The 132,737-nt window shown below is 43.3% G+C and overlaps 15 protein-coding genes, 2 long non-coding RNA genes and 1 pseudogene across 24 annotated transcripts; 7 read left to right on the top strand and 11 right to left on the bottom strand.

The window, feature by feature from the left end:
* Positions 1-1,061: 1,061 nt before the first annotated feature.
* Positions 1,062-5,977, bottom strand: LOC112896290 (GTP-binding protein ERG). Its single transcript, XM_025964222.1, has 9 exons — positions 5,227-5,977; positions 4,204-4,293; positions 3,629-3,774; positions 3,383-3,541; positions 3,234-3,300; positions 2,344-2,451; positions 2,061-2,200; positions 1,808-1,914; positions 1,062-1,603 (listed from the first exon to the last, which is right to left on the bottom strand). The coding sequence occupies exons 1-8, from the start codon at positions 5,710-5,712 to the stop codon at positions 1,815-1,817; spliced, it is 1,296 nt and encodes a 431-aa protein (XP_025820007.1). The 5' UTR covers positions 5,713-5,977; the 3' UTR covers positions 1,062-1,603; positions 1,808-1,814.
* An 8,642-nt stretch (positions 5,978-14,619) lies between these two features.
* LOC112898049 lies at positions 14,620-16,980 on the top strand. The gene is made up of 2 exons (XM_025966464.1): positions 14,620-16,038; positions 16,156-16,980. The coding sequence occupies exons 1-2, from the start codon at positions 14,620-14,622 to the stop codon at positions 16,978-16,980; spliced, it is 2,244 nt and encodes a 747-aa protein (XP_025822249.1).
* A 2,720-nt stretch (positions 16,981-19,700) lies between these two features.
* Positions 19,701-27,682, bottom strand: LOC112897750 (annotated as a pseudogene).
* LOC112897751 lies at positions 23,047-27,515 on the bottom strand. The gene is made up of 3 exons (XR_003229736.1): positions 26,284-27,515; positions 25,290-26,174; positions 23,047-24,897 (listed from the first exon to the last, which is right to left on the bottom strand). It is a non-coding gene; the product is annotated as an uncharacterized LOC112897751 (long non-coding RNA).
* A 1,873-nt stretch (positions 27,683-29,555) lies between the features above and the next one.
* Positions 29,556-32,819, bottom strand: LOC112897177 (zinc transporter 4-like). Its single transcript, XM_025965419.1, has 3 exons — positions 31,841-32,819; positions 30,912-31,061; positions 29,556-30,338 (listed from the first exon to the last, which is right to left on the bottom strand). Exons 1-3 carry the CDS (start codon positions 32,747-32,749, stop codon positions 30,033-30,035), a joined length of 1,365 nt encoding a protein of 454 aa, XP_025821204.1. The 5' UTR covers positions 32,750-32,819; the 3' UTR covers positions 29,556-30,032.
* An 8,106-nt stretch (positions 32,820-40,925) lies between these two features.
* On the top strand, positions 40,926-43,255 carry LOC112897242 (probable pectinesterase 8). The gene is made up of 5 exons (XM_025965497.1): positions 40,926-41,899; positions 41,999-42,170; positions 42,261-42,467; positions 42,547-42,806; positions 42,894-43,255. Exons 1-5 carry the CDS (start codon positions 41,511-41,513, stop codon positions 43,063-43,065), a joined length of 1,200 nt encoding a protein of 399 aa, XP_025821282.1. The 5' UTR covers positions 40,926-41,510; the 3' UTR covers positions 43,066-43,255.
* LOC112897240 (UDP-N-acetylglucosamine diphosphorylase 1) lies at positions 43,170-47,291 on the bottom strand. Its single transcript, XM_025965496.1, has 15 exons — positions 46,818-47,291; positions 46,325-46,379; positions 46,092-46,243; positions 45,938-45,977; positions 45,585-45,674; positions 45,389-45,501; positions 45,200-45,274; positions 44,941-44,980; positions 44,768-44,850; positions 44,605-44,682; positions 44,367-44,510; positions 44,225-44,292; positions 43,953-44,067; positions 43,670-43,826; positions 43,170-43,565 (listed from the first exon to the last, which is right to left on the bottom strand). Exons 1-15 carry the CDS (start codon positions 46,989-46,991, stop codon positions 43,468-43,470), a joined length of 1,482 nt encoding a protein of 493 aa, XP_025821281.1. The 5' UTR covers positions 46,992-47,291; the 3' UTR covers positions 43,170-43,467.
* Positions 47,292-48,241: 950 nt separating this feature from the next.
* On the bottom strand, positions 48,242-54,653 carry LOC112896705 (methyl-CpG-binding domain-containing protein 13-like). Of its 3 annotated transcripts, none has more exons than XM_025964803.1 (10): positions 54,516-54,653; positions 52,813-53,173; positions 52,616-52,708; positions 52,410-52,520; positions 52,204-52,314; positions 51,993-52,103; positions 51,787-51,897; positions 51,601-51,693; positions 51,015-51,164; positions 48,242-50,526 (listed from the first exon to the last, which is right to left on the bottom strand). In XM_025964803.1, the coding sequence occupies exons 2-10, from the start codon at positions 53,134-53,136 to the stop codon at positions 48,730-48,732; spliced, it is 2,901 nt and encodes a 966-aa protein (XP_025820588.1). In that variant the 5' UTR covers positions 53,137-53,173; positions 54,516-54,653; the 3' UTR covers positions 48,242-48,729. The 3 variants fall into 3 exon arrangements, with proteins under 3 accessions (XP_025820588.1, XP_025820589.1, XP_025820591.1); XM_025964804.1 differs by having other exon boundaries at positions 52,204-52,263; XM_025964806.1 differs by lacking the exon at positions 52,204-52,314.
* An 11,993-nt stretch (positions 54,654-66,646) lies between these two features.
* Positions 66,647-67,034, bottom strand: LOC112898560 (defensin-like protein 21). The gene is made up of 2 exons (XM_025966899.1): positions 66,901-67,034; positions 66,647-66,822 (listed from the first exon to the last, which is right to left on the bottom strand). Exons 1-2 carry the CDS (start codon positions 66,962-66,964, stop codon positions 66,647-66,649), a joined length of 240 nt encoding a protein of 79 aa, XP_025822684.1. The 5' UTR covers positions 66,965-67,034.
* Positions 67,035-67,522: 488 nt separating this feature from the next.
* On the top strand, positions 67,523-68,032 carry LOC112896175 (defensin-like protein 2). The gene is made up of 2 exons (XM_025964094.1): positions 67,523-67,606; positions 67,770-68,032. The coding sequence occupies exons 1-2, from the start codon at positions 67,546-67,548 to the stop codon at positions 67,955-67,957; spliced, it is 249 nt and encodes an 82-aa protein (XP_025819879.1). The 5' UTR covers positions 67,523-67,545; the 3' UTR covers positions 67,958-68,032.
* Positions 68,033-69,079: 1,047 nt separating this feature from the next.
* On the bottom strand, positions 69,080-74,511 carry LOC112897838 (bifunctional purine biosynthesis protein PurH-like). Of its 2 annotated transcripts, none has more exons than XM_025966230.1 (12): positions 74,356-74,511; positions 74,127-74,241; positions 72,754-72,835; positions 72,275-72,371; positions 71,720-71,822; positions 71,475-71,605; positions 71,104-71,281; positions 70,856-71,013; positions 70,451-70,660; positions 70,009-70,356; positions 69,776-69,902; positions 69,080-69,692 (listed from the first exon to the last, which is right to left on the bottom strand). In XM_025966230.1, exons 1-12 carry the CDS (start codon positions 74,464-74,466, stop codon positions 69,541-69,543), a joined length of 1,812 nt encoding a protein of 603 aa, XP_025822015.1. In that variant the 5' UTR covers positions 74,467-74,511; the 3' UTR covers positions 69,080-69,540. The 2 variants fall into 2 exon arrangements, with proteins under 2 accessions (XP_025822015.1, XP_025822016.1); XM_025966231.1 differs by having other exon boundaries at positions 69,541-69,692; positions 74,127-74,238.
* A 3,321-nt stretch (positions 74,512-77,832) lies between these two features.
* Positions 77,833-78,801, top strand: LOC112898048 (nuclear transcription factor Y subunit C-2-like). Its single transcript, XM_025966463.1, has one exon. The coding sequence runs from the start codon at positions 77,833-77,835 to the stop codon at positions 78,799-78,801; it is 969 nt and encodes a 322-aa protein (XP_025822248.1).
* A 587-nt stretch (positions 78,802-79,388) lies between these two features.
* LOC112897184 (putative potassium transporter 12) lies at positions 79,389-84,524 on the bottom strand. 3 transcript variants are annotated; one of them, XM_025965427.1, is made up of 10 exons: positions 84,243-84,524; positions 83,598-83,931; positions 82,989-83,214; positions 82,392-82,637; positions 82,267-82,317; positions 81,864-82,124; positions 81,739-81,791; positions 81,550-81,664; positions 81,127-81,381; positions 79,618-80,654 (listed from the first exon to the last, which is right to left on the bottom strand). In XM_025965427.1, exons 2-10 carry the CDS (start codon positions 83,721-83,723, stop codon positions 79,618-79,620), a joined length of 2,370 nt encoding a protein of 789 aa, XP_025821212.1. In that variant the 5' UTR covers positions 83,724-83,931; positions 84,243-84,524. The 3 variants fall into 3 exon arrangements, with proteins under 3 accessions (XP_025821211.1, XP_025821212.1, XP_025821213.1); XM_025965426.1 differs by having other exon boundaries at positions 79,389-80,654; positions 83,598-84,523; XM_025965428.1 differs by lacking the exons at positions 83,598-83,931; positions 84,243-84,524 and having other exon boundaries at positions 82,392-82,508; positions 82,594-82,637; positions 82,989-83,083.
* A 9,076-nt stretch (positions 84,525-93,600) lies between these two features.
* LOC112897713 lies at positions 93,601-94,766 on the bottom strand. Its single transcript, XR_003229728.1, has 2 exons — positions 94,371-94,766; positions 93,601-94,238 (listed from the first exon to the last, which is right to left on the bottom strand). It is a non-coding gene; the product is annotated as an uncharacterized LOC112897713 (long non-coding RNA).
* A 3,530-nt stretch (positions 94,767-98,296) lies between these two features.
* Positions 98,297-102,653, top strand: LOC112898047 (methylsterol monooxygenase 1-1-like). The gene is made up of 4 exons (XM_025966462.1): positions 98,297-98,481; positions 98,583-98,802; positions 102,267-102,302; positions 102,549-102,653. The coding sequence occupies exons 1-4, from the start codon at positions 98,297-98,299 to the stop codon at positions 102,651-102,653; spliced, it is 546 nt and encodes a 181-aa protein (XP_025822247.1).
* Positions 102,654-103,651: 998 nt separating this feature from the next.
* On the top strand, positions 103,652-117,797 carry LOC112896638 (general transcription factor 3C polypeptide 3). 2 transcript variants are annotated; one of them, XR_003229524.1, is made up of 20 exons: positions 103,652-104,019; positions 104,512-104,784; positions 105,240-105,351; positions 105,705-105,812; positions 106,291-106,472; positions 107,089-107,284; positions 108,866-109,123; positions 109,362-109,508; positions 110,759-110,867; positions 111,356-111,469; positions 111,542-111,711; positions 112,291-112,409; positions 113,450-113,525; positions 113,611-113,682; positions 114,938-115,064; positions 115,277-115,391; positions 115,817-116,007; positions 116,106-116,218; positions 116,394-117,177; positions 117,259-117,797. XR_003229524.1 is itself a non-coding variant. In XM_025964681.1 (19 exons), exons 2-19 carry the CDS (start codon positions 104,558-104,560, stop codon positions 116,661-116,663), a joined length of 2,706 nt encoding a protein of 901 aa, XP_025820466.1. In that variant the 5' UTR covers positions 103,652-104,019; positions 104,512-104,557; the 3' UTR covers positions 116,664-117,797. The 2 variants fall into 2 exon arrangements, 1 of the variants encoding a protein (XP_025820466.1); XM_025964681.1 differs by having other exon boundaries at positions 116,394-117,797.
* An 881-nt stretch (positions 117,798-118,678) lies between these two features.
* On the top strand, positions 118,679-124,230 carry LOC112897762 (probable gamma-aminobutyrate transaminase 3, mitochondrial). Of its 2 annotated transcripts, XM_025966155.1 has the most exons (20): positions 118,694-118,835; positions 119,014-119,070; positions 119,353-119,474; positions 119,586-119,670; positions 119,816-119,888; positions 120,443-120,540; positions 120,787-120,879; positions 121,227-121,300; positions 121,675-121,713; positions 121,800-121,888; positions 121,969-122,045; positions 122,128-122,202; positions 122,638-122,685; positions 122,759-122,842; positions 122,929-123,016; positions 123,107-123,185; positions 123,271-123,361; positions 123,454-123,532; positions 123,739-123,854; positions 123,950-124,230. In XM_025966155.1, exons 2-20 carry the CDS (start codon positions 119,068-119,070, stop codon positions 124,019-124,021), a joined length of 1,485 nt encoding a protein of 494 aa, XP_025821940.1. In that variant the 5' UTR covers positions 118,694-118,835; positions 119,014-119,067; the 3' UTR covers positions 124,022-124,230. The 2 variants fall into 2 exon arrangements, with proteins under 2 accessions (XP_025821939.1, XP_025821940.1); XM_025966154.1 differs by lacking the exon at positions 119,014-119,070 and having other exon boundaries at positions 118,679-118,835.
* A 2,168-nt stretch (positions 124,231-126,398) lies between these two features.
* Positions 126,399-127,126, bottom strand: LOC112897264 (cysteine-rich and transmembrane domain-containing protein WIH2-like). The gene is made up of 2 exons (XM_025965531.1): positions 126,769-127,126; positions 126,399-126,674 (listed from the first exon to the last, which is right to left on the bottom strand). The coding sequence occupies exons 1-2, from the start codon at positions 126,963-126,965 to the stop codon at positions 126,629-126,631; spliced, it is 243 nt and encodes an 80-aa protein (XP_025821316.1). The 5' UTR covers positions 126,966-127,126; the 3' UTR covers positions 126,399-126,628.
* Between the last annotated feature and the right edge of the window lie 5,611 nt (positions 127,127-132,737).

Below are 132,737 nucleotides of genomic sequence, written 5' to 3'. Positions count from 1 at the left end.
TTTTGGGATGGAGGAAGTAGCGCAAATCTCGTGCCATTACCAATGATTCCATTGCCATGCTGTTTGCCCTGACATTGTTCCCCATCTGGCTTGCTTCTTCGAAGCTATTGCCATTTAGGGAAATATTCTCAGATTGGACATTGTTGCCCCATCTTATTCCATGTACACGTGCGCCCTGGGCTCTACCACCCTATGTGACGCCGTAAGTGCTCGTCAAGACGAGCAACTGCGCCTGATCCTCTTCCACCTGAGTTCTTCAGTAAGCAATTGGACAGGATGCTTAGCAGTTGTAATCATGCAATGAGCTAGCCGGTTGTATTTTGTGGATGCTTGGACTGCAATTACTGATTTTGTTTGAATGCAAGTGTGGATGGCCAAGGAACTAATCGAGAAATAAAGAGTCAGACCAGAATTGTTTTCCTTCATTTTTAACGAGCAATAACGGGACTCCCTCATGCCATGTCCCAGTTCCAGTGTTGAAACTACAATTCTTTCTTGGGGATCGTATGTCCCATAGTTAGGCCCATCACCTGTAACACGTCTAGTTCAGTTCTCTAGAGTCGGATCTGCCCAGGCTTCGCTCACGATAACAATCAAGAGTTCCAAAATATTTCAACCTTCCAGTGTCAAATAAAAGGCAGAATTTTGCGAGTGACACAGGAAAGATAACAACACATATATATATTCCATTCCCCGCGATCAGCAATTCCAAGAAAGCACTGGGAAAAAGAGCAGAAATGTGCAAAAGTCTAGCCTTCAAGGGAACAATGAGAGCAAAAAGGCGGCAAGATACTCTTCACCACAGGCAATTTAGACGTACATGGAGAGATTCTTTTTTTCATTAAGACCTCAGGCAAAAAGGCGGCAAGTTTTTTTTTCCTGATCCCGATCGGATCACTTCAGACAATGATACAGCCCCTTCAGTTGAAACAAAAAGAATGCAGTAGTAATTCATGATTTATGGAAAAATCTTGACAAATCATTCTGCGGGTAGGAAAATCATCAGACAGTGAAAAGGGTTTTAGATGGTTAGTTTTCCTTGCACGATGCTCGGCGGTAAAGATAGAGCAAAGCAGCATGATAAGCTGCTGATAACGCTGGTGTCAAGACACAGAAATCCCTTGACTGTTACAAAAATGATGGGCTGCGTATAACTAGCAGACTGTCTTTGATAATGTTCTGCAGACGACCAGCATGCTCATCAGATGATTACAATAGTGTGTCAATCAACTATCGAGATACAGAATTAGGGTGCAGCTCTTTGAACTTTGAAAGAAACTAAAATGACGTATCTATATCACAAACACAACATTTGCTGCGCGCACAGCAGCTCTGCCACTTTGCAGGCCATTTCCCTGTCTCCACCAGATCATCCAAAATGTTGCTGAGCTAGTTTATCCTCATCATAAATTCATAATCATGGCTCATAATCTGCATGTTAGGGCATAACTTGGTGCCCTCATTGGAGCAGAATTCTACCAGCATAGTCAACGGATCTGGTTTATCCAAGCTCCAGCTGACTAATCAAATTTCTGGCGAATGCACTCAAGCCAGCATTGCACTGTAGTTCTCAGATCGGCAGCAGTCTATACAGGCGCTAGAACTGCACAAAATCATACATTATTCCTTTAGACAAATTACTCAGTCAAAGTTCAGGAGATCAGAGCCAAAGGAGCTTGGAGAAATTCTAAAAAAAAGGAAATCATCATTTAGGAATTTTGAAGCATTTCCAGCAATGCTGTAGATAGATAGGGTGAAGAAACAGAGTACTGTAACGGGGCATCAATGCAATGTGAAATACACTCACATTCTGTTCAAGCACTCCTCCTTTTCGCAACTCTAACTTGGAGAATTAAATGGACATTTCTCTTGAATATGGACCTCAATTCTTCATTGGCTTCAATACCAATTCTCCTGAAATATCAGTAATACGCATGAATAATTCAAATAATACATCATATTGGACATGTTAATTGACAAAGCTCTTATCACCAAAATACACTATCAGCCATTCTAGCATAGGAGCTAGTTTTCCATATGAGAATGACTGAATGACTTACCCAATCTTTGAGCCATTTTTCCCAACAAGAATCTGACGTTGGCTTTGTTTCGGTGTAATGAAGTGCTGCTCCACCCTAAGAGAACCATCTTTTAGCTCCTTCCAGTCCATCAAACGATGCTCAATTACATAGGGAATTTCCTGCAATAGGTCATACACGAGCAAACAAATTTCTTTTCAATTCAAATTTTATGGTAGAACTCCTGCAGAAGGTCATTCATTGATAACAGGTTCCATCCAAATTAAAGAGTACCAAGATTCCAGTTGGAATGTAAAGGAATTACTTGGTGGATGTGATGCAGCATCTTCTCCCGCACAACCTCCAAAGATATGGTTTTCATTACTTCTTCAGTCATTACAGTTGGTTCTTCATCCCAAGGTCTTCTTACAGCCTAAAAAAAAATACATAAATAGAACACATAATTATGGATAGCAATGAATAATCAGTAAACAAACACGGAATTGTAAAACATTCAGGTCCACTTTCAAAGGCAATACGAGTAAATTACTCCTTCGAGTCAAAAATATTTTACAATGGATGCAGTAAACTTTTTAAACTTACAAGCAAAGGTCAATCCAAGTGAACAAGTAGATAAGAGGCTACATTAAAAGTGACCACTAATTACATCAACTAGAGAACAGTGATACGAGCCTAATTTTCAACTGGCAAACAGAGAGAGCATGAGAATTACTGATTTACAGCAGCTATAATTGTCCAGGACCAGACTTATGGACTGAAATATGCCTAATCATGTAGCTAGCTCATTGACATTTCGCAGAATAATCAATTAGACCGTGGTTGTCTAGTGCACATCAATACAGCAGCAAAATGATACTAAAGACTGACAAGATCACATCCTTATTGCAAACACTACTTAATACATAAAAAAAAAAAGAGAACCTCACAGCATGGAAGAATTCATAATTTGAGCTTGATATACAGGCCTGGCATGAAAATATTCGTATTTGAACACTTCATATGATAATAACATTGCAGTTCTCAAAATATATTGTAAGAGAATTAACAGTCAAAATTCGGATTTGGAAATCGCACTAAAGCAAACCTTGCCTTATAAAAACAAGAGCAGAAGATCGCAGCATTTACTCATGAAGTTCTACGTCTTCAGGATTTAGAAATGTAAGGCAAACAAAGAGTATGTATTGGTGAAAATACCTGTTCCATCAAATACTGCACAAGGTCTTTCAGTCCCTTTCCTTTTAGTCCAGACACCATGAAGTACCTAGCGTTTCCAGGAAATTACAGTAAGCCAGTGAAATGGTAAGAACACAAGGTAAGCCTATAGATAGAGAGGACTAATGAACCTTTCATATCCAGGAAGATCTTCAAATTCCTTTGCCACTTTAAGGAGGTCCTTTTTGTCTTCCACCAGGTCAACCTTATTCATGCATAATATACGCCTCTGGTTTGGGTTTACCTCTGTACCCAAACGTTTGATTAACTTTGTAACACGTGAATCAGGCCTGCAAAAGAAGAATACATAGTTTAGAGGTGCACTTACCATGAGATCTAACATGAAATATAAATAAAAAAATGCGATGAAGACTTACATATTAAGATGCCTATTGACATCAAACATGACAATTAGTAAATCATAGAGGTTAATTGAGCTCCAGGCACTCTCCACACGAACTGTAACATCCCTATAAGGAAATCCATGGTGCCCTAACATGAGCCCTGGGGTATCAAAAAAGCACTGCAGAGAATTTTATTAGCTGAATACAAGAAATTTTACATCCAGTACAAATAGATATAGTATTAGCAGCGAGTTATAATTTATGTAGGTAATGGTTCTATGACGGATAAATCAACAACACATTATTCAGACTAGAATTTTGTTAATTTACATAGAATTAAATAGAGCCAGATCAAGTCATGAAGACATGCTTGCACTATCAGATATGAAAGGCTTTTTTAACGCAATTAATATATTGCACAGGCACACAGCACAAATAAAAAACAAACTACATATATCATGAGAGACAATACATATCCAAATCCAGAACATAAAACACCGCAGTTATGTGAAGAAAGATTCATAGAAAATAATAGAAGAAACTTGAAGATGTGGTTGCATTTTTTTACTAGGCTGCAGCAAAAGAAGAAACTTGGTAAAATGACATACTATCTGTGTGTTCCCTTTTGTCAGCACCCCCAAAATTTCATGAGTCGTAGTATTTGTCTTGCGGGAGACTGCAGCCACTTTTGTCCCAACCTGATAGATAAAATGATGAACATAACATAAGACGTCATTTTGATCAGCTAATGACTCTACTCGACTGAATTGTATCTAATTATGTATCAGAAAAAGGCATTACATCAGAAGCATTACAAGCCTCAATTGAACCATCCATTATTACCAGGTGGTGAAACAATACAAGTCAAAATGAAGAAATTGATAGAACTCATATACATATATTTCTGCAGGAGTGAAGGGCTGAAGGCACAACGGATAGTGGGCGTCAAACTGTGCATACACATAACAGCAAAAATCGCACCAATGAAACTCTGGGGAATAACCAGCAGGGATTAAAGGCACTTTGGACCGGAAGTCTAGAGCTAATAACTATCAAAAAATAATTAGCTTGCATCCACACAAACAGAAGCATTGTAAAATCAATGAACCTCGATGCCTAGCTGAAATGAGGCAAAAGTTATGTAAGTACCTAATGTCATTTGCCAATGAAGCTAGAGTTAGAGGTGCTTTACTATCAACTGAAACATCCATTATTACTGGTCGGCGAAACAATGGAAGTCAAAAACTCAAAATGCAGAAATTGATAGAATCCATATATGTATATTTCTGAAGGAGTCAAGGCACAAAGGATAGTGGGTGTCCAACTGTGTAAAAACATATCAGCAGAAATGGCACTGGTGAGACTCTGGGGAGTTACCAGCAGGCATCCAAGGAACTTTGGGTTGGAAGTGAAGAACTAACACTATCAACTATCATTATCTTGCATCCACACCGACAGAAGCATTGCAAAATCAAATGACCCTACCACGAAACTACCTAATGCCATATGCCAATAAAGCTAGTTTAGATGTGATTTGCTGCAACTAAACATTTCCATGTCCTACCCAGTATCATAATTTCGCTTAAAGCTCTTGTGGAACAAAAAAGGTGTCTTCTGAAAGTCGTCCATACCATGGTGTTGGTGAGCGAGGACTTGCCGGCGTTAGGCGCGCCGACGATGCCGACGGAGAGCGACATCTGGTCCTCCTCCCTGACCTCCCCGGGGTCCTCGTCCTCCTCGTCGGGCGGCTCCATCGCCGCATCGAGCAGCGCGAGCGCCACGTCCCGCGACCGCTCCTCGTCCTCCTCCTCCACGGCCGCCCCGCCCCGCACCTCCCCGAAGAGCGCCTCGTCGGCGCGCGCACGGAGGGCGGGGTCGAACCGGAGCTTCCGCAGCGCGGAGACGGGGATGTTGATCTTCCGCGAGGGCGCGGGGCCCGGGGTCGGGAGGTCGTACTCGGCGCTGTCGAAGTCGGCGTCGGCCGCGGGGGCCGGGGCCGGGGGGGAGTCGGAGTCCGAGGACGCGGCCGCCGAGGAGCTGGAGGAGAGGAGGCGGAGCGGAGCGGGGGTGAGGGATAGGGTTTGGAGCGGGCGGAGGGCTTGGAGGAAGCGGCGCATGGCTGTGGCGGAGGAGACGACGGCCACGGCGGCAGCGGCAGGACGGCGGAGGCGGAGGCGGAGGGTTTAAGGGGGAAGGGGTATTTTGGGGAAAAAGCGGAGGTGGGAAGGAGGAGCAAGAAGTGGTATGGTATGCGGCGGGACAGGTGGGCCTTTGGGCCATTTTCTGAGAGGAGGCCTTTTTGTGCGTGTAGTTGGAGGGCCCATGTCCAAAAATTATTACACCCAGGACCAAGTCGATCTTGGATGCAAGGGCCAATTAGGAGATGCTGTAAAGCCCTCAAACCGAAGTTGTCAGCTTGTTAACTTGAGAATTTGTTAGCTTGTTTTCGTTGATCGAGCTGCAGTCTGGGTCTCTTTTGTTTTTTGTTTCTTTTAAGTAAAAATGTATAATCGGCATTCGATACCTAGTTCATGTATAATCCTTAATAAAATACCAGCCAGATCAACAGCCACCGCCTACCGCCACCACACTCGGCTTTTTACACCCCTACATAGTCCTAACCCACTGATTGTCTACCCGATCGTCAAGTGCCGGCAGCGCTCCGCCCACCACCACCAACGGGCTTCCCCACCCCCCCCCCCCCCCCCTCAAAATCCTATCCACCTTGTGGAAGATAGAAAGTTTATTTATCTTCCACTTTAAAATTCGTGTGTGCGGTCAAACTAAATGGTGGTACTTCTTTCCCCTCTCTTGCGGGGACGCTTGAGCGTCGCCAACGAACAGTGGACCCCATCTTCCCATATCTTCTTGCTCCACTGTTCTTCTTCCTTCTATTCTTCTTTCTCACTGTTCTTCTTCCTTCTATTCTTCTTTCTCCAGCTCGAGACTCCGACCTCCATAGATCCACAGCTATACCCCGCCCCACCGCCACCCCCATGGCCCACCTCCCACCGTGGCCGAAGGCACTGCCACTAGCGCCGCGGCCATCCACCGCACTCCCGCCGGCCACTCCCTCCGCCCGCGGCCGCCACCGACCTCACCCGCGGTCGAGCCGCCCGCCAACCATCCACGCCGCCTCCACCGCATCGTTTCGAAGTTCTCCAACGTCCTCCGCCCTCACCGCTGGCACCGGCCTCCGACCGGCGACGCGCCACCGAGTAACCCGCCACTACCGCCGGACCGCCACCCCACAACCTCTCTCTAAGGTTGCCGGCCACGGATACACCCATCAATCCCCAAACCCTAACCCCTAAAGTGATGGGCGACGGCCAGCCAACTTACCGCGATCTCCGGAGATGGGAATGAGTCGTTCCCTGCTACAAATAGCAGCGCGCGTGCCATCTAAGGATTTTGCCTCTCTCGTGTCGCACGCGAGGAGATGAGTAGGACAACACGTGAGGGCAGGTAGGGTTGGATATCGAGCCGCCGGCTCGGCTTGTTATTGTAACCAGCTAGAAGTCAGGCTCAGCTCGGCTCGTTTGTCAGCTCGAGCTGGCTCATTTAGCTCGTGAGCCAGCTCGAAAATATGACACTCTTGGTCTTCTTCCTCATCTAGATTGTCCTGCTGATGGTACTGCCTCTCTCCATGGCCGCAGCCCGCGGGGAGAGGAGCTCGGGAGCTTGGGGATAGGGCCTAGCGCCGCTGCCTCCTGCCTAGCTGGCCAGCCGGGACTGGCGAGAGCCGGAGGGGAGGGCGGGAGGCAGGCGGCCGCCGCTCTTCATGGCCTCAGCTCGCGAGTCCCGGGGCGGCGGAGCCCTTGGCCGTCGAACGGCCGGAGCCTAGCACGACCGCTCTTCCTCCATGGCTGCGCGGAGAGGGGGACCGGAGCTGCAGGCGCCGTCGCGCCGCGCAGGTCTTGGCGAGGGCCGCGACCACGGGGCGCTCAGGGGCGAGGGCCGCGGCGCGGCTGCGCGGGGCTGGCGGCGCGCAGGGGCGAGGCCGCAACTGCCGCGGCACGGCCTGCCTAGGCGGCTGGGGAGTGGAGGCGGGAGGCCGGAGGCGCGGAGGACCGGGGCGGCGGGGGCGCGGGGCTGCGGCGCTGACGCGCTGTGGCGGCAGGGGCGGGCGAGGCGACGGGTGATGGGGCGAGTCGGGGAATCGGTGTTGAATAATTGTTGTGCTTAGGACCTTCTGTTATTACTTAGGGATGGACCAAGTGCTAGATGGCTTGGTGATTAGCTAAAAACAATAATGGTACTTAGAACTAACCGAGAGTGAAACTGAGAGTGAAACTGAGAGAGGGAGAGAGAGATACGGCGTACCTTCGGCCGATGAGCCGGATTCGCCATTGTTGGCCATGGCGGATATGAAGCCGAGCCGGAGTTGAGGTCGAGGATGAGATTGCGGCGGTGCTTCCCGTCGCCTCAACGCCCCTTAGATCGGATTAGGCTAGGGTTTTTGGTGGGGCTACAGGCGACGCGGTGAACCTCGTACCGCGTGCCCCGGCCCCCACCTTTTGCTTTTATTTGGCGCTGCGTGACGGGGGCCCACATGCCATTGGCTTGGCTGTGCGCTCCCGATCAGGACGCGTAACGGACTCCGGATCGGTCGTTGGACCGATCCGAGATGAGATCAAACTAACATTCTCCCCTTTAATCTCAACTCACTTACTCACTTCTTACGTCCGATTTCATTCAGATCAATGCATCGAGCATGCCTCGTCTCAACAGTTATTACTGTTGGATTAACAGCCACAACACACTTTTCTGTTTGAAACAGAACCTTACTTTTGGGCCCTTACCGTCGAGGAATCATAGGCTTTCCCGTAAACCCATGCCGGCTAAGTGTTCTCTGAACACATTGGATGGTAAGCCTTTTGTGAGCGGATCCGCTAATATCTTCTTTGTGTTCAAATACTCAAGACTGATTGTATGATCCTGGATTTGCTCTTTAACAACATAAATCTCTATGTCAATTTGTTTAGCAGCTCCACTTGACTTGTTGTTGTGAGCGTAAAATACTGCAGGCTCATTGTCGCAGTACATCTTTAGTGGTTTTCTATGCTGTCAACCACTCTTAATCCGGGTATGAATTTCTTTAGCCATTTAACCTGCCTCGATGCCTCGTAACAAGCTATGAATTCTGCTCACATCGTAGATGATGCAGTGACTGTCTGTTTGGAGCTTTTCCACGTCCACCTGCGAGAGTGAACACATAGCCTGACGTGGATTTTCTGTCATCCTTATCTCCCGCAAAGGCTGAGTCTGAATAACCCTCTATCACTAGGGATTCAGATCTCCTGTATATTAGTATGAGGTCTTTCGTTCCTTGCACATAACGCAAGGCTTATTTAACCATTTTCCAGTGTTCTATCCCTGAATTACTCTAGAATCTGCCAAGTACCCCGGTGACAAATGCTAAATCAGGACGCGTACATACTTGAGCATACTGTAGACTTCCGACAGCTGAAGCATATGGTACCGCTTTCATCTGATCGATTTCATACTTCTGGGACACTGAAATTTTCCATAACTATCGCCCTTGACTATAGGAGCAGGTGCTGGCTTACTCGCATGCATACCGTACTTCTTTAGTACCTTTTCTAGGTATGCTTTCTGCGATAATCCTAAAACCCCCTTGCTTCTTTCTCGGTGAATCTCAATTCCTAAAATGAATGAGGCTTCACCTAAATCTTTCATATCGAACTTTGAGGACAAGAATTTCTTTGTCTCCAATAGCAGATCAATATCACTGCTAGCAAGCAGAATATTATCCACATACAAAATAAGGAAAACGAATTTTCCATTCTTAAACTTTGCGTAAATGCAGTTGTCCTCCTCATTTTCTTTGAAACCAAACTTTCTTACGGTTTCATCGAATTTCAAATACCACTGTCTGGAGGCTTGGTTTAATCCATAAATAGATTTCTTTAGACGACATCCCATCTTTTCTTTTCCTTCCACGACAAAACCTTTTGGCTGTGCCATGTAAACATTCTCATAAAGGTTCCCGTTGAGAAACGCCGTCTTTACATCCATCTGATGTAACTCTAAATTATAATGTGCCACTAACGCCATTATAATTCTGAAGGAATCCTTGCATGAAACAGGAGAAAATATTTCATTATAATCTATCCCTTCTCTTTGCGTGAAACCTTTCGCCATAAGTCGCGTTTTATATCTTTCTATATTCCCTTTGGAGTCACATTTTGTCTTGTAGACCCATTTACAGTCTACTGTTTTGGCTCCTTTAGCAATTTCTTCTAGATCCCAAACATCGTTGGTACTCATCGATTTCATTTCATCTTTCATGGCTTCCAACCATTCAGATGAATAAACGCTTCTCATGGCTTCTTCAAATGAAGTGGGGTCACCCTCCATCTGAATTTCCTCGCTATTATAGATTTCATAATCGTTCGAAATAGCGGGCTTTCTTGTTCTTTGAGACCTTCTCGGTGCCTCAGCTATCGGCACCTCTTCTACCTAGGGCTGCTGTTGCTCCCCCTCATGTGCGGCTATAGGTTCTGTCGGATCCTGAAGGACAGGTTCCTGATTCTGACTCGTCGCCACAGCTGGAGAGCTAACAACAGGTGCTGACACCGTAGGTGAAGCAGCAACAGGCAACACGAAAAATGGATCCTGGATCATCGGAGTAGGTACAAAAACCCGCTTCTCCTCAAGGTCAATCTTCCGAGCTACCGTGCTCCCCCTCATCATCTGATCCTCCAAAAAGACAGCGTGTCTCGTTTCTACGAACTTTGTATATCCATTAGGACAGTAGAAATGATAACCCTTCGACTTTTCTGGATAGCTAATAAAATGGCAACTTACTGTCTTAGGGTCTAACTTTCCAATACTTGGATTAAATACTTTCGCCTCAGCTGGACAGCCCCACACATGTAAATAATTTAGTGTGGGTTTTCTCCCTATCCATAACTCATACGATGTTTTAGGCACCGACTTACTCGGTACGCGATTAAAAATATGAATAGCGGTTTTTAACGCCTCCATCCATAAATTAATCAGTAACGTGGAGTAGCTTAGCATACTTCTCACCATATCCATTAAGGTACGGTTACGTCTTTCAGCGACTCCATTTTGCTGAGGCTCGCCCGGTGTAGAGTACTGAGCTACTATTCCATTTTCCTGTAGAAACCTTGCAAAGGGTCCAGGAATTTGGCCATACGGGGTGTGTCGACCGTAGTACTCACCTCCACGCTCAGATCTTACTACTTTTATCTTAAGATTTTGATGATTTTCTACTTCAGCCTTAAAAATCTTAAATTTATCTAACGCTTCTGATCTTTCTTTAATTGGATAAATATAGCCATAACGCGAATAATCATCTGTAAACGTTATAAATGAATCATAATCGTCTACAGACTTTATGGGAAATGGACCACAGATATCTGTGTGCACTATCTCCAAAACTCCTGAACTGCGTTTGGGTCCTTTCTTTATTTTCTTAATGTACTTTCCTTTAACGCAATCGATGCAATGTTCTTCATCTGAAAAAACTAACGGATGGAGAATATTTTCTTTAATTAATCTCTCAATTCCCCCCTCGAAATATGGCCTAAACGACAGTGCCATAATTTCGCTGAATTTTCGTTATCGCATCGTTTGCGCTTATTGCTTGCATCGTTAGTCGTACGTTCAATACTCGTAGTATTGCTAACAGAATTCACAGTCTCATGCATAGGCAACATATAAAGTTTGTCTTGTCGGATGGCAAGACCAACTGACTATTAAATTGAATCTCACATTGTTCTTTGCCAAAATGGCAATCATAACCATCATCTGCCAAACATGATACTGAAATTAAATTTCTAAACAAAGAGGGTACATAAAGAATATTATGCAACTGCAGTCTAAAGCTGTTCTCTAATTCTAACATGAGTTGACAAACTGCTTCAACATCGGCTCTAACTCCATTGGCGACTTTCAGCCATCTATCCCCTCTTTGTAGCATTGTCCTTGTACTTATACCCTGCAAGAAATTAGCAACATGAAAAGTTGCACCTGAGTCAATCCACTAAGTAGATTTAGAATAACTTACGTACAGGGTCTCATCTATAAATGTGATAACATCCTCACCTTTCTTAATTAAATGCTTTAAAAATTCTGGGCAGTCTTTCTTGTAGTGTCCTGTCTTGTGACACCACATTGATCTTTCTCAATGTGCGGTTGATCTTTCTTTGCACCCTTGCCTGGGTGAGTCGAAGAAGAAGAAGAAGTGGATCCTCGTTTGAACTGAGGTTTCCCTTGTGGCCTCGTGTATTTATCAGAAGAGTTGTTTCTGTTGTTGTGCCTAACATAGTTGAGCGTGTCACCATGCGAGGCCTTAAGTCTTTCCTCTTCTTGCACGCACATCGCGATGAGCTTCTCTAGGTCCCATGTCTCTAGGCTGATGTTGTAGTTAAAAACAAAGGTTTCAAACTATTTTGGCAGGGAAGCCAGAACCAAATGGACAACGAAAGCATGAGGAAGCTCCATGTCCATAGGTTTGAGCTTAGATGTCATGTTGCTCATCTTCAGTATGTACTCTCTCACACCACCGCCAGTGTACTTGTCATTTACTGACCTCTGAATCAGGGTTTGCGCATAAGCTTTTGAAGAGCCAACAAATTGACTCTCAACTTTCTTCAAGTACTCAACTGCGGTGGCGCAATCTAGGATTGCTCCCCTGATACTGTCTATAATGGAACTCTTGATGACCATCAAGCACTTTCTGTTGGAAGAGTTCCATTTTGCTCTCTCAAGATCATACGTCATTTGAACATTTGCATGTTCTCTCTGGCGAGCTTGCCAAGCGGCAGAGCTCTCATCCGGGTCCCTCACCAGTTCCCCGGGACTAACGGGACACGGTGAGGTGATAGCTAAGTCAATATCTGACAGTGCGAGAGCCACTTCTAGCTTCTGTGCCCATATCCCGTAGTTGGAACCATCCAACGGCGGTATAGCATTAATGAAAGTAATTGCATTAGATCCTGAAATTTAAATCAAGAAAAGTGAGAACTGCTTTATAAAACAATAATTGCATATCTCAATTCAACGTTGGTCAATATTAAGACATACAAATAACTGGCTGCATTAATTCTAAATCACCGTTGGGCAGAATTAGAACAAATGCATGGAAACTTACTGAAAAATTATAATACTGCTATTATCAACGTTGGTCAGAAAGTAACAATATTATAACTGAAGACAACGTAAAACTGACTCCTTTAATTATAATGTCCCATTGGTTCTAAAATAATTAAAGGATAGAACTTAATGAAATTTGCAGCGGAAAAATTAAACTATGCTTACTTTCAGAAACTTTCTGACTTACTATCTCTCTATAGAATTTATCACGTTGGTGCAAAATAAAATAGAGATGAAACCATACAAGAAATGGCTAAAAGGGTTTCTGAAAAAATTACTTAATTGAAAAAACTACTGTTCATCTGGTCCAGCCAACATGGTGGCCCATCACGACCCAGTGCGGCCCAGCCCAAAACGCGGTCAACCGCGCGCTGGGCGCTGACCTGCGCACCAGGCCGCAACCTGGGCCTGGGCCGGGAAAGCGGCGCCCCGCCTGGGCCAAAAGAAGCCCAGCTGCTCCGGACTCCCATCGACCGTTGCGGCCGGAACAAAAAACCCCGGTCCGCAGCCTCCCCTTCAAACCCTAGATTCATTTCGCCCGCTCCCCCTCGGCCTCTCCTTCTTCCTCCTCGTGACGGTGACCGAAGGCGATGGCGCCGCCGCGGGCCTCCTCGCCGGCGAGTGCGCTCGCCTGTATGTGAGCGCGCTGCCGTCGAGTGGGCCCGAGGTGGCTAGCTGGCCTGCGCGCGACGGCATGGTGGAGATCCGCAAGCCCAACGAGCTCGGGATGTCTCGGTCCTTCAACGACGGTGGTCCGTCGGGGCTTCTGAGCCTCGGCGTTGCTATCCCGTGGAGCAGGGAGCTCCCGGTGGCGAGGTAAGTCTCATTTCTTGCTCGGTTAGGGTTAGGGGTAGGGTTAGGGTTAGGGTTTAGCACGGGGTGCTTGGGTTCTTTCACCCCGAAAGGGGCTCAATCGTTCTGTTCTTGCCTTCTTTCGAGTTGATACGAAATCCTCTCCTTCTAATTGCTGTTCAATGTTCTTACCTGAGCCTAACTACACTTAGTTAGGCCTACTGATACCATTGTTATTACTTAGGGATCGACCAAGTGCTAGATGGCTCGGTGATTAGCTAAACAATGATGGTACTTAGGACTAACCGAGAGTGAAACAGAGAGAGGGAGAGAGAGAGATATGGCGTACCTCCGGTCGATGAGCCGGATTCGCCATTGTTGGCCATGGCGGATATGAAGCCGAGCCGGAGTCGAGGTCGAGGATGAGATTGCGGCGGTGCTTCCCGTCGCCTCAGCGCCCCTTAGATCGGATTGGGCTAGGGTTTTTAGTGGGGCTACAAGCGACGCGGTGAACCTCGTACCGCGTGCCCCGACCTCCACCTTTTGCTCTTATTTGGCGCTGCGCGACGGGGGCCCATATGCCATTGGCTTGGCTGTGCGCCCCCGATCAGGGTGCGGAACGGACTCCGGATCGGTCGTTGGACCGATCCGGGATGAGATCAAACTAACATTAGTTAGTTAGCAGCGCATGGCTGGTTGTTAGGCCATGCAGGCTGTGGAGCTCTGACTCACGCTGGGTTCGCGAGGGAGCGCGTCGTGCGCCATGTTCCAGGCGTTTGGGATGGCACTCGTCGATGAAGAGCGTGGCGTGCATGTCGGGGGAAATAGCCTCTGGTTAGTTGTAAACCTTTTTTATATAAGCAATAATCAAGGGTGAAAAACAGTGCGAAGTTTGCGACAAACGAGACCGTGTTCGTTGTGTTCCAGTTCACGTGAGTTTGTGCGCTTCCGTGAGCTCACCTGCGTTGTGATCGACAACGTCTCTCCGGCGAACTCCAACAAGTGGCATCAGACTGGTTGCGGGCCGGGGATCGATCGCGGCGAGGTTTCGTCGTTGGAATCATCACCGCGCGATCAAGTGGGCGATGACGGCCACTCCACCGTCGTCGCCGAAGGGAGGCGAGAAGAAGACCGAAAAGTTCGAGAGTGCAGGAACGAGCGGAGCCAAGGGTGGCGATGTCGTGATCCAGCGGGTCGTTCGAGAGGTGCGTGGCGGAACTAACTACCCCATCCTCACCAAGACGAACTACACCAACTGGGCGCGGCTGATGAAGGTGAAGCTCAGGGCACGCCACCTCTGGCGGGCGATCGATGTCGGCGACGCTGATTCGGACGACGACATCGAGGCGCTCGACGTGCTCTGCAGCGCCGTGCCACCGGAGTTGGTGACGGCAATCACCGACAAGGACACGGCGAAGGAGGCGTGGGACACCATCAAGACGTTGCGCGTCGGCGACGATCCTGTGAGGAAGAACACCGCGCAACAACTGCTGCATGAGTTCGAACTCACCACATTCAAGGACAGCGAGTCGGTGGAGGACTATGCGCTTCGTCTGACCGGCATGCAGGCTTCCCTCGCAACCCTCGGCGATGTGTTGTTGGAGAGCAAGATCATGGAGAAGATGCTGCGGAGTGTACCACCGCGGTTCAAGCAGATCGTGGTCGCGATCCGGACGCTCCTCGACACATCCACGCTCTCCGTGGCAGACCTGACCGGGCGACTCAAGGTGGCGGAGGAGTCGTTCGAGGGACCGCCATCTTCGCTGCTCCACGACGGCAAGCTGTACCTCATGGAGGAGGAGTGGATCGCGCGTGGGAAGCAGCGGGAGGCCGAGAACAACTCCAGCGGCGGTGCGGGCGGGAGCTCTGCACGCCGGGGAGGAAGGCGTGGACGCGGAAGAGGCCGCGGCGGCGATTCCGGGTCGTCCTCATCAACTGGGCCGGCCAAGATCGGGAAAGATCAGTGCCGGCGATACAGGAAGACCGGCCACTGGGCCCGAGATTGCCCATCTCGGCCCAAGAAGGAGCAGGCCCACGTCATCCAAGATGAGGAGGAGGCCTCGTTGCTTCTGGTGAGGTCAACACCGCTTCTCCCCGTCCCCGCTGCAGCTCCGTCTCCGCCGTCGCCGGCGGTCGGCGGCTCAACATCAGCGCTGACTGATCCCTTGGGCGGGAGGCCCGAGGAGGAACCCGAAGCGGCGACCACGGCGACTCTCCTGGTTGCGACATCGGCATCACCAGGAGGAGCTCGCCCAGATCCACTTCGGGCGGCGGCCGCGCCATCCGGTGCGGTGACGGCGAGGTTGGCCGCGGGATCCGGCTCTCAGGTGCGGCTCGTCGAGCACAAGGTGCTCGTGCACCTCAGTGAGGAGGAGAAGAACCGCGACACAACGTCGTGGGTGCTCGACACCGGGGCGACGAATCACATGTCGGGCGCTCGGATGGCGTTCGCGAAGTTGGACACGGTGGTGCGCGGGTCCGTGAGCTTTGGAGACGGCTCGATAGTGAACATCAAAGGCTGCAGGACAGTGCTGTTCAACTGCAAGAACGGGGAGCACCGCTAGTTCGCCGGCGTCTACTACATTCCCCGTCTCACATCGAACATCATCACCATCGGGCAGCTGGACGAGGCGGGGTACAAGATCAACATCGACAACGGTGTCCTGAGGATCCGTGAGCATAGCCGGAGGCTAGTGGCGCGGGTGCCGCGCAGGCCGGACCGGCTGTACGTGCTCGACCTCGACGTTGCACGACCGGTGTGCCTCGAGGCCCGTGGCAAGGAGGAGGCTTGGCGCTGGCACGCACGGATGGGCCACGTCAACATGAACGCGCTACGGAAGCTGGCGCGGGAGGAGATGGTGCACAGCCTGCCATCGATCGAGCAGGTGGACCAGCTGTGCGACGCTTGTCTCGCCGGCATGCAGCGGCGGAACTCGTTCCCGGTGGTGGCGCAGTACCGGGCCGAGCGCACACTAGAGATTGTGCACGGTGACTTATGCGGGCCCATCTCGCCGGCGACACCGAGCGGCGGCAGGTACTTCCTGCTGCTGGTGGACGACAAGAGCCGGTTCATGTGGCTGTCGGTGATGTCGACGAAGGATCAGGCGGCCGCGGCAATCAAGGCGTTCCAGGAACGTACAGAGGCGGAGTCAGGCCTGAAGCTGGGGGTGCTCTGGACCGATCGGGGTGGCAAATTCACCTCGGTTGAGTTCGCGGAGTACTGTGCAACTGAAGGGGTGCGATGGCAGCTCACTGCTCCCTACAGCCCGCAGCAAAATGGTGTCGTCGAGCGGCAAAATGGCACGGTGGTGGCGATGGCCCGGAGCATGCTCAAGGCGAAGGGGTTGCCGAGCTGGTTTTGGGGTGAGGCGGTGAACACCGCGGTCTACATTCTGAACCGGTGCCCGACCAAGAGCGTGACGGGCATGACGCCGTTCGAAGCTTGATATGGGAAAAAGCCTGCGGTCCATCACCTGGAGACGTTCGGCTGCATCGTCTATGTGCGGAACACGACTCCACACCTCAAGAAGCTGGAGGATCGTGGTCGCAAGATGATCTTCGTCGGCTACGAGCGGGGAACCAAGGCGTACAGGGCCTATGACCCTATCACGCGTCGCGTTCACATCACTAGGGACGCGATCTTTGACGAGGAGCTTGGTGGGAAGTTTGAGGTATTTGGTGAATACTCGACCTGATTTGGCCTTCTCAATCGAGTATGTGAGTAGATTTATGGAGGAGCCACATGAGGATCATCAAGCAGCAATTAAACATATTCTGAGATACATTGCTGGCACTAGAGATTGGGGGCTCAAATTTGCAAGGAAGAAGGGAGATCAACCTGTGCTCCTGGGTTATAGTGATAGTGATCTTGCAGGAGATGTTAAATGTAGAAAAAGCACCTCCGGAGTGATCTTTTTCCTTGGTGAAAGTCCCATTAGTTGGCAGTCAACAAAATAAAAGGTTGTAGCATTGTCAAGTTGTGAAGCTGAATATATTGCTGCTGCAACAGCTGCCTGTCAGGGAGTATGGTTAGCACAGTTGTTATCTGAAATCTTGGATTCACTGGTGAACAAGCCTGTGCTCAAGGTGGACAATAAGTTCACAATCTCTCTTGTGAAGAATCCTGTGCATCATGACCGGAGTAAGCATATAGACACAAGATTTCATCTGATCCGGAAATATGCACAGAATGGGCAGATTGAGGTGAGCTTCATCAGAACTGATGAGCAGTTGGGAGATATTCTAACAAAGCCCCTTTGCAAGAACAAGTTCCTGGAGCTCTGTACCAAGATCGGCCTTCAAGAGTGTAAGTAGTACTCTTGCACAAGACTTAGGAGGAGATTTGTTGAATAATTCTTGTGCTCAGGACGTTCTGTTAGTTATTTAGTAGCGCATGGCTGGTTGTTAGGCCATGCAGGCTGTGGAGCTCTGACTCGCGCTAGGTTCACGAGGGAACGCGTCGTGCGCCATGTTCCAGGCGTTTGGGATGGCACTCGCCGATGAAGAGCGTGGCGTGCATGTCAGGGGAAATGGCCTCTGGTTAGTTGTAAACCTTTTTTATATAAGCAATAATCAAGGGTGAAAAACAGTGCGAAGTTTGCGACAAACGAGACCGTGTTCGTGTGTTCGTCGTGTTCCAGTTCACTTGAGTTTGTGCGCTTCCGTGAGCTCGCCGGCGCTGTGATCGACAGCGTCTCTCCGGCGAACTCCAACAATCGGGGGAGTCAGGAGTCGCGCAGCCGCCCAGGGGAAGGGAGAGGGGGCTGGGAGTAAGGAAGCTGGGGTTTCAGGCTGGGCCGCTGGGCCGGCTTAGTATTTGGCTCTTGGCTCGTTTCGGCTCGCGAAGCTCGATAAAACACCTGGGCTCCGGGCTCTGCTCGTTAATATTTTTCAACCAGCCGAGCCGAGCGAGTCATGAGTTTTTTGTCCAGCCTCAAGGGCAGGCATGCTGGAAGGACAGGACAGCTAGCAGGTTGAGGTTGGCTGCTAACTTTGGAAAGTTAATTTTCTCTCTAATGCTGCATCCGATTTTAATTCCGTTTAAACCACAGTGTTTACTACAATTTTCTTAACAAAATGAGCTCTAATATGTCTATATTTTTAAAAAATTTAAATATCAACATTTTACATATTCAACTTCAACATTTTAGATACACTACTTCAACATTCTAGATACCCTATTTCAATATTTCCATATAAAATGTTGAATTAGTTTATCCAAAATGATAAATTTAATTTTTAAAAAAGTTAGACATACTAATTCAAAATGTTGAATATTGTAGCTGTTAGGCAAAAGTGGATATCAACATTGTTAAGACGTTACTGGTGCTAGAGAAAAATAATATTTTTTACCAGCCTGATCATAGTCATCTGGCAAGGTTCATCTCTTCCTATTGCTATCTAACAGTGTGGCCCAGTACTCTTGTTTGATTGTCTAAGCAAACGGCTGTCCAAACTGATATGGTTTATGGGTCGTTTCAAGCCTTATATTGCGCTGTTGTTGATTATAGATGTGTAGGGTACGAGTCTTCTGGAAGACAGATAGGTGCCCCCCTATGTCCGGCGGCGATGGATTCTCCTGTCCCAAACCGGCCGACGTCGTGAGGAGGAAGAAGAACAGGTACCTAGGTCCACTTGCAGCGACTAAACCGGCCCTTCTGCGATGCTTTGGCTCCCACACACGCGCGTGACTCTTAATATTTTCAGATTTTGTTAGCTTGTTGTTTTCATTGATCGAGCTGTAGTCTGGGTCTCTTTTGTTTTCTAAAAAAGAAAAAATATATAATCGTCATTCGACAGCTCTTCTGTGCGGTTCGAGTATAATCTTAATGAAATACCAGCCAGATCACCAGCATTGCGTGGATATGATACGCCTAGTTCACTGGATTTCTTTGTTGATCAGCATGGCTGAAACAAGTCTATTCGCATTTCAGTTCGTTGTTCAGCTGCTAATGCATTAGCAGGGACTTGTGCAGATCCTGCTTCGCCATCAAATTTATCAGGACTCAGTAGAAATCCATAGTACAAATTCTGACGATGAGGGTATTCACGTCATCAGACTTTTAGTAATAATAATACACATTCACTGGATTCCATGATCATCGAATCAGATCATCTTGCTTGCACATTGACGCACAATGAACTAACTGAGTACCTGTCCATTCTATTACTCAGATATGTCCTTGAGGGTGTTGCCGACGTCGATGACGAAGCGGTACCTGACGTCGGCCCTGGCGAGGCGCTCCATGGCCTCGTTCACGTAGTCCGCGCCGATCACCTCCACGTCGGCCGTCACGCCGTGCTCCGCCGCCAGCTCCATCATCTCCTCCGTCTCCCTCATCCCGCCGATGGAGCTCCCGGCCAGGATCTTGTTCTCTGCACAAATACATCTACACGCATGAGACAATTCCGATCCTGCGAATCTCTTCGATCTATAAACGATCGAATAGCTGCAAGCATCTTGCCGAGAATGAGATCGAAGGGAGGGATCTCCAGGGCTTCTCGGGCATGCCGACCAGCACCATCTTGCCGTTGGGCTTCAGCAAGCCCAGCAGCGGGGTCAACGGGATGTTCGCGGACACCGTGTTGATGATGCCGTCCATGGTGCCCGCCGCAGCCTTCATCTCGTCGGCGTCGCTGCTGAGGACGAAGGCGTCGGCGCCGAGCCGCTCCAGCGCCTCCCGCCTCTTCGCCGGCGACGAGCTGACCACCGTCACCCTCGCCCCGAGCGCTCTGGCGAACTTGACGGCGACGTGGCCCAGCCCCGCCACGCCGACGTACTTCCCCGGCGCGCCCAGCCCGTGGCGCCGCAGGGGGCTGTGCACGGTGACTCCCGCGCACAGCAGCGGCGCGCCGCGGTCCAGCGGCACGCCGGCCGGGAACCGCATCACGAAGCGCTCGTGCACGACCACCGCGCTCGAGTAGCCGCCGTGGGTGGCGGCGGCGGCGGCGCCGTCCCGCGGGTCGGCGAGGTTGTAGGTCCGCACGACGCCGCGGCAGAGGTTCCAGAAGCCGCCGGCGCAGCGGTCCCAGGACCGGTACGAGTTCACCATGCAGCCCACGCCGACGCGGTCGCCGGGCTTGAACCTCGCCACGCTCGCGCCCACCTCGGTGACCACTCCGGCGATCTCGTGCCTGCGTCCGGGGTAGGGGATCATCTTGTTCAGACAAATGCTGTATACATCAATCGGTGAGAAGCAATTGGCTACCCGGGGACGCTGGGGTAGATGGTGTCCTTCCACTCGTTCTTGATTGTGTGCAGGTCAGAATGGCAGATCCCACAATACAGGACCTTGATCGCCACATCATTGGTTCCGGTCCTCCTGCATGCATATAAAAAAATTATTTGATTTAGATTTGTTTGGATCCAAATGCTAATTGGTGAAAGTGCTAAACTATAGCACTGGTGTATCCAAATGGGAAGGGTAATAAGGTGGGCTAAACTTTAGTAATAAAAACTTTAACATATGTATGAATAATAATATATGCTAAAATTTAGCATTCAACTTTAGTTCTTTCGAACAGACCCTTAACCTACATATAAAGAATTCAAGTCCCTTTCTTGTTGTCCCCTAGGATGAACATGAACTTTCATTTTCAATGCTCACACCAGCCTTCCCGCCCAAAATCTCCCTGTCATATCTATGGCGGCGTGACTTCATCAATCTCAGATTTTCTATTCCAATCTATTGCATACATTCATAATAGTGGAAGGAATAAGGATACATATGCATGTATTCATAGTAACTAGCGAATATATCCGTACGTAGCAGAAGACTAATACATACATTATTATATTGTAATGTTAAATATGATTCAGCGAGAGCGTCGGTCGCCTATATGACACTACCAACTTTGTGCTCTTCCAATCCATGTATAGACTGTGCCGTGACCGCGCGAGGTATTGATTGTCCAGATTCCAATTAGGATTCTGGTTGACGGATCAGAAATTATTATTTATTTTAGAAATAGTAAAGATAAGTGTATGAATGCCGGTAAGTGCCTACGTCTATGCTTATTTACACGTCCACCACTTGGGAGTGTCCCTTAGTTTTTTTAACTAATACAAGTATTTGTTTTTTTGCTTCATACTTCTTTAGAAGATGGAATCGGTCCACATCATTACACGCAGTAGAAAGCTACATGTTCGTAATCAAGTAACTCAAAAGCCAATTCCTAAAGAAAAGATCATCTATATGTGAGGTGAAAATTTACATTGCTGCCATCTCCAGAGTTCGGCATATCTGGACCATCCATTCCTTATGGTCGTCCGGAGTGTTCCATGATACTGCGCCAAATAATCATCCTACTGTGTAGAGCTCTCTATATGACTAGAAACAGACATGCGTGCTTGCTTAGCGCGTACTCTCTTAGTCTAGAAAGAATGTAATAGGCAAAATAGGCATTTTAGTCCTTTAACTTTAACCCGTAGATCAAGTTTATCCGTAAACTATCGGCCAATTTAATTCCTCAACTTTTATTTCTAGATCAAACTTGTCCTTGTGCTGATATAGCTCTCTATATTGGCATGAAACTAATAAAAAAGTCTTTTTTACCCTTCATTCCTTCTTCCCCTCAGTTTCAATGAATGTACTCAAAGTGCTAGAATTTAAAATTAATCTATCTAATTTAAATACTAGAAAAAACCGGTGGCCTAAGTTATTCCATTGATAGAAGAATTATAGATCCAAGTAAATTATGCAATGATACGTGGGTGGAAGTGGAGGAGGGTAGCAAGAAGCCAAAGGGAAAAAAGGACATTTTGCATTATTCACATGCTAATATGGAGAGCCACATTAGGATAAGGATGAGTTTGACCTAAAACCAAAAGTTTGGGGATTAGATGATTGGTCTATTTAAAGTTGAAGGATGGATTTGACCCTCGAAGCAAAGTTGAAAGACGCAAACGACTACTTTTGCAATGTAATTCTAACTTTCTACCAACTCAATCTATCTCAACTTTGACCACATATATATAATTAATATTATCTATAATGTCATATAATTATAATTAGATTCGCCACTTCCCTAGCTCAAATAATTAGATTCACCGTGAACTGTATTATCATAGGAATATAGGGTATCTATTTGGAATCATAAATATCAACAATATTTTATATAAACTAGTTTTATACCCGTGCGTTGCTACGGGTGAAATCAATTTCATATATGAGCATTAATATTTGTCATATAAAATATTTGCAACAGCATGTAACAATAAAGTATACATATTACGTTAAATAATATTATCATATATGCAACCAATCCAAATATTTTAGAATTTTGCAATTATTTTTAATGAACAAACGTGACCCTTCATACATACTCCCTAGAATACGAACTACACCCTAACTTGTTTAATTTGTCTTATGATATATCCATCTCATTGTCCATTCTCCAACCTACGGGCAATATAATAGAAGCCTAAGTTTGCAACCCCAATATCAATTGGCACTGCATTCCTAATAAATTTCTAAACCTTAAAAACAAACTTTATATTTCAACGAACAAACTTTTTTGCAGAATAAGAGATTTATTAATGTTAAGAAAATATCATTACAGATAGGAGTTCTCACGCACTCTGGAAGATAGAAGAAAAAGATAAAATCTAACTCATGCTTTAGCTGTCGCCTTTCCTCAAGGGGCGCACTAAGGATATGTCCAGCAATGTCGCTTGGAGCTTGCTTGCTATTTTTGCACAATCTGTTTCAAGAACCACGGGGACATCATGCCAGCGTTAGTCCAAACAAATACCCTTCCATCATGCAGTAGCCTCAGGCTCCTTTGGTCCCTGCAGTGAAATAGAATCCTCTCCAAGCTATTAGTTTAAGTTTCCCCTCATGGTCCCTAATGATGATTCCCACAGCCGGCAACATTAATCCTGAAAGTATCCGTAGCTTGTGGAATCCATCTCTGAACATGGCTTTTCTGCTTTATCACAGTTGGCGCTTCAGTCCCAATCAGATTGCACTACTTTTCTGCTTAATCACAGTTGGTGGATTTGATATAGTGATTCCATACAGCATGTTAGAAAGACAACAAAACCATCTATCGAAATTTTTGCACCCGACGGTGCAAGATATTATTTTTAACAATCCAAATTCTCCATATAAGCATGAGGAAATTAGCAGTTAGCTCAGCCTGATACTGATCAGTAAGATGCATCAATCACTCAGGACCAATATGAACCATATCCTCCTACTTGGTAATAAGCAGTGTTCCTTGTAGCATAACAAAGGGTTGTGGTATGCAGACAGCTAATGCAGGCATGAAAACAATCATCTACTTGATAACCGCATAACCCGCACAAGCTGTGCTGCTAAATGTGATAGTAGCATTTGTTAGTATTTGTTGGTAAACTATTGTTCGACTTTCCAAGCAAAAATCTTGACTTGACCAATCATCCATTTGATTATCATCATGAAAAAAATAGGATCATGTAACTTGTAGGAAAAGTAATCTACTACATCTATCCTAAAGAATCATTTTATATAATCAATTTTGAAGTTAAAACATATTCAGATAAGTTCATGTAGGCTAGTGTTGCCATGTAGTTTATTCATACCATAGTCCCAGATTTATCTGAAAAGCTAGTGCTCCGAAAGTTGAAGAATCAGACTATAATCATTCAAATTTTGTTGACTTCTAGCAATTAGATCAAATTCGTTTCATGCACTTCTTTCTAACAAATAACTATATCATGTACATACAAGGGTAAAAAAGAATACATTGAAATGGAAGTGCTCTGAAGACGCATTGTACAACTTTCCAGATGGTAGGAATATGAGACCATAAAATAATGCTTTTAGTGAAATAATGGAGCATCGATCTGCATATAAGCTCATATAGGACCAAATTACCTATGTGCACTTCATGGTACATTCTCAGTTAATTATCTATTATGAAAGCATGACTCTGCAGCTGGAAAATAGAAATAGCTAATAACAGTTATGGAATTTAAAGGAAAATCCTCAGCACTACATGTTAGAGAATTATGAGTACCAAATGCAACAGACTTTTCTTTAGTTGCACGTGGCTGATCAATCTTGCAACCATTGATATAATTTAGGCACTGCTAAGTAATTGAGAAAGAAAGAATATATCAAAAATTAACCCTATATATTATGTTTCGCAATATGTTGCGCCTTAATTGCAGTATAAATTATAGAATTTCAATTATCATGATAATCTGATAGAAATTCACAATTGGTACCTATAATTATTAAATGATTCATCAGCAAAATGGTTAATCAGATTAAAAGAAGAGAAGAGAACTCCGAACCTGCTATCCTTTAGGCACAAGTCAGATGTGCTATTGGCACATGCTCCTTCCCCATCTGCTTCACCTTCATCTCCTTATCCACCTGCAGAAGAATACATTCTAGCATGAGCTGGCCAGAAGCCATTTGCTCTAGCAAATTACCAAAAAAATTGATGAGTAATGAGTACTTCAGTCAAGTGGTAAGGATACATGTTTTGCAGTTAAGAAAATATCAGCCCCAATTTGCCCTACTTAGCATCCAAACTAAATCCTTCTAAAAAAATGAAAACACATTCAAACATTTTATCGAACATAGAGGATGCACGGGCATAAGACAAAGAAATATTATCAATTTACAAATTCAAAAAGATGTCCACGGCTCAATTAAATTGAGCAAAATTTTTTTGAAAGTCACTAGTCTTGCATGAAATCTATATCACAAAGCAGTACAACTGTGAGCAGGAAGCCAGGAACAAACATCAGTTAGTGAAGAACCTTAATGCTGCGTCTATGTACAACACCATTGCAATAGCTCTGCTTATGCTTGCAGGTTGCAGCTTGCTGCTGGACAGCTGCTTGTGCTTGCTATTGGGCGATGGCTCAGAGCCGCTGTTGCGGCTCCCCAGTGCAGCCTTGATGACAGCCTGATCCACAGCGGTGACTGCTAAGCGCCGCCTTGATGATGACCCAGCTCCACCGCTGCTATGTGCTGCCATGAAGATGGTTTTGCGCCACTGAAGCTGCTTCATGCCACTTTGACATCCCCATCTGTGTCAACTGATTGTTATATATTGCCACTACTATATATGGGCAGTACCAACGGCCATGCCTGCATCTATATGTGATTGGGCGGAAGCGGGACATATCCTGCTTGCAATCTCGCCCACGGGAGCAAGCTCACAATTTGACCGAGCTCGAGGACCACGAAATCGAGTTCCGCTGTGCAGAGTTGAGCTCGACAACCACCAAATTGAGCTCCTCCACGCATAATCGAGCTCGGCGGTGGCCAAACTCGGCTCCTCCGATCCACTCACGAGGTCAGCGCTGCTCAAATCGAATTCCCCCACCTCGCCTGCAATCCTAGTGTGTGCAACCTAGCGAGGTGAGATGAGTGCGGCAAGGCTAGCTCAGCTGCTTAGCCAAGGCTGCAAGCTTTGGAGCACAACAACTGCAGCTCCGAGGAGGAGGAGGTGCAGCTCTTGAGGAGGAGGAGGAGGAGACAGAACCGCACTTGTGAAGGCGATGAGGTCGGACCTCTCCGCCTCGATGACCTGGCGCAGAAACTGCGTGGTGTTGAGGTCCGAGCAGTGCGCGCCGCCGCCGTCCGGCGCCACGTAGGCAGCATGTTGCGGCGCCGTTCCCGAAGAGCATGTCCGCCACCTAGCAGCAGCAGCAGTAGCAGCCAACAGCGAGTGAGATCGATCAACATCGACATCGAGACGAGGGAGCGGAGAGTAAGGGCCTGAGCTGAGCTGAGCGATCGACTCACCTGGAGGATCTTGAAGGTGCCGTCATGCCGGAAATGGAGGGGGAGCAGCGCGGCCGCGTCGGGGTCCGGGTCAAGCACGGTGCGGAGGAGCAGCAGGGCGAGCAGGCAGGGGAACAGGAGGGATTCACAGAATCGGGGCAGGGCGGCGGATTCACGGCGGGGCGGAGGGAGTCGGGATTCGCGCCGGGGGAGGCCGGAGGCGCCGCGCTGCCGCCTCCGCGCGCGGAGATCCTGCGGCCACAGCGTCACGCGTCGACGACGACGGGTGGGGGAGGCCGTGATTGGGAGAGGAAACGTCGGTCGGCGTGGGTCGGTGGGACAACGGTGTAGCGGTAGCGCGACAGGGCTGGGACAGCTGGACATCGCGGCGGCGGCGGCGCGGGGGGACGGGTGTGCTAAGGCGACGGCGCGGCTGCGCGCAGCGGCGGCGCGATGGGGAGGGCTGCGTCGCGATGTCGGTGTTCCGGGGGCGAGCGGCTCGAGCAAACGGGGAGTTCGGCGCGACGACGGTGAGCAGGAGGACCGCTGCTGCCACGCGCCCGCCTTGCTCTGCTCCCCACTTGGCCTGCGCAAGCCTAGAGGTTGGTGGCGGCGGTGGAGGGAGGCTTCGGATTGGGAGCTGAGGCGGTGGGGTGTTCTTCTGTGGGATTGCGGGCCGTCTCAGGAAGGCCGGCGGGAGGGGGAGGGCGGCGTGGCGGAGCAAGGGTGAGGTCATCGGGGTGGGGAGCGAGGAACCATCGGGAGTCGCGTGGGCGGGAAGCGCGGGGCGGGGCTGAGAGGCGGGCCGTGATTCTGCCGGCAGAAACACGGGAAGTGCTTTTTAGGCTGCGTTCGGATGAACGGGAAAGAGAAACAGAAAGTGCAAAATTTTTGCTCTTTTGCACTTTTTTTTGCACTTTTGGATCCAAACACCCCAAAGTGCAAAAGGGCAAATACTACCGTAATTTTGCTAATTATAGATTAATTAGGCTTAATAGATTCGTCTCGTCATTTAGTCCTCATCTATGTAATTAGTTTTTTAATTAAACTATATTTAATACTTCTAATTAGCGTCCAAACATCTGATGTGACAGGAGCAAAAATTTTACCATTTGACGTTTTGCTATTTGGGGGTGGATCCGAACGGGCCCTTAGTAGTAGAGATTTAAATAAATTTAAAATTTTTTATCCAGTCTAAATTTAGAATTGTATTGTTTTTAGGATGAAGGAAGGTACCTCAGCTAGAAACGAGACGTGCGTGTTTGCTCAGTGCATACCTCTGGTAGATGGCGAGCGGGGAGAGGTGGCCGGACGGGTCGAACGCCGCCAGCCCGACCACCTTCCTCGCCTGCTCCGACTCCTCCTCCTCCGCCGCACGTACCGTCGGAGCCATCTGCCGCCTGCCGGCGGGCGTCGTCGTCGGCCGTGCACCCAGGTGCGGAGACGGCGGAGAGGTTGGCGCTCTATTATAGCCGAGCGCACCGGGGCTCTGAAACTTTTTGCATTGGCTCGCGCACCCAGTTTTTTCTTGGTGCGGGCAGGGCCAGGCCTGGCAATAAGATGAGGATGAGACACTGTTCTTCCTTAACCTCGTACAATTAGACACGACCGTGTGGCAGCGACGGCAGTGACGCCGATGGCTCTCGCTGGCACAACTGTCCACTCCATGATAAAGCTTGGAAGAAAAAATCATCAGTGCAGGTCTCAACAAGGTAGCTACTAATGAGCGAGCATGACACTCGTCCTTTCACTTGTGAAGCTTGATCCTATCCTTTGTCTCCTGTAAGGCAGCCGACAGCAAATAACCGTCCTCTGTGTGTGAGGTTCATCTTTACCATAACCTTTTTTTTCAATGATAAAACTCATCTGTTATTATTTATGTATCTATCCTCTAAGGCATCTATAATTACCACATTTTTTAATAATAAAGCTCGTTTGTTATTATTCATCTATCTTAGTACTCAGCTCCCTCCGTTTCTTCTTCTGTTTATAAGGTGCGAGTGCATTTCAAGGTTCAAATAAACGTTTTTCATTTCTGTTTATAAGGTTGCATTTCAAGGTTCAAAAAAACCCTTCTAATGTTTGAATCTTGCACAATGATGTGCTTCCATGAGGTATATCTTGCACAAGTCTCAGAAAATACTTTATATCTTGTCTGTACTGTATTTAAAAAAAAGGTAAAAGGAACGAAAAGATAAACATGTTACTGATAGTGGGAGGACTAGAGTACAACAGTTCACATGATTTAGTATAGATGACAATAGAGAATCTACAACAATCCATACCAGCAAATTATCAGTGTGACTATGTTAGATTTTTTTTACACAGAGGAGGAAGGAGAAAAACAGAAGTAAAGCCCGACAGGCCCAGAAAGCGAACCTGGCTGGGGAAAGAAGCGGCCCAAACAATTAGGTCACTGGAGTGCCAAAACTAGCCGTTTAGAGGAGTTCCGTGTCACTCTGGAGCGTTGTCTAGGAATAAACTGCTCGACATTAGGTCACAGCAAGAATTCAGTGTTGGAAACACACGGCATTAAGTGGACGCCCACTGGAACATCAACATTTTGGGAAAGGCGTTACGTATGATTTTAAATCTTGCAAAAGTTCCCCAAAAAGAAAAAAAAATCTAGCAAAAGTTAAACCAAAAGTGAGGAAGCATCATGTTCTGTTCTCCTAATGTTAGCCATTGGCTGTGCAAGGAGGCAGGCAGCTCACGCCCGTTGCCTCTTCCTCCCATTCCCAAGGTTCCGGGTATCTCTGTCTCCTGATCTCAGCTTGCGCGGCCGAATTCCTTTGCACATATGATATTCTCCTTAGTCAAGTCTGCGGAGCATAAAGAACCATGCATCAACTCTACCTGACATGCATGTCAACAGCTAAAAGTCTACGTAATACAGCATTATGCTGTTTACGATGGAGAATCAAATCAAACCTTTCGGTGTAACAGTTTAAACTATCGGCCATGTGAGATGGCTTAAATCTATACACATGGGGATTCGAATTGTGGCTGCTAGCTCTACTCTACAATGAGCTAGCCAACCAGACTAGAGTCCGCTTGCAAGCCTTTTGTGAAGCTACATATAGGAGCATATGTCTCAAGCCTGTCAATTTCCTGGAGGCAACCAACATGACTACCAAAACGAACCATGATTGTTATGGAAAAGTTTTAAGAGAAGATTTGAAATATTCAGGTTTAAATCATATTGACGAAAATATGAATGTCTAAGAAAATCTCCAATTCACATTTCACTTTCCGAATCAACAATTACGCTTATCAGGGGAATAAGATCATGATTGTGTTTAAATACATTCTTCAGTTAATAAATTCCATGGAGTTTTAACCCAGCAAAAAGGAGGAATCTAGCTAACTATGTACATTGCCGTTGACTCCAAAAGGAAGTCGGCGTTTTTACAATTCTTTAGCTCCAAAGGTAATTCGAGAACAACTATTCGCCACCACCACTTCATTCTTCTATACACATCTATTTTGGTGCCATCCTCATGGAAGCACATCATTGTGCAAGATTCATATTTTGTGCTGAACTTTTTGACTTGTCTAGCAATGTCCTTCAACTCTAGAACTTGGTCACATTCAGGCCTTCTTTATACCTCACTGTGTACCAATTCTGGTTGACGGAGATTCTACTGAAATTAATGCTGTAACGCTACAACAAAATAAACCCCGCCGATCGTAAACTGCGTTCGGGGTCTTTAGGAACGACAATGCGCAGAATTACAGTCCTCAGCAGCTCTGAAGATGTATCTGCCTATCTATGCCCATTTGGCAAGCAAGGACATGAGTCCTGCACCGAGGAATAAGGCAAGGTAAGTTGCCAGCTGAAGCTTCATGTTTGTTTGCAGCCTCGGGTTGTTGAAATCTGCTGCTAGGAGATCAACCAGGGACATGTATATCAAAATCCCTGCTGCAGCTGCATTGAAAAACCCCTCGACAACGAGAGCGGTAGCACTGTGCTTGCTGTAGCTGGATGTGATCGCGATCCCCAGTGCGATGCCCATGGGAGCAGTGAGGGAGAAGAAGGCCACCATGATCACGGTTGCTCTCACCTTGAACTTTGCCTGCAGTAATAAGATCTATTTTAGCTAGTATTCGGATTTTGAATCTTTTTTCTTTTCATTTCTGTTCATCGAATGATGAAATAGTTCTGTCCAAGATGCTAGTTAAGCTACAGGTTGAATCTGAATTGTTCTTACTGGAAATTAAAGGTGACTGACAGACTGAGTAACTATTCTGAAACCCACCCAATAAAGCCAACTTCTAACTGTCAATTCCAGTTATCCTTGAACTTAGCAAGCAACTGTAACTGATACACCTAAATTGGCACAATAGCAGTAACTGTTCAGTTTAGGAGTTAGGAACCATGATTGTGTCATTAGTTGATGGCCCTACTTCTTGCTCCTAATTTTGTACAATGTGGTTAGTGATAAGTCATATCTCTTCTTCACTACAAATATCTCTGTCGGCTTTCACACACCTTTTGTAATGGGGCATCCCCTCCTGTGGCTGACATGATTCTTATGTGTCTTCTAGTATCTGATTATGTACAGTGCGTCTTCTAGATATTTTTTTACAGTGGTCGCTCTTCAGTGTAAACAGAGAAAACCACATCCATGTCTGCACCTCTACCATACCTGAACAATGCAGCCGCCGAGGCCAATGCCTTCGAAGAACTGGTGGAAGCTGAGAGCTCCAACAAGAGGCCTGATCGTCGACGGCCTCAGCGATGCCCCCAGAGACACGCCGATGATCACCGAGTGCACCAGGATCCCCAGCTCCAGAACCTGCGCGGCCACAGATTTGACTGATGGTTATTTGTTAATACCAAGTTGATCGAAGAATCTGCAAAGAGGGGCTCGGTTGTGCGGCTGACTGGCTGAGAAAGAAAGCATTGTTTTGTTCCTCTTGTCCGCAGCAGTATGCTCTGCCTTTAGCACGAACGGTAGGGGCAACGTCCCCTGTCTCGGATGGAGACAACAGAGAAGCCTCGGAGTACCATCAGAGCTATGTCCTGAATTGTCTTTATCAGGAGTACTGATTTGATTTGCAATCAAATAGCCCAAGAATGAGCCTTCTTTTTGGGGTAGAGAATGAGGATTGAGAGTACCTCTGATGGTTTCAGACTTTTGATAATAAACATAGAGAAGCAGCTTGTTTGGAGTTTAGACTGCTAACTGCTATTGTGATGTATCAGAGCCTTTTTTTAGACAAATTATACATATATTTTATTTTTTTCAGAAGTTCACTCCTAGTTCCATGTAGGTACCGATAGATTAAGTTTAGAGAAAATTTACTGGAATTGCTTTGATAAGGCAAATTCTTTTTTTTTACATATTTGTTATTGTTCAAGAAGTGGAGCATTCGAAAATCGAAATGATTGGTGCCAAATTAAAGCAGCTGGTCATGCCTTTTTGTTTATATATCCTGTCTCGATCAAAATTGGAATGTTTTGATCATTAGCATACCAGATTTGTTGGTTTTCCATGTTTTTCTTGTGTTTTCCTTTGGAACCAGAAAAATGGGAGTGATTTATCTGAACCGCTATTGAGGGAAGGAGGCTCACCTGAGAGATGACCCTGTGCCTGATCGACACGGCAACGGTGGAGGCATCGTCAGGCGAGGCACCGGCGGCCGGCCCGCCGTGGCCGTGTCCGTGCGCGTGCCCGTGTCCGCCGTGGTCGTGCACGTGCCCGTGCGCGTGGCCGTGCGTCGCGTGCGTGTGCACGTGCACGTGGCCCGCGTGCTCGGCGGCGCCCTCCTCGTCCCCGGCCGCGGCGCCGCGGCCGCCGCCCTGGTGCTGCCCCTCGGCAGCGTCGTCAACGGGGCGCGCCTTCCGGAAGTGTGAGCGCTGGTAGTACCCGGCTGCGACGGAGTCGACCATCATGGTGACCATGGCGGAGCACATGGCGAGGAGCCCGGCGAAGGGGAACGCGGCGCCCTTGCCGCCGCCGCAGGGGGACGCGAGCGCGTCGAACGCCGCGGGCAGGATGTGCACCATGCCGGTGGCGAGGATGACCCCGGCCGCGAACGCCTTGACGGCGAAGAAGACGTCCCCGTCGGGCCGGAGCGCGGGCGCCGAGCGGCCCAGGACGGGCACCAGCGCCCCCGTCGCGCCCGACGCCAGGATGGACGCCACCGCGATGAGCTTGAGCCGCAGCGCCCCGCGCGCGTCCTCCTCCCTGATCTCCGCCGCCTTCCCGCCGCACTCGCACCCCGCCGCCGGCGCCGCGGCGGCGCCCACCCCTGGCGGCGTCGCCACCAGGAGGAGGAGGACAAGGACGACGACCAGCGCCGCCGGCCGCGCCCACCGCACGGGGAGGCGGAGGCGGAGGTGAACTCGCCCGGCGTCCATCGCGTGGCGGGGCGAGGCGTGCCGCGGGCGTGGGCGTGCGCGTGGCGAGGGAGGGAGGGAGGCGGCGCCGCGCGCGCGCCGGGCTTTATACGCAGGCGCGCGCGGCGGGCGTGGTGACATGGTGAGCTCATGCTCACTCCTGCATCTCTGGCTCGCTGCTCTGGCCTCTGACGCGCCGCTTTGGAGTGGAGTGGTCGCCGAAAAATCCCAGCCGCCGGACTGAGCTGAGCTGGCGCGCGCGGCGGCCGTCGGATCGGCGGCGGGCAAGGCAGCCGTGAGCCCGTTGAGGTGAGACGTGAGATGCTCTCCGCAGACTGCAACAGCTAGCGTTGGTGTTGCCGTGGCCGTTTCTCATGTTTGTTCGGAAGCGGGTCACTGCTGCTTTCTGTCGCGCTTGGGGCCCACAGCAAAATTTGAGGGTTTTATGCTAGAAAAAAATGAGTTTCCTTTTTGCAAATAAAAGGAGGTTAGAGATTTTTCTCCTTTTTTAAGTTGCTACTAGTACAACATTCCTCGTGAAAGGTATTTTCTTTTGGGACACGTGCACACTTTTCACCCTTTGCGTTAAATTTTATTTAAGAAAATGCTTTTGATTATGGTCACGTTTAGATGGGCTAAAGTTAAATGCTAAACTTTAACATCTACTGGCACTCATATCCCATGCTAATATTTTTAAGTCTTGGCTAGAGTTTAGTACACCATATTAGCGCTGTTGTTTGGATAAGTTAGTGCTAAAATTTAATACTTTACGTATTAGCACTTGGATCCGAACGCCTCTTTCCTCGTCGCTACCGCGCCGTCCCACCCCACGTGTATCGTGTCATTTAAGAGTCAGTCGACGTACTCGCCTAGTACGTAAATACGGTAGCACGACCAGACACACGATTATGATAATGAGTAATAAATGGCAAGTAAAGACGGCAACCGTTGATGGCAGGATTGGAATGTCAGTATCATCTCGTGGCATAGTATCTTGCTTTCTCCCTGTAATCCCAGCGGCAGGCTGACCCGCACGCATGCACGTGTCTCGAGCCACAGAGGTTGGGAAACGTCGACGGCGCAGCCATGAACTGTGCCTCGTAGCAATTAGGAAAGCAGCGAGGCAAACCGCCACTCTAGCTGGTGTCCTCAAAGCTGAAGAAACCAAACGCGACGATCAAGGAAGAGCCGTGGTGTGGTGGGCCCGGGTTTTTTTTTCCCCTGCTTTTGTTTGGGGGGTGTCCGGTGTTGACACCATGTCGTCATCCCCCGGCGCGTTCTAGCGGCTAGGCTAGGCAGCTGTTGCCCACTTTCCCTTCGCCTTTCCGGTCTATCCTCTGGGGCACGTAGCTAGGGCAATTTCTTCTTCTTCTTCTTCTTCTTCTTCTTTTATTCATGTTGGGCTTCTGGCCCCTGTCGCTTAAATCGGCCGGTCCACCTGGCTCTTTTGACTGATACGGTGGCAGCTCTAGGTCATAGTAATCCAAAAGCAGCCTTCCTCAAGAACAATCGGTAAGTGTGTTTTTGCCCAGGCTCCGGTAATTTGCTGCCATTGCTTTAGTGGGTCATAAGCATCCGCGGATGTACTCTGTGTGTGTGTTTTTTAGTGGTGTTCACCTTGTGTTTTACACATACTGCTTGGTGATGACAGTTTCTTTTTCATTATCGACGATAGGTAGCTTAGCCTAATCAGTTTATAAAACCAAAGAAATATATTATTGAAAATTAATACATAAAATTTTCACTCATATATGGACCATGGATTGTGGAGCCAAATTGTTGGTATGCACTCCTTAATTAGCCTTGGAGTTGGAGACAAGGAATAATATCTATTCTTTTTCAAAACACTGGATGTGACACTAAAGTCGAAATTTCAACTTTAATGTAGTATGACAAGCTGATCGATTTTGTTTATATGCACTGCGGAACTTCTTTGATTTGAAAAATTATCTCAGGGTTAGTTGAATATCTTGTTTTAGCATCTATCACATTAATTGATTGCTTTGCACAATGCTACCGTCTCTCTTAGGCTAATCACAATAGGAGGTTTCGTATTCCTATTTCCAAAAACGCCACATCAGCTTGGGGGATGAATGAAACACTATAGCTCAATGGAGAGTTTCATTTCACTGTTTTCAAAGCTAACCAGTGTAATTAAATGCTAGTTGATCTATTGGCGCACGGGATACCCCATGAAACAACGACGGTCACAGTGGTCGTTTCACGCCATTTCCAACGTCTTGGAAACGAGTTAGCAGCCTCATTAAATCAGTGCCACATCATCAAAAATGCTGATGTGTCATGGTAATTAATGCCATGAAACTCGCCATGAAACCCCATTGTGATTAGCCTTAGGGTCCTCATGGCAAGTTTGATCCTTGATCCTTCCATATATGCGCTATATGACTGGTCACAAACGTATTTGTAGGGTTCTCTAGGCTTTTTAGAGCGAAAGATGGACATTTGCGAGACAAGGAACAAAGAAAGCATCATGACAACATCGAAGTAGTTTAACACCTTCTTATTCATGTTAATTAACTTCTCGCCCATCCATCTATTGCCCATGACAGATACACCCTTCTTAAATTTTGATTTCTTAAATAATAGTCCAACTAAAAACAGTCATATGTGCTCTAGTGAACTAGGTGAGCGTTACCTCTCTTTTAAAAAAGTTAAGTCCTCAAGGATTCAGCAGACAGACCAACTAAAAACAGTGATACGTGCTTCAAGGATTTCTTAAATAATAATCCAACTAAAAACAGTAATTATAAAGCAAGGAACGAATCCGTCATGTGTTCTGCCTTGGTCCATCGATTTTCGTCTGTCCTAACCAATCCCTGGTTACCGAGAGGCGAGAGTTCCGCGATTGCATCGAGCACGGGCTTCCATTGTGACTCGGCAAATCGTCCGTATTACCGTATAAGACCTGACCGTGGCCTCCCCGTGCAGAACAATGCAAACAGCAACGGCAACGGGAAAACATTCTCTCGATCTCGAGCACAAGAACGATGTCAGAGCCGAGCAGAAAGTAAGTGTACATCAAGTGACGATGACCAAGTCAATTTCTTAAAAGTCCAAGACACTTCTAGCTAGGACTACCATTAGATACAAGCAAGTACATGAGTCATTTGTTCTTCCTGTATGACTCCAATTCCTCCTGTACGTATAAGATGGACATCAAAGCAGGATTAGCTGATGGTGTCTTGTGAAACATTATCTGCAGGGGATTTTTTTTGTAACAAGGTGTACTGATGGACGCAACGTGAGATTAGTGTCTGAAAAAATATTATGAGGTTTCACATGTTTTCTCTTTATGTACAAGTGCTTCGCAATGAATCTGAAATCTATAAATCAACATGCCAGAGAGAACAACATGTATTATGATTTTTAGACCAAAACGGACCAAGGAATTTAGAAATAGTGGAGATTGGCACAAGTATTATATTTTTATAATTTTTCTAGCTGGATCCCGTTGCAATGCACGGACATATTCGCTAGTTCGTCTTTTACATTATAAGAAAGAAATATCGGAACGTGTAGAAGGCCCCTGCTGCGGTGCTGCCACAACTCCCACAAATTTCATCACAAATTTTCTAGGTTCATTTGATAAGGCCGAGCGCTCAATTAAGTCTAACTTCACCGACAAATGCTTTCTCCTTTTGTTTCCCCATACTGCTCAGCTTCTTACGGCTGGGAGCGTGGAGCTAGCACACTATTGCAAGTCTGCAATACCTCTGTACGTATACTTGGTTGTATTATTTGAGGGTTTGTTTGGTTTGAAATCGGACAGCACCATATTTTGCCATAATTTGACTGGGTTTCAGAAATGTTCTGGATATTTACCATAGTTTTGATTCTCTTAGCAAGATTAAATTATGATGTCCTGTACCCCCTCCCGCGACTCAGATGAATTCGACAAAGTTGTTTAACAAACCTGGGCATCTTAATTACATTGGGAAAGGGCCCGGATGGGATTAGTTTATCAAATCAACATAGCCTCTTTATAGGAAGACACGAATACCTCGCGGAGACAAGACACTTTCAATTACGAATCCAGTGACGTAATTGTTTGAAATGGAAACTTTGTTTGCATCGACGGTTGCTTAGGCAACAACTGGCTGGTCTGTGTTCTTGTTGTAAAAGGACTAAATTTTTTCAGTTTCAGTTCTTGTCTCTGAATGATTGAACATCTTGACAGATATGATTACGCATGTTGTTTATTGAGCTGGATATCCATGATTTCCTGAGTCCTAGCAAGTATCAACACGTCCTGGATCTTGCTTTTCTAGAACCGAGTCGTGCTAAGATGCGAAAGAGACACCTTAACCATCTGCTTGTGTGATGCCAAGATGGATCTGCTGGCCGTATCTACCATGTTTTACACATACCACAACTGGGGTACTCCTACTTTATTTCTTGAGTATGGCCCCTAGTAAGATAGACTTGTGGCTATGCAGTGGATGGCAACTTCGCAATGCAATGCGTATGTGGAAAAAGGATGTATCGATTTATTGTTGCGACGAATAATCAATATATACCATGTATCAATTCCAACTACAGTTTCTTGGAATACGCAGCTTGCAATCTTGACGAAATAATAAAGTTTAAATGTCATATCCTTTGTGCTGTTCCTATATATGGCGGGACTTTTTCTCCTACTAAACTAATAGAAGAAGTGTAGCTAGATTATCCGTGTTTTGCCAGCAATTATTTTAGTTAATCACTGTAAGTATTGTGGTTCAACCAGTTCTAGAGTTAGAAGCCTTGTTTGATTGGATGAGTACAGAAAACTATATAAATAATAACTAATCTTTCTTGAAAAGGTAAGAGTTTTACCTATTTCCAAAAATCTTGGAACTGTACATCAGTGTTGGAGCTCGACTTAGCGAGTCAAAACTCTTACTAAATACTCTATAACCCAATGATATCTCAAATTTTTTTATTGCTAAAGGCATTGATGGAACCAAACTCTTTAAGTGCTATATGAAAAAGATTGAGTAGATTCATAATCCAAATGTTCACTTGGTGTCTCATGCGTTTTGGTTTGGTGTTCAAAAAATTGTTCTAGGTTGGAATGCTTTTATATGTATGTAATAAGTTGCATATTAATCACTTGCATAATGCTACCTTTTTTCCCTATAGAATCTGTTGACTGGAGCCTGAACGTTTGATTCTTTGTGTAAGGTTCTCTCAGCTTTTGGGAACAAATGGCAACCATCCAACATATGATGCAAAAAAGCATTATGACGACATCCGCATAATCTCACACTTTTTCCACACATTCACTCTTTAGGCTATCTGTTGCGCACAACATACTTATTCTGCAGACTGGCCTAGAACTTTGTTCGTAAGACGGTAATAATCTAATTAAAAATAGCAGTAAAGTTTAACGGTGCTGTTTTGCTCTATCTTGTGAGGTATGCTTATGATGAGACTACATGATTAAGGTATATACTTCAAACAAAACAGACGTAGACTGCCTGCCATAACTCATAAGTCAGTTGTATGTCAAACTGAAAACTGAAAGTAAATGAGCCATCCAGAATCTGCTTTCCTCAAGAATATCTTACACTTTGATCGAAACATAACTCCCATTAGAGGCTAATTAGGTCCGATCCCACGGCAATGGAACCTCTATACGCTTTATGGTCCAGGGTTTCATATTGAAATAAAGAAGCTTCATGGAAATTTTGAGGGAATATAATTCTTAGATAACTTCATCATCATGTCCTACCGTTTGACACATAGTAAGAGTTTTAGCTTTTATGTACAGTTCTGTATGTAGAGAGTTATAGAAATAAAAATTCACTCATGAGTACACAAGAATCACAATAAAACTACTAGTTATTAACTATATTGCTTAGCTTCTAGTCGATGGTCCGAGCGCGCCAAGAAGCTCAAACATAGGCCCTAGTATTTTTTACGAGAATTGGAGTGGGTAATCTTTGCAAAAATCACTAACAAAAAGAACATTAAAACGCACATGGGTCATCACAACTGTCATTTGTAGCCAGTGAATAAGGATCCATGTTGTCCTCCCTACTATGCATGGGTTCTCAAACTAATTTTCATCTGGAAATGCACCACCCATCCAAATTTACATTAGAAATTGTTTTGTGGGTGCTTGGTAGTTTGCAGTTAAAGAGGGCTAAGTGTAGGATTTTGCACCAGACAATGGTCACTCTACCTTGAATATCCACTGACTTTATATATATGCTTCTTTATTGGAATATATAAATGTTTCTAGGGAAGAACAACCTTTTGGAGATGTGAACACTTGGGATCCTATATCTATGAAGAATCTCATCCATCCCCTGTGCCCAAGGACGTGGCCCATGCTGGTATGCTCTTCCGGTTTTGGCACGAGGAGATACATCGAGCAATAAGCTGCATTATTGGAGGCACAGGGTTTCATCAACATTTATGCATGCAACTATACAAATATTCCAAAAAGTGGTCCTTGTCCATGGCACATTGTAATGGTCCCTTTTGTTTCAAACTCGGAACAGACACTTGACAATGATATGGTACCTCACTTTTCCATGCATATCATCAACACTTTGTGGCAACATTCAGGTCACTCCATATTCTGCAAAAGGAGTGCGCGCGCTGGTACTTTACTCAAGTAGGTGTAATATTGTAAGAACAGAACTAGTCCACGCGTATCATCACACGCACGCGAATCATCACAGTGACCAAACTCAAAAAAATGAACGCATCTGATCGATGTTTTCTCCATTCAATCTCCTCTGACCAAACTAAGTTTAAAAGTATGAAACGAACTTTCAGCTAAAAATTAACCAAGTTTTGGCTTCAAGTCCGTTTGCTGTTGTTCACTAAGTGATAGACTCAAGGCGCTATCACCATATATGACACATGTGGCCCACATCCGCAGTGACCAAACTCAAAAGATGAACACATCTGATCGATGTTTCTCTATTTCACAATTTCGTACTTGGAAATTAAAATGTCTATATCATGAGTAATTGCAGATCATCGATTCATATGGATGCTGGCATCATCAAATGGCTACCTTACGTGTTAATGCTTAAGGGCAAGCTAATCTGCGATGTTTTTCTTCGAAAAATAAGTGCTAGCTCCATTGTAGATAGATTTTGCCACAACAAAAGTAGGTTAGTTTGGTAAGATCAAACGTTCAAGCCTAATTTCAGCACTAGTGCAAAAGGACTCACAGTTAGTTCATCTCCATCTATTTCTTTTCTTCAGCATTATTAGAATTTATCATGGTTGCATAAAGACACCATGTCGTCATCCTCCACAGTGTTTCTCTTATCCTTCTCCTGGGGCGTGCGAATTATTTCAGTTCCAGTCGGCATTCTCTTTTTTTTTTCTTCTTCTTTTTTCGCTCTCGCCTGTCCCTTCTGACCCCTGTGCTATTTTCTCCTTTCATATCATCATTTATCAACCACACATATGTTGAGAATGACACAGAGATTCTCTTGCTGTAGCTTTAGGATTTGCTACTATATCAATCTTGATGCGATACTGAATTCCAAATATCAGATCTTTTATTTGTGCAGTTCCTCCTACCACGGTATTATTTTTCCTTACTTTCCTCTCGAGAACTGAATACTGATGTCCATCATTTTTTAAATCATAAGGGTTGTTTGGAGCCTGAATTAACTAAAACCAGATCTAGATTGTTAAAAATCAGTTTCGATGCTGAAACCTTCTTCGATTGGGCTAGGCTAAGATAAACCTCCTTTGCAACTACATGCAAGCACATAATAATTGGTACTACTGCACCACAAACACAAGATGATGAGTCCATGTTAGTTGGCCCATGTAGTTACCCAGAGCACATAAGAAGAAATCTACATAAGTGAATTAGATTGGTACAACAAATAAAATACTAGGTCCAAATCTATGATTGCTAAACGTTCATTTTAATGTTCTTAATTGGGTTAATTTCATACCCTAAAAAGGAACTAGGTTCCTATCAAAATCAATGGAAAGTGGGATACTGCCTCGAGTCAGTCACAAATAAGTGTACTTTTGGACAGCCATATGGCCAGCAAATACTATTTTAGCCACAAACTACTAGTGTAAAATTTATGCAAAAAAAAAGTTATAACATTTGGAAATTAATTTGGGGACAAATCTAACCATATCCTTTTAAAAATTAAACTGGAACATTCAAAGAGAAACAGTAATCAAATTTTGAATGTGTTGTCTGCACACAAACCAAAATAACATTTATTTTTGACAGGAGTAATTCATTTACTCGCCTTTAGCATTGAGAAAAAAAGTTAAATGGCTCACATCAATAATGATCAAACTCATTTTGTCCCGATGTTTTCTTCCATTCACACTTTGAAGTTGGGATGTCTATTCCATCAATAATTGCATATCATATATTCAATATGCATTTTTGCACCATCAATAACTAACTTAGAAAAATTAATGCTTAGGGGCGAGGGTCCTCTAATGTAAGTCAGAAGGCGGTAGATTCATCGCACGTCAGAGGAGCTGGGACAGCACAGGGCTTGCTCGCTTGCCATCAGATGGCTACTGCCGTTTGGCTTTCTGCCTTATAGAAAAATATATATGACAAATATTACCAAACCAAAATTCTATTAGGTCAGTTGAGGTCAAATGTCCAAGCCTTGTCAGATCATGTCCAAACCAAAATTCTCCTTTGAAGCAACAGTTTGGTCAGATATGTGTAGATTCTGACAGTGACCTGAAAAGGATTTTTCAGCTATGAAATGCAGCTGTTGTGCAGGCTTATTTTACCGGCGTCTTAACCTTGAAGAAAGGAGATAGATTGTTTGCAAGGCATGCAATCCAAGCTTCTTCAGAGAGTGTACTGGATCCTGTTTAAAGCCCCCAAATCATCACATATTCGTCTACGGATGGTGCACCCGTTTCCTCTGCACAAATGATCGCCCAGATCAATGGTGCTGCTGCAGCTGTTGTTGCAGCATTTCTGGTCTTCTCCGCTCACCTCTACTTCCCAACCACTGCTCATCTCTACTGCCCAGCCACTCCATTGCTCGAAGGCCTCTCTGATCTCACAGAACCTTCCTTTCCATTCTGCCCGCTTACAGGCAGTTCCGCCTGTACCGATCATCAGTATGGCTGTAAGTACAACCCGCTATGCGACGACTTCCCACCGGACTTCCCTCCGCCCGACACACCAGCGGTGTCGGTATTCTGTGTCGACCCCAATGGCTGCTGTGACTTCACAACAGTGCAGGCGGCAGTCAATGCCGTTCCAAACCACAGCAGGAAGAAGAATGTTGTTTGGATCAACAAGGGCATCTACTTGTAAGCAGTTCTCCTTGTTCAGGCTTTCAGATCCTTTTCAGAATTCAGCATTGCGCTTTTACTGAGTGTAATGCTACTGAAGCCACAGCATTGTTGCAGTGAGAAGGTGACGGTCCCAGCATCCAAGCCCAACATCACATTTCAAGGGCAGGGGTTCGACATTACAGCGATTGCTTGGAACGACACCGCCAAATCAGCGAACGGCACGTTCTATAGCGCCTCAGTCTCTGTTTTCGCATCAGGATTCGTTGCGAAAAACATAAGCTTCATTGTAACTGTCTAGATGCTGCACAATGTATTCAGCTAAGTTCCAGGCTTTACCTTGGGTGATATTGACCGAGTCTTCTGATTATTTGCCCAGAATGTAGCACCAATCCCAAGGCCTGGTGCTGTCGACGCACAGGCAGTGGCAATCCGGATTAATGGTGACCAAGCAGCGTTCTGGGGCTGTGGCTTCTTCGGAGCACAAGACACACTCCATGATGATAGAGGCCGGCATTACTTCAAGGAATGTTTCATCCAGGGCTCCATTGACTTCATCTTTGGAGATGCTAGGTCACTCTATGAAGTGAGTGAAAGAAACACTTACAGGATTGCAAAATAATTACTATCAAGTTACCAACTGTTTATGCATCTCTGTTCTCCAGAATTGCAGATTGATATCGATTGCAGATCCAGTGCCTTCAGGACAAAGATCAATTACAGGTTCAGTCACTGCACATGCCCGGGTATCAGAAGATGATAACACTGGCTACTCATTTGTCAAATGTAGCATAGGTGGCACAGGTTGGATATGGCTTGGCCGAGCATGGAGACCATATTCTCGAGTCGTCTTTGCCTACACATCAATGTCAGACATCATAGCCTCTGAAGGATGGAATGACTGGAATGATCCCTCAAGAGATCAGTATGCATCCTTCAATGCTAGTGTTGATTCTTATCTGCATAAAAGAAAGTACATTGACATCAGTTTTTGTGAAAATTGAATTTTCAGGACTATATTTTATGGAGAGTATAAGTGTACAGGTGATGGTGCAAACCTGGCGGATAGAGTGCCTTATGCTCAGAAGCTTAGTGATGTGCAAGTTTTACCTTACTTGAACACATCTTTCATCGATGGAGATCAATGGCTGAAACCATACCGCGACTCACTAATATCTGCTTGAAGCAATTCTAGGTAGAGGACAACAGGGTCACAGACTTGAAACAGGGAAAAATAGGACATTCCACTGTTTGATTTTTCTCACATTATATCCCATAGAATCAAGAATTAGAATTGTGCAGAGATAATATGTATTTGACAAATATGCTGCTTTCGACAATATTACACAAAAGCATCTCATAATCTACATTTGAGCAGCACATGAGAATGCAATACACATTAATGCTAGGGGAGAAAGGAGGCAACTTCAAGCGCTGCATTACAATAATTGGTGCTTGCATAACATACAATAGTCAAGAGTTGACTAATATAAACATCCTATTTGCAATAGTTGTCATGTTGAAATCAAAATTGGGCAGATCTCATCTTCCTGTATTCTGATTGTTGCTTCCAACAACTACTATGCCTAGAATGAAATCTCACTTGGTGCATGGAATGTCCTTCCTCGGCATATGGCTTCTAGATTCTCTCCAGCATAAGAACAAAGTGGAGAAACTTCAACGCCTGAAATTACGAGCAATGTTTTAATGACAAACAATGAGTTCCAATCTAAAATGTTCTACATAGTTAGCAGATTTTGAAACACATATATAAGGGAAGCAATTTACCTGTCATATACAAGGGCACGGAATGTGTCAAGAAGCCACCTGCAGCAACCACCCATCGGCTATGAAGCCGAAGAAGCATTAATCTGGCACTATCAGGAGTGTCATAAGTTGCACCATTAGCATTCTTCACTGGCGCAAATTCCTCCTCACGCAAAACCTGGAAATTTAGGTGTCAGCAAGCTCCAATAAAAATTTTCCCACAGTGATCACTACTATGTGCTTTCAGAAATGAGATGAAGAACATGGTACTTTACTTTGAGCAGTAGTGAATAAGAAATCAAACCTCAAAAAGAGCTGTTGACGGAGAATAGTTGAACACATCGAATATAAATTGTTCAAGCTTTAAGCCTGATGTGTACCCGTGGACTGACGGAATTCTCTTCTCTGCCAGATGATAACTGTCCATAGATGGAGCAAATTTTAACTCAACACTCCACTAGTAATTGTTTTCCCAGAAAAGATATGCAGATATGCAGCAAGTACATATATTAAGAAAGATTAAATGCAACATGAATAGATAAAGTGCAAGAATTATTTTTTAAAAAAAATACTCACATGCTATCTTTTTCAAGACTGTTTGTTACTTGGTTCAGAAAATCCAAAGTGAACATATGCAGGCAGACCTACAAAAATAAAAGAAATACACTTTTGTTAGTTTACATGGAGTGGTCGAAGGAGGGGGTCCTAAGAATCATACATTGCTCCAACAATAACGAAGGCGCCCAGTAGTTTGATTGATTTCGGTAGTCATAGCTGCATCCATTTCACTGTATTCGACCACGGAGAGAGGTCCACCCCTTCCACGCTGAACAAATACTCCAACTTTCTCTTGTGGATATGCCTGAACATGTGAACAGCACAGCACATAATGTAAGCAATCATTGAGATACATACTCTCTTACAATCAAAATTAAGCATTAAATATATGGCCCTACCTTCCTTACAACCTTAGCAGCAGCAGATACGCCTCTGTCAATGAAGTATCCAAGGAATGTTGGATCTGCAACACGGACCTGTGTCAAATAAATTAATTATTTAATGACAATTCAAAAAAGGAGGATGATTCCATCAAATAACCTGTAGAAACAATATACTCACCAATACATTATCAACTCCATAACAATCTACATACTTCACACCTTTTGCAGCCATATCATCCAGCAACCGTTTAGATTTTAGAGCTTCATGCAGCAAAAGGAAAAAAATATAAGCACAAATCCAAGACTAACACTAGAAGCATACAAGTACTGCATCATGATTTAAGCAATTACCAGCATATACTCCGCCGTTGCCATCAGGAGCCTTTGCTACCTGGTTTTCAACATAATATTAAAATAGAAAGATGTAATTACTACAGGAAGATCCACAACCTGGAAAATTTTCATGTACCCACCACTTCTCCTTCATAAATTCAAAATACTTGCATTTCAATGATGCTAGTCCAACCAATTCAGTTGCAATAGATTGATGTCTTAACCTATCACTGTAAATTATAATATTTTTCACAAAAATAATTGCAGAAAGAGGTACCTTATAGGGTGTCTCCATAATAAATCTTCCATCAGGAGAGACACATGGAACAGTACCTTGCTGGAAAAAAGTCACCTGCAAAGACAAGAATAAAATTGATGATAATTCTTATAGTAATATTTAGGAAGCCATGCATTAAAGTTGAATGGAATTTCTAATCACAAAAGAGAATCATGTAACCATCCTTACTTGGTTAGGCTCTAAGCCAAAATATCTGTGGGTTTCGAAGAATTTTCGTGTGGCTTCATCAGTAAAGGGACTAGTCATTATATACCAGTGAATTTGCACTGTGCTACCTGGGGCTGCAAGTAGTTAACAACATTTCGAGTTTAAGAACTTTAAACCAAACAGAAGTGAACTACCAAAAGGACTAAAACAAATTTACCATCAGTGCATTGAGCAGCCAGCTTCTGAATACACAAAATCCGTTCAGCTTGTAGTTGGAAAAGTGACTTCCTAGATGGAAGCCCGATACCTAAACAAAAATTGGTGAGGAAATGAACACCATGATGACTGCAGTTTTGGATATTACAATATTTGAACAGTAATACTAATACTGCATTCCCATGTTAACTGACCGAACCGAAAAAAATGCAAACAATACATGCAAAATTACTATCCTCACATAGACAACAAGGAAATTTGGAGGAATGGGACAGTTTTATATCAGATCAAATTACATAGCATTATTTGCACAAAGCAGAAGTAGGATTGAAGGGCTTGGGTGGAAAGACTTACTGAAACACCCCTTAGGGTCAGAACTGCCGAGCCGAGTGCCCTGTACATAATTGGAAGAAAAACAGAGAGCAAAGTATATGAGCATTCTCCACCATACCGTAGTATATAATCTGGACAAGCGCATAGCAATCTAAGGGATTTCTTCAAGAGTTACCTGACCACCAGCCAACAGGACAACGGCCAACTTCCCCTCTGAAATGGCTCTCAAGCCCCTTCTCCACCACGTTTCCTTGTCATCAGGAGTTCTGTCGTCAACCGTCGAGACACTTGACTCTGGCACAGGCTCGACGGCCGGCACAGGAGCACCTGTACTTGCATCAAAATAACATGATTGAACACTAGCTGAAATCTATATTGCATACTGAAGCATGGTAGGTGTCTGCTCACCTTGTGATCTGAGCGAGCACCGGATGATCCGATCGATCCTAGGAAGATCTAGGCTCTGAAATGCAATTCATCAAGCTTAGTAAATAAGAAGTTCAGTAACACCCATGCATTCACTTCGTGTATGAGATAATAACTGAGATCAGTGTTCAAGGGCTACAGCAGCTGAATTATGAGCTCTAGGAGTCAAGGATCACACTCATACTATAACAAAACAACTTGCCTTTTATTTATTTCACTTCATTTACCTCTATTCTTTTATAAGAAATGACATCAGTTGCATCTTAATTCCTGGCCCAGTTGCAACGTTAAGGGGAACCTTACACTGGTTCAGATTTCTACCGAAAGAACAGATTTTTACGAGTCGTTGTTGAAAATCAAACCTTCCTGAAGAGTATGACCACATATTTCACATCTCGTGCCACTAAACACAAGGGTACAAAAAAGAAGAGCGAAAGAGAAAGAAGAAATCTTGACGGCATCGACGGCTGCTTACCTCGATGTCCCTGATGAGGTGGTCGCGCTCCTCGGGGCCGAGCTCGTCCCAGAAGGCGAAGGCGCCCTCCTGGCCGTAGTCCTTGAGCCTCTCCAGCAGCTCCTGCGGCGGCGCCGCGCCCCACCTCCCCGCCGCCGGCGCCGGCGCCCGCGCGGCCACCACCATCTCCGTCATCTCTCAGCCCGCAGCAGCAGCAACACCGCCAACAGAGAGAGAGAGAGAGAGAGAGAGAGAGAGAGCACAAGACCTGCGGCTGGGCAGTGATGATGTAGAACGGGTACGATCCGATCTGGAGCAGCCGATTAACTAGGACGGGGGAGGCTTGACTGATTAGCGTCGTGATTGGATCGTGTCAGCGTGGGACGAGGAGGCGGAGGTGCTCCGCCGCGGCCGGCTGATGCCCATATTCCCACTGCTGCAGAGAATTTTCGAGCCGGGCCTTTCTGCTGAGGGGCAAAACTGTCAATCCACCAATCGGGGAGACTAGTGGTAGAGTTGAACATATGGATCAAATTTACTGGCAAATAAAAACAGGAATAGGATATTTTGCGACCAGGTCATTCGAAATATCGAATGAGGGCTTTTCACGAGAGGTCCAAAAGCATTTCGATAGGCGCAATATTTGTCAGTGGATTAGATTGTAATTGAGCTAAACTTAAATGTTTAGATTACATCAGTGTGTTTTTTGCGTTTGTATTTGATTAGAATTTAGAATATATGTTTTTGTGATCGTTTGAGAACTAGAAAGTGGGTTGAAAGAACCATGTTGCTTCTGTAAAAAGAAGACGCTCTAGAAAATGTGAATCTAGTAAGGGTGCTATAGGCACCAAATAGTGCAAAGCTGGAGAACAACTTTAATCAAATGTGCATTATTTTGGCGGTTGCAATCTGTCCTTACATGTACAATTTCTCATAATTACTCCACTCTAAAATGCAAGAGAGTTTAGCTTCGTTTTAAGTCAAGTTTTTCTAATTTTAACCAAATTCATAAATAAAAGTACATAATATATATGTACTTTCTCTATTCCAAATTACTAATCGTTTTAACTTTTCTAGATTCATAAGCTTTGCTATGCATCTAAACATAAACATATATGTTATGTATCTAGAAAAACCAAAACGACTAATAATTTAAAAACGGAGGAAGTATGATATTAAATTATTCATTAAAATTCACTATTAAACATATATTAAAAATACATTTATTTGCTATTATAGTTGTTAACATACTTAAAAATAGATATGGTCGAAGTTAAAGAGATTTAACTTAGTCTAAAACTAAAACGTCTTGTATTTCAAAACGAGAGGTGTGTGAAGCCTCAAAACATTTGACCTTAACGCATTGTCCAAGCAGCAGCAATAAGAGAAGACATAGATTCAACACCGGAGTAACCATCCACAGCACATCAAAATTCAGTAAAATATACACAAACGTCGGATTAGTTCACCATTCCGTTGAAATATAATTCAGACTTACACTACGGTGAAGCTACTGCACCAAGTGTCAAAAGTGTCCACAAGGAGAAACGATCCTCACGCGCATTGCGCAGGTGTTCAAAAGTTAGGACGGGTTAATTTACAACGAATGGGTCTATCAGGCAACTGCACAGAAGAAAAAGAACAGGAAAAAAATCAAATCCAGATCAGCTACTTGACAGTCTCTGCCCAGCAGATCCACCAAAGCTGCATCCCGTTGGATGCTTGGATGTATTAACATACTGTCTAATGGTTAGAACAAACTACAGTCTTTTTACATCACGTATCCCCACTGGGATTACAAATTCAGATCGGAGTAATAACAGGAGTACGAGTCTATGCTTTGGGTTTGGTTTGGCCACTAGCCTTCTCTCTGATTTGCCTTTCACAGGTACAAAATGCTATTGCTTTTTTTTTCCTTTTGGTTCCCTGGAATTCACTGGGGAGGGAACCAACTGCCATTGTAGAGCTTATCCGATGGCATAGGTGCTGGGAGGTTGACATCTACTTGTGTGTGGTTCTTGGTATTATCTAAAACTGAAGCGGAACAATTTGGTGATGGGTCTTTATTTAAGTCTTGTTGCTCTGGAAAGTATTCTGTGACGACTGTCGTGTCATCCAGAACAGGAATGTCGCCTGTAAGGGTCTTGAAAGCAAACTCGATGCAAGGATCTGACCAGGCATTTCCAAAAATAGATTGAAAGGCCAACCCGGACTGATCAGAACCTGTTTCAGGCGCAGCGGACTGTGCCGGCAAAGCAGGTTCTTCTGTTCCTGCTGCATTTTGGAATCTAACATTTGCTGGAAAGCTTGCAACAGTTGCTCCACCTACTGGCATGGGAACCAACGAGTCATGATTTTCAAAATTTTTCCAGAAATCAGCTCCACCATTTTGTTCAGGAGCCCAAGACAAACTAGCCTGCAGCATAGAATTTTCAGCATAGTTTGGTTGCAAGTGATTGGTAGTGCCTTCCCGATTGATGTGTATCCGATCCACAGTGTCTGCTTGGCTCAGCTGTGGGTGCTTGGACATGTTGCCTTGTATTGTCTGAATTTGAGTGACACAGTCTGCCTGGCTAAAATGTAACTGATCAGCAGTGTTTTCCTGATTGGCTTGTAGTTGGTTTATAGTGTCAGCTTTGCTCAGCTGTGAATAATCAATAGTGCTTTCTAGATCGATGTGTGCCTGACCCACATTGTCTGCTTGGCTCAGATTTGGTTGCCTGGTCAAGTTCTCCTGAATTATCTGCATTTTAGTGACAGTGTCTACTTGGCTTAAGTGAAAGCGGTCGCAAGTGCTTTCCTGATTGGCCTGTATTTGATTTATTGTGTCAGCTTTGACCGGTTGTGAGTAGCTAATAGTGTATTCCTGAAAAGGCTGTACTGGAATGACAGTGTCTGCTAAGCTCAACTGTAATTGATTAGCAGTGAAATCCTGATCTGTCTGTATATGATTCACAATGTCTGCTTGGCTCAGTGGATCTTTAGTGCACTCCTGCATTGTCTGTATTGGAATATCTGCATGGTCTATAATGGATCTGTCCTCCAGAACAGGAATATCTGCTAGGATTGACTCCACCTGACTGGCAGTTTTCTCCTGATTTGTCTGTATATGATTCACAGTGTCCACCTGGCTCAGCTGTGAATGACTGGTAGTGTTTTCCTGAATATCCTCCATTCCTTCAGCAGTGTCTGCTTGGCTCAACTGTAAATGAATTGAAGTGCTTTCCAGATTACCATGTATCTGATTCACGGTGCCTGATTGACTCATTTGTGACAGATCGTTAGAGTTCTCTTCTATAGTATGTACCCGATCAATAGGATTTACATTAATCGGTTGATCCTCGGGCTCGATGCTTGCTTCCTGCTGAACATTCAGTGCAGCTAAACGGGGCGAAACTCGGATAGTTGTCACCGCAGGATTGGCTTTACGCTTCTTGGATCTCACCTCTACATTTTGTTCTTTCCTTTTAAGAGATTTGGTCTCCCTTGTACCACATTGTGCAGAGACTGGTTCAACACTCCTGTGTTCCAAAGTTTCAAGCTTATCGCCATACCCTTGCATTGCTTTCAAGCTCTCGGACTCTGGTAACACAGTATCTTCAGTATCATTTTCACTATAAGGAGTAACGAGTTTCTCCCACGGCATCATAATGCCTTCTGAAGTTAATATTTCACACTGAATACCCTTATCCGCGGTACTTGGCTTTGTGCGTTGCGATGACGAACTTGTCTGATTCCAGAAAAATGATGTAATGAGAAGAGCGAACTTGATAAAAAAAAAAGCAAGGGACAGACATAAATGAAAAACAACTTTATCAATTTCCTTTAGTTTCATACATGATATGTAAACTGAAACTGTATTCAGAAATCCAAAGGCATCTGAATCATGTGATTTGGTTAGACCATAGAAGGTGCGTCAAAAGTCAAAACTTTGATTCTTCACAGGTGACACAAAGAAAAACGTGATCTGCAATATTCTTATTCCTCTAAGGGGATATTGTGTCCACCATTCCACCAGAATATGACCAGTTGGCAAGTGGGTCATTTGCATGACATAGAAGACATCACATGCCTATGACTCAATTCATCAACCTCTCGTGAACAGATATGTGCAACTTGAGGTGGGCATCACAGTTGTGCTTCCTAATATTTGTTTCTCTAATGTTTTTTATGGATGAATATATACTAGTTGAACAATGAAAGCTGCAAGGAACTCACAAGAGTTTGGCTTTCTGTTATATGAACGTCATAGATGGTGCTGCCCTTCTTTGGTTTCATAGCACATTGGTCAATATCTCCTGTTTCAAGATACCGGTGCACATCCTTCAAAGAGCGAAATTCATATCCACTTACAGGATCAATGTAGAACTGCACAGATGAAAAGAATTAGAGGCCAATTGAGCCAGTTCACAAAAATTAAGCAAAGCAATGTGAAGCAAGACAAGATTTATGCAAGGCATTCTACAACATAGAAAAATACTAAGTTTCGCAGTACCAGCAGTAGTTGTTTTTTTACGTTTCCTTTAAGGTAGTCTCTAATTGCTTTGGACTAGTACCTTGAAGCTAAACAGGCCATTGTTCTAGATATGGAACATGGTAGTAAGAAATATTGAAGTTCATCCATGTTTTACTCTCTTTCCGAGGGTTCCGTTTAGTTATTTTCAATGTATAGTTTTAAGTACAGGGAATTTTTATTTCTTGATTCAATTTTATTCCAAATGAATGTTGGTAACAACTTATATATGCTGTTTAGATTAAGCAAAAACAAAAGGAAAACAAGAGGGAAAGTGTCAGGACAGCATACTGGATCCTGAAATGATCCAATCTTTCTTGGCCTGTATTCTTTGCGCCATCCATCAGGCAGCCCCTCAATGACTCTTCCATTCTTTTGTAGGGTCTAGCGACAAAATATTAAGTGTAAATTCTGTCATGCTTGTCAATGTGCACCTTTAAAATAAAGGAAAAGTGGGGTAGTTCAAAATTTGCATGCCTTGACAGCAGGTCGTCCTCCAACAAGATCACTTTGTGTCCCAGCAGGCTTGTCTTTTTTCAGCCATCCATCATGTTGCGCCTTTCTGACTAGTTCAGCCTTGACTGGAGCCTAAATGAAACAAAAAAAAAACAGCAATTTCTCAGAATAGTTATCAAACTGAATTATTAGATCAAATGAAAAGGGGTAGCTACAAATCTGCATGCCTTGGAAGCAAGGCTTCCTCTGACAAGGCCACTTCGAGTTCCAGGAGGTGTATCTTCTTTCAGCCATCCATCAGCCAACCCCTTAATGACTGGTTGATCCTTGCTTAGAATCTAGTAATGAAACCAAAAAAAATCATGTGATTTCTCACAATACTTGTCAAGCTGCATACTTAAGATAAATGAAAGGGAAAACAAGAAAAAAGTTGCATGCCTTGATGGCAGGGCTTCCTCTGACAAACCCACTTTGTGTTCTATCAGGCATGTCTTGTCCCTGCCATCCATCAGGCAACCCATAAATGTCGGGTTCATCCTTTCTTAGAAACTAGCGAAAAAATAGAAATGGTGGGCAATTTGACACGCTTGTTACTCTGCAATGAAATCAAATAGAGGGTGAGGGAGATTCAGAAACTTTTGTACCTTGAAAGTAGGTCTTCTTCTGACAAGCCCACTCCGCGTTCTAGAAGGCATTTCATCATTCAAGCATCCATCAGGAAGCCCCTTCGTGACTGGTTCATCCATGGTTACAGCCTAGTATAGAATAAGATGACGGAAACTCTGACAAACTTGTAAGAGTGCACTCAAAACAAACCAAAAAGTGTGGAGTAAGTTGGAAACTAGCATGCCTTGGCAGCCGGACTTCCTTTGACATTTTGTGTTCTCACGGGTGAGTCTTCTTTCACCCATCCATCAGGAGAACCCTTCAAGACTTCTTCATCCTGGATTAGATCCAAGTACAAAAAAAAAAGTGTCAAACTATAATCTTACTCGTCATGCCGCCATCCTTTTTTTACTAGGGGTGGAGTATCAGAAACTTGCATACCTCAACAACTTGGGGGCTTCCTCTTACAGGGTCACTTCTTGTTCTAGAACATGAACTGTCACTGGAATCCACAAAACTCTTCATCCTGACAAGTCCACTTCGTGTTCTAGAACATGAACCATCCCTGGAATGAATAAAGCTCTTTATCCTTACAAGCCCACTTCGTGTTCTCGAACATGAAGCTTTACTGGGAGCAAAAATTCCTTTTCTCCTTACAAGCCCACTTCGTGTTCTAGAACATGAACTGCTGCCGGAATCCATAACGCAGTTTACCCTAACAACCCTACTCTGAATTCTAGGACATGATCGCCAGTCAGATTGCATAATGCTGCCCCCTCCAGTCACTTCAATTCACAAAGACCTGCTCAATCACACCAGAATAACAAATGTCAAGAAGCTGCAGACCGAGACTCCAAACTCATCATGACATAATGGAGGTAAAAAGGGTTTGTACTGAAACGCAAAATATATCATTCATGAGAGAGTTTATTTGGAATTGGTGACAGTGAATTGGGGATAATGTTATAGGATCCTCTATCAGAAGAAAGTAAGACAAAGCAGAGGGCACATAACTCAGTTGTTAACTGAGTACTAGTTCAAGTTGCTATGTGCTTTCAAATTTCATAATAAGTTCTACAACGACATTTTTCTCATGAATGTCAATCTGAAAACCCCGTATTTCTTTTTTTAAAAGCAAATTTTGGTACTTCCTCTGATCCTCTTGTATTAGTCCATAGGACATCATCGGCATGGCCTTCAATATGACACTTTGACTAGCAGTATCTATATAAATGTATCACTATAAATATAAAAAAATAAATATTATGAAAATATTTCTCATGATCAACCTATGTTGTCAATCTATATGTTTTTCTAGACATTGATGGTCAAAGTTGAAAGGTTTGATTAAGATAAAACCAGATGGACTTATACTTAGAATCCGAGGTAGTAGAATTTAAGTTTTTTCATGAAACAAAGCAAGCGATAAACAATAATTTATAATCATATACCATTATAGGCCAGAAATCAACCTAAGAATGTATCAGCAAAATCCAGCCATGGATTCAAGCACCATCCATGAGGCACAAGGAGAGTCAAACTATTGGTTAGCTGGCCTTAAAAAGTGAAGGCCAAATCCCGTCATTAGCTGTTAGAACAACCAGCAACTCTATGTTCGCCTCATGTTCGTCAATCCAAAACTCAATCCACCAGACCAGACCACTAGAGATAGTATTTAAACCCTGAAAAGTAAAAACCGACCATTTCGAACCCAAACTTCAATTTCAACTGAACAGCTAATGCCATGATCCTGCAACCTAGAAATCGAAAAACCAGAACATCAATTCCTACCCGTCCTGACCTAAAGCCTCGATTTTTCTCATGATACAGCACCGCATCACGGCTCTAGCACCAAAACCCAATCTTTCTCTTAGCCCCAAAATCCATTCCCCAAAGGCAAACGCACCCAGCAGAGCTCCGATTCCCCTAAGCACCACATATCGAACCAAAGTCAAAACACCCAAATTACCAACCCGGATCACCCAATCAAGCATCCCCCGGACGCTTCACACACCCGTTAATCCCGACCTACCCGCTCACCCTTCCCAGTCCCAAGGAACACCGAGCGGCGGGCCGCGCGGGTGCCGGGACACCCAGAGCGCGAGGCGGAGGAGAGAGTGGCGGAAGGAGCGAGGAGGACTCACCGCCCCGTCGGTACGGCGCCGGCGGTCGCATGGCGTTTGACCTGGCTCCACCTCCCGCCGCTAGGGTTAGGGTTCCGGCGAGGCGTGGGGGTTGGGGGGGGGGGGTGGGGGGCCGTGACCGGTGGTGTGGTAGGCGGCGGAGGGGTCGAGAAGGGTGGGGAGTGGGAGAGTGGGAGACCCTTTTTTTGACCGACGAGAGCTCGGGCTCAGCTCCTCGACGTCAGCCAGGCACGCACGCGTCGCGTCGGCTGGGCTCGAGTCGACTCGCCCCGCCGCTAGCGGCTCGCCTTCAGCGATACAAAAGCTACTGATGGTGTAAGACTGCAAGAATCTAATTTTTCCATCTTCTCAGCGATTTTGATTCTACGCATCGAATTATCGAACTGTTACATTCGCCAGAAACTATGCCTGAACTTTTTTGGTTGTGACTTGTGATATTAACTATAAATCATTTTTTGCTTTTCTTTTTGCAAACGTGAAAGAGAAATATGCATTGAGAATTGTAAATTCCATAGGTCCAGAAGCTCATATTATTCAAACAACTGTTCATAATATTGTACCTTAGTATTTTTGAAAAACATGCATAGATGGAATTGCAGGCTAATGAAACAGCCAATATGAGCAATTAACAATTTGGCAGGAGCTGACCAATCCAATGCAAAACCAGACTGATATAGAGAAAATAGCTATTTGCTTTTCTTTTCTAAAAAAATGTCACATGCAAGATCCAAAAGCAGATATACTCCCAAACTATGTTAGGTAGATATATGGAAGAAGCTACATTATAATTAGGGGTGCTCTCACCAACAATCTAAGAATCCGACATTCTGTGAAGTCTCATGGTTTGCTTGCCGCTTCCTTCTGCCTTTGCCTACACGCATTCTACATGGTGACTGCAAAGCACCATTGACGATACGTCCGTCTATCTGCTCTCTCCGCAGATGATGACATAGGAGAAGGTGAGTTAGGGTCAATTTGTTTGTGAGGCAAGGTTGACTTCTGGGCCCGCATGGAGCAAGCGGATAGGGCTCTTTTGCCCACCCCAAGAGTCGCGTGCACGAGCTTCCAAGCAAGCACCACATGGTAAAAGAAATTCTTGCACTCTAGCACAGTAGCTCGATGGCCAGCTGGCTATAAGATGTTACTTATATATAATCCTACAATCTTATTTTAATGGAACATATTATGACGGTTACTTGTACCATTTTCTACTGGTGATGCTACAAAGAAAATGTGTCCACGTGTGGAAATGCTCTATAGAACCTTGTTATGGACGTTTGGATAACGTAATACAAGCTGATAGGATCATGATGCGTAAAGTAAAATTAGTACAATATTTTCTAGGGATGTTTGGTTTTGGAGGGGCTATTATAAGCCCCACCAATAAACCCATCATAAGTCTCTTTTTATACAAATATGAAGGCTTGTAGGTGAGGCTTATGCCCATAAGCCCCTCCAAAGAATGTTTATGAGGCTTATTTTCCGTGGACTCACCAAAATATCCTTACTTTCCTCCCACTACCCTTATCTCCCTCACCTACAGGGCATTAATGAGGGGTAAAAAAGTCATTACCAACTACTAGGATTTTTTATAAGCCGCTACAACCAAACACCACTTTGAGCTTATGATAAACCCCTCCATGTGAGAGTCCTATGTGCTTGTAATAAGCTCTTCCAAACCAAACACCTTCTAAGACTAAAATGTTTCTAGGATGTTTACTTAGACCTGGGTTGATGGGAACTTCTATAATTCTGTCGAAGCCGACGTTAATATTGCTTTTCAGCATCCAGTTTCGTGATATATTGTACAGCTAGATTCTCTTGTGAGCTCGGATCGCTATACGTTCCTGCAAGTACAAATCATGCATAGTTTCGCGATCCAATCCAAGATGAAATGGCTATGGAGTCGCGAAATCCAGGCTGGTGGGATCACGATGGTTAAGCAAAATTCCATGATTCCATTACGACCCGACAAGACATCAATACTGCTTTACCTAACTATACATTCAGTATAGGATATTGTGGGACCGTGTGGGAATAGGATTGGCACAAGGTTTTTTTGGCATCTGGTCTCATAGTATGGAGTAGACAATTATCAGAACTTGATTATTAGTTGCTGTATGCAAGTGTTTTCCAAAATCAAGTCAAAATCATAACCCTGCAATCCAGTCATGTTAAAGAGGGAGAAGGTAGTAAGGTAGAACCCTGGGAAACCTCATGCAGCCCTAGCCATCAGAAATGTGCACTGCTCAACGAAAATGTGCGATGGCTCCTGCAAGATGAACGGTGTGAAAACACACAAGATTAGTTTGTCCTCACTACTAGAAAACGGTCTATCGGTACCAGCACGTTAGTGCCGGTCAAGGACGAGCCGGCACTAACGTGCCTCAACAGTGTCATGCGGGCACGTTAGTGCCGGCTAGAAATACCAGCCGGCACTAACGTGCCATCCCCCCAACTGCCACAACGGTCAAAACGCACGTTAGTGCCGGTCGGCATATCTAGCCGGCACTAACGTGGTCAATTACAAGTTAGTGCCGGCTGTCAGCTCTAGCCGGCACTAAACGTACACAGTTAGTGCCGGCTAAAGCTACTAGCCGGCACTAACTTGCCCCGTATATACCGGCCACTCCAAACCCAGCCCTCCATTTCATTTGGCACTCCTTCTTCCCCAGCCTTCAACCGAGCTCTTCTCACTCCCATGGCGTGTTACAGGGGAGGTGCTGCCCATTTTCCCCAAATTTGTGAGGATTTCACCCATCCAAGTGCACCAAAGGTTAGTATCTTCTTCCACTCTTCTTTCACGGTGTTTATTGTGTGTTTCATGCTTTCTAGATAAAGAAAATAGTGATTTTAAGGTTGAGGAGAAATGAGAATATTTTAGGTTAATTTAGTAGTAATGAGAATATTGGTAAAGCATAACATTGATATATTTGAAAACTTCGTACTTCCAGTTTCCTGTGCAAGTTGGATTTAGGAATTACTCTTGTTTGTTGTACAAACAGACCTACCATTCTACCATTTGATATCTAACCTTAGTATCGTGGTTTGAACTGGATGAAAGTTTATACTACCACATTTCCTTTACTGTTAACAAAAAAAACATTGTTGATATCTGGGTACCTTGAGTTCGGATGAGATTTCTTTATTGATCTATTTGGATGCCACAATACAAAATTATTAACTATTGGTCAGGTACATAGCATCTGAGTGTTCAAACCTTTTGAAATAAAACATGCTCTGAAATTATTGTACGATGTTATGTTTTTGATGGTTAACTATTCATCATAATTTTGGCTATATCTCAGTACAGATTTACTTACCAAATTGTCACTCAAATTCTCATAAGCCATAAAATTTTTAGGCTTCTAGCTAGTAATTTGATGATGTTTGACTTGTGGCCTGTGCAGCTATTGCTAGTATCAAAAAAACAAAATTTTGATGTTTTCTTCTTATGCTCTTAAGATCTTATCCATTTGCATTTGAACTTTCTTTTAACCAGTGATGTTCTGAACTTCAGATAGATAAGCCTCTCAATTTATATTGTCTCCTAATAATAAATGAACTGTCTTCCTTGATCCATTGGTATTCTATCTTTGTACTACCCCCTGTTAATCTTTCAGCGTCATTGCAGTAAAAGCATGACTAAGAACATGATGTTTACTTCATTCTTGACTTTTCGATACATTTTCATGAGTAACGGGTTTTTTCCCCATAAAATTTCTAGATAAAGAAAATAGTGATTCCATCTGCTGATTTTCATATCTCAAAAATGAGATTGAGTTTGATCATAAAATTTTGCAAGCTCCTATTGTATATGTCTGATTTTTTTTAGAATTTCCAAACCTTGGATATGCCTCTGGAGAGTTTCTCACAGTTTCACTCTCAAAGCTACTCCCTCCGTTCCGTTTCAAATTATGAGTCGTTTAGACTTTTTCTAAATTCATAGTACAGATGAGCATGATTTTTTTTTAATTTGTACAGATGGACCGGCAATGGATGCACGGAAGCCGGAGCACCTCGGCGTGGATTCAGGGTTTAGATTCTTTTCTCAAGGCAGCAATGGCAAATAGGTCGCCAAAGGGTTTAATGTGTTGTCCATGCAGTGTTTGCGAAAATAAAAAGGAATTCCGGAAAAGAGAAACTCTATGGAATCACCTGGCCTTGAATGGTTTCATGAGTAACTATAGCCTTTGGACTAAGCACGGCGAAGTTGGAGTTACGATGGAAGATAATGAAGAAGATGACGATGGTGATAACAATCTTCCAGATTGGGCATGGGTTCATGAAGCAGGTGGCTTTCAAGATGAACCAATGGACGAGGGTGAAGCAAATGTTGCACAAGAGGAGCCACCTGACGAGCTAGGTCAGGCGTTGCTTGATGCACAGAAAGACAGTGACACTGTGAAGGATGCATTAAAGTTTGAGAAGATGTTGGAGGATCACAAAAGGCCGTTGTTCCCTAATTGCAAACCGGATCAGAAGAAGTTGGGTACCACGCTAGAGATGCTGAAATGGAAGGCAACTAATGGTGTCACCGATAAGGGATTTGGTGAGCTATTAAAGATTGTAAAGAACATGCGCCATTGCTGCGGCGCCCGAAGCTCCGGCCCCCATCACCGTCGACCCCTCCCTCCTCGCCCTCCGATCGCAAAAACGGATTCACGGTGAGCACCTTGTCCTCTACGGGACATTTTTCACGTTTCCATAGATGCATCACCTTACATTGCGTAATTGTAAGACAAACTTACAGTCTACTTGACGCCCAATTTGCCTAGCATCACTAACTGAGACATGATTTTTTTTTGCAACAATGTGTTTATGTCCAGATCCACAAGGAAATGGAGTTAGCAAAATTCTCTCTGAATACAATTTTAAGAAAATATTGTCATGATCATAAGTGAAGAAGTGTTTTTTTTTTACTGTCAAGAGTTATATATTGTGACAATACAATACAAAGGAGCAAAACAAACTGTATATTGAAAACTTTGATCAAGAATGGTAGAAGTAGCAAATGCAAAAATACTGGTCAGTGCACTAAAAAGAACTAATTAGTGATAGAATGTGCAGACATAATCTTAAATTTCATGTGGTCCGGGCATTTATCAAAGACAAACAAAGTAGTGTGTGTGCGTGGTCTATATATCTAAAACATATTGATGCCAAAATTCAAAAGTTTTGGGCAGCTGGTGACAACCATTTGGCACCGCCTCGTGATGGCTTTTTATGATAGCATCAAATGTAGCTTCAAGTATAGTTTCATTTCTCGCTTCTTTCAGTTTCCGGCATGCTTCAAACAGTGAGATATTTGAGGAACAAAGGATAATATGGTCATTCGGGTTGTGTGTCTCTTTTCGATTCTTCAATGCATGCTGCTCAAATGCTCTCGCGGAGAGTGCCTAGGAATGAATAAGAACAAATTAGAAAGAATATAAGAGCTAAATGAACTAGGAATACAAAAAAATAGGACAAACCATAAAACAATTGTCCTCAGAATTCAGGCATAATCATATGAAAATTGAGCATTGATTGGTAATCAATTCCCTGAAACCAATGTATCATTTCCATCTATTGACAGCACAAATATCACACCTTGCTGCTGCATGGTTCTTACAGACAATGGTAAACTCAGATGTAAGCTTTGAAACAAGTACACAAAGAACATAAATATCTCAACAACTATTAGCACCAACTAACAAGCCAAGGCACAACATTCTGTTGCAAAGATCATGAAGAAGGGAGAATTCAAGGGTTGGTCACATTGAATAGCAACAAAAAATCAAGTCATGGATCCACATTGTGGCTGGATGGAGCTAGGGAGAACTGATTCATGGTGGAGATGGTTCACTTGGGTGTCAAGTCACCTTGTTTTTCTACTCTTGTTGAAATATTGAAATCAAATCATATTGAGCTTACAACGTTAGATTTGTCAAGACATCCTTTGGTAATAATTCTTATCCTATTTGTAGTGTTGCTATGTTGAAAACCAAACTGCGGCAAACCAATTCCATTGTTGAATACACCTATTTTTAAATCTAGTTTGCATTTGTTAATTCTATATTTTCTCAAGCTATTTGCATTTGTTAAATCTAGTTTCACGCTGATAGAAATTTATAACAGTTCCACTTTTTCTTGAAACCATGACATTACTGGAGAGTCTTCTATTTTTCTCTGAGTTTCTTGCTTGTGTGGTTTTACCCGGACCCGGTAAGTATTTCTACCTATTTTACCATTGAGTAACAGAAATGAGATTGGCCTATTTCCTCTCAAGCGTATTTCTTTTTAAAATTGACTGATTTTGATCTGTACACAACTATTGTCCTATATTTTTCTCCTGCCATGTTACAATCAGCATTGTTAGAAGTGCTAATTAACCTATGATGTTTGGTCTAAATCCTAGATTGCTGGTATGGCATTTTCTGTAGCACTTATAATCTTAGGAAGTATTGATAATGAGAGATAGTAAATGAACATCTTATTCCCTTTTACTTTTGTCAGATTGGCTGTTCTTTCTTCAATTCAGTTGCCATCAGCGTATGCTTTCTTTATAGAGGAGAATCGCAAGTTTCATGAAAATGGGATGGTCAGAGCCTCTCATTATAGATGATCCAGCAAATGTCCTTGGGCATATCGAATTTCTCACATGTTGAATTTTTGTCTATGTGAAAATACAGTCTTAGACAATGTGCAAATCTGACACGAGTTGGTCGAGATGTGAACATCTATGATGACTGGAACCTGGGTCACATATTGCTCTTCTGGTTTGTTATATATAGTAACTCCCTAAGCTGTTATGTCAAGGAATGGGCAGGTTACTTTCTCCTGGTGATGCACAAGTGCAAGTTAATATATAATTATATATTGTTATCAGCTAATTGCATATATCGATTTTTACCAATATTATTCATTAATTTGATCTCATCATGTGAGTTTTCCTAATTTGTATTTAGGCATTACCTAACTGCACATTATTCATTAATTTGATCTCAATGTGTTTATAACAATTTCAGGTTACTTGTGGTGGTGAACTTGCTGTCCTCCACGCCCTCCGAAGAATCTGCTGAAGAAGGTTTATATCTGCATTTGCTTGATCTTCTCAACTTTGATCATTAGTAGATGAGTTATATTCTTCGGTAATTGGAATACTGATAAAAGTCGAACAAACTCGAAGGTCGATGGAGGAGGTATATGAGTTATATTCTTCGGTAATTGGTGATCTAAGAGTTGTATGACATATTGTGTGTGGTCAATGCTTGATGTACGTGTAATGCTCAATGCTTAATGTGTTGGTTTCAGTTGATATCATCAAGCATCACGCTGCTGGAAGATCTGTTGATTTTTTATTTTTTTTGCTTTTTTCATTTCAATATGATTACAGAGGCTATTCTTTCATTTATGTGATATTGTGTCTAATTGTATTATGTGTTCCTTGTACTCTGTGTATTACTGTAATTTGTTTTCATCGCCCGTAGCAATGCACGGGTACGAACTTCGAAATGTTAAGACTGAAACCTTGCAAATACATACATTTTAAACCTTGCAAATACATACATTTTAAACCTTGCAAATACATATATTTTATTAGTACTAGAAAATACTTAATGTTTTTTTATTGTTTCGGGTAGTGGAAATGGATCCTACGGACAACCAAGACGAGTTAATGCACGAGCTCATTTGTGGTAGTACTGGGCAAATAGCTCCAGAGTTTCATGAGGATGAGAACGATGGCAGCCAATTTTTAAACTTGCATTATCATGGCGACCAGGAGCAAGATATTAGTGGGGAGGAAGAAGAAAATGTCGAGGAAGCCGAGGTATGAAATTTAGTGATTCTTCCAGGCATCAGGATAAACGTTTTGTCAATACCTGCCGCGACGTCCACTAGTTGCTAGCAACCCGCTTAATAAATTTGTGATTCTTTCAGGCATCAGGATCGACGAAGCCTAAACGGAAACGTGGCTCCAAGAGGAAGATGGTAGGATGTACGACCATCACGGAGATCAACGAAGCAACCGGCGAGCCACTAGCCCCTGGTCAAATTAAGACGACCTTTGTAAATCAATTGGGATATCTTGTTAGGGAGAACGTCCCCATAAAGTACAAGCTTTGGAAGAGAAATAAAGTCTCTGATCGACCTGAAGATATCGTGCCAGATTCAGAGAAAGATTTGTTATGGAAAGAGGTGTTGTTGCACTTCAACTTTCCCTCGGGCAAAGCTGACAAAGTAAAGGGTTGGGCATTTAAGAAGATGGCAATTCAGTTCGGCTCGTTCAAGAAAAAATTGGTGGCAAACTTTGTCAACAAGGGCCTCATACCAGATTTTGATAGAGTCTGGAAGAAACAACGAGAGTGGTGGAATGAATTCGTGAATTACAAGCACAGTGCTGACAGCATGGCAGCCTCGATTCAAGGCAAAATGAATGCTAGCAAAAAGACAAACTTCCATAGACTTGGGCCTGGAGGTTATAAGGTTGCTGTTCCGAAATGGGAAAAGATGGAAAATAATTTAATTGCAAAAGGAATCGTACCGCAGACCTTGAGTTGGCCCAAATGAGCAAGGTATTACTTCTATGCTCATGGAGGCACACTAGACCCCGACACTGGAATGTTTGTGACTAGCGATGTACTAAGAGAGGCTGCCCAAAGACTTGACGACGCAATGAGGCGTACGGAAGAAGGAACCTTCCAGCCCAACAGAGAGAATGACGAGCTGACTTACGCTCTTGGGAATGCGGAACACACTGGACGGACCCGAGGCATGGGCGTAGTTCCGTGGAAATATGGCTTTTCCGGAGATCTCGAAACCTACCGAAGCCGATGCAGAAGCAAGGCAGTAGTGGCAGAAAAGATCTGTAGCCTAGAAAACCGGATAATGTCACTTGAGGCAGCAGTTGGGCAACGCTCGGACAAACCAGCTGCCAATGTGGAGTTCAGCACCCCTTCTCAGCGTCGTAGCAGTGTTGCTTCCACAGAGCACCCTGCTTTGGGTGCCGACAGGACGAGGGACCCCATCGACGACATTACCGTTAGGACCCAGTGTGAGCTTCTGGTTCTTTATGGGAAAAAGCTCAAAGTTTGTGCTGAGGGTTTTGCGGAAGTCCAAGAAGAAGGCAGGACAATACATTGCCAGCCAATTCCTGAAGGATTCGCCAGAGTCTTTGTTGACCAAATTACTGAAGAACGCTGGGAAGACTTGGACCTCCCGATCCCTATAGGTCCTGAAGAAACAGAACTACAACATGCCGTACACATATGGATTGCGTGGCCAAAGCGCGACATAAGATTGGTGCAAGCAGCCACAGATTCCGCTCGGTGCTCAAGGCAAAGATCACCAACGCCACCTGATGACAGGAATCCTAGTGTTGGCCCACCTTCTCCACCGCCTGCACGGGACCCCAGCATGGATCCGCCATCACCAGCCGCACAAAGCAAGCCAATTTCGGCATCATCACCAGCCGCACAACAGAATCAGAGTCAGCGACAGAAGGCATACACGGTACCTTCGGTCCAGCCATCTCATAAGCAGCAAAGAAAGAAGAAAGCGAAGGCTCCAGAAGAGAAAGAGGCAGAAGAATCGTTTCAAACCTTCTTGCTGAAGCGCAAGCTACTGAGGGAGGCTGCGAACAAGAAGCCAGAAATAGATCCGGTTGCGAAGGCACACTTCGTTAAACACTTCATTAAAGATCCCACCAAGGAGAAAGAAAGGGAGTCGGATTATGATCGGCAGATCAGAAAGTGCTACAACAACCCCAAGAATCGACGGATCAATGCAAAGACCGTTCCCCAGCTCGGAGAGCAGTCCAAACAATCGATCGCTTCGTTGATAGTGCCGCGTGAAGAATGTCCTGATGAATCAAGAGATCCGTTGACCATGGCTGGGATGATATTGCAAACTGATCTAACAAGGGCTCAATTGCTTGGGGAGGCCCTACAGGATGCCCGCGGCAGGAAAAAGTTTGTACTTGGTGAACCTTTGATATGGCCAGAGTTACTACCATTCCTACCAACGAGAATGGCCGAGTTACACAAATGGTATGCCGTGCAATCTAAAGCTAATCAATTAGAGATGTTCCCAGCCCGGATTAAAGATGAGCATTTCTGGCGGGGGGCAGGTGAAGTATATATCGAGTTTGAAGCACTTTACGATTTATACCATCAAGATGCCCTTGACAAGTCCCTCCTGAGTGTATGGTGCATGTGAGTATTGTCTCTCGTTTCATTATTTTTAGCCTTGTGTGTTGACTGATCCCCGTTTTTCTTGTGTCCCGTAGGTCAAAAATTCAAATTTGCCGAAAAAAGAACTTCCATAACGTCGGGTTCTTCGACCCCGATATTATACACGAGAAAACGGTAGAGCAAAACCCTGAAGAAATAGTCAATATTATATACAGGGGGTTGCGTAAGAATAGCATGTGTCCCTTCATTCTCTTGCCATACAACCATCAGTGAGTCATTCTTTGTTAGCCTCTTGTTTTCAATCCTTTCGTATTAATAATACTATTTAATAACTATTTTAATCAACATTAATTGGTTATGCGTATGTATATGCACAATTTTCATTGGATATTGCTTTGTATTCGGATTGAGGAGCACAAGGTCTTGGTGTACGACTCGTTAAGGCAAGATAAATCAAAGTACCAAGATCTCATCGAGGTGGTAAATACTGCATGGCATCGCTACCTCCGCAAACACATAGGCTTGCCCATAGGTGAAATCGAGCCTCTTTGTTGGGTGACTGATTTTCCGGTATGAATATACTCTCGCTACTAATGTCATTCGCAATAAACATCAGAAAAATTCTATATCTTAACCCACATTTGTCCATAGTGTTGGAGATAGGGACAAGGAAACAACTTATGTGGATACTACGTATGCGAGTGGATCAACACTTTTGCAAGTGAAAAAGGGCAAATGACAGTGGAGGCATTCAATGTACGTGAGCACAATCACATCTGCTCATCATTTTAATTCATTATCTTTTATTCTCATGTTTCTTCGAAAAATGTGACAGCATTGGCGGATGAAAGAAGAACTCATTGAAATGGCTCGGATCAGGGCATTCAAGAAGCTATATGCGGATTCCTGCTCGATGAAGTCATAAATCCTAAAGGCGAATTTTATGGCGATGTCCGTACAAGCGTCGCCGAAAAAGATCCGACGACGGGGAATTTGATAAATTACTACAGTTGATGTTCTTACAAATTTATAATATCTCAAGTACTTTTAAACTCCTAAGTGTTCCATACATGATGAATATATATATATAATATTAGTGTAATATGCTGTCCTAATATTACTGTGCAATGCAAAAAGTACGATTATGTAGTCGCATACGGTACAAATACGCATAGCCATACGTATAAAAATAAAAAACAAAAGGTAAATAAGAAAAAAGATTTAGTGCCGGCCAGTTATACCAGCCGGCACTAACCTTGCTGCCAGGAGCCGGGCAGGGTCGGGCACGTTAGTGCCGGCTGGAGTAACAGACCGGCACTAACACGCGCCAGTTAAAACCGGCACTAACGGCTGTCACGTTAGTGCCGGCCATTTAGTGCCGGTCATAGGGACCGGCACTAAATCTCCCTGTGACCGGCACTGATGTGCCTTTCTCCGGCTGTGCCTGCAACCCTGGATTCTTGGCCCAGAGACAGCAGCAGCCGCCGCCTGCAGGATGGGATGGCCGAAACACCGATCCGGTCACCGAGTGACTCGACTTCGAGACGGCATTTGGAATTCCAGCCCGTACTGCTCATATTAATTCGTACAAAGTTTCACGAAAATCTTGACCCAAAACAAATGGTGCTTTCGTCCTGACAATTCACGCAACCGCGACGGAATCGTTTGGAGGCTCTCTTGAGATCATGATCATATTTTCCCGCGTGGCATTTTCGAGCCTCGTGATTTAATAATGTAACAAAAAAAATTTCGGAGGTGGAAAATAAACAAGAACATGTCCACGCGAATTATTATTTAATATATACGCTTCATCTTTTATTCTGACCATCATCATACCCAGCGTACATGGATGGATGCAGCATCAGCTTCGGCCTTCGGGGACATACAAAGTTATAGCATGCATGCACATGCACGTACAGTATGTGGTAGCAGGTAGCTAGTCGCTAGCTGCTAGCGCTAGCACTGCCTGACGCACTTGCACTGCCGCCTGAACCCGTCGCAGTTGCCGCCGCCCCAGCCCTCCTGGAGGCACACCTGCGCGCAGTTGTGGTCGGACATGCAGGCCCCCCGGAACCCCGCGCTCCGCCGCCGGCACACGCGCGCCTCCGCCGCCGGCGCCGGCGAGTACTCCTCTGCATGCATATATAGATCACAGGCGCGTCATCTATCACATCGTTAACAGTTGATCGCCGACGACGACGAGGACGTACGTGCGACGACGATGAGCAGCAGGAGCATGACGGCCGCCCGCGCCGCCGCCTTCCTCGTCCACATGATGGCTGGCCGGCCGCGCGCCTACTACGTGGCTACCTAGCTAGCTACCTGCAGGTGAGTGATGTGAGGCTCTGGCTTGGAGACCGATGAAATCAGCTGCTGGGCGCGGCAGGCAGGCAGGCATATATAGGCGGCCGATCCCGGGTGCGCGTCGCCACGTGGCGCTCGAACGCCTGCTGGTGCATGCAGGCATGCATGGGTACGTGGCGTGACGGGGAGGCTGCATGCGCGCAGGTCGGTGGCCTGGTGCTGTGCCAACCATCCAGCTAGCTCTGGGCTGAAACGTGCAGGCTGCTGGAAGCCTGGAACAAAGACACAGTGGGTAGCACGAGCTCCCAGTCGCCGAGGTAGCAGATGATCGGCGAGCTGATCCATGCATCGGCCTTGCTCGATCACCCGTGGCTTCACTTCACACGTGTCCTCCTCCCAGCGTCGCAGGTGGCAGGAGGCGCCCGCCACGTGCCCGCCTCCCCCTCCGCCCCGTCCACTATAACTACTAGGCGCTCTTCCTCCTCATCTTCTCCGGCAGGCCGCCCATCCACATCGTCGGCGAACTCTCTCCATTGACAACGAACGTAACGATGGAGCTCAAGTCCAGGGCCGCCGCGTGCGCTCTCCTGCTCCTCCTGCTCGTCCTCACACGTACACACACACTAGCTACATACTAGCGACCTTAACATTGTTGTTGGCTTATAATTGATCTTGTCGCCATCTTCGTTCAGATCGATTCTAATAACGACTCGATCACCGCTGCTGCTGATGGATCCTGAATCCTGATCGAGCTTGCTGTCTCTCTTCTCTGCAGACGGCGGCAGCAGCGACGTCGGCGGGATGGTGGCGGTGGAGGCGCGGGTGTGCACCGGGAAGAGCCAGCAGCACTCCTTCCCCTGCATCTCCGACCGCCTCTGCACCCGCAACTGCGTCAACGAGGGCGGCGGCTGGACCGCCGGCTACTGCCGCTGGAGGGTCTGCACCTGCCAGAAGGCATGCTAGCTGATCATCACCATCCACCTCGCCGGCCGGCCGGACGGCAGCGGTAGATCGATCACCATCAGCTCGTCCGCTTCCACCTTCCGACAAGCTTCGCCGCACGTGCGCTGCGCTCTGTTGCTAGTGCAGAACCATGCATGTCGCGATGTAATAATGAGATATGATACGATAATGTAAACTACAGCAGCAATAAGAGCAGGACTCCTTTCAAAAAAAAATAAAGTAAAAGAAGAGCAGGACCGGGCGTGGAATGATCAAATGTACGAAGTTTAGGCCCACTCAAACTCAGGACTCCCCCAAGGAACACTTGATCCAACCTCCTCCTGGCAAAACACACAGTGAGAAGCCTTTGGTTCTGTTTGGATACGATTATAGGCCCTGTTTGGATACGCCGCTTTGGCCCTGTTTGGATAGGATTATAAGCCGCTTATGGATGGAAATAAACCAAAATCCCACCTAAATGCTTTGATTATTTCTCGATTCTCGATTATGTGGGAAGCCGCTGCCGCTACCGCCGTCCACTACTCCACTCAGCTTCCAACTTTCCAAGCGTTGACCTTTCCCCCTCGAGCACCCAGACGCTCGATGAGAGACAGGTGTGAGCCATGCACTTCGGCTAGTCCACTACTCCACCCAGACGCTTGATGAGCTGCAGGCCGCTGCTACGCGGAGGGGCACTCGACGGCGCAGTAGGCGGGGGAGGACGCGGCGGCAACCTCGACGAAGAGCAGCGCGAGGAGGTGCGCGCGGGCGCGGGAGAGCTCCGCGTGGGCGCGCGCCAGCTGCGCCTGGAGATCGTTGACCTGCTTCTGCAGCTGGCAGATGGCGCCGGCGGGCACCATGCTGCCCACCGCGTCGGCGCGGTGCTCCTCCACCGGAGATAGAGAAGAAGAGACGAGCTCGAGACGCAGGCCGGCACAGTTCGATCGGATGGATAAGGTCAGGGGCAAAATGGCCTGTTCACTTGGATTGTAAACTGAAAACGAAAAAGAAAAGAGAGAAATCAAGAAAAGGAGGAAAAATTCCTCAAATCAAAACAATTCGTATACGGAGGGTTATATTTTGAAAGGATCGTATATTGAATGTAATATCAAAAGAAGTGAGGGGCATGAATTTGATGTTAAATATCGGAATTCCACGGCCTCGACTTAGATGCTCGTATTAAGTTAAGAAAAAAGATGTCATCAGCCTTAAGGGCATTCCAGATATTTTACTACTCAATTCAGAAAATCAACCTAAAATAATCAGGATTGCTAAACATTCAACTGATCCTCCAGACAGCAAGCTTATCACATAGTCATGCTCTCAGAAAGGTCAGATCCAGATAAACGGAAACAAACGGAGCCAATTATATCTTCGAACCCCTCCCTTGCAGAGTTGGGCTTTTATTTTCATTATATACTCTTTTTTTTTCCCAATGATTTGGCGCAAGTTTTGAACTAGAGTCGAAAAGATTTGAATTCAAATCTCTTCTACCCAGGCATGGCCTGGATCAGGAGCAGCAGCTTTGTTGCAGCCTGCCTCCAGTCAGAATCCTCCCTGCCCCTGCTCTGCAATTTGCCGCCTTCAGCGGCGGCCAACGGAAGTCAGTGCCTGAAGTGCCTGACGCCGGTGAAGAGGAGGGACACCCCGTACTTGTCGCAACAGTCCACGGCGTCCTGGTCCCGGATGCTGCCGCCGGGCTCCGCGATCACCGCGATGCCGCTCCGGCACGCCTCCTCCACCGCGTCGTTCCAAGCTGCGCGGCCCAATCAGCTCAGCAACATCATCGTATCACCGTTGCAAGCATTCGTTAACAGCAGGAAATTTCCATCTACTCACCGAACGGGAAGAAGGCGTCGCTGGCCAGAGCAGCTCCCTTGGCCTCCTCCCCGGCCTTCCGGAAGGCGATCCTCAGGCTCTCCAGCCTGTTCGGCTGCCCGCTGCCCATGCCCAGCATGCAATTGTTCTGCACACCGACGGCCATCAGGGCATGGGATCAGCGGACCGTCCAGCGATCTTATTCTCTTTGAGTTCGCGGAACAGAGAAAAGTAAGTATGCGGGCACTGCTCACCTTGGCGATCACGATGGCGTTGCTCTTGACATGCTTGACGCAGAGCCAGGCGAACCTCGCGTCCGAGAGTTCGCTGCCCTCGGGGGCCCTCTCCGACATCTTCGTGAAGGTGATGGCTTCCGGGGTCAGGTCATCCGACTCCTGAGCCAGCCAGCCGCCGTTCACCTGCCGGAGGGACAGCATGCCTTTCCCACTCCGCTGCGCCTCGAGTATCCTCAGCGTCTTCGATTTCCTCTTCAGGACCTCAAGCCCCTTCTCCGTGTATCCAGGTGCGACGACTATCTCGTAGAACATACGTGTCTCACCATCTGTCGGGCTTCTAAACTCGCGGATTTCCCTTGCAAGATCCTAAATATGCAGCATCGACATGGATCACGGACAGCAGCAAAGATACAAGAGTTGTAGCTTGTCCAGGAACATGATGCCTGATTGATTAGCATACCTCATCGATTGTCATATTGAAGGCGACTATGCCACCGAATGCGCTCACAGGGTCTGCCTTCACAGCCAACCTGTATGCTTCAAGGACATCCTGTCGGGATGCTACTCCACACGGATTTGTGTGCTTAACCACAACACAGGTTGGGCTCTCAAACTCTGAGACACAGTTCCATGCAGCATCTGCGTCCAAGTAATTGTTATAGGACATTTCCTGTAAAAGGTGTCACATGTAAACCCCTGAATAATCATAAATGTATTGGTGCAATTTGAGTTCACAACAGAATAGTGAACAAGAAAAGCATGTATGGAGTGTAATCCAGTTCAAAGAGATGCTTGTCAACAAGTTACAATGATTTATGTGCCATTTTAGTGAAGCAACAACTAAAATGAAACATTACTGTCTTGCCTTTCCATGGTGCTGAATTGCTGTTGCAATACCGCCAGCATTTACTAGAGAAAGACTCTTGTCACCATAGAATGCAGCCTTTTGATGAGGATTTTCACCATATCTAAGTGTAGACTTCAGCGACAGGGGCACAGTAAAGCTAGGGGGGAATGTATCTCCTGCATGAAGGTAATGATACCATCATATATGAAAAATATTGACATAACCACTGGAATAAGCATATCATCTATCAAAAGAAAAGTTAATACCTTTATTTGATTGCTTACACAACCACTCTGAGACAGCTGAATCGTAAGAAGCAACATGCTGGAAAGCTTTCCATGCAAGCTTCCTGCGGAAATCCTGGTCATCTTGCTTCCCTTCTAGATATTCCAATAGAGCAGGATAATCTTTATGATCAACAACGACAAGAACATCCTTATGATTCTGTCAGTCACAACAATACAGCACAAGTAAGCAAACTGCAAGCGTACAACTATTCCTATCAGTACTACATGAATATTACTTGTATAAATGTTATATGCAAATTGAAATAAACTTTGCATGAATATAGCATGCAATACTCCATTAAGCCTTGGTACCTGAATAAATCAAATCACTGAATATTCAATACACTTACCTTGGCTGCTGCTCGGATCAATGTAGGTCCACCGATATCAATATTTTCAATACCATCCTCAAAAGATATTGCACCTGAGGTGACCTTATCGTAGAATGGATACAAGTTCACTACAACCACATCAAATGTCCCTGTGGCAAAAAGAAAAGGCTGTGGTCAACTGAGTCGCATGATTTCTCATTGCAGGACACTTGGTTAGACCTTACAACATTTAAGAGGAGTCTCCACAGAACAGAAAAACTTACCAATGCCATGCTCGTTCAATGCTTCGCGATGATGCTTCTGGTCTCTTCGCGCAAGAATACCACCATGTATACTAGGGTGCAATGTTTTTACTCTCCCATCTAGCTGAAATGACCCCAAAAGAAGTTAGTGGAGATGGAAATGCACAATTTATACTGCTTGTCAAAAGCCCTTAACATGACAATCCACATCCTCTAAACTATCAGTGGAAAGTAAAAAAGAATATCAGTTTAAGAAATGGAACAGCAACATCTAGCGAGTATATAATTAGAAAAGTAGAGTTATGTACTGTTTCTACTAGCTGTTCCAACAACCTTTATGAGGATTCAAGAGGCACTGAAGAGAATTTGTATAGGACAGGATAATTGTTACATCTGATCCTTTGATGCACTTTTGAAAATTGGCAACAGCAAAGGTTACAGATATTACATTTTTAAAAACATTAGTAATAATGCAATTTTCAGCATTTCCGACAAACTTTATTCAGGGATCAGTAAAGTGACTGTGACAGCAACACGTATTAGGGTTGGAACAATTAAACATTGATTGTGCTTTACCATTTCAGGGAAATGTGTAATTTCCTCCACTTTTGTAACATTAACTCCAGCTGCTTCCAAGCTTGATGCTGTGCCACCAGTCGAAATAATAGAAAACCTACAAGAGCAAAATCTCCATATAAGTGGAACAAAAATAGCAGCATTCGAAAATAAAATCTGAATTCATGGTTTATCTTGTAAAGCATCATTTTTTTGAAAAATAATTTACTAAACCCAGATCCTAAATTCCTAAGTGGAGTGATGCTTCATAGGACATAAAGCTTCAGGAGCGAACGCTGACTTAGAGAAGAGCAATAAACGATAAATCAGACACGTCTGATGTAGGATTACTTTTCACTTTTCAGAAACTGATCGTGATGAATACATTGAGTACAGAAAGACTCAGCAGTTGATACAATTTAACATGAACTAGAAAGCATACAGGCAACTGTCACTCACACAATTCAAAAGCAGGGTGAATAAGAAAACAAAAAGGTTACCCCAAGCGCTGAAGACCATTTCCAAGATTGGCCAGGTCTGTTTTATCTGACAATGATATCAGTGCTTGCTTCACTCCTGTGGCTGTAGAACTTAAAATAATAAAATCAGTTCACACTGTTTACAAAATATTTTTTAATCTACAAAACAAACTATGACTTTTAAGTTTTGAATGGATAACTGAAAGAGAATATGCAAAAACTTCATGGCACACAAGCATGCAACAGAAAACAAATTTATTTATTCAAACACTAGAGTCCTGGATAAGGTAAAATCAATTTACACAAGGTAACAAATAAGACATATCTATATAAACTTCATGATTGAAGTGAATCAACCAGAACAAAAGGCAGTCTGAATGTCGAACAATCGACTATTATGCCCAATACAAAATGATTGCATATATGAATTTGAAGTTTAAATTACTGCCAAAAGGGTAATTTGTTATATGATATTTTTGTATAACCCACTGAGTCCTTGGAGCTCTAAAACCAACTTATGCTAAGAATGCATCGAGATGTCTGGACCACTACTACAGTTTGGTGACATGTGAGGTCTTCAACCCATAGCTTCTATCCAAACAAAACAGAAATCTAAATGCAGATTGCCCTGGGTTCTAAAGAAGAAAGTCACTAATAGTTTGCATCATGAGGCAAGCATCAATTGAATTATAAAATATCAGGAACAACTTCCTAACAAGTTGAACTGGTAAGGTGGTACCAAATAGGATACTGCTGCATCCTTTCCTGAAACTACCATATCAGGGCTCTGGAAGGGTTTAGGTGATTCCAAAAGCATAGCCCAAGCCTAAGCAAACAAAACTCATGCCCACTTTATTAGTATCGAAACTCTTACTCTCATCAAGAGGATAACATTAAGAGTTGGGGCAATTTTTCTGGTTTATTTCTCACACAATGCCATACCCACCCGAGGGGTTGGGGATACATATTTATAGCTGGCCAAGACAGCCAAGCATATGCCGAGATGCTAGTCTAAGATGCTAGTCTAAAAGCTAGTGATGTTTAGTCTAAGATGTTGTCCTATATGCTGTCCTAGAAGCTTAGTCTAAGATGTTGTCCTAGATGCTGTCCTAAAAGCTAGTCTAAGATGTTAAATGCTGTCCCGGCTGGGGCTGCAAGACCACCATGCCGAGGAGGACCACAGACACCTACAGTAAAAGACTTATCCCATCACACTTGCCATTAGCTTAGCATCTGCAACATAAACTCAGCTCCAAAAGACTCAGCTTATTGGTAGCACATATATATGACCGCCACGTTCGGAGAAAACATAAAGCTAATCTTCTTTTACACTAATTCACCAAAGCATCAGAATTGATCCCACCACGGTGCAGAAACAACGCATAAGAACCCACCGCACAAGCTCGCCTCCGGCGCCGTCGACGCGCCGGCCTCCGCAGCAGCCATGGCGCGCCCCGCCGCACTCTCCGCGGACGAAGACAACGACGACAGGGAGGCGCGGCTGCTCTGCTAGAAACCAAGCCCGGGCACTGAAGCTCAGCAATCAAGCAGAACGCGAAAAGCACCAAAACAACAGAGAGAGGGAGAGAGGATGGGACGGGGGAGAGGGTGAACGGAGAGTACGTGGGAGTGGCGAGCTGTGAAGAGGAGCTGGCGGCGTCGGCGAGGGGACGCGCGTGTCCCGGCGGCGAGCTTGGCGGCGGCGGCGGGAGAGGAGACGAGATAAAGTGGCATCCTCGTAATTGTTAGCACCCCTTTGCCCCTTTTCTGTTTGGACAACGGACGTGCAAAAGAGAGCATCGAGGGACAAGAGGGAGGGAGGCCCTGCTTTTTTAGATGGGCCGAATATGGGCTGGGCTAGACAGGGCCGGGGAGAGGCTCCAAGGAACGGGTCGGCCCGTTTTGTTGTAGTATCTTTGTATGTTTGGCAAGTTGCATTGTATGGAACTTTTTTTGAAAAAAAAACAGAGAGGAGAATATAATCCGTTCTTGCGAGAAAAGCTTGACAAATAATATCTAAAAAATTCGTGAATAAATGTCATACATAAACGGCGCAACCACTAAGGTAGTGTTTGGTTTGAGAGCCATCTGGAGGCCTTCTATCCTACGTTTGGTTCACGAGCGTGGGGATGGAGCCATCCCAGAGAGCGAATATTCGCTCTAGATCCAGGATGGCTCGATCCCCCAAAATTGGTCGAACCGAGCCATCTCAGTTGGATGGCGTCCCTCACCATGATGCTCGGAAGCAGTAGGTCGAGGCACGGCGTGGGGGCGGAGCGTGGCAGGCGGAGCCTAGGCAGCGCTCGGCGCGAAGCTCGGTGGGAGCTCCGGCAATGCTTGGGCGGAAGCGGTGGGGGTGGAGCTTGGTGGGGTAGGTGTGGATCTCAGCGCGGGAGCGGCGGGGTGGAGCTCGACCGGAGCTCGGAGGGAAGGGAGGGGCAGAGCTCGGGCGGGAGCAGCGGGCGCGAAGCTCCATTGGAGCTCGGGGGGCAAGGGCGGAGCGCGGGCATGAACAGCGGGGCAGAGCTCGTCCAGAGCGCGGAGAGGGAGGGGCGGAGCTCGGGCGGCAGGGGTGGAGCACGGGCAGAATAGGGGAAGGTCGGTCTGCTAAGGTGGAAGAGGGAGGAAGAAAAGGATTTGGGTGACTAACAGGTGAACCCATATAATGGTGGTTAACGGAGTAATCACGGTTCCATTCTCATACCTCCAACCAAATACGAAATGGAACCGCTCCGTTTCTCAAACGAAACACATCGTATAGAACCATCTCATTCCTAAAATTAGAAATGGAGCCATTCCATTTCAATTCGCTCTCCAATCAAACACTACCTAAAACAACGCATTCTATGGGATGCTCCAAGAACGTCTATTCGATAGATTTTTTTTGCTACCTTACCTTTTCTTGAGGCATACGCAATCACTTTCCTTTCGACTCCGCTAGCTCCACAACATCAGACCCGTAGTCCACCACTCGCGGTACCGCATGCATGGTAGCGAGCACTTTCATTACTCCATCTTTTTATCATTTTCCGTTGCTGCTACTACCACCACATGCTTAGTGGTACCTTCTCTATCCTCTTTCTTCGACGTTTTTCCTCACCACCGTCGCCCCCACCCCATTCAGCGATGATACCCTATCTATCGCCACCACCCTACCCGGCACGAACAACGTCGTTGATGCCTTTTCTCTTCATCATTTTCCTTCGCTACCGGCACCACCCAGTCTAACACCAAGTGCGCAATCACTAACCCACCGCATCATTCATGTCTTTACGATAAAACCCTACCTATCCAATCCTCATCCGCACGCTCCTCGCACGATGCCTCGCCGGTTTGGCAAGCTTCCCGACATTTATTCTAGAGCCGGCAGCTATACCACCCTTAGAAACCCTAAATTCAATCCTCCTTCCTTCTTTCCCCCCTTTTCTCAGCAAAATCTTCTCAATGTGCTACAAACTAGTGGCTGACCACTGCATAACATAAGCAATGGCCATGAAATTGCCCCATTCCAAAAACAACCATTTGGCCGCTTACATGTTTCCTTCCTCGATCGGATGGAATTGCTTATCTCGGCCCACCTGCCAGTGCCCCGGCCGGAACCGCCAACCCCACCCCAGCCGGGCCCGCGGGCACGGCCTTCGAAGCCCCCAGGTGCCCCGCGCCGCCGTGCCGTCCTCCATAAAACACGCGCAGGCGAGACTAGGGCAAGGTATCTACCCCTCAGCTCCCCACAATCTCCGCCTCCTACTCGGCCGCCGTCGTCGCCTCCTCCTCCCCGAGGCCGGCTCCTCCCCTCCGATCCGACAGGTGTTGCCCATCGCGCCGCGCCCTCCCTGCCCACCTCCCTACCTACGGGGTATCCATGCAACAACGACGGCTCCCTTATCCGGGCCTTCGGTTCCCGTGATTTATTTATTTCCCCCGCCAAGATCGCGATTTTTTCTTCTTGCGCTCTTCCTGCTCCTGTGTTTCGTCGTCGCTGCCGGTTGATAGACATGCCTGCTCGATCGGGTTTTCGTTGGTTTCTTAGCGGATGGGCGATCGCAAGATTGGCTAGATCGATGGGTTTTTTTTTTCTATAAAACCTCCGATCGGTCGGTTGTTATTCGCTCTTCCTGCTCCTGTTTCGTCGCTGCCGGTTGATAGAGATGCCTGCTCGATCGGGTTCGTTTTCGTTGGTTTCTTAGCGGATGGGCGATCGCAAGATTGGCTGGATCGATGGCATTTTTCTCTAAAACCTCCGATCCGTCAGTCCTGAGTTCTGACTGGTGGATCCGGCGGTCGGACATGCCGCTGCGGCGGCCGTGTGTTCCTGATGGACGACTGGCCGCGGCAGTGATGTTTTCTGATGAATCTGTCTTCTTGGCAGCAAAACTAATTCTTTCGTCCCGTACTGATTCTCTTAGAGCACTAGGTTTAGGGAATTGTCTTGTGGCCGTGGCAGCTAGCCTATGTTTTTAGATCTTCCCGATTATGGCCCAAGTGCTGAGTTGCTGACTGTCCTGCCACTTGCGGATCAACTTCATATCTGCTGGTGGACAATACTAGCCAAAGAAGTCTCGAGTTGGGAAATCGTTCTCCGAACTTCCAGGGATTCGCTATAATTCAGCAATCTGCTACAATGTATTACTGTACTGTTATTGCTGCTTCTTTCTAGCACTTGTTAGTGATCGAAACACTACATGTTGAAACATTAAAAAGTATGTAGAATCATTGTCCTTGTTTCTCTCATGGTTTTCTATTTTCTACTTATGCCGAACATATTTCGGCCTTAGTATATATATTCTACTTAGCTTAATTGACAGCAAGACTTCCCATTATCTCATAATAAAGCAGCAAAACGTTTTTTATAAAACAATGAAGCAGAAAAAGAACGCATTTATATTGCGATTCATGAAATACATCTTGCTCGACTCTATTTTTTAAATGTTTCTTTCCTCGCTTAGTTCTCTTGCTGGACCTCGTGAATAAAAATGTTTCTTTTACCTTTTCAATTGTTACCTGTAATTCTATGCCATATTTGAGTCTTAATGGTCTAATATGTTTTTTTTTGTGAATCACAGGTCCAATAGTAGGCATACCAAAAAGTGCACTTTGGACATGGATCAACACTCGCGGATTAACAATGATGAAGGTGCCACAAGTGGTGGTACCCCTGGATCATGCCCTCTAACCACATTCCTACAGCCTGCAGCATTTGAATCAGTGCCTCCGCCATCGTCAGCCGGTGCCGCCTTCCTTCCAGTTCCAGCTTCCCAGGGCGCTGTAGCCTACCCAGCCACCATTCTGTCGTCGTTCTCCAACCAGCGATCCTCACAGGCTAACGCTTTTGAAGCAGTTACAAATGTTGGTACCCCTGCAGCACTTGCCCTAACAACATACAATCACCAACCCGAAGCACTGGCGTCAGTGCCTCCGTCGTCATCAGCTGGCGCCACCTTCCTTCCAGCTGCAGGCTCCCAGGGTGGCGGTGCTGCCTACCAAGCTTCCATCCCGGTGCCGCTGTCGAGCCAGCACCAAGCCGCGTTCCAGAAGCTCCAGCAGCTCCAGCACCACCAGCTGCAGTACCAGCAGCAGCAGCTCCAGGCTTTGTGGGCCGGCCAGCTGGTGGAGGCCGAGCAGGCTACGGACCTCAAGGTCCACAACCTGCCCCTGGCGCGGATCAAGAAGATCATGAAGGCCGACGAGGACGTCAAGATGATCGCCGCCGAGGTGCCTGTGGTGTTCGCCAAGGCCTGCGAGATGTTCATCCTGGAGCTCACGCTGCGGTCGTGGCTCCACGCCGAGGGGACCAAGCGCCGGACGCTGCAGCGGAGCGACGTCGCCGCGGCGATCATCGCGAACGAATTTTTTGATTTCCTGATGGATGTCTCTCCGACGGAGGAGCAGAACGGGGACGGAGTTGCGCCGCCGCAGCCACAGACGACGACCATGTCGGCCACCTTTCCGATGCACGTCCCCTTTCCGATGTATGGAAACCAGCAGCCTTTGACGTTCATGTGGCCGCCGACGGAGTACCAGCAGCAGCAACGCCAACAACAGAATTCTGATGGTGGACAAGCCGAGTAAGATCGAGCGGTATGACTAGTTTCCTAGCGAGGTCAGAGGTTACTAGTTCTAGCCTTTGAGCTAGGTCGTTTAATTTGGATGGAACATTTTGTAAAAATGGTTACCCCTTTGAGCTTGTTCCTGCTGCATTTCGTGAGTGATTTTAGGGATGTGAACTCAATTAGACCTTTTTGAGTGGGTCGTTATCAGATTTGATATGTGGTTCTCAGGCAAGCAGAATTTGTTGGGCTCTGAACCCAGTAATGTTACTTTTGTGCGAAAGAATCTTTGGATCCATAAAAAGCAGAATTTGTGCTTGTGGAAATTCTCGAGCGAGTGTAGCTGAAAATATATCATTTTCTCAAGCTCTTGCAGGGGCATGCTCTTTTCCTGTTTTCATGATATCAACCCAGTAATATTACTTTTGTTTTATAGATCATTTTCTCAAGCTCTTGCAGGAGCATGCTCTTTTCCTGTTTCATGATAAAATTGTATTGATGAACCATCAGCATGAGCCAGATAAGATGATCTGAAGAAATACCAGCAGATTACATTTTTCTAAGCCTGACAGTTACATGATGTATGGAGCAGCAATTGTTGACATCGTGTTAAGCAAAACCCATTTGCCTTACTAAGGAAAAACGGCAATTGGATACAGCCCACAAGCCTCATGTAGAATGTGCCACCAGCAACATCAGTAATACCTGAGAAAGGAACGAAACTGACTAATGAACCTTTACTCTAGGACTGATCATGTACAATGCTCACCTGCCCTACAAATTGCAGCAGCTCAGAACTACTCACTTCTGAACCCGATCAAAAGTACAAAAAAATTGTTCATATGTAATATATCTGGCCTACATTCAGAAGGCTTTCATGAGGAACATTGAAGATCACACTGTTCTCCCTGCACAGCTTCCTAAGGAACGCGTACACATAATTCACAGCCACCTTCTTGACGATCCCCGAATCCCTGCGTGCCAGCACAACCGTGTTCCCGAGGATGTGCACGATGCCAGCGTCCTTGCACCGGTTCAGGAACTCCTGCTCGTCACCGAATGTCTGGCTCGAGTACCTTGTCAGGCTGTTCCCTGTCAAAGGTGATTTGGCCGGCATGATGGAGTCGTGTGATGAGTAGCTCATGTCACCAATCGAGCTCATTGTGTTGCTTCCAGCCTTCTCAGTCAGCAGTGCTCTGGTGGACCTCTCAGCCTTCTGCTCCATCATGGTGAAATCCTCAGAGTCAGAGTAGCCATCCATCATGCTCTCTAGTCTGACAAAGACCAAGAGCCTGTCGAGGAGCATCTTCTCAAAGTCTTCGTCTTTCTTGTGGATGTCCTTGTATCCATACCTTGCGACGCAGCGGAACATGTGGTAGTTCTTTGGCCCAATCCTCTTCATGATGAACCGTTCTTCAACAGGGACTGTATATACCGGCAGGTACTTCACACAGACAAAGACAACAACTGAATGGATGGCAGGGAGGTTGGTGATGAAATGGGAGAAGATATGTGGGACGCCACTTGCAAGCTCTGTGTACACAAAGCCTATTCCAGGGACCCTGACAAGGCCAAGGCTTGGCCCTAGTCCCAGAATCCAGGCCATAGAGACCTTGCTGTGCATCTCAAATTCATAGCGCTTCACGGTGCAGAAATGCCACACGTACATGATGATGAAGAAGGTTATGGCGATGACTAGTGGGACCCATCCACCTTGATCCACTTTATTAATGCAGGCTGTGAAGTATGGGAGCTCAACCGTCAAGGAGAGCACGAGGAAGATGACAACAAGGATCCAGTGGCTCTTCCATACAAGCAGCATAACTGGGACCATAAGGAATGTCGTAACTAGCATAACAATCACCACCGCAGTGCCTGCTCAGACAACATTATATAAAAATTAGTGTCATGTCAAGGACTGCAAAGTGCTTCCTGGAAGTTCAGTGCAAATTGTATTTAGAATCTTAGTCTATGATTTAAGGTATGCCACTGAACAATGTGAGTGTTCTGTTAGGGTATGCTAATGCTGCCTATTAGATAAATATGACTGTTTTTTAGCAATTAACTACAAGGTATTGAACTATTGCTAGCTACCTTCTACTAGTGCATAAAGCACGACATCCACATATTGGTTCCTCCTTATTTAGTATGCATAATTCGTTCCAAATTACAGTTCGTTTTGACTTTTATAGATACATAGCTTATCCTATGCAGCTAGACATACGTTATAACTAGATGCATACCAAACGCTATGTATTTAGAAAAGCCAAAATGAATTGTAATTTGAGATGGAGGGAGTATCATTTTGCATCGAAAGAAGCAAGGGAATTCAATAAGAAAAGCTCACCGTATGCATTTCCTATCTGGCTTTGGTTCTTGAATCCAGCAGTCACAGCAATGCAAAGAATCATAAGTACCCAGTTGATGTCAGGGATGTAAATCTGCCCCAGAAATTTCTTTGAGGTATGGACAACATTGACACGGGGGAAACAACCCAGTGCAAGAGCTTGCTTTATTATTGAGTAGGTAGCAGATATAGTTGCTTGACTTGCAACTACAGCTGCAAGAGTTGCTATGATGAAGGCCGGCCAGTATATGGGACCTGCAGTGATAGAGAATCTCAACTTGAGTATACCAAAGTGCACACAGCACTAATGTACAGTAAGAGTAGTGCAAGAAGCACTATGCCAATTCGTACATATTGGACATGATATGGTGGTATGGTATCGTGAGATACGAAGGATCAAATTTATTTAGAGTTCAGTAGGACCTGGGATGGAGCGATAGAAAGCATCAGCTACATGGTCCTTGTGGTCGATAATGTAAGCAGCCTGCCCAGTATACGCCAGTAGAAGGCATGGGAACACCACTAAGGTGAAGGCAATCTGGACATAGACATGATTAATTCATTGAGGCAATATATCATACTTCATGATTCTTTTTGGTTCAAACCACTCACCTGAATAGCCAATACAGGGAAGTGACATAGATCAGCATACAATGCTTCAGTTCCTGAGTAGAAAAAGACATATAGGTAACTCTGTTTCATCTAACAATTGATGCTAAAGTTGAATTGCCAATGACCTGTGATGCTAAGCATGACCCCTCCAAGAGATGTCCAAATCTCAGACTTCCCTCGTTTGAAATACCGGAAGATGTAGACCGGATTATATGCTTTTAGAACAGAACTGTTGTACTTGTGTATGTTCACTACCCCAACACTCCCAATTAGAATAAACCAAAGGAGCACTAGAGGTGCAAAGAGCCACCCAACTTTATCTGTCCCATAGTGTTGCATGCAGAATAAGCCAATTAATATGACCACAGCAACAATTACAACCACATCTGCCAGATATGCAAGATATTAGAAAAAGCAGCATATGCAAAGGATGTTATGATCCTCAATAGATCAAGGAAAATGAATAATGCAACGCACTGGAGTTCAGAACAAACTTAGAGAAAACCATACAGGAGGAGAAAAAAAAACCTGTGCTCATGTTCTGATTCTGAACCCTTATTCCACCTGATGCAGAGAGAACTACATAACACATAAAAATGCAGGTTAGATCACAGTTATTTTAGATTTACTCATAAAGCTATGATTCTGAATACCTGATATAGCAGGAGTGAGGATTCCATCTCCAATGGCGGTACATGTACCAATGAGAACGAGAATAAGAAGACAGTTCTTTTTATATGCATGTCCCTCTAGCCATCTCTTCACTTTTGCTGCAAGTGAATTCTCCTCATAAGTTTGCCGACTATATGTGGTTAATTCTTCATCGGTCTTATGTTGGTTGGGTATAGTGCTGACCTTTGCATGCCGGCACAGTAGAGAATAAAGAGCAAATGTGCCACCTGTCAATAAACAGAACAAATATTGTCTGAACATTTGCGGAAACAAATTCCAATTGCAAAAGTATTTCTTGTCTGAGCACAAAGAAAAATGATCTTGAAGCTTCACCATCTACAAATTTCATGATTAGTAAATTGCTGTCTAGCAATCACTCTGGCATCTCATATTAAAACGTGTTGATACTTGATACAAATCCATCACACAACCAAACCAAATGGTAAAATTGCAGAACCTCTGCGAACTATCAGCTCATACTTTTACCATTGACAACAGCACTCATAATTCTAGCAAACACCAAATGAATCATAACAGCCAACAAATAACGGTAAGATTACAAGAATGTGATATCTTACCTTGACCATTATCATTGGCTCGCAAGACAACAAAAACATACTTCATCAGAGGGATGAGAGTAAGTGTGTAAATGATCAAGGACAGAGCTCCAATAACATCTTCATCATCATCAACACCATGTGGAAAGATATTGTAGAAAACATACAATGGTGATGTACCTAAGTCACCAAATACTACGCCAAGGCTCTGAAACGCGAGCCGCAGTAACAAAATTGATGAAAACTTCTGCATGAATAAAAGCAAAGATCATGTCAGTTCTTTGTGCTAATAACACGATAAGGAACTAGCCTATACAAGGCACATAGAGCACATATATTGTAGCACTTTAAGATGAGAGAAATGAACAAGATGTAAGAATCTGTTCCTACAATTGGAAAACAACAGTAACAGCACATCTAAATATGGTTCCTGCCACCCTTTTATATCAAAATGGTCCCCTGAGCCATCAATCGAATACTGTACCATTCACAATTTCACATCAAAGGACCACCAATGTTTCTTTCAGATCAACACAGAGGCTAAGCTGGAAACGATGATGGCTACAGAGAGGAAACAGACTTTTGTGCAATAAACATTCAGAGTTGACATGCAAGGATCACAACCATTACCTTTTCTCTGTACATGTTCTTCAGCTGACTAGCCTCCTCATCCATGGGCTGATCAAGGTTCTGATCCAGCTCCCACATGCTTCCCCGGTTGGTCGTCTCGCTATCCGATATCGACGCCATTAGCATCTCCTTCAACCTTCAGGTCGTAATCCCACCTCAAAACCTCAGACCTGAGAGCTCCCCATCGGCCGAAAGTGACTTCCCATTCGTATCAACCGAAAATGGAATCCCTGAACTTCCCAAATTTAGCACCGGAAATTAAAATCACCAAAACCAGGATCAGGAACAACTCTTTTTGGCCTTCTCACTGCAATTCCACCCCAAATCCGCACATCTGAGGAGGCCAAGACCGACGATCAGCTTGGTCTAAGCAAACAGCAAATCCTTCACGAACAACCAAGAACACGAGACAAATAGCCCAAATCCGAATGCCACCTCAAATCTTCAGCGAGAACTTGCTCCCAAGATCGAACCCTTCCCCTTCAATTTCGGCAAGAGCCAGAATGGAACCTTTGGTGCAAGAGCCAAGAACCAAGAATCTGGGCGAGAATAACCCAATCCGAGCCAGAAACCGAGGATTTGAGCCCACCGAACCGAAAATCTTCACTCCAATCCACCTCAAACGCTTCAGACAAAGAGACGAACCTGGACAGATTTCCAGAGCCAAGAAAACCCAATCTTCCGCCCCCCAAAAACCCCGCAAGATCAAAGTTCTGATGCTACAGCCGCCACCTGGGGGGATAAGCAGCGATGTGGGCCGCCCTCCAATTGTCAAAAGCACGGCATTACAGCAGGGTCTAGGTTGAGGAGAAATGATTTATGGTGGAGAGAGAGAGAGAGAGAGAGAGAGAGAGCAGCCTGCTCTCTGCACGTTCACAAAAGAAGGTGCAGGATGAGCATATGGCTAGATGCTGAAAATTGGACCTCAGACTGCGGGAGGAGGTAGGTGGGGAGCCCAGAAGAACAAATTGGAATTGGCATTTCAACTGGAAATTCCAACAAGAGTAAATATTTTTGCATGCTGGTTTTGAATCAAAAGAAAGACAGTGCTAAATTTACAGCAAATCTGTTACACACTGGTCCTGCTGATGCAGAGGATGAGCTGGCAGGTCCCTGGTCCTGGACTCCTGGTACTGCCTGCCTTCCTCCTAAATTAGTTTCCACCCCTTTTTTTGTTGAGATCCGTGGGATCCAAACTTCTGAGATACAATACAAATTATTAACATTATTTTATACGCAAATATACACGTGCATTGTTACAATAAGCTAACTTCAATCTTTTTCTTACTCGCCGAGCACTAATTCTAAATAGTTTCGGACCTTAACTCAACATACGGACACCTAAATTTCGATTAGGACTCCAATTGCAGGATCAAGCAATCACTGCTTGCTTTTTAGTAATATATATATATATATAGTAGAGAAGAGATAGAGATATATCTTTGCAGTGTGTAGTTTGTGTTCTACACTTTCTTTTTATTTCAGAGATTCAGATTTTTGTCTTTGACTTTGTTGAGCTCTTTCTTTGCATAATAATTTGTTCATCACCTGCTCCCAAGCTCAAGCTCACATGACGGTCAGATGACATCGAATCAAATAAATTATTAATGGCATCCATGCCTCTATTTTTTTATGAGATGGCACATGGCAACTAATTTACCCGTTTCATGACGAAATAAAGTATGGTAGAGTTACCACGATTCTACTCCTAATTAATTCCCTTAAACATCCCTTGTCAAAGTTGTGCAACATGAAAAACACATAATAATTTCTCGAGTTTTCAGAGCTAATTAATTTGTTCTGAAAGTACACAAACGAGAAAAATCACACAAATTCTGTAGAAAAAGAGAAACCAAAGCTAGCCGTGGTTAAAATCTGTCGACGGGATTCTGTTCTTGCTGTGAAATCAGAAGCAAGTAAAACGTGCAAACCACGCCAACAAGAAGAAAAAAAAGGAAAATCCGTTTCACCTCAGTATGCACACAAATAACAAAAGGTGGCGTTGATCTGCACTCAACCACGCAAAACACAGATACACACAGTCGAGACACAAGGTCAAAACTGCCCCCTTTTCCCTGTTTGGCTCCATTGACATCTCCAACGCAAACAAAGCCACCCGTTGAGAATGACGTCTGGACAAACTTCCCAAACGGAGGCCCATGGACCACGGATACTATATAATCGTAGAAAGGATGGTAGCTCTCTCTTCACAATCCAATTTAGTTCTTATATATTTTAAGCTCAAAATTATATAATATTAGACTGCGGCCCTTAAATTATCTAGGCTAAAATTTAGCCAATGATAGATGCACTGGTAGGTAGGTCATGTGAATACGTGCTTCGAAGAGGAAAAAAAGTGAATATACCATGCAGAGGTTTATTACAAGTTTCTAAGAAATCCATGCTCCCAAGCGCTATATGAAAACACTTTATATGAAAACTAAGGATTAACGTAATGTGTTTACCATTGGTGGGACCCAGCCGATAGTTGACCCGAGCACATAACATGGGTCTGCCGCTGCTTCCTACCGTAACTACTGTATATTTGTCCCTCCTCTAATGGTCCGACAGACTTTATGTTTCTATATGAATTAACTAGTGATCCACTTGTTCGTGGGTCAAATGAATATGCTATCTAGATCCTGTCCACAGTACTTACCATTACTACTAATATGTAGCAGATCGAACTAATATTCTAATTTATACTCCAGCTGATGAGCTCATTGACCCGGACAGTGGCAAATGGGATGAACAGTTGGTTTCGTCAGACTTTCTGCAAGGAAGATGCTGAGTTAATCTTGGCTCTGCCGATCCATGTAGACATGGAAGACTGCGTTGGTGCTCAGGGGACATCATCAGGGAGGACTGTACAACATTGGACAGGCATTTTTTTTTTGGAGGCTAGCTCATAATAGTCTTGCGGTGCGGATGAATTTGGCAAGACGGGGGATGGAACTAGATACGAGATGTGTCATGTGCAATCGTATGAATGAAGATGGTGCTCATCTGTTTTTCAAGTGCAAAGAAGTGAAGAAGGTGTTGAGAGAGCTGGGGATGGAAAGTACTCGTGAGTCTCTGATGGAGGTACATAGCACATGCTTTAGCTGCTTATGGTTGTAAGTGCCCTGCGGGTTCCAACCAATTTTGGGAGGATCAGCCGGATGGCAGAGAGGTTTTGGTGGCCAGCGATCTTGCTGTGTCCATGGTTTAATGGAATGAAATTATTCCCTCTCAAAAAAAAAAACATAACCGTGTAGGCATTGATGCTAGTCAAATCGCATTAGAAGGGGGGAAGGTTCTTTATTACTAGTGTAGACACACGGTGCAGTGTCACAGTCCTGTCCAGCAAGTTTAAGAGAAAACTAATCACATGTGGCCTGATCATGTTTACTGGATCAAAGTTTTTTTTTCTACACATGAACTTTGGACTGGGCTAACTGATGGATCTACGTATCTGATCAGCTTCTATACAACCTATACGTAGATGAAGCGTGAAAACTATATAAAAGAAAGTGCTCCAAGTAATGTATCAGAGAATTGGGACAACTACCGTTACATATAGCCTCAATATGAAGTGTCAGATCAAGCTAGAATAATCTCAAGCCTCCACAACTGTCGGAATATTGCCTTAAAGGATTTTATATACATTTGAGTTGCATCGCGTGTCATTGATGACGTGTACATTTACGAAACAGATAAAGATAAAGCCACGTCAGTAAGGGCATGTTGTTAAGAAAACTATAATCTTGCGTCCTTGACCTAATGTCAATGTGAGAGCTCATTACAAGCATGTTGGACAAAAGTTTCTTTGTCCACCAATTAATTAGGATATGCATGGACAAAAAATAATAATACTTTAATTTGTTATATTTTGGTGTAATGCCTTTGAGGTCGCATCTGGGGGAGTTCATAAGGCGATCAACATCTATAGGGATATGTTTTCCTAACTAAAAGATAAGAATAATGTGTGTATGACTAAAATAAATTTGAAATGAGAAGCTTAGTAGGGTAGTTCCTATCTCAACTTACAAAACCTGGCTCTTCAAGCACCCATAGGCCTTTTTTCCCCTAGATATATCAAATTTGGGGGGCAAGTTTCCAGTTTAACCACTGACTATAACATATTATCACTACAGGAAAATAGCGTAATTTCGTCGGCTAGAAACCGTCGAAAATAGCTATTTTCGTCGACCGGCCGACGAAATTAGGCCGACGGAATAAAATCGAAGAAAATAAGCATATTTTCGTCGGCAACCGACGAAAATAAAACTGTTTTCGTCGGCTGGACAGGCCGACGAAAATGTGCACCTATTTTCGTCGGCCAATCTAGCCGACGAAAATGATGGCAGTATTTTCGTCGGCTACACAGGCCGACGAAAACGACCGCATAAATTTTCGTCGGCCGGTGTAACCGACGAAATTAATTATAGATTTTTTCGTCAGCTTTGGAGCCAACAAAAATACTGGACACGCTGCAGTATTTTCGTCGGCCAGGTGGCCGACGAAAATACTGGGATCCTGCTAAAAAACAGCTACATATATAATAGCAATTATGAAACCCAATCATCCATAAGCATCCATAAGCAGTTACTTAACATATCCATAAGCAGTTACAAATCCAGGAGATGCATAATTGGGAGGCAGGCTTCCAGCAAACCCCACTCAGCTGGGTGCTCTGAATTTCCATGGACCATGGATGCAGATGCAGGCAGTGCAGTAGGCTGCCCAGGCTGAACAGATGTCGCGCTCACACATGAGTTGTCGGATGAAGAGCTCATTTTTGTACAGCTGTAGGGGTTGGCTTCGGATTTGAGAGTTTGCGACGAGAAACATGGAATGGAATTGTGGAACCTCCTCGAGAGGTGATTTATAGTGTTACTACAATTCAATAAAAATAACAGCTACATGACACAGCATTTTACATACAGATTATTGAGAGGCTACATATTTTACAAATACAGATCACTGCATCTTAAATCTAACTTATTATTCTCTGATAGTACCTCGAGCCTTGCTGCAGGCGTAGGATTTGAGGCACATATTTGGACTACAAGTCGGTCCCATAGTCGACTTCACAGCTTTAAGATGGTCCTGGTTCAGCGGACAAGAATCCGAATGAGGTGCTGTCATGATTTCAAGATAACTCAAGTCATGTCTAGTGCTATCTACACAGGCATAAATAGTGCTTACCTAAAACGAGAGGCGATGCGCTGAATGTGTTATCGGTATCGTTCATTGCAGAACCACTTTTGACTCTCCCCCATAAGTGATGGAAATGAGGGAATTGACTTCAATATTAATTTTCTACCACCTTTCCGGTTCGGGGAAATACTGAGCGCATTATGTGGCGGCTAGACTCGTTTTCCGTTGGGTGAAGTAGTCTTGACACAGTTGTTAGGAGAATCAGCTTCTTTTAGAATATCTGACATCTCCTCATCGATAGCACTACCAGCAACCTTGGATGATTTACAAGACTGCAATGTTGCAATAGCTTTTGAAGCAGACGAACGGGAGTTCCCACTGTGAGCTTTGGAAGGTCTTGGTGGCTTTGCACTTGAGAAATTTGGCTAAGCAGAGAACTGAAAGAGATTACTCAGTTAATGCTTAATAGAATGCAGAAGCAAAGATATGAAGCTTGTTCAAGGAAATGAATATATAATAAGCAAACCTGGAAAGATCAAAAGGAGGTGTTATTGGAACAAGATCAAGGAGGGGATGATCTTCGTTCTGTACATTTGCCTTTTGTTGATCATTCTCCTTCTCTTTTCCACAATTCTCTGTTTGTTCACCTTCTTGTTTGATTTCTTCAGTGAGTTCACTGTTAGCTGATGCAGCACGTGACCACAAAACATTAATATTCAGAGGAATAACTTAAAAACATGGTGCATTGTTCATTTCAGGATTTAGAATGTTATGGTTGTGTTGGGTAATCTATATTCAGGATTTAGCATGGTATGGTTGTGAGATGAAATAAGCAAACGTAGCATGTATCCAGCCTCCAGGAAACAACAATTGATTATTCAGAAAAGTGGAACGACTAAAGACCGCAAAGACAAGAATGCTCTCTCAATCAGATGTGCTTTTATTTTGTGTCAAAAACACCCATACGGTCATGGCATAACTATTTTTGCACGTTCACGTTTGAGTTTTTCAACCGAACTCATTATGTCACCATTTGAAGGAACAGAACTAGCAAAACAATTCGAATGTCCTACTTATAAATTACAGTGGTGACCTATTAAACAAAGAACCATAAGCAAGGTTATCGAATACTTTTATTGTGGTTCAGTACGCAGGAATACTTTTTAGCAGGAAACAACAGCATTTGTGCAAGATTCCAGAAAAAATGTTTTTGAGTCTGAAAAAGGAGCAAGTATAGCACGATTGTGCAAGCTACAAAAGTGCTTACCATCTCTTCTGTCGAAAGTGTTTTTGCAACTCTCACATCTGCAGTTGCTAGAGCATCCAACTCCTCCCTTTTATTCAATCAAACATTAAAGGCATAAGTAACTTGCACCACGTATAATTTCAAATAGCAACATCTGCAATACAAGTTTCCAGAGCAACTTTAAGTACCTGATAGCATTCATAGTATTTCTTGAGACAGCTTGACTTTAGATTTAGAGGGGCGGCAGGCGCGGCGGGCGGCGCGGCCGGCTGGGGCGGAGGGCGTGGTGGGTGGGGCGGCGGGCGCGGGCGGGGCGGCAGGCGCGGGCGCGCACGGGGCGGCGGGCGGCGGGGCGGCAGGTGGTGCAGGAGGCAGGGGAGAGTGAAAGGGGAGTGAGGAATTGACGGGCGGCAACGGGCGGCGGCGGCTCAATTAGGATAAGGTCAATTTTGTCGGCTAGGATGGGCTGATCAAAATACCTCTAGTTTCGTCGGCTTAGATCAAGCCGACGAAACTATTTAACAGATAATACAAGTACAACGCCGACGAAAATAAAGTTACTTTCGTCTGCCTAGGTGAGACCGACGAAAGTAGGTCATTATTTTCGTCGGCCTGGCCGACGAAATTATATATTTGTTTTCGTCGGTTTGCTGTGGACCGACGAAAATAAATTTAGCCGATGAAAATGAACTGTTTTGGTGTAGTGTTTGGAGATGGAGCCCAATGGAACAGCATGCGCATATATAATTTTTATGTGTTATAGTGAATAAGGATTTAAAGAAGAGAAGATTGCGTTCAGAAAAACAGCAATAATGTTATATATGGAACTGTTTTAATTCCAATAATCTCTAAAAATATAATCATCAACTTCCTTTAAATAAAATGTCTAGGAGCCCACATTGTAAAAAAAATGATAATTAGCATAAATCAGGAGGAATATATGCACATTGGTGTTTCAAAAATAGAGGAGGTTAAACATTTAGTGTTCAGTCCTTGTTTATTATATTATTAGCAGCACATTGCACAAACAAGTATCAATATATATTGCACCTCATTGTATTTGTTTTTACAATGAAGTCATTGTCATCTAACTCTACCACCATTTCCACTATGTGTGCAACTTGCAAGTTAGTTGGCTACTTTTACATCATATGTACGTAGACTTTAAATATATATTACTTTTGGCCATCTACACTTGATCCAACGTTTGTGCTTCTACTAAATAGCAGTGTGTAAATACTAGGATTAGCCAGTGGGGGCCATGACAGAAGTCTCAATCGCTGCGTGGCGTGTATGTTGCATTCAAAAATAAATGCAGCGGTTGTATCAATTGCTGATTACAACCACCGAGCTTATGAAAAGTACAAATCATGCATCGCTGGCTAGGTCAGTCTTCCTTCCTCCTGTAGTTTTCTATAGGATCCTACTCCTTTCCCCCCTCTTTTTTGGTAGTATGGACAAAACATATTACCTAACTTATTTGATTTATAAATTTGTTCTCATGTGCTCATTTGGAAGTTGTCTTTGTTTTTTATGGACTCATAAGGCACTAGCAACTTATTAGGACCTAACGTTGCTGAATTGGTATAAGTCTTAAAATTTGATTCCTGTTAATTAGGACAGAGATTGTTTGGGAGTTTCAATTGGTTATTCTCTATGCCAATTACTAGTACTAACTCTAGGGATTTCCACCGAGATGTCCACGCATTTTATCAGTTTAAATTAATTTTTCTTTTCTATGAAGCCATTTGCTTGATAGAAATAAGAATTGGCTTGATCGCGCTTCGTAAAAGGGGTGGTTAATTAGAAAAAATGTTTTATCAGCTCAAAGATTATGACATGTAATACTAAATATTTAGCACTAATGCTAATTAGCATATTGTATTTAGTTTATGGTCATAGTTTAAGTAGCAAAAATAATATGTTGGACTTATTTCTACGCAACAGCTCAAATAGTTTATTGGATCTCTCCATGATGCACAAAAATCATAAAGAACATCGCTCATGTGTTGTGATTGTCCTTAGAAAATGTAGTGGTGCAAAATTAACAAAGCTATTATGGTGAATATTTGCATGCGCTATAGTTCACTACAAAGTTTTCTAGTTTACACATTTAATATTTGCATGCCATACACATATGTGTGTGGGGAGAGAGAAGGAAAGCCCCCATGCGCGCTCGCTCATCTCGACGATCTCAGGCTGGGTGAAGGGCGTGGGTGCGTAGCGCTACGTGAATGATTTGCCAAAATCCGATCCCTCGCATTGCAGGGGCGCAACTTCCTTTTGCTATTTTATTTTTATGGTTACTTGATATACCGGTCTCCGAGATATGAAAACCGAATAAATTTAGATCATGATTGCGTCACAAGATCATGTGGATTCCCTATATATACGACCTATTGGCTGCCTTCAAAAAGAAATCTATTTAAGTTAGGGTTTTGTCTCTTCTCACTATTGTGTCGCCACCTAGTCTACTCCATCTCGAGCACCGGCGGGTGCTGTTGAACAGAAGAGTAGGTCTTCGGAACCCTCCAACTTTGTGATGCTGCACTAGGCTACTGTTCGATATATTCACCATAACACCGGCTCCTACAATGCGTCGTCATTAATCCGTCAACGTCCCTTGAGACAGCACCAACCACGGCGCCTCCATCTGCAAACTCTTAGTAGGTGTAATATTTAATCTTTAATCATATTTTCTGAGATCATGGTTATATTATTTCTGTTGCCTACTATGTTAGAGAAATGCATGCTAGATTTATTCTATTTATAATTTATATTCGAAATTTAATACTCTAATTGCCTAATTCATCAACAAGCACATGACCATATAGCATGCCTCTAATTGTGCATCATACAATTCTAGAGACTTTAATTTGGGACACCATGGCGTACTCCAATGAACTACTGTCATTATCTTTGGTTAATTTGACTTCTGGCACCTCTTACTTTTTCTTGCTAGAAAAATATCCTTTTTGCTCTTTGACAATGCTGTTTGATCCGATCATGCATGCCGAGGATTCCATCTGATTAGAATCTGTAGATCTTTTGCAAGAAACGTAGTTAATTATGTTAATTTATATATGCCCTACGTCCAGTGCAGTAGCTGTACTTTTATACGGAAAGGACTGAGGTTGATGCTTAAATGATAAAAAAACTTCACGTGCATGCCTTCGCTAAAATGGTGTACGAAATATATATATATATATTTTAGAGAAAAAGTTCCTCGCTCTCAGAAATCAAAGCAAATACTGCTGGCCGATGTTTCCGACGAGTCGGTTATTATACTATGATAAAAAGAAAAGTTATTTGTAAATCAGGCAAAAAAGAAGGTGTAGTTTTTATGCATGGCACGATAACTCTTTGCCCATTTGCAAGAAAGTTAGCTAATTTAATTACCCTATGAGATTCATCTGACTCTAAAGGTTAGTTCAAAAATAGCACAATTGAGAGATTGTTTTAGTAGTTGGCTTTCCCAACCCTTGAGTTGCCGCAGCAACTGGTCAATCGTTTGGAGGCTGCAAAGGTGACGACGGAGCACAGTGGAAAAGCTAGTGCAACTCTTGGTGGTTCCAAATCAGCTAATCACTTGCATTGGTGACTTACGAGAACGAATGACGTGGAAAAGCAAATCATATAATTAACAGAATCGTCTCTTTAATTACAAATTATAGTATTACAAAAGACTAGCTAGCAAAATGCATGAACAAATAACCATGCTTAAATGCTAAGATCAGATCTGCTCGCTGCACCATTCACATGATCGATCACAGTACACAGTCATGAGCAACTCGTCTTACGTACAAGACTCCCACCCGGACGGATCCTACAAATTGTAAATATGCATGTAGCAAAATGTTTCTGCAACCACTGCAGCCATGCTTCTACTACTGGTTCGAGGCTTCTAGCTGGGGCATATTTGTCTTCCGCTGATATTTCTTAATGTGAGATGTTAGAGTGAACTGTTGTTCTGGAAGCCCAGACCGAGATTTGAAGTGGGTTACATACAAAATTTGACCTGCAAAATCTGCAACGTATTGCTTCTTGCTTCCTACTTCTTTTGAGAGAGTAGTAGAGGAGTGTTCTTGGTGATATTAGACTGGCAAGCATAAAGTTTTGTGAAAGAGAAGGCCCATTCACACATACCTTGTATTAGTTGTATAATTCTCATGTTATGATCCATTTCGTTACAACCACGAGCATACACCTGAGAGCAAGCTATGTAACTCGAGGTAGGGAGCAAGTCATTGGCCCTGCGCATTCGGGTAATTCGGGAAAATCAGGTCAGATAATTCGGGTAGTTAAAAATTCGGGTAATGAGAATGCTACCCCGAAATGCGAGAAAAGGAATACCCGAAAATTCGGGTACCCAAAAATTCGTTTACCCAATTTGTGAGGGGCGCGAGGCGCTGCGGGCTGCCGCACTAGGCGAGGGGCAAGGCCGCGAGCGACGCTGACGGCCTGCCGCGTAGCCACGCAGGGCGAGGGCGGCGAGCGGCGCGGGGCAGTGGCCAGCGGCGGGCGGCCGCGCGGCAGACCGAGGGCGGCGAGCCGGTGAGGGCGCGGCACGTCCGCCGGTGGCGGTGCGCGGGCTGCCGAGCGGAGAGCCGATGAGGGGCGCGGGCACGGCAGCCAGCTGCGGGCGGCGGTGCGTTGGCCGCTCGGGAACCGGCTGCGGGCTGCGGGCGATGGCCGGGTGTGCGGCCGCCGGCCGGTGGGGAGGAGTCTAGGTGGTGGACTGGTGGTGGCCGATAGGGGTGTGGGGTGGGTAGTGGTGGCTGCCTGCGTGGGCTTTAGGGTTACAGGCCGGAAGAAGTGGGATGGGCTTTGGCCCTTAGTTATTACTGTTTGTTTTTTGAAATATTAGGTATTTCGTGATTTTCGGTTACAAGCAGGGTATACCTGAATTTGGGAATCCTATATATCTTCCGGAAATTTTTTTCTTCTCCATCTTCCAGTATTCGAGATTCGTGCGAAGGCCTACATCTATTGGATCTTCTCTACCCAAAACCCTAAGATAACTCCTCCTCTGCCTCCATTCGCGCCGCCGTTGCTTCGGGCCGCCGCCCCTGCCCCTACGGCATCCCCGCGTCGCCGCTGGCGGGCCTCGCCGCGCCACCCTGTGTCTCGCTGTGTCGCCGCCAGCCCCGCGCGTTGCCCCTACGCCCCGCGTGCTGCCACTAGCCTGGCCGCGCTCCGCCGTCGGCCCCGCTCGCCACGCCGCAGTCGGAGAAGAAGATAATCCATTTTGAAAGAATGATGTTGATCTAGATCTAGGTTTTAATGAATGTTGAATCTATTCTCTTAATATGTTGAAATAGTTTGTAAAAAATATTGAAGGTAGTGTATGTGTTTATGAAAATGTTGAATCTACTATTTTTAAATGTTGATAATTTTTCATAAAATGTTGAATTCAGATCTCTAATTTGACCCCGTGTAATGTTTTTATTGTTACTGGATCTTAATGGGCTTTATAGATGTATGTCTTATCTATCTTCCGGAAGCTATATGGGGGCCCCCACTCGAATTTCCCGAACTAAATTCAAATTTCGTCATACGTGAAATAGCTATCTGGTATTTTGGGTTCAGGTATTTCGGGTTTAGGGTTCGGAAAATTATGCCCAGGCCTACGGCTCATCGACGGCAGCCTATTAACACGCAGAATGTTGGTTGGCGAACATTTGGTGCTTTGGTTCGGCTGGCTTCAAATGATTAGGTTTGCAGCTTCAGGAGACCAGGATCTCATTATATCTAAGATTTGTTGATCTCTATTGCAAGCGCGCATCAGCAAAAAGTTATTAATCTGTTCCATTGAAAACGATGGACGGAGCGGATGGCCCATGTTGATGAGCGAGTATTGTAAAAGAGCTCTTTAATAACTAGGATAGAGTTAAGAAAAATAATCTAAAATTACATCTAGAAACTAATCAAAACGTCCTCACCTGTGCTAGCATTCTGAGAACACCGAATGAAAAGAAGGGCGGCGCGGAGCCTGTGGGGTACTGCTGGAGCAGTACGGGCAGCGGTGGGTCCCTACAAATTTCATCCTCGGGTTTTACCCAGTTGATTCGTACACCAAGCATCAAAGACATGTCTTACTACTTTTATAAATGCATGAACCACAGAAATCCAGATCACATTTCTCTGTGCAATTCCCGTGATCAATTTCAGTAGAGTGATGTTGAGGATCTCCTCACACACATTACTAGCCAGCATAGTGGTAACTATAAACTAATTATTAACACTGTGAATTAGAGCAAGGCTAATAATTTAGCCAGCGGTTAGCTATATCTCATTGCCATATCATTCTAAACCAATCTAATAGCCGGTTCATATACATAATAGTTGGCTATATATATATATATGAACTGCACTATTAATATATGATTCATTTTTTTCTGGAGTCCGTGTTGCAGCCGGCAAAAAGCCGGCTGTAAACTTGCAGCTCGCTTCTCTTCTCTCCCCCCCTCCTCCTCCTCCGACTCAGTATAAATATGACGTGGCACTTCATTTAGTCCATCTATATCATCTCATTATACTTGCTCTTATGTGGAAGTGTACCCTCCCTGCATTGTCTCCTAATGCCTAGTCTATGATGCTGGAGTGAGCTGAAAGATAAGCTTGCTTTCCGGAATCAAGAGATCGCCTCGAGGCTTTGTCGTACGTCGAGGGTTGACCGCATGCATATTTATGCCCTTCTATCAATCCCGGCATCTTGGATGAGTTAGGACACACTGAGGGTGGTGCCCAAGTGCAGGAGTAGGATAAAGCTCTCGCTGTTACGTCAAAGAAGTTGTAGCTACAACAAGTGCGAGTTTGGTTTTGGAATTGATGCATCTAGAAGGATGTATTTTCTATTCTAGTGACACTATTTTGATTTGAGAGAGTTAGGGCGTCACAGTCCTTCAATTGCTGTCATAGCTTCATCTGAAGGGACCAGTATGGATGTTGATAGGGCTCCTCACTTTTGACAGCACAAACTACGGCCCCCTAGACAGAGGGGCAACAGATGGACAAGCAAAGTTTTTCGTGAGTCGTTCCAACGGCCGCGGCTTCTATTTGTTCAAATGTGCTCTCAAAGATGCTGCAGTTGAACCGAGCCTCTAGATTAATACAGGGCATGTCGAGGCCAGAACAGAAGCATTTTACAGTAGAGGTGCTAGAATCAATGGTTTGCGCATTTGCAAGTTCCTTCTGATCTATCCATACACGCGTTCCTTTCGGTCTTCCTATTCATGGGTCAAGGAGCATCTAATATGTAAGGTTGGGCATAATTGCTGATAATCGAAAACCGAATCAAAATATCTGGAAAATAAACAGAATTACCGTAAATCAAAAAAAAATCGCTCGCCTGTTCGGTCCCAGATTCTTATTAGCCGAAATAATTCCAGTTAATTTTATCTTTAGGATTGGTTAACCAGGAAAGTCGGGTAAGACCAAATATTATCAAAGTGGCCCAACATCACATACAGCCCAGCCCAAACCCATTAGACAAACCCTGTCGAACCTCTCTATTCCTGCGTGAAGTTGCGCCGTCGCTCCCACGTTGCCCTCTTTTGCGGCCATTGGATCGCGCCCATCCGGCCGTCCGTAGGCACCCAGGCAGGCGCGTGGAAATTTTTATAAAAGCTCAAATTATTTATCGAAATCAACCCGCAATCTGGAAGCGTTCTCGGGCTACAGTAAAAACACTTAATGTTCAAAATATTTCAACGCGACGAAGAAAAAATTCGAATTTGCCGGCTGTTTTTACAGAAAACACACCTTTTCCGGAAAACCCCCGCGCCCCTGGCTTCCTAAGTTAAATTTGTGAACCTTTAATTTGATCGAATTTATAGAAAATATATTATCATGCATGCACAATATCAAATAAATGCAATACGAAAATATTTTATGATCTATATAGTGAAACTAGCTAGTCTGATGTTGTAGATATTTATATATATCTTTTCCAATAAAGTTGGTCACAGCTAAAGAAGTTTGACTTAGAAGAAAACTAAATAAAGCAACTTATAATTTGGAATAGAGTTCGTACTACCTATGTTACAAGTAATCATGTGGTGGATATTTCTTTTAGAGAATCCTTACTTAGTTCTGTATGATAGCTAACATATCTACAATGAGCCAAGACAGGTACTTCTTTCATTAGAAAATTTGAAAGTTGACTACATGACACAAGTAACTAATTAATAAATTCGTTGATAAGATATAGATGATATGATGATATGTGGTTTCTTGAGAAAAGAGATTAACTCATTGTACTATGTGCACTTATCACAACATGGGGTGTACATAGATGACGGGTACCCGGATGGGGCTTCCTTTGCCATCGGCGGGGGAGGCCGCAGTGCAGCTGCTGGTGTACACGTTGGTCGAGGACTACCTCTCCTACTGGATCCGCCGCGTGCTGCACACTGACTGGGGCTACGAGAGGATCCACCACGTCCACCACGAGGTCACAGCGCCCACGGGGTTCGCCACGTCATTTAGCCACGGGTACGTAGTTAATTAATTAGAACTAAAAATACTCGCCGACTTCTTCTTCTTCTTCTTCTCTCTCGATCTACTATACACCACCCTCTAGATAGCGCAATTAGATTCCTTCTATGCTATGCTATGGACTTGTTATTACACCCCATGCATGCACGCCACAAACTGCATACATGCAGGTACAACTTCCCATTTGAACCCACCAAGTTGATCCCGTTCTATGGAGGAGCAGAATTCCATGACTACCATCACTATGTGGGGAGGCAAAGCAAGAGCAACATTAGTTCTGTTTTCGCATACTGCGATTATATATACGGAACGGATAAAGTAGGTTTATGCTTTCTAATAACAAATATATACGAACATACGTTATAATTTCTCTCACCGATTTGATTATTATAGGAAAAAAAGCTATATTATGCCCGGGCATTTTTAACCGTCCCACACCCAGTTTTCTGACCGTCGGATTTTGCTTTGTGATTCGTTCGCCTCCCGGGCCATCGCATGTTGTCTTTTGCTGTGCACGTGGGAGTGGGGCTAGCGGGGCCCACCATATCAGGCGTTTTTCATTTGAAACCACGCCGAGCCGCTAACGCAACCGCCATTTTCATTTTCACTTTTGTTTTTCCGCCATTTTTTTCTCATTCGCCTTCCCCTCGGATGCGTCGCAGTCTTCCCGGAAGCGGAAAGGTTAGTCACGACGATTTTGCTCCTCGTGTTCCCCCATGTTTCTGATTTCTTCTCTGAATCGATGGGGTGCGTAGATCTGAATTTGTTTGCCTGTTCATCATTCGTGTGCTGGATTTTGATGCTATGAAGAAATCTAGCTGGATACCCCATCCCCATCATCTTTTCTGATTTCTTCTCTTAATCGAGTTGGGGGGTTGCATAGGTCTGAATTTATTTGCCTGTTCATCATTCGTGTGCTGGATTTTGATGGTCTGAAGTAATCTAGCTGAGTACCCCATCCCATCATCTTTCTGATTTTCTTCTCTAAATGGAGTGGGGCGTATAGGACTGAAATTGTTTGCCTATTCACCATTCACGCGCAGGATTTTGATGCTCTGAAGTAATCTAGCTGAGTATTTTTCTATTTTTGCGACAGTTCGATCTGTGAATCCCCACATTTTTTGCCCGTAGTATCTTATTCTACTGCTGCCAGATTCTAGGTTTCGTATTCATGTGCATAGAAATGGAGTATCCAATTCGTGTCTAGTGTTTGAATTTTGGTTTCATATTTTAGGGGTGATGCATGGCGTATTCATATCCAGGTTTATGAGCTATAGTTTTTCGATGGTGTATTTCTACTGCTGTCTGTTTCGACATCTGGATCCCCATTTTCGGTTCACTGCCTCACCCGTTTCATCTATGCGTAGAAATCTATATGCAAGTTTTGAGTATATGAGTGTGTGTTAGCTATGCCATTTTTGAACTCGAAATCAGGCGTATTATATGGCGATTTTGATGCTGATAGAGGTTATTCTATAATTTTGAACTCGAAATCAGGCACTTGTGCAATGCATATAAAGAATAAATAACACTTTTTTGAGCTTTAATTTTTTCAGAATAAGTATATAAGTATATTTTCCCATTCCTTACGCACATGCGCCACATGTAGGCCATCAAAGATATCAAGCTGCCAGTTTATGTCATAATCTTTACCCTCAATATGCTCATCATCAATCTGGTCAATATGTACTTGTGCTTTTGGATTGTTAGTTTTCAAAAATAAAGCCAAGTATATAACCAATACAAATTTCTTGAACTTAGTAACCTCATTGTTTGTGATAGAGTTGCTTGTAGTGTCTATGTCCGCGTCGAGGCTTGCCTCCAAATTTAAATTGTTGTCCTGATAGTATATCACTTTATTTGCATCTTTCTTGCAATTAATTGCACAAATTTGCAAGCATTGTTATTTCAAGATTTCAGTACAAAGGCAAACACGAATTTCCTTTCTTTTTGTTTTTCCTGACCTGGTTAATGGGCACTCCTTTCAACATCTCAGTAAAAGACTGACCATAAACGTGTAAGCAAATATTTATATGATTCCTTTTTTTCTTCCAATCAGAGATAATGTGCGAGGATGTTCAAAGGAAGTGGGGAATGATATGCCAAAAAAAGATAGCTTACTTGCAACTCTGCATCAAGGCTAGCACCCTCTTGTGAACCAATGATCTGATTTAGTATCTCTGTATATGTGCCTTGAATATCTCCCTATCAGAACAATAGTCAGTTTCTCTTGTTTTCTTCTTTTCACATGTACTATTCTTTTAAATGCAAAAATAAATATATGTAGTTTTAAACTTATAATAGAAACTTACACGCAACAGTCCAGGTATATTCCAGAAATCTGGCTCCACCCTTGTCCTTTCCGTAGAATGAACCTGTAAATATGGGCGAAGAGAAAATTAGTGTGATGTGAATTCTTTATCTTTTTGTAGGCGGAGGTATATATTATCTGAAATTTTGTTGTGGACTTTTTCCCCTTTTCCCACCTGTTCAACACTACCAACCCCAAGTTCACATTCCTGTCCTAAATCGGTTAAAGTAATTGGCACGTTGGGATTGATGTCTGTGCTGTTCATGATGGTTCTTGTACTGAGCACCTACAACAAAAGTTAAATTCAACCCCTTGAGTAGCCATTGTGCATCTGAATGCTTTTTGTTTCTTTGTCTTCCCATCATACCGCAGTAGTTACTGAGTGCCAGTTCAAATTGCTGAATTTGACGGTTCAGCTCTTTGGAATTTACACCAGATAGAGACATGTAAATTTCATATTTATACCATGTAAAAACGGGCTAACCTGACTGTATTCATAATTCTAATATTGAGTTGCACCAGTATCACAAGTTGATGTTTGACATCTGCTTTTTTTTATTCCAATTCTGTTACTTTATCCATCCTAAAAAATTACAGAAATAAATTTTGCTATCTATATATGAAAATACAGAAATAAAGCTACAGATTGGATGAAATAAAGCTACAGGTGCTGAACCTGTATTTGGAGCAGCAGTTTGTCCAGATATTAGCAAGAGACATATTATCTTTCCACCCATTTATATATGAAAATAAATAAAGTAATCGTGTAACCTTTCCCTTTTATATCTGATGAACTCCTCTTTTTTTCTTTTTCCCTCTTTTTTGACCTTTTGCTAGGCACAACTGCTGTAAGGCATCCTATTCCTTCACTGGGTTGATTAATTGGTTGAGGGAGGTAGGAGAGAAGGTTGTGGTTGATGCGGATCTAACCTCCGAAGAATACTTCAACTAGGTAAATCCCTGCTTCCTCCTCCTCCTCCTCCTCCTCCTCTTCCCTTCAAGACTGATCTTCCAAACATGTGTATCTTTTATTTGCTTTTGTTCTTCGTTGAGGGAATCGCTGGGGAGGGGACATTTGGTAGCACGTGAATAGATCTACTTGACATGCAAGAAGAAGCTACCGTAATCTTGTAACGGGTTATGGGCCTTATAAAATTTGGTCCTTTATTTCATTTTTTGTCCATGGGCCTTTTTTGGCTGTACTACAAAATTCGGATTAGGCCTTTTTTACTGGATGTCAAGTAAGGCAAATTCAGGTGTCACGTCAAAGGGAAATACCTGAATACGGGGAATGTGTTTTGACAAAAATTTCGAGTGTTTTTCTGATGTTTGACACCCAGATTTAGTCTGACATCCAGATTGCCAGATCTGCCGTTCATTGGGGATCCAACGATCATAAATTCGGGTGTCACACCTACAAAAAATGCACGAGCAGGCAGTAGACAGCCCCTTATTATAATTGTTGTTTCAGGGATACAAATACCGCAAGGCAAACATAGCAAATAAGGTAGCTTTATTTACGCTTTATAATTTCTCATCTTCTTTTGATATTATTATTATTATGCTTTTTATAATCCCTCTCATACACAAGATTCAATGAGCTTTTCTATTGATTATGAAATGCTGCAAAAATGACAAAAAAAAAGGGTACACATGCTAGCAAGTTCAACCAACGTAGAATTGTCAGGCATGCATGGCTCACGTGATATATATTCTAGCTAGCTACATTCCCATGTATCTATCATCTGCGCAGCTGAAAGCGAAGTTGGCAAGTAACAATACAGAGAAAGGAGGCAGCAAAGGATCCAGCAGCGCGAAACTGGACAGAGAATATTGGTTACCGTTTGAACCTGAATAAATCTACCTATATATAAGTCATGAGGGTTTTGTTTGAAAAGGAGATGGACAAGTAATCTCAAAGTTTAGTACGACTATGCTTTGTACAATTAATGCTCCGTTTGGTGTCGTAGTCATGTGTTTTATTATGCTTTACCCCCTCCATATTATATTAGTAGATATCATGTGCTTGGATGATGTAATAATAAGTGGCGGTCCTTTATCCAAAAGTGACCCGTTAGACTTATAATCTGCTTAATGATGTTATGTGCACTACAAGCAAGCGTGCATATAAATGATGGAAAGGTTTGTGTTTGATATCGAACTACTCTTTCCAGAGTCAAACTTTCATCAATGTGAAAATCCAGAGCAAACAAGTCTTTTGCCAGATTTTGTGAGCAGTTTACGATGATTTGGGGTATCTGATAGATATGACATAATCACTCCCATAAAAAGAGTAGATACCAACTGGTTATAACAAATGGCGAATGAAAACATGCATGCCATGATGACATTGCATAAAAGAGTAAATACTACTCCCATCCATCTGTTTTAAATTGTAGATCGTTTTAAAAAATTTAGATATATAATTTTTACTATAAACTTAAATATACGCACTAGATATATATATAGTAAAAATTATACATCCAGAGCCGGCCTCCGTCGTCGAGCCACGACGACCTTACGTCGAGTCATCGTTTTGAAAAATTTAAATACATAATTTTTATTATGCAACTAGATATACGCAATATATTATGCATGGAGAGCCAGCCGTCATCGAGCCACCGCGACCTTGCGTCTTGCGTGAGGTGAGCGTTAAGGAGCGGAGGCACCCGCCACACGCCGCAGCCTGCAGCTTCCTGCTACACCACTCGCAGTGGCAGGTTTAAAGGGTAGTCCGGTAGGTCCAATACTATCCTAAATTTTGACCCAAACAATTTTCGGTACTTAGAAATTTCGGCCCAGATTGAATAAACAGCCCAACAATCAACCTCAGCCCAACTCTGAGTCTCTCGCTCATCCCTCAGCCCATGCACGCGCCGCCATACGCCCGACTCCCGTCTCCGGAGTCCCGACCCGGCGACCCGCCCCACCGCCGGCCGCCGACAGTCGGCGCCGGGCACCGCCGCCTGCGCGGCTGCGCCTCCGCCCCACGCCGCGCGGTTGCCCTCCCTCGACTCCTGCGTCCCGCCGGGCCTCGGCCCCTGCTTGGGCGCTGGCTGGGCGCGCCGCTCGCCCGCTCCCGCCGGCCGTCGGAGCCCCGCGCCGCTGCTAGGCCGCGATCTGACACCGGCGCGGCGGCGCACCTCGGCGCCTCCACGGCTGCACGCCAGCCGGCAGACGCCTGCCGCGCCCCGACGGGTCCGCGCTCGTGTTTGGCACTGCTGGTCCGTACTTCTTTCTCTCTCACTCTATTCCATGATTCCATTTGTATTGTTTCTGAATTCAGACATTGAGTGATTAATTGAATAAATTGTGCATCCATTTGTATTGTTGGCGTGTGTTATCAGGATATTTAGCCATGAAGAATGGAAATATTGCTCTACGTTTTCAGAAACATGATTATTGAATGGGTGATGAGTTATTGAATGATTGTTTGGTCACTTTTATTGAGCGTGAAATTTTCTCTAATATAAGTGAGGAAGCCTAAAGAAAAAGCATTAGACTAGACTGGTATTGTCATCTTCCATTTATGTAAGATCTTATTGATGCTGCAACTTTTTATATTGTAAATTATTCTAGTTCTGAACTAATTTGTTGAATTGAATGTATTATGGGACCTTTTTACTTATGTTATTGTAAATTTGATCATTATATATCATATTGTTGCCGAAGTGCTATTAGATTATACCGGATTGCGCTTTTAAATTTTTTGGCAGGACTACCCTAGTTTCAATTCCTGGGTCTGCCACTGCCCACTCGGGGATGTCGGCTATGACCGCAGAGGCTGGGGATCCTGAGCGCGACGTTAATGAGGATTTCGAGGAGGACGATGAGGATGGGTTCGAGTTCGGTGACGCTGATGAGGCGATGCAGTGCGTGGAGATGGCGGGGCGCAGCACCGCCGCCGGGGCGCTTCGTGCGCAAGGACACGACTACGAGGCGCTCGTGGCGCGCAAGCGCAAGGCCCTCTCCGAGGACCAGCCTCAGAGGTGCAGGATTCCCTCACCTTATTGCTTCGATTCTGTTGGTCAATGCTCGATTGAAAATTGGGATACAGTCTGGGTCTGGTTCATTGAACCTGCTGGTAAACGTAATTTAGTGGCTCATGTTCCGTCTAGAGTTCAACTCATGTGTATTCGGTGCAATTTGCTTCGAGAGATGCGCACAGCACGTCATTTTGATTGCTCGGCTAGTTTCATGGAGTAGTAGATTGCTCACTTCCAAGGGCTAGATTAGCTGTTCCAAGGGTACCTGTCTAATTTGATTGCTTATGCCATGGTTCTGTATGCTTCAGTTGTTCATAATTTGTGGAGCTTTCCATATCCTGTGGTGCCATTGGAAGTGCTATTTTTGGTTTGTAGTTTTCTGTTTCATGCATTGCGAAACCCATCATGTATTTTGTTACAAGGAACTGTGTTTGTAGTACATCTTGGTCATCTTGCAGGGAGGGTTCCAAGAAGCCAAGGCAGAATGAACTTTCAGAAGCGGAAGCAGCAACCATGTTCGACCGACTGATGGAAGGCTTTGGTCTTCGGCGCAAAAGAAGGTCAAAAGAAGTATGGCACTCCTTTCCTTAAGTCCTTAGCGGAAATTCTGCTTGAAATATTCCCTCATGTTACTGATTGCATGGAGAAAACAGATGCAGTATGTTTCCATAGATCTTACAGAAATATCAAGTACATACTATTAGACCAAAGGTCTCTTGGAGTCCACTGTAGAATTGTGTTCCCTTTCATTTGTAGCTTCGTTTGAGAATAGATTAGCTGTTTCAAGCTCTTTGCAGAAGTTGTTTTCTTATTAATCTGGCAAACAATTATTTTATGGATTAATAGCAATTGATGTATCATGTTGCGTTCAATGCATATTTGATAGCATTAACAAATTGGTAATTTTCTTTCATTTTTATCAGGGCAAGAAGAGGGGAAGAAAGAAAGGAACAAAGAATAAGGGCAGCCCTGAAGTTATTAAAAAGTTGGGTGATGCTACTCTACTTTTTGCTGAAGAAAAATTTAACGAGGTCCAATCTCTAACTTGCCTATTTTGAACAAAAATTGTCAACTGCCTGTTACCTGCATAATTGTTGACAAGTTATTCGATGCATATGCCCAATGCAATGCAATGTTTCTACCGACAAAATCATGGCTTTTACTTATTTGCATGCTTTTTGAGCTCGGGAATGAGCTTCTGCCCTTAAAATCAACGATAAATTATTGTTCAGCAGGATGCTTTGTTCAGGTGACCAAGATAACTGCTGCCTTGATGAGTTTCTGATGAATTAGAAGTTGATATGCATCAATTTAACTGCTGCCCAGTGCAATGGAGTTTTTGATATTGAATGACTCAACTTGTATCTACAAATTTCAGGATTAGCAATTATAACAGCTGTCTGCTTGAGATTCCATAAAACTCAAGTCTTTGAGCAATCTTTTTTTGTGATTATTTGTGATGTTTTCATTTGTCTGACAGTAGCGTTCTGTTGGTGTCCTTTATTGTAGGCTATTCCTATACTGCATGAGATTGTGCGAATCGCACCAAATTTGCCAGATTCATATTATCTACTTGGTAGTATTTATAATGAGACTGGTGAACTAGATAAAGCCATAAACTTCTTGATGCTTGCCGCATATGTCTCCCCAAAGGATGCATCTCTGTGGAAGAAACTCATTCCCTTGGCAAAGTGAGTGTACTTCATACTATTTTCCTTTTGATCTTTTTCTGTGAACATAATATTGATTGTTATTGCTGAATTTTACCTCATAATTTTCTGAGAAAAAAATCTTGCATACCTAGCTTAAATGAGATGATATTGGATCATTCTTTATACATTTCTTGAATGCATTGAAACTATGATTTCATACATAATTGCTTCTGTTTTGGATTCTTTATTGCAATATGACCTTTCCGTATCAGCATGATGCTTGTTAGGTAAGCAACAACCATCTGTATCGCCAGATTTGGAGTGATGGGAGATACATAGGGATGTAAGTTAGGTTTTTTGGTTATGGTGTGCTCAATCTATAGTTGTATGTCTGGGACAAGTCTTCAAGCATTTTCTTTTTAAATTTCATTTCCAGATTTGAATGTAGCTGTTTAACAGAATGATATACTTTTGCACCCTCAGGTTTTTCTTTGATATAGTGTGACATACATTCTACATTAGACGTATCTTGTCTTCTTTGCAAGTGATTATAAATTTCACTGAGTGCTGATAATTTGACATGGTTAGTTGATTTTTCCTGGAGATTTTAAAAAATAAAATAGAAATAGTGACCTCATAGAATACTTTCTTACAGGAAAAAAGAAGATGCTTCTCTGGCAAGACACTGCATTTTAAAAGCAATGAGAGCAGACCCAGAAGATGTAGATCTGAAGTATCTTTGTGCTGATATGTATCGTAACCTTCGTGACTATCAGAAAGCTGCAGAGATATATGAGCAGATAGTTGGAATTTATCCTGCCAATATTGCTGTTCGTAAAGTAGCCGCACAGGTATGATGCAATTACAGTTTGTTGTGATTTTTACTTGAGAGTTGAGATGAACTGTAATGTTAGGGCCTGCTTGGAGGAGTGGTTTGACGCTCAAAACCATTGGATTTTTTTTTGAACATAAAAACCATTGGAATTTTAGGCCTGTAATATTGTACATTTGGATCTGCAAAAGTTGCTTGGATGGCCAGTACCCCCAAAAAGTTTACACTCTGTTTAGACCTAAAACATCCGAAGAAATAGAATCTCCTCCTGAGACAACATTTTTTTTTTTTCTAATGAATGTCGTGGTTGGCCGCTTGACCCCTCGCTTAGTTCAGTTAGTTGTGTTGTCTTCTTCCACGGGGAGTCCATTGGTGCCGCCAGCGCGCCTCCCTCTCCTAAGCCGTTTTCCACTGCAGCTACCCTCTCCCGCACTGCGGCCCTCACCTCCTTCTGCGGGCCACAGCTGGTCAGCAAGGACACACTGGTGTCTCCAGCACAACACCACTCCCCTCCATCTGAATTGAGATCTCATCTGAAATTTCTTCACTTCTGAGATCCAGTCTTATGCTCGGATCTTAAATTGGATGCCTTGATCTGATTTTTTGGCTCCAGTTTGAGCTCTGGTATGAATTCTTCGGTTTTGAGCTTCAATTCGATGCTCTGCTCCAGTATTTCAGTTCATGTCAATCTGATGAATTAATTTGTTGCGGATCATGATTTGATGTGTTGATTAGTTCTCTGTGAAATTTGAAATGTGAATATTTCGATTATTTTTGGAGCCCGTTGTTGCTACTGCTGATTCGCTGTGTGCTGTGTCCTCCACGTACCATCAGGGTGTCAGGGGGCATGCATCATCTAGACGGAGTGTCAGGTTTCTGGGGCCGCAAGTGTGCTCGGCCGGCAGCGATGAGCCCCGGGTTTCAGTTGAAGTTCCTTTTTGTTTTTATCATTTTTCCTTGGTAGTGGAATGGAAACCACTAACCCAAAGATATAGTGTAGTCTTATGCTGTACAATACACCATTGTAAACTTTTCCATGGTAAAAAAAAGTTACTAAGCACCCAAACAGGGCCTTAGTTGTCTAATGTAGCACACAACCATAACCAGCACCTTGTACCAATCTAGACATATGTGCAAGAGTAACATGTTAAGTACTAGCTTATTGATTCTTGGTCCAAGTTTTCTTAAAAGGAACATTACAATGTTTTCAACGCCAATATGCTAATTCACTCACCTTTGCTTAAGTTCTCTAATTTTTTATGCATGAATTCCTGTAGGATTGAGAAAACTACTGGGAAGTTGTCTCTATATCAAAATTATCCCCTAAACCATTGAGTGCGTATATTATTGCTCACTGCTCGATTCTCTATCTTCTTTTCACTTGAATTTGATAACTTTCAAGTTCAAAGTGCATCATGAAAACTGCTCCTTTTTTTTTAAAAAAAATCTTGCTGAAAATGTGAACTGACCTGGTTCGAATGTCAGGGTGGTTCTGTTTTGCAAACCCTGGACTTTGCACTTTTTGTTCCCTGCTTAGTATTTCTGTGTCATTCTACCATGTTAATTTTGGGCCACTTGTTGATTCTTGCCTTTCTTTCAGATGTACAGAGAGTGTGGTCAAATTGACAAAGCTATTAATTTGTTGGAAGACTATGTTAATACTCAAACTACCAACACTGACTGGAGTGTTCTAGATTTGTTGATATCCCTTTATTTGAGAAATAATGCTCCTAGTGAAGCATTAAAGCAGATCAAGAAGGCACGCCTACAGTTGCGTTCTCAACATAAATTACCAGTACAATTGCAGGCGAAGGAAGTAATCTGCCATGCTTATCTAGGAGACATGAAACATGCTGAGGTTTGTTCCAAATGGTTCTGTTGTATATCTCTTGACACAATCCATCCTTGTCTGATTGAATTCCCTCCTCCGCTCTCCCTAGTTTCAAGTAAAGTCAGAATTTCCTTCTGAATGAAGAGTTGTGAATATGTTCTGTAGGATTAATTTGTCTTGCATAAAGCCACTGTTTTTCCAAACTCACTTCAAAATAGTACTAGTCTTATTACTTGGTTCCTCATGTTGCATTATTTCTGTGCAGATTTTCCTTCGTGACGTGCACTTGGAGCCATCAAAAGATAGCACTGATGTGACTAAGGAGCTCGCAAGCAATTTAGAAACTATGGGACTATATGAGTATGCAGTGAAGTTTTACCTGATGATTGGAAATATTGCTAATCATAATGATGTGAGTAACTGATTTGCTTCTTTTCATCTTTCCCCAACATATATATGGAAGGGTTGGTTTTGGGACTGAGATCTTGGCCGCAATGTCTTTATTTTCCAACTCAAGTATCATGTGTTTTACTGAAGACCTAGCATTATGCATTCTGGACTAGACCTTGTAATTGCTAGTAAATCTTCGAGAGAGCAATAAATCCTGATCATTGGAAAGATAGTTGAAGACGAGTGCGATAGGGCAATTTGTGTTTGTTTTTTTCAAAATTTTCTTGAAAGAGGAAGATGGAGTAAAATTTGGATCACCTATGAATTGCATTGGCATGAAGAAATCATTGGATGGAACATGTAAGCTATATATTCATTGGCTGAGATTATATAGTGAATGCCTAAAGCCCTTCATAGTTGTTACAGATAAAATCGGTAGATGTTGAACAGAAACATCACAATGTATGTGTTTGAGAGATCGTTTTTATAGCATCATCTAGACATCCTATTTGGGAAGAGAAGTATTCCAAATTTGATTGGAATGTACATGCCCCATAGAAGCCTCAATGGATACACGTGATCCGAAGTCCAAGCATGCCACCCAATACTTCTATAAATTGCTTGACAGCCTTGTACTTCATTATCTTATTGGTTGAGCGTTTCCATAGTGCCAAAGACTGAGCAACATGCATTTTTTTTCATGCATATTAACATTGTTCTAAAGGCGTTTCCTAGGCGACGCCTAAGCATCCAGACTTACCCAGCTTGCCTTGGGCAACAGCCACGCCTTGTCGCCTAGGCGTCTAGGCACAGCCAGCTCGTCTTAGGTCGCCTTGTCGCCTTTAAAACAATGCATATTAATACATGGATGAGGTCTGTAGATCACCTTTTCATGGATCTTGGCTATGTAACGCATGTGGCCAGGTTTTCCTGATGAAAGCTGAGCCTAGCTCAGTTGGTTGAGGTGTGGATGTACACCTAGACAACCCAGGTTCAAGTCCTCATTGAGGCAAATTTGGGTGTCTACTTTCTTCTTAATATAATAAAGCCACCTGGGCCTCCTAGATTGCTCTAGTTTTTTTTAGAAGTTTATAAGATTTCTGGAATAATTTGTTTGGTACATCTGTTCGAGTTTTTAAGTTGTTCTGTTGATTTTCTTTTTGTGGTACAACTGCATGTTAGCTTTGCTTTCTTTCTTTCCTTTTTGAGAGATTGTTAGCTTCGCTTTCTTAATCTTCTTTGCTGATTTTTCTGATATGCTCCTTGTTTCAGGGTAGTTCATATATTGATCACAAAGAATTGGGTAGTTCATATGTCAAAGTCGCTCAGTGCTACATGGTCTTAGAGGACAAAAGAAACGCCATTCCTTATTTTTATAAAGGTTATGATCCATTACCTTCAGGAAGCACTTCTATGCTTGACACTAGTTGAAGATAGACTCTAAAAGGTTTATTGAAAGCAAATTGAACCATATTTCTTCTGAGTATTGGTCTACTGGATTCCCTTAATTTTAGATAGCTTTAGGAAAGGGTCTTTACTTTTGTGGTTACCTAAAATGAAGACAAGCTTATGTCCTGTCCCTTAATTTCTCATGTTCTATGATATTCGATTGATTCTGATTACACTTGTAATAGTTGCTTGTTATGTACTTATTATTCGATGCTTAAGATCAGTCTAGTCTACCTGTAATTTCGTCATTGATTGACCTTTCTAAAGAGTCCTTGTTTTTGTGCTTTATATATATTGAACGCCTGGTACTGACATGCATGGTTCTTAAAATAATAATTATATAGCATGCTCTAGTTCTGTGCTTGAATTCTTCTCTACTGTCATTATTGACATAGTGTCTTTCTTCCTTTTACCTCTTAGCCTTACAAAGCATGAAGGACAATATCGATATACGATTGACCTTATCCTCTCTTCTTATTGATGAGGATAAGACAGATGAAGCTGTCACTTTACTTTCTCCTCCCAAAAATCCAGGTATAGTACTTACTGAGCTGCTTTATGCAACTTATTGATGTCTTTTTCATTGTTTTCATATGACTTTTGCAGAGTTGCAGTCTGCTAACACTCCAGACCAACAAAAACCTTGGTGGTGTGATGGGAGAGTAAAGATGCAGCTTGCAAAAATTTATTACAATAAAGGCAAGCTGGAAGACTTTGTGGATACAATTTTTCATCCTATTCTAGAAACATTGAATGTTGAATATGCTAATCGAAAGGTACAGTGATCTTTCCCATGTATGATTTTCATGCATGGCTTGATCAAGCTGTGCGTATGATGGCTGCCATTTTCAAGTCTACTGTTCTTATACGTTCCTTTTTAATTATCTTACATTTAAATGGAAATATGCTTTCCGTATCATTTTCCTCCATGCCATGATTGCATTCTATGATAATAAGTGCTGCAGCAGCATTGTCTTCCAACAATAGCAGACATCAGCTCATCGTGATCATGACATTCTTAACAAAATTCACTACCAGTTGAAAATTCATGAATTCTTATTGATGGAACTACTTCAATGTCTGCATAAATTGTCAGAAGTTCGAAGTTCTTAATACTGTGCTTGTTGAATTCCATGCTAGTGAAGTGAGCATGGAAACTTTGTATAATAAATATCAGAAAATTGGTTACTGAAACATTAGTGTATATTATATGTGAATCTACGATACATTTAAGTTGTTTTCTTGATGAGCAATATGTGATAGTTGGAGCTCTTGAAAATATGTTTTGCTGATGAATTGGAAGTTTACTCTCTGCTTTCAAAACATATAGCTAATTTCTAATTATGTTCAATCAGGTCAGGCCAATGAAAAAGCTTACAAATACTGTTCTGCATGAAAGAGTTAAAGTATTGGGGGAACCACGTCCAGATAGTATATTTCAAGGATTAAGGCCAATAGCATCACCTGGGGAGTTGTAAGTACATACCATTTTTTCATGGCCATTTCTAACTTTTAGTCAATGACGCTAACTTTCTGCAAGCATATGCAATACTGATTATTTGTAGGGTGCTTCCTAGCACCTGATGAATTGCATTTGTTTGCCTGTTTATGCCCAGATTTGTGTACTTCAGGTTTTCACCTAGCTATTTCTCTTGCTGTTGTGAAATTTTAGAGAAGTGCATGATTTGATGTCTCAATAACTTTCAAAAACAATCATAACATGTTTGTGCAAAATGATCAATATATGAGGCAAATGTATCTGTATTATATAGTAGAAACGGGAAAAGATGCGCACTTCATCATGAACTATATTCGCACTCACATATGCTGCTATTATTTTGGCTCTCCACAGTATGGGATCGGACCATGAAATTTTACATTAATTACTGTTACATCCATGATTGTTTTTCAAACTACAAGAACTATGTGTCATGCACTAGTCACAAATTTGCAGGAAGAATATGAACCATCAATTTTAGCATGAAAAAGACTAGGAAGTCAAATCCAGAATGCCAAATTAAAATTTGAATTTGTAATTCTGAGTTTTGTACTCCTATAATCCAGTTCAAATTTCTAAGCTGGCAAGATAAAGCAGGACTGAGGTATATGCTTGAATAAGCATGCATGTAAAACACAAAAAGGTGGCCACATATCTTAGCAGAATTCACCTGTGCATATCGTGAAAATTGATGTTCCCAGCAATATTATTTTATGATAACCAACACAAGCAGCCTTCTGCTATTAAGGGTCTAATGATGCATGGGATGTTGTATATAGCTGACTATAAAAGCGACACAGGATGGTATTTCTGACTTTCTGTCATGTGATCATATGTGTTGCACTTGTTCCTTATTCTCTGTCGTTGCATAGTTTATTTGCTATATTTGACAGTCTTAATCTCTTTCAATATCATTATTTATAATTGACTCCATTCTATCTCTGATTATTAACTGTGTTGATTATTTGTTCCACATTTTTCTTTTAAGATACTGATATATTATTGAATTTCAACAGACAAAAGGCAAACAGAGCAAAGAAAATTATGGAGAAAAGAGCAGCTTCAAATGAGGAATTAAAACCTGATGATTCGGTATTAGTTTTTTGTTGGTGAATCTAGTTTTAATTAGTTTTCTCCTTGATAAACTCTAAATACCTTTCTTATTTGATGTTTTCAGCAAAGAACAAAGCAAGTTCCTCCTCTTCCTGGTCTGTTGACAAATGTGGAGCATCATCAACTTGTGCTAAATGTTTGTACCTGCCCAATTCTCTTTTCCTTTTCTGCCCTAAGGTTTCATCTTTGCATTTGCCTCTCGTACGGTACATTGGCCAATGATCATAAATTTTGAGTAACTTGCACCAGAGGTTACTAAACAAGTTTGGCAGTTTAAGTTTACGGCCCTTAAACCTTTGTGTATTTTATGTCCAGAAACATGCATCTATCGAATACCTTATTGCCCATGAGTAGAGGTCTGGATTGGTGTGGGAATGTTTCTTCATGACTCAAAATAATCTTGTTAGCAAATCAGCATCTCCTACATCTTCACATACTAATAAGTATGTACTCCCTCCGTATCAAAATATTTGTCGCCGTTGACTTTTTCTTACAACTTTGACCATTCGTCTTATTCAAAAATTTATTGCAAACATACAAAAAGTTAAGTTATGCTTAAAATACTTATAATAGTAAAGCATATCACAAACAAAGTAGATGGTATTTACATAATTTTTTGAATAAGATGAATGGTCAAAGTTGTAAGAAAAAGTCAACGGCGACAAATATTTTGATACGGAGGGAGTATTTGTTACTGTTGACAATTTCATACACTCCAAGAGTTATTGTGTGAAGAATGAGAATAGTATGCTAGAATATTTTTAGTGCATAAAGTTGTCAATAGTAAGCTAATAGCCTAATACTCCCTCCGTTCCGAATTGTAGGTCGTTTTGACAAATCTAGATACATACATTGTACTATGCACCTAGATAAACTCTATGTCTAGATGCATAGTACATCCTAATTAGCACATAAAGTTAAGAATAGCTGAAGAACAAGGAACAGCCTCTTAGTGTGGCATCCTAATTAGCACATAAAGTTAAGAATTATGTCATGCAGGTGTTAATTAGAACTCATAGAATTTGAACTTTAGCATAGCATCATCCTGGTTGTCAAGAACGCTGGGATGTTGCAATGCTTGTCTTGATTTGCAATGGGCAGATCATGTGTTATGTGTCTGCTGCATAGTGTATTCCATACTCTTAAATATTTGACCAATAATCATACAGATCCATAACTGATATTGATAATATTGATACTGAATGACAACATTGTGATTAGATCCATATACTTTTGTCTTAGTCCCTTGTTTTTATTCTGTTCACCTTCTTTCTGTTATTTTTGTGGCATTACTTTGATATTATTTATTATGTAAAGTCACTTTTCTTCTTTTGGTGCTCCTTTTTAGTCCTATATTGACTATTAAGGTAACCTTTTCTGGCTTTTTGTAGCTTTGTCGAACTTTAGCTCTGCTGCAGCGATATTGGGATGCACTGCAGATTATCAACCGGACTCTTAAACTTGGAAATGATCTACTCACAGATGACAACAAAGAGGAACTTAAATCCTTGGGTGCTCGTAAGATCTATTCGCCTTACTATTGCATGCACCATCATAAAATTGGGTCACTAAGGAACATTATCTTGTGCTTCCAACTTGATACTAAATATTTTACAATTTCTAGGAAAAGGATCTTAGACTCACGAAGTAAAAAGGCCTCAAATAGAAAAGAGCAAAGGGCACGGCCAGTGTTTTTAATTTGTAAATAAGCGATCTTTTTAATTTTGCAGAAATAGCTTATAGAGCTCCAGATCCCAGTCATGGCTTTAAGTATGTCCGATATGTTGTTCAGCAGCACCCATATTCTCTCTCTGCATGGAATTCCTACTACAAAGTGATATCAAGGTGAGTATGTAGAATCTCATATAATACAGTTAGTTTCATTTTCTATTTATCACTTTATAATTAACTTTCAACATTATTCTTATTCTTATGTTTTATACTAGTGATGACGCATTTATGGTTATATGTTAAAAAAATAGCTTAACTGATCTAATAATTTTTTTGCACTCCTAAAGCAATGTACATATCATCTAGAAAGCTTGCTCCCTAATTATGTAGGATTCTGATATGCCAGGAGATTACTGTCAACTACTTTGGATAGTCTTGTTAGAAAACTGATAACGGGCCTGTCACTGCTATACCAGTCTTTGAATTCTGAGATATTAATCATGCTGGAGTGTTTCATATATTTCTGGCTCTAGGAATGAAACTGAATAAAGATAATCAAATGTTTCAATTTATATTTTATTATGGCATTTGCTTTGCAGAATAGAGGACAGGTTTCCACATCATTTCAAATATCTTCTTCGAACAAGGGAAGAAAAGCCTGACTGTGTGGCTCCTATAATCATATCTGGGCATCGATTCACTGCTATAAGTCAGCATCAGTCAGCCGCCCGGGATTACCTGGAAGCTTATAAATTGGACCCAGAAAACCCTCTTATTAATCTCTGTGTAGGTATGTCACCAGACACCATAGTCATGTTATTTGGTATCAATATGCATCACTGCATCAGTATGTGAGATATCAACCATGTTGCTATCCAATCTTTGCAGGCACTGCCCTGATTAGTTTAGCCCTTGGCTTCAGGCTTCAGAATAAGAACCAGTGCATCATCCAAGCTTTTGCATTCCTATATAGATATCTACGCCTTTGTGGGGATAGTCAGGTTTGGTACTATTTTTTTTAAAAATTTCACGAGTAATGCTCTTAACTTGAGTCCCAGAACTGGGATTATGATTTATTGCTCCCATACAATATAATTTATCGGCTTAGCACATTTCTGGTTTAATTGCGGCATGCCAGCAAAAGTTACACAGCGAGATTATGTTTTGGCTTTGCAGGAAGCCTTGTACAACATTGCTCGGGCATATCACCACATTGGCCTGAATACCTTATCAGCTGTTTATTACGAGAAGGCTTTAGCGATTGAGGAGGAAGATCATCCCATCCCCAAGCTTCCGTACGAGGCTGGTTCATGCACGCATGAGGATCTGAGGCCAGGGTATTGTGATGTACGAAGAGAGGCTGCCTTCAATCTGCATCTTATCTACAAGAAAAGCGGAGCAACCGATCTCGCTAGGCGGATTCTGAAAACTTACTGTACTGTTTAGGAGCTTGTGTCTAGTGTTGTTGGGAACTGAGTTAGCAAATACATAACCCTACATAGGCCCTCAGTAATCTAGGATCAATCTAGTCAATACAGGTAGAATACTTATGAATGTATGTCAGTAACGTCAATGAATAATTAACAAAGTGCTAGATCCAAATGTAATATCACCTTCTGATCATGGTTTACAAAGTATGCTCACTGTCTGAGTAGATCAGCAATCGAGGAGAGAGGAGTAAGCTGAGATCAAAATGTGTTCGACAAATTCCAATATGGTCGCACCAGGTCCCGCTAGTCTTGCCTTACTTGTAATATTCACTCTGATATGGGAAAGAAATTGTACTACCTCAGACTAGCGTTGTATAGAGCTTCCAAGATTTCCTCCACTTCAGCTGAACAATACCATTGGACTCGCATTGGTGGTTGCTGTGATGTGTTATCAGAAACTGCAATTTGCTCTGAAAGAATAGGCAAGCCATGGCTGATATTTGTTGGTGGCATAATCTGAACACTGAAAGGTGAGCCATAATCAATTATTCATGATGCAAATATGCAACATGTATTGGTATAAGAAATGTTTCAACTCGTGGTGGAATCAGGTTGGGCTGAGCACTACGAATGCAATCTTGGAAGTGAGGTTGGTTTATGGAGTTCATCCTGTGAAGGTAGCACAAGAATCTATTAACGGAGGGCGTGGTCGAGTGGATAGGCAAATGGCAGGAAAGAATCGTTGGCGATTGGGCGCGGGGATATTTTAGGAAAAGTAAACTGGAATCTGTATGGGACATTATGAGCCAAAAGCAGATGCAACTTGCATTATTTGTGCTGCTCTGGCCCCAGCACTCTCAGCATCCAACTTGCTCGCCAATATCACTGTCAGAAGTCACCAATCACTACTGAGCACTGACTTGTTGGTACGAATTGCTCTTTTATCTTTTCTTTTCGTATGATTTCTCATATTTAAATAATTAGGAATTCTTCAGAGATACCGAGGGTCCATTTGGGATGTGTAAATATCACAGGATTTTAGCAGGAGCTTTGTATCTCCGGAGTTCTGTTCTAAATGAATCCTAAATGGAAAGTGAGAATAGTTGTATTTTGAACAGGAGCTGCTTTCATTGGACAGCAGTTAAATTTCTTGACCTGTGGTGTCTGGAATACACTGATGATGCCTCCGTCATGCTGAAGTGGACTGGCTCTCGGAGTTCGTAAAAGAGAAATTGTTGGTGCACACAAAAGTTGTACCTAAGATTGAAAGACTTCTATGAAATAATGATGAATTACCTATTTTTTGCGAGCTATGCTCTCTCTATATTATATATATCCGATTTCTCTGTGGATTCCATAGGCGGACTACTAGCTTCTGCCTCTTTCTTCTGTAGATAGTGGATGTGTAAATTATTGCACATGCATAGTTTTATCTCTTTAGTAATACAAAAGAAGTTGCATCACTAATTGAATCTAGTAATAATCAGCTATAGATTCAACTAGCAAGGGGTTAAAAGTAAAAAACAGGAGTTAACCCAACTAATCTTTTGTCTAGAAAAAAAACTATTTTCGTTACTAAGGGGGTTAAAGGTCCTTTTGACCTAAACAAACACACGAGTAGCAATATTTACATGAAAGAATGAACCTACAACATCATAGGTACATATTTGGTTTAGTTCCATATTTTCTACGGCTATTAAAATAACCTCGCATGCAAAAATTTATTAGCGTCAAGGCCATATATAAACACATTCCTTGACCTTGAGTCTCAACATTTACTTGGGCCATGAATTAGCTAGACGAAACTAATGCACTCAATAAAAATTAGGTAACGTGGTTTATTCTATCTAAAATCAAACGTATTCTTAGTTATAGCTAGAATTGCGCCAAAATTACCTTTTTAACTGTGGCTGAACACAGGCTAGATTTCGGGTTAGATTCATGGAACGCACGTACGCGTGTGCGATTGAAGGGTGGACGTAGCAGAGTCCTTTAACCCCTGTCCCTGGGGCCGCCATTTTGTCCGAGACAGAAACGGACGGGATAAATCCAATCACGTCCCCTTCTTCCGTCCTCGCTCTCGCTTCCTCAGTTCCAAGAACCCGTGAAGTGAAGTGGAGGAGGCGGGCGGAACTCCGACGAGATGATCGCCCGCGGCCTCCTCAGATCCAATGCCGCCGCCTCGCAGGTGATGGTTTCTCGATCGCGGTCGCGGATACAAGCAATTCTCTTTGCGAGGAACTTAATTTTTTTTTCTTTTTACAAAATTCGTTTCGAGCCAGTAATGGACATGCAGATGAGATTTTTTTTAGTTCGGTACTTCGGTCATGGGTGATAAAAAGGATTGTTTTTTTTTCTTCGAGCAGTTCTGGAGCAGCAAATAGAGCAGAGTTCAGCAGCTTTGGTCTTTTGGAGGAACCATGGAAGAACAGCCTCTTGAACTCTGTTCTCTTGTGAACCAATAAATTTTTCCCTTTTTACTCGGTTCAGCTTCATTGGAACTGGATCCTTTGTCTTGGCACAATGAATCTTCGTTCTACATATTGTTGTCACCTAATCCTTTCAGAAATTAAGATCATAACTTCCTCTACACTAGACCTTGACTCGTTCAGGAAACCGGAAATCATTTTTATTTCAGTTAGTGTGTTTTCTGTAGCTAATATGTCTAACTCCTCATTTTTCTTTCACTCCCTTCCCTCGTGCAGTTTAGCAGGCTGGTGAAATATGTAGCTAGTTCTGGAAGCTTGCAAGGAACACACAATTTTGCAGAGGAACCTGCCAGATACTACAGCTCTGAACCTTCACTTCAGGAAACAGAGGAAAATGGGTGTGTAAAATTTCCAACTGCACGACCGTGACAGTTTACTGTGAGCTATGTTATGTACAGACATGATTGTTGTACAATTTGTTCCACTTATGCTTATTTTTTGTATGTCAGGTTTAAAGGGCATAGCATGTTGGCTCCATTCACAGCTGGATGGCAGAGCACTGATTTGCATCCGCTTGTTATGGAGAGATCTGAGGTTCTTCAGTCTGGCATTCTGCTATTTTTCCTTTCCTTGTTACACTGCAGCACAATATTTTGGAAAATGAATATTAGCATGTTGATTTCTTGTCGCATCCCAGTGATTGTCAGCTTTACCTTACAGCATTTACCTTATATTGCAGGGTTCTTATGTTTATGACATCAATGGGAAGAAGTATATAGATGCTCTTGCAGGACTGTGGTGTACAGCTTTAGGTATGTGCAAGCTAAGATGTCAAATTTTACATTATAGCTGCAGTTCGACACATTACTTGGAGAACTTTATGCTTCATTTCAAAAATATTTGCCATGTATTGGAGTAGAAAATAGACAGCATATCTGTTGTGTTGATCATCTTTCATTGAAAGAAGTAGAACAAAGTAATCTGAAAATTGAATTTAACGGCGCTCCGATGGAAATGAAGGTAAAAACAATTAGTAACTCCCCTTGCTTACTACTCCATACTTGAGCAAGCTTTGTTCAAAAGATAATGAATAGCGAAGTCAATTGCACACATCTAGAGACTAAAGATTCAATATCTTATTATACTGACCCAATGGCACACAAACTTCATTGTGGTAATTACAACATATTCGAGGTGCTACTTGGACATGTGTGCCGGTGTCAAACTCCTGCTCGGGTGTGGTTGTCAACTAGGAAAAAATGTTAAGAACATTACCAAGAACACACCCGTCTGCCACATTACATGTTCTTTTAGACATAATATTTAAACTCTGTTTTCATTAGTCCACTGTTCACATTGTTTTCAGGTGGTAATGAGCCTCGATTAGTCAAAGCTGCAACTGAGCAACTAAACAAATTACCCTTCTACCATTCCTTTTGGAACCGTACAACCAAACCCTCATTGGTACTATACTTTTGATCTTTCATGTTCGTTCTCTGAACAACATCCTTTTGTTTGTTATATTTCTGTTTTAAATTTTTTCTTGTCTTATGTGACTGTCTCGTTCATATCCCCATCTTCTTTAAAATAAAAAGAATCAATGGATGTTAATGTAAACTGAATGACTTCTATGCCTTTTTTTATTATTCTGAAAAATAGCTAAATTTACAAGCCTTGATGATTAGAACTTTCTTGCCAATATCATTGCAGGATCTTGCAAATGAAATTCTCAGCATGTTCACTGCAAGGGAAATGGGCAAGGTATTCTTCACAAATAGTGGATCAGAAGCAAATGACTCTCAGGTATGATCATTGATAAAAGAAAACTGAATGCTTATCATCTACTGGAGTTTATGCCAGTACTACCATGGTCATTTATCTCCTCTCGAATGTGAATAGTTGAAACAATGGACATTTTGTACAGACCTTTATATAATATCTTAAACATGAAGTACTGTGACTTATTCTATTTTACTGAAACATTAACAGTATGATGGTTCCAAATCATAAGTATACACTTTTTGTTTCATCCTTTTGATTAAGTGCCGCTTTACTGAAGCATGGCCTATTTGTGCTTGTTCAGTTACTTATTCTAGTTAGTGGCTGACGTTTCCTCGATTCTTGGTTTATGGCATTGTTTTCCATAACAGGTTAAACTAGTGTGGTATTATAACAATGCACTAGGGAGGCCAAACAAGAAGAAATTTATTGCTCGGTCAAAATCGTGAGATTCCATTTCCTTTCTCTATCCTATTGTCCTCCTGAAATTCATTACGTATCTTTACCTGATACTCCAATTCCATTGTTCTTACCATCCTGACTTGAAGGCCAGTCGAATTGCTTTGCATACCAGTTCCAGATAATGAGAGGGTCCTAATGTACACTTTCTGTGACTGTTGCATCTAACAAAGCATAAAAATTAATATTCCAATAATTAATTTTTTTTTAAAACTGACCATTAATTAAATTTCAGTTGTTATTCATCTGTATTCATGCATTATGTCAGCACTGATATTGGATTATTCTTGAAGAATTCAATTTTGATTGTAACAAGTATTTTGAATGGCATTCAAACTTCCCTCTTCTTTTTTCTTGCAGATATCATGGATCAACGTTGATAGCAGCTAGTCTATCAGGGTAACCTAACTAACCCACACATTGTGCTTTCATTCGAGTCAGTTCCCATGTATTTTTTCTGTCTCTAATTTCTTCTTAATCTGTAGTTTGCCTGCACTTCATCAGAAGTTTGATCTACCAGCACCTTTTGTTCTGCACACAGACTGCCCTCACTACTGGCGCTTCCGTCTTTCTGGTATCCTTATCTCACTAAATAATTTTACGTACAATAACACAAGGATCCAATGCCAACTAAATAATTTTGTTGTGATATAGATGAGACAGAAGAAGAGTTTTCAACTAGACTTGCCAACAATTTGGAGAATCTTATCCTCAAAGAAGGACCTGACACAGTAAAATCCTCTTTTTTTTTCATTTTGATACTATAAGAACAGTACGTATATGTTGGCATTTCATTGATAATTTTTTTTCTAGATTGCTGCTTTCATTGCAGAACCCGTGATGGGTGCTGGTGGTGTGATCCTTCCTCCAAAGACCTATTTTGAGAAGGTGACCTACCACATTACATAACAGATTTTTGTCATGACTTCTACATAAACACAAATGATGGGTATTGGCACCCACAATAAATTCTAAATGCAATTTTTTATTATGTTTCAAATATCACAAACATATTGAATTGTTAGCATATCATCAAATATACTAGTTGTGGATGCTACCCAAACTTTGGAACTGTTTCTTTCATCACCTTAAGAATTATATTAAAAAATAAATCGTAAAATGCACTTCATGCTTATCATGGGTGCATCAGGTGAAGTTATGTTGTTGCTAGAAATTCGCAGTGTACCTTCTCTCCAGAGTTTCAAAAAAGAAGTTAGTTCTGACTGCTAAAATATATGACAATGTATTGTTTTCATTTTATCAAATGTTTTTTCTCCCATGCTACTTCTTTTGATCTTGTGAAATTTTGTTCCCTTGCAACAGATTCAAGCAGTTCTCGAGAAGTATGACATCTTACTAATTGCAGATGAGGTAACATATGCCTCCAGCAGAACAGGCATGATGAAAGGTTTAAAGGTTGCTAAAAATCCATATCTTGTTTTAGGTCATTACTGCATTCGGAAGACTAGGGACCATGTTTGGATGTGATATGTATAACATTAAGCCAGATCTTGTCTCAATTGCCAAGGTTAGTTCTGTTTAGAAGGCTAATTAGTTACTACAGTTTCTTTATAAAGTGACAGGGGAGAACTTAGTGTTTTTTTTTTCTAACAGGCTCTTTCTTCTGCCTATATGCCAATCGGAGCAATCCTTGTTAGCCCAGAAATAACGGATGTAATTTACTCACAGAGCAATAAGCTTGGTAAGCTAATCCCATTCTGAACTCATTTTTCTATTGCTACTCTATTGGCAAGGGCCATAATTTCCTCTTTTTTTCCCCTTTTGGTTACAGGTTCTTTTGCTCATGGCTTTACATACTCGGGGCATCCAGTTTCTTGTGCTGTTGCCATAGAAACATTGAAGATTTATAAGTAAATCACACTTCCTGTAATGATAAACAAACTCCTATTATATCAATGCATATATCTGACTAATCCTTCTTATAATTTCTGTTAGAGAAAGGAATATCGTCGAACATATTAACAAAATTGCTCCAAGGTTCCAGGAGGGAATCAAGGCGTTCTCAGGAAGCCCAATTGTTGGAGAGGTACATATCTATATGAGTATATACATCCTATCTTCCTACATATTTCATAAGATTCTTGTTTGTGCTTATACATTTGGTGCTCCGCAACACAGATACGTGGTCAGGGACTGATACTTGGAACTGAATTTGTTGACAACAAATCGCCAAATGATCCATTCCCAGCTGAATGGGGTTTGTATCTTTCTTGGTGCTTGTTCCATTTTCAAAGAATTTACTATGTTAAAAAATTAACTCTTAGGTACCAAAAATGTTCTCTGAAGGCTCACTTAGTGTTCATGAATTACTGTAGCATATCAAGGCAAAGTTCATCACAATCCCAAACCCCGCCGTGTGTTTGCATGGTGAGAGTAAATTGATTTAATTGTCTGTAATTTCAGGTGTGGGTTCGATCTTTGGCGCTGAGTGTGAGAAGCATGGAATGCTCATTAGGGTGGCTGGGGATAGCATCATGCTGTCACCCCCACTGATAATGACTCCTGAAGAAGTTGAAGAAGTAAGACCATGCATTTTACATTATCCAATCTTTTTTGTTATCGATGTGATCATGTAACCAATATGAAGCTAACTCAATCTTGACTGACCCTTTAGATCATTATCAAATTCGGCCATGCCCTGAAGGCCACAGAGGAAAGGATCTCAGAGCTTAAATCCAAGAACTAGCTAATACCGTTGGTTGTAACGATCTGGGGAATGATGATGACAACGTCTAATGTACAGAGTAATCCATACTTGATCTCAAATTCTGAATAAAGTGCTGAAACTTCATACTTATTATGCAGAATGACAACAGTTCCTTGTTATCAAGCAATGGGGAATACAGGCTCTTTTCTATCAGTTAAGAGTAGTATTCCCTCAAGACGTTTTTCACTGTCTTCTTGTACTGTTGAAGCGTAGTGCCACAATTTTTTTTCCCCAAAAACACACTATCACCTCATTGCAGTCAAATTGTCGGCTATGCTAACTAACAATGCAAAGAAATTATGGACTCTTTTCTTCATCAACATTTGTACCAAGTTCTGATGTGATGGCCAAAATGATCTGAATTGCATGCTGGCAGTAGATATGCAAAGGCAGCGTATGTATGCCAACCATGTTTGGAAACTGCTGATGGTTTATTCCAGATAGCTATATATGGTTAGCATCAATATAGGTTGACACCATCAACTTGACTACTTCTGATGGTTGTGAAGTATGTACTACTTAGCCATATATTATGGTTGAGCAGGTTCACATATATGCCAAGGCTATGAACGTGATCTGTACTGCTTGTCTCAATGTCTGTGATAGGTTAGGTTGGCCTTGTGCTTGGCATTGATTTGGAGTTCTGGAGCCTTGCTGCGTTAGGTGGCTTACTTTGCTGTTTTCTAAGTAGGAATCGGTCCATATAGGCAGCAAATATGCGTCGCATTAGTGTTCAAATTCATCAGTCTGCTATGCTTTCTAGATTACCGAGACTTGAATTCCTTTGACACTGAATGTTGCCCTGATTAATTTTCCAATGGAAAAGTTCCTTTGACTGACCATCAAATATTTGGTTGCATCTAAAAATATTGGGTTTGGGACGATAGCCGAAGATGGTCAGGTGAACTCTGACAGGCTAAGTAACTAAAATTACAGGGATATTCAACTTGATCGCATTGCAGATGATACTTCACCCCAATCATGCACAAGCCGTACTAACTTTTACCGAAGTTATTCAGAGTCTACAAAATTTATGAATAAAATAGAATAATAGAGACGGGAAACATCATCAGATATGATTTGAAAATGATGGATCAACAAATACAGATACTACCACACCCGAAAGCTCCACTCTACCAGTATGTATCACAAGGCGGCATGAGTTCATGGTCATTGACAGCAAGGCAACAGTTCACCAGTGCAATGATCATATTTGTTCGGGACAGTCCCTAAAGAAAAAGAGAGAAATATAACTCGAATGATCATGGTGAGCAGGTCGAAGAGGCAGCAGATGGCGGTGCAGCTGTGAAACGAACACGAGTGTAGAATGACAATTGTCGCTTCTTATGAAGCAGGAGGATACAGCCATTGTTTTGTTAATAAGAGTAGCAAGCCCTGCTTGAGTTCAATTTTGACGAAAACGACTCGTGTCTCGGTCCAGCCAAACTACCCAAATGAACAGAGGAAACAGATGAAGTCTCACATGTTTGCCAAACTATGCGCCATTTCTCTGATGCGACTGCCGAAATGATGCGAACTGCACTTGCTTTTTGCCATGTTGGTGGTTTGGAGTAGATATGCAAAGGAATTGGTAAGCCTATCATCTTTGGAAGCTGCTTCCCTCAATTAAAAAAAAATCTTTGGAAGCTGCTGAACACCATCTGCTACAGGTTATTGTCATCAACTTGGGCACTCCTGATGACAGAAAAGCAAGTTCATGCGGCGAGGCGATGAAGCCAGTAGCGTTTGTCTCATTGTCTGTACTCTGTAATGGGGTTTGGTTTGGAGCTCTGGTGGGTTTGGTGGCTTGCTCCCGTTGAATTTCAACTCAGAGCTGACTCGGTCCATATAGGCTGCAGATATTTGTTGTTCTATAGGTCCTTATAGGCTGCAGATATTTGTTCTTCTAGAGTATATGGGCGCTGAATTGACCACGACGACACGAAACATGGTCAAATTCATCGTTCCCTCTTTTTCGCAAGCAAATGAATAAATAAATGAAAGTACAGAAAATCATATTCCCCTCCTCGCCCAAACTAAGCTTTTTGCTATATTGTTCCCTTTTAAAATTGAGATTCACTCATTGTCAAAAAAAATTATGTTGGAAGTTTGTCCTCGCAAAAAGAAAAATAAAATTATGTTGGAAGTTTGCTAAGATTGTATGGTAAAAAAACTCAACCAGGGGGAGAGACGTCCCCCTGATTTTCATCTTAAGAAGCTTGTGCCGCGACTCGAACCCGGGCTGGCTCAGCGAACCGCTTCTCCGGCGTGTTTGGCTGACCAGTTACACCGTGGAACTGTTGGCATTACAGCATAGGGTAGCCCAACCTATTTTCATGGAACGAATTCAGCATTGTTGGAGAATAAGTAATGTCATGTTGAAAATCATGGAATAACAGGGGAACATTTATATATATATATATATGCTACTCCATACGTACGGGGTACAAATTACAAACCACAACAACGAAGACTAATGACTCTATCAAGATGTATGTAAGTGTAATTAACACAGCAAGCAGAGTAGCTCGATCAGCGAGGCCTGGTCGATCATGGCGGCGATGGCTCTCTGCCCCGTCGTCGTCCTCAGAAGCACATGTCCAGGACGCAGCAGCAGCAGATGGCGGCGCAGCTGCGACAGGCAGACATGGAGGAATCAGCAAGGTGATGAGCACACGAGGTGGATGGAGAACGGAGAAGACGGGGAATATAATCGAGAAGCTCACCATCCTTTCCAGAAGCCGTCGCCTCCGCGGCTGGTGGTCTGGTGCTGCTGCTGGCCGTACGCGCCGGCGTCCTGGGACGGCGGGTACGCCGGCGGCGGCGCGACGTAGGCCTGCGGCGGGGGCGCGCCGTAGGCCTGCTGCCCGGGCGGAGGGTACGCGGCGGTGCCCGGCGGCGGGTAGCCTGCTTGGTAGCTCATGACCGATCGACCGGATGGATCAGCTGTCAAGTTCGACGCGAGTACGCAAGCAAGAACGGGCAGTCAGACGGCAGAGGGGTGGGCGAGGTGGATGGATGGATGATCATATCGTTCTTCCTGTATATATATAGAGAGCAGCCGGCGAGACGCGCATCGATCGACCATGGCTTTGCTTAGACGCGTCGTCGTCGTCCTGCTGGCTGCTGCTGACCAAAGAGCTCCGAGGGTCGTTCGCAGAAATGCCGCCTCGCGATTGGACGCGCTTTTGTTTACTAAAAATATTGAAAAATATACATTGTGAGCCTGCCCTGGATGCTGCCAGGCCCGGCGATGCCCCTGCTGACCTGACCTGACTTGGGCAGAGACCTGACCTGACACCAACACCAATCAGAGAGGGAGAAGAACAGTTGTTTCACGAATTGATTTTATTTTATTTTTTAGATGATTAATTATATCGCTTTATTTTGGAGAAATCTTGGCAAGTTTATGCGACCATCATCCGAATCTCAATACGGTGCCAGCTAAAATTTTGGTGTGCTATCATCAGTCAAGTATTTACGGCTAAACTTGGACCTGTTCTCAGTGCTGATTTTACATTATGGGCCGATCTGTCTTGAGTGCTGATTCAGCATTATGGGCCGATCTGTTTTTAGTGCCGATTTTGCGTTATGGGCTGAAAGTTGTTGTCCTCAGTTTGTCCGCGTTAGTTTTGGGCCCATATTCCCAGTACATGACTGTGTCCCATTTTATCGAGAAGGATTAATTTATCCTTTTCTTTCTTTTTTTCTTCGTCATTTTTGGGAGGAGCTGAGGTTTCAAGTTGTATTCTTTCTTTTTTTTTGCGGGTAAGTTGTATTCTTTCTTTATCCTCATGGTGCTGTAGTTGTGCTCAGAACCATAACCACTAACAACTTCTGAATACTACCGATAAGTTGGATTTGCTTGGAGTTTTATTGAACTGATGTAATTTCAACTAATATGTTGTTTGCATTCAGTGACTAATTTTTAGTCCAGCTCACGTTAAATTTCTAGATGCCCATTAGAAAGACTAATACGATCTAACTACGCCGTGGCCGGTGGTCTGCTGCTGCTGGCCGTACGCGCCGGCGTCTGGAACGGTGGGTACACGGGCGGCGGCGCGATGTAGGCCTGCTGCCCTAGCGGACCTGTGCACGGGCTGGTGGCCGGTGGTTCTTCAACTATAGACCTGATGATGATATATGGCCTAGGTTATGCGATGGACATTGCCAGGACGGATCAGGCTATAAGGATAATAGGGGTATAAATTGGTGACTCTTAGGTGCATCTCTAATTCTTTTTAGTTTAAATATTTGTACTACTTTTCTAAAATAGGATCCAGAAGATTAAAAAGATTGGCGATGGCCACGTCCCCTGCAAGGTTGTATGTGTTTGGCTTGTCAGAGCAGGTCCAATAATTCAGCCGAGCACTTATATAAGAGTAAAGATATCAGCCATGTAATAGATAAGTTGTACAATAATAACTTTTTACTTGTCTCCAACCAACCTAATAAACAGTTTATGTCATGTATACTCCCACCTTTCACCAGTCAACCATCTTCTTTTTCCTCTCTGTCAACCACCTGGCATATAAGATTGCATCAGGGTGTGTGTTCAGCGGATCGCTCAACCCAGCGACAAGCTCGCTTCTCTCTCATCGCTTTTTTCTCGAGAACCGCAACAAGGCTGACGTGCTCGGCGTTACGCCGATTGTTGGACCTGCTCTCGGGGACGGATGGAAACCAAAAACGGAGATTTTCAAGTTTTGGGAATTGTTTTTCAGATTTTATCGAGATTTAGAGCCCAATTCAAAACAACAATTATTAAAATAATGAAAATGATACAAAAATACAAAAGTGAAAACCGAAGATGATTGGGACTTTTTTGATAGTTTTAGATGATTACCGTTTTGGGCCATATTTTATGGGCCTACTAACGAGCAGCTCATCTGGCTAGGAAATCATGCCCAAGCTGAGATCTCGTGGCAATGCACAAGATTTTATTGGTATACCTTCCAGTGTTTAAGATTATAGTGCTATAATAGATGGATGATAAAAATTAGATGAGGGAACAAACCAACTAGACATCTACTTGACAGGTGGCACTTGATCGGAGGGGTGGGTGGGTTATCAATTAATTTTAATTTCAAACTTGAATTGCATTTTTCTCTCAAACCGTGGGTCTATTTTCGATTCCTTTTGAACCGCTATGTTGTTTAGAATAAATGCAACACAATGAGATCAAATATATTATATTTAACTTATAAAAATTTGACATTTGAATGTACTACTTCAATATTTTGAATATACATGTTCTACATTTTTTGTATACTGGTTCATATCAAATGTTGACCGTACTAGTTTATACGAGATTTGATTGAAGTTCCACAGTTGCATCAAGTTTGAAAAGATATTATAAACATGTACATAAAAAAGGGTAATCCAATAAACATGATTAGTTATAAAGAATAGAATAATAAGGATAAAATAATAAAATAACTTACATGTAGGAGGCCCTGAGATCGCCCAACACCCCCTTTTTTTTCTTCTAATTAATCCCATATTCAACTTTCCAAAATTGATATCTTGTTCATTCAAACTCCAAATGGCTTGATTCTTTTTTCTACTTTCTTACAAAATAATAATAAGCCCATTCATCCTTGTTTCATCCCAAAAGAAGCACATCCTATATGATGGGCCCAAAAGAGACAACGCAGTAGGTGTCCGCATACAACTCCAACTCATGGAGTTGATTAACCTCATCTACTCAATGATGGTCGAATCTGCTTGCAGCACTATGGACTATGAAGCTGATCTTCACACGCTTGAAGCCAAGAGAGAATATGATGGGGATGGGGGTGAGGCAATGGTCACGAGTAAGGTTTCGTACTTTACCGATAGCAAAAGCAACCGCCGCTCACAGATAAATGTGTGTACCATATTATGGAATTGTATCGGTGTTAGAGAAATTTTTTTGGGCTGATATTTTATTTCCAAAAAAGCCTTAGTTATGCAGAAAATCACATAGAATCTATCCAAACCCCTTTAAATAAAAGGCTACACGTAATAATGTAGACATGAGGGAGTATCATATTTTCATAGAAAACTAGGCTTTTAGGATGGGCAAGAATTCGAAAGAACCAATTTAGATGGTAAGGAACATTGCTAGAAGCCACCGGCAACAATAAAAAAAAAATGTTTTAATTGCCAATACAGTTTTCCCTCGGGCCTGTAGACAGATTGGAAATTACATGTATGATAGTTGAGAGGTGAAACATGTTAGAGATCTGGCCGGGTAAGTTCAAAATTTGTGATGGCTGTGGTGTGAGAGAGGAGATAAGAGATATTAAGGAAGGATCGGAGGGGAAGAGACTAAGAAGATAGTTACGGGTGATCCATAATATTTTATTGATTATCTATATGTCATGTTGGTTAAAACAATGCCTATGTTATGGATACAATGATTAAAAAATATAATAGTAGCGAAACTACCAACGTAAGCATGAAACCAGCTTGTAATAGATTGAATGGTAAAATTGTGCTATTCAAATAGTTAATTAAAGTTATTTGATAGCAGAGTAAGGATCAAAACCACAATCTGATTTGGAATCACATTCATCTTGTTTAGTCTAACTCAACTAAAAGACGATGTTGCTTCTTCTTAACTTTTTTTAGACAACCAACTTTGTTGATTTATTTGTGTTATTAAAGATCATTCCATTCCGTATGGAGATCCTAGTAAACAAGGATGATGATCTTTGAAGGCTTGCAATAATATGTCTAATGAAGATCCCATCGCTATCCATTCTATTTGGTTCAGTATATTCATGTCATGTAAAACCTTATCCCACATTGATATCCTTGGTGGGGTTGTGTGATGCAGTAGCAAAACTTTAGATGTGGTAACACAACCACACCAATATAGGTATAAACTTTTAGAATGTAAATAATAGACACATGTATGTTTTTTGAAATTAAAATTTTTGTAATTATCTTAACCATAGGGTAATCATGACAATCTTTTTTCAATTTTTTACTAGTGTCTTGTACTAATAAGATTGTGTCAAGATTAGATTGGATGAGTTATAATGTCATTTTTTTTCTTGAGTCGTCATAGGGCGAGTTGTGCAATACTAATTGGCATATTCAATCTAAAAAACAAAAAACTTAAAAGCTATTATAATAAAAAAGAATTACAATATGTTTAAGAAGGGTTTGTGAAATATACATTAGAAGGAAGCTTGGGAGAGGGTGGATAGAGGATGCAGATATTGCAAATGAATCAGAGGCAACTTAGTTTACCCCCTATATATGGGCCCTTTAAAAAGTGATTGAAGAATGATAGTTCCCCTTCTACCCTTGTAGTTTATAGATAGGAACTTGAATGTCTTTTCCTGACACACACTATCATACATACCTTGCCGAGTAGGGTAATAGTAAGGTAGACTTCTTGAGTCACATAATGAGTTTATGAAAAATTGTATCATTATTAAGTACTGGTATACTATAGAGCCAGTTATATAAAAGTGCATCTAGGCCTCTAGTGTGTTTTGGTGAATTAAATGACACCACAATTAAAGAAATAATCATCTTGTTGAGCAGGAATTGATTGTCATAACAATGGAATATTTGTGACGAAAGTAAAGATAAAAGACTCATATGACAAGACGTGTGACTAGGTTATGATTAAAGTGATAATATTGACAAGTAATGGATACTATATGGATTGAGTCATGTGTTTGATGATAACTATTTATTCTCATATCCAAATGAAGCTTGTTGACAAAGTCATAGCACTAGAAGGGAATTTCTTATGAAGAAATGGATAATCTATCAATAGAAGATATAAGTTGCAAAGAATTATGAAGAATTGATTTCATTGATGATTTAATTATGATACAAACCTATATGGAACTCTATGTGATGCAATAATGAAGAGTTGGAATTCGGGATAGTGTTTCAAGGGACTAAGCTTGGCGAAGGGCAATTGGTTTGTGCCGAGGCACCAACGTTAGGGTGAAGAAACTTTCTTTGGATTCAACTTGAAGAATCTTGGTCATGTATGGTGTTCATATTAGCAAGTATCAATCTTTCTAGAATCTTATTGTGAAGATGGTGATTTGAACTAGAACTAAGTGGATTTTATTTAAAGATAGTGGTTCAGTTACTAGCTCAAGAAAGTTGTGCTTAAGTTATAGAAACCAAGTTGCATGCACTCCTGAGATTGAGAATGATCAAGACACGATATGGTACACTTTTGAGAAACTCAAGTGGTTGAAATGTAATCTATCTTTGATCTTGAGTATAGGTGTGCCGTACTATCAAGAGAGATGCATCACATTGTGTTTTGGTTTAGTCTCAGTGCTCAAGTAACCAAGTAAGTTGAGAGAGACACAAAAGCCTCAAGTGCACTTTGGGTGGAATTAACAGGGGCAACCTAGAAGTTCTGGGTTTCCCAACCCGGAAGTTCCGGATTTTGCATACGTGGCACTAACGGGTATTAGATTTGAAAACTCGAAAGTTCTGGGTATGGGAATCCAGAAGTTCTGGGTTCTAACTGTTCTATAACGGCTAGTTTCTTTGGATCCAGATATTTATACCCTTGAGCCCTTCTTGGTGGGCTACTGTTCCAGGTATTTTTTTGCTACTTGCTGGTCGTCCTAAGAAAGCTTGGTAGCCTCGTTGAGCTCTCCCCAATCTCTCTTTGTGAAATTGTGTGATTCTTGTAATATCTTTGAGTTGGATTTGAGAGAGT

Source organism: Panicum hallii, chromosome 6 (genome assembly GCF_002211085.1).
Source record: "Panicum hallii strain FIL2 chromosome 6, PHallii_v3.1, whole genome shotgun sequence".
Classification (NCBI taxonomy): Eukaryota; Viridiplantae; Streptophyta; class Magnoliopsida; order Poales; family Poaceae; genus Panicum; species Panicum hallii.
Note: the sequence above shows the minus strand (reverse complement) of the source record. Positions and strands in the feature narration are given on the sequence as shown.

Bases quoted from the DNA above. Each gene is read 5' to 3' on its own strand.
- LOC112896290 (XM_025964222.1), bottom strand. From the start codon at position 5,712: ATGCGCCGCTTCCTCCAAGCCCTCCGCCCGCTCCAAACCCTATCCCTC. The intron at 4,294-5,226 runs GTATGGACGACT...TTTATCTATCAG, and splicing joins CCTCGCTCACCAACACCATG to GTTGGGACAAAAGTGGCTGC. The intron at 1,915-2,060 runs GTAAGTCATTCA...CTGATATTTCAG, and splicing joins AAAAATGGCTCAAAGATTGG to GAGAATTGGTATTGAAGCCA.
- LOC112898049 (XM_025966464.1), top strand. From the start codon at position 14,620: ATGACGGCCACTCCACCGTCGTCGCCGAAGGGAGGCGAGAAGAAGACC. The intron at 16,039-16,155 runs GTGAACATCAAA...ACCATCGGGCAG, and splicing joins GCTTTGGAGACGGCTCGATA to CTGGACGAGGCGGGGTACAA.
- LOC112897177 (XM_025965419.1), bottom strand. From the start codon at position 32,749: ATGTCACCACGCCCGCCGCGCGCGCCTGCGTATAAAGCCCGGCGCGCG. The intron at 31,062-31,840 runs GTGAGCCTCCTT...GTGGCCGCGCAG, and splicing joins GGCACAGGGTCATCTCTCAG to GTTCTGGAGCTGGGGATCCT. The intron at 30,339-30,911 runs GTATGGTAGAGG...TTATTACTGCAG, and splicing joins TCGGCGGCTGCATTGTTCAG to GCAAAGTTCAAGGTGAGAGC.
- LOC112897242 (XM_025965497.1), top strand. From the start codon at position 41,511: ATGATCGCCCAGATCAATGGTGCTGCTGCAGCTGTTGTTGCAGCATTT. The intron at 42,468-42,546 runs GTGAGTGAAAGA...TCTGTTCTCCAG, and splicing joins ATGCTAGGTCACTCTATGAA to AATTGCAGATTGATATCGAT. The intron at 42,807-42,893 runs GTATGCATCCTT...TTGAATTTTCAG, and splicing joins AATGATCCCTCAAGAGATCA to GACTATATTTTATGGAGAGT.
- LOC112897240 (XM_025965496.1), bottom strand. From the start codon at position 46,991: ATGACGGAGATGGTGGTGGCCGCGCGGGCGCCGGCGCCGGCGGCGGGG. The intron at 44,981-45,199 runs GTACCTCTTTCT...GTTGAAAACCAG, and splicing joins TTATGGAGACACCCTATAAG to GTAGCAAAGGCTCCTGATGG. The intron at 44,511-44,604 runs GTAGGGCCATAT...TCACATGTTCAG, and splicing joins CTGCTAAGGTTGTAAGGAAG to GCATATCCACAAGAGAAAGT.
- LOC112896705 (XM_025964803.1), bottom strand. From the start codon at position 53,136: ATGCAATCTGACTGGCGATCATGTCCTAGAATTCAGAGTAGGGTTGTT. The intron at 52,521-52,615 runs GCATGCTAGTTT...ATTCTATACTAG, and splicing joins AAGGAAGTCCGGCTGCCAAG to GCTGTAACCATGGATGAACC. The intron at 51,165-51,600 runs GTATGCTGTCCT...TCATCTGTGCAG, and splicing joins TTGGATCATTTCAGGATCCA to TTCTACATTGATCCTGTAAG.
- LOC112898560 (XM_025966899.1), bottom strand. From the start codon at position 66,964: ATGTGGACGAGGAAGGCGGCGGCGCGGGCGGCCGTCATGCTCCTGCTG. The intron at 66,823-66,900 runs GTACGTCCTCGT...ATATGCATGCAG, and splicing joins GCTGCTCATCGTCGTCGCAC to AGGAGTACTCGCCGGCGCCG.
- LOC112896175 (XM_025964094.1), top strand. From the start codon at position 67,546: ATGGAGCTCAAGTCCAGGGCCGCCGCGTGCGCTCTCCTGCTCCTCCTG. The intron at 67,607-67,769 runs GTACACACACAC...TCTTCTCTGCAG, and splicing joins CCTCCTGCTCGTCCTCACAC to ACGGCGGCAGCAGCGACGTC.
- LOC112897838 (XM_025966230.1), bottom strand. From the start codon at position 74,466: ATGCCACTTTATCTCGTCTCCTCTCCCGCCGCCGCCGCCAAGCTCGCC. The intron at 71,823-72,274 runs GTAAAGCACAAT...GGGTCATTTCAG, and splicing joins TTACACATTTCCCTGAAATG to CTAGATGGGAGAGTAAAAAC. The intron at 70,357-70,450 runs GTATGCTAATCA...CTGCATATTTAG, and splicing joins TCAATATGACAATCGATGAG to GATCTTGCAAGGGAAATCCG.
- LOC112898048 (XM_025966463.1), top strand. From the start codon at position 77,833: ATGGATCAACACTCGCGGATTAACAATGATGAAGGTGCCACAAGTGGT.
- LOC112897184 (XM_025965427.1), bottom strand. From the start codon at position 83,723: ATGCTAATGGCGTCGATATCGGATAGCGAGACGACCAACCGGGGAAGC. The intron at 82,318-82,391 runs GTATTCAGAATC...TGTGTTATGTAG, and splicing joins CCTCACTCCTGCTATATCAG to TTCTCTCTGCATCAGGTGGA. The intron at 80,655-81,126 runs GTGAGCTTTTCT...TTGTCTGAGCAG, and splicing joins CCAGATAGGAAATGCATACG to GCACTGCGGTGGTGATTGTT.
- LOC112898047 (XM_025966462.1), top strand. From the start codon at position 98,297: ATGGGGCTTCCTTTGCCATCGGCGGGGGAGGCCGCAGTGCAGCTGCTG. The intron at 98,482-98,582 runs GTACGTAGTTAA...TAGCGCAATTAG, and splicing joins GCCACGTCATTTAGCCACGG to ATTCCTTCTATGCTATGCTA. The intron at 102,303-102,548 runs GTAGCTTTATTT...TCATCTGCGCAG, and splicing joins AGGCAAACATAGCAAATAAG to CTGAAAGCGAAGTTGGCAAG.
- LOC112896638 (XM_025964681.1), top strand. From the start codon at position 104,558: ATGTCGGCTATGACCGCAGAGGCTGGGGATCCTGAGCGCGACGTTAAT. The intron at 113,526-113,610 runs GTATTAGTTTTT...TGATGTTTTCAG, and splicing joins AATTAAAACCTGATGATTCG to CAAAGAACAAAGCAAGTTCC. The intron at 116,008-116,105 runs GTATGTCACCAG...CAATCTTTGCAG, and splicing joins TCTTATTAATCTCTGTGTAG to GCACTGCCCTGATTAGTTTA.
- LOC112897762 (XM_025966154.1), top strand. From the start codon at position 118,791: ATGATCGCCCGCGGCCTCCTCAGATCCAATGCCGCCGCCTCGCAG. The intron at 122,203-122,637 runs GTGACCTACCAC...CCCTTGCAACAG, and splicing joins CAAAGACCTATTTTGAGAAG to ATTCAAGCAGTTCTCGAGAA. The intron at 123,855-123,949 runs GTAAGACCATGC...CTGACCCTTTAG, and splicing joins CTCCTGAAGAAGTTGAAGAA to ATCATTATCAAATTCGGCCA.
- LOC112897264 (XM_025965531.1), bottom strand. From the start codon at position 126,965: ATGAGCTACCAAGCAGGCTACCCGCCGCCGGGCACCGCCGCGTACCCT. The intron at 126,675-126,768 runs GTGAGCTTCTCG...TGCCTGTCGCAG, and splicing joins GACGGCTTCTGGAAAGGATG to CTGCGCCGCCATCTGCTGCT.